Source organism: Panicum virgatum, chromosome 7K (assembly GCF_016808335.1).
Source record: "Panicum virgatum strain AP13 chromosome 7K, P.virgatum_v5, whole genome shotgun sequence".
NCBI lineage: Eukaryota > Viridiplantae > Streptophyta > Magnoliopsida > Poales > Poaceae > Panicum > Panicum virgatum.
In genome coordinates, this window is record NC_053142.1 from 51,040,331 (window position 1) to 51,146,363 (window position 106,033).

At 47.4% G+C, this 106,033-nt stretch overlaps 14 protein-coding genes across 22 annotated transcripts; 7 read left to right on the forward strand and 7 right to left on the reverse strand.

The window, feature by feature from the left end:
• Nucleotides 1-14,451: 14,451 nt before the first annotated feature.
• LOC120642793 (heavy metal-associated isoprenylated plant protein 39-like) lies at nucleotides 14,452-15,858 on the forward strand. Its single transcript, XM_039919383.1, has 3 exons — nucleotides 14,452-14,739; nucleotides 14,884-14,959; nucleotides 15,153-15,858. Exons 1-3 carry the CDS (start codon nucleotides 14,728-14,730, stop codon nucleotides 15,470-15,472), a joined length of 408 nt encoding a protein of 135 aa, XP_039775317.1. The 5' UTR covers nucleotides 14,452-14,727; the 3' UTR covers nucleotides 15,473-15,858.
• An 808-nt stretch (nucleotides 15,859-16,666) lies between these two features.
• On the forward strand, nucleotides 16,667-21,640 carry LOC120642792 (actin-related protein 8-like). The gene is made up of 12 exons (XM_039919382.1): nucleotides 16,667-17,257; nucleotides 17,355-17,446; nucleotides 17,778-17,848; nucleotides 17,998-18,065; nucleotides 19,228-19,289; nucleotides 19,384-19,481; nucleotides 19,876-19,957; nucleotides 20,143-20,285; nucleotides 20,483-20,631; nucleotides 20,710-20,843; nucleotides 20,995-21,113; nucleotides 21,205-21,640. The coding sequence occupies exons 1-12, from the start codon at nucleotides 16,896-16,898 to the stop codon at nucleotides 21,295-21,297; spliced, it is 1,473 nt and encodes a 490-aa protein (XP_039775316.1). The 5' UTR covers nucleotides 16,667-16,895; the 3' UTR covers nucleotides 21,298-21,640.
• Nucleotides 21,641-22,394: 754 nt separating this feature from the next.
• LOC120642795 (ubiquitin-conjugating enzyme E2 28-like) lies at nucleotides 22,395-24,444 on the reverse strand. Its single transcript, XM_039919384.1, has 5 exons — nucleotides 24,282-24,444; nucleotides 24,102-24,181; nucleotides 23,244-23,371; nucleotides 22,978-23,082; nucleotides 22,395-22,817 (listed from the first exon to the last, which is right to left on the reverse strand). Exons 2-5 carry the CDS (start codon nucleotides 24,169-24,171, stop codon nucleotides 22,674-22,676), a joined length of 447 nt encoding a protein of 148 aa, XP_039775318.1. The 5' UTR covers nucleotides 24,172-24,181; nucleotides 24,282-24,444; the 3' UTR covers nucleotides 22,395-22,673.
• Nucleotides 24,445-29,921: 5,477 nt separating this feature from the next.
• On the forward strand, nucleotides 29,922-34,092 carry LOC120642796. 5 transcript variants are annotated; one of them, XR_005662742.1, is made up of 8 exons: nucleotides 29,924-30,072; nucleotides 30,826-30,886; nucleotides 30,975-31,063; nucleotides 31,155-31,365; nucleotides 31,779-31,871; nucleotides 32,237-32,324; nucleotides 32,930-33,437; nucleotides 33,600-34,092. XR_005662742.1 is itself a non-coding variant. In XM_039919388.1 (8 exons), exons 1-7 carry the CDS (start codon nucleotides 30,039-30,041, stop codon nucleotides 33,206-33,208), a joined length of 855 nt encoding a protein of 284 aa, XP_039775322.1. In that variant the 5' UTR covers nucleotides 29,924-30,038; the 3' UTR covers nucleotides 33,209-33,224; nucleotides 33,566-34,092. The 5 variants fall into 5 exon arrangements, 4 of the variants coding, with proteins under 4 accessions (XP_039775323.1, XP_039775322.1, XP_039775319.1 ...); XM_039919388.1 differs by having other exon boundaries at nucleotides 32,930-33,224; nucleotides 33,566-34,092; XM_039919386.1 differs by having other exon boundaries at nucleotides 29,925-30,072; nucleotides 32,930-33,224.
• Nucleotides 34,093-39,811: 5,719 nt separating this feature from the next.
• Nucleotides 39,812-42,889, reverse strand: LOC120642797 (plant cysteine oxidase 3). Of its 4 annotated transcripts, none has more exons than XM_039919390.1 (6): nucleotides 42,558-42,889; nucleotides 42,191-42,351; nucleotides 41,511-41,658; nucleotides 41,049-41,249; nucleotides 40,207-40,328; nucleotides 39,812-40,122 (listed from the first exon to the last, which is right to left on the reverse strand). In XM_039919390.1, the coding sequence occupies exons 1-6, from the start codon at nucleotides 42,712-42,714 to the stop codon at nucleotides 40,108-40,110; spliced, it is 804 nt and encodes a 267-aa protein (XP_039775324.1). In that variant the 5' UTR covers nucleotides 42,715-42,889; the 3' UTR covers nucleotides 39,812-40,107. The 4 variants fall into 4 exon arrangements, with proteins under 4 accessions (XP_039775324.1, XP_039775327.1, XP_039775325.1 ...); XM_039919393.1 differs by having other exon boundaries at nucleotides 39,812-40,113; nucleotides 40,207-40,325; nucleotides 42,558-42,876; XM_039919391.1 differs by having other exon boundaries at nucleotides 40,207-40,325; nucleotides 42,558-42,876.
• Nucleotides 42,890-43,740: 851 nt separating this feature from the next.
• Nucleotides 43,741-45,561, forward strand: LOC120642798 (F-box/kelch-repeat protein At5g15710-like). Its single transcript, XM_039919394.1, has one exon. It carries the CDS (start codon nucleotides 43,925-43,927, stop codon nucleotides 45,194-45,196), a length of 1,272 nt encoding a protein of 423 aa, XP_039775328.1. The 5' UTR covers nucleotides 43,741-43,924; the 3' UTR covers nucleotides 45,197-45,561.
• A 3,724-nt stretch (nucleotides 45,562-49,285) lies between these two features.
• LOC120642799 (phosphatidylinositol 4-kinase gamma 5-like) lies at nucleotides 49,286-51,872 on the reverse strand. The gene is made up of 2 exons (XM_039919395.1): nucleotides 51,647-51,872; nucleotides 49,286-51,473 (listed from the first exon to the last, which is right to left on the reverse strand). The coding sequence occupies exon 2, from the start codon at nucleotides 51,370-51,372 to the stop codon at nucleotides 49,501-49,503; it is 1,872 nt and encodes a 623-aa protein (XP_039775329.1). The 5' UTR covers nucleotides 51,373-51,473; nucleotides 51,647-51,872; the 3' UTR covers nucleotides 49,286-49,500.
• Nucleotides 51,873-54,294: 2,422 nt separating this feature from the next.
• Nucleotides 54,295-58,197, forward strand: LOC120642801 (uncharacterized protein At5g50100, chloroplastic-like). The gene is made up of 8 exons (XM_039919398.1): nucleotides 54,295-54,564; nucleotides 55,032-55,162; nucleotides 55,860-55,967; nucleotides 56,571-56,627; nucleotides 57,266-57,331; nucleotides 57,528-57,588; nucleotides 57,756-57,799; nucleotides 57,909-58,197. Exons 1-8 carry the CDS (start codon nucleotides 54,435-54,437, stop codon nucleotides 57,942-57,944), a joined length of 633 nt encoding a protein of 210 aa, XP_039775332.1. The 5' UTR covers nucleotides 54,295-54,434; the 3' UTR covers nucleotides 57,945-58,197.
• Nucleotides 58,198-58,412: 215 nt separating this feature from the next.
• Nucleotides 58,413-61,239, reverse strand: LOC120642800 (ubiquinol oxidase 4, chloroplastic/chromoplastic-like). The gene is made up of 9 exons (XM_039919397.1): nucleotides 60,914-61,239; nucleotides 60,631-60,814; nucleotides 60,409-60,502; nucleotides 60,177-60,292; nucleotides 59,872-59,980; nucleotides 59,706-59,774; nucleotides 59,298-59,369; nucleotides 59,162-59,209; nucleotides 58,413-58,812 (listed from the first exon to the last, which is right to left on the reverse strand). The coding sequence occupies exons 1-9, from the start codon at nucleotides 61,054-61,056 to the stop codon at nucleotides 58,613-58,615; spliced, it is 1,035 nt and encodes a 344-aa protein (XP_039775331.1). The 5' UTR covers nucleotides 61,057-61,239; the 3' UTR covers nucleotides 58,413-58,612.
• A 526-nt stretch (nucleotides 61,240-61,765) lies between these two features.
• LOC120642802 lies at nucleotides 61,766-65,367 on the reverse strand. The gene is made up of 5 exons (XM_039919399.1): nucleotides 64,991-65,367; nucleotides 64,821-64,893; nucleotides 63,854-63,918; nucleotides 62,795-62,904; nucleotides 61,766-62,360 (listed from the first exon to the last, which is right to left on the reverse strand). Exons 1-5 carry the CDS (start codon nucleotides 65,102-65,104, stop codon nucleotides 62,096-62,098), a joined length of 627 nt encoding a protein of 208 aa, XP_039775333.1. The 5' UTR covers nucleotides 65,105-65,367; the 3' UTR covers nucleotides 61,766-62,095.
• A 6,782-nt stretch (nucleotides 65,368-72,149) lies between these two features.
• Nucleotides 72,150-73,962, reverse strand: LOC120642803 (ethylene-responsive transcription factor 7-like). 2 transcript variants are annotated; one of them, XM_039919401.1, is made up of 2 exons: nucleotides 72,880-73,962; nucleotides 72,150-72,476 (listed from the first exon to the last, which is right to left on the reverse strand). In XM_039919401.1, exon 1 carries the CDS (start codon nucleotides 73,633-73,635, stop codon nucleotides 73,057-73,059), a length of 579 nt encoding a protein of 192 aa, XP_039775335.1. In that variant the 5' UTR covers nucleotides 73,636-73,962; the 3' UTR covers nucleotides 72,150-72,476; nucleotides 72,880-73,056. The 2 variants fall into 2 exon arrangements, with proteins under 2 accessions (XP_039775335.1, XP_039775334.1); XM_039919400.1 differs by having other exon boundaries at nucleotides 72,150-72,482.
• Nucleotides 73,963-76,468: 2,506 nt separating this feature from the next.
• LOC120642804 (EH domain-containing protein 1-like) lies at nucleotides 76,469-80,279 on the forward strand. The gene is made up of 16 exons (XM_039919402.1): nucleotides 76,469-76,553; nucleotides 76,670-76,749; nucleotides 76,977-77,045; nucleotides 77,132-77,189; nucleotides 77,267-77,316; nucleotides 77,420-77,459; nucleotides 77,567-77,628; nucleotides 77,730-77,843; nucleotides 78,272-78,374; nucleotides 78,463-78,512; nucleotides 78,610-78,738; nucleotides 78,827-79,078; nucleotides 79,301-79,380; nucleotides 79,482-79,608; nucleotides 79,696-79,839; nucleotides 79,950-80,279. The coding sequence occupies exons 1-16, from the start codon at nucleotides 76,469-76,471 to the stop codon at nucleotides 80,133-80,135; spliced, it is 1,629 nt and encodes a 542-aa protein (XP_039775336.1). The 3' UTR covers nucleotides 80,136-80,279.
• A 502-nt stretch (nucleotides 80,280-80,781) lies between these two features.
• On the forward strand, nucleotides 80,782-82,173 carry LOC120642805. Its single transcript, XM_039919403.1, has one exon. The coding sequence runs from the start codon at nucleotides 81,206-81,208 to the stop codon at nucleotides 81,851-81,853; it is 648 nt and encodes a 215-aa protein (XP_039775337.1). The 5' UTR covers nucleotides 80,782-81,205; the 3' UTR covers nucleotides 81,854-82,173.
• Nucleotides 82,174-96,877: 14,704 nt separating this feature from the next.
• LOC120642806 (probable carboxylesterase Os04g0669500) lies at nucleotides 96,878-100,045 on the reverse strand. The gene is made up of 6 exons (XM_039919404.1): nucleotides 99,691-100,045; nucleotides 99,545-99,597; nucleotides 99,339-99,462; nucleotides 99,122-99,243; nucleotides 97,990-98,097; nucleotides 96,878-97,304 (listed from the first exon to the last, which is right to left on the reverse strand). The coding sequence occupies exons 1-6, from the start codon at nucleotides 99,974-99,976 to the stop codon at nucleotides 97,203-97,205; spliced, it is 795 nt and encodes a 264-aa protein (XP_039775338.1). The 5' UTR covers nucleotides 99,977-100,045; the 3' UTR covers nucleotides 96,878-97,202.
• Between the last annotated feature and the right edge of the window lie 5,988 nt (nucleotides 100,046-106,033).

A 106,033-nucleotide genomic window follows, 5' to 3' on the forward strand; every position in this document is an offset into this window, starting at 1 on the left:
TTGAGTAAAGATAAATGGAGACCGGGCGGAAATGAGTTGGTTTTGGTATGGAATGGATGGAAAGTAAGCTCCGCCTGTGTCGATTGAGGACCGTACCGTTGTTGGCCCTGATGACCGAGTTTGAACAGTACTAACCACATACCGGAAGTAGGAGGTAGTCGAAACCGGTAAGCTGTGTACCACATTACAGCGGTGATTTGAATTCCGCCATGCTACGCTGGGCGTGGGAGTTGGCGGGTGTTGGATAGGATGCCGCCTCCGGGTTCTCCGGGAGTTCACCGCGAGGGGCCCATCACCTGGGTTTTAGCAGGCGTAGTTCAGATGCCGTGGTAATGTGGGAACAGTTGACGCGCATGGCCCGACGGGGCTTACATGTGTCGTGTGAGTTAGGTCCACCTTGCAAGGTTAAATCGGATCGATTCGCCGTCTCTCTCGGTTAAGAGAACCTTGGTCACTGCGTCACATCGTAGTAAGAAGTGAAATAAGTATTGGAAGGTAGCGAGGGAATGCTTTACCTGTTGTTCTGAAGATTAATATAATCTACCATGTGTGCTCTAGATGATACGGCGAACTTAGTTAATACTTGATTTACTAATCGGAGCTAAAATATTGAAAGTAAGGATTCAATCCTAGCAGCAACTCAGCAAAAGAACTCCAGAGCCAAAAAGCCTTGCATGTCTAGGTAATGGGCTAAGTATACCCAGAGTCGGGTAAGCCTTGCTGAGTATTAGTATACTCAGGGTTGTTGTTGTAACCCCTCTGAGCAGGTTGTGTCCCGGCGGACTTCGAGGAGATCTGTGCGTCCTGGATTGGACAGCCGCTTCCTCCTGGGTGGACCGTCGAGTGGGCCCCGTCTTCCCCGTGAAGAGTGGGCAGGTTAGCGTCACATCGGTGGGCAGGATGTGGAGCTCACCTTTTATCGTCGTCGTAGCTATCGTATTGTATTTCGAACTCAGTTTTGAACTTCCGCTGTGCGTTTGAACTCTGTTGATTGTATTTAAGACTTTTATGTAAAATCTGTGTTGTAAATTAATTTGAAGATTTCTGTATGCTGGTAACACCTGTGCTCGTCTTCGTACGGGTCTAAGTGCAATTGTGATCCTGGAGTACAGTAGTTTAATCGGGATTTTACCCGACAGCCTGTCAAGTTACACCGTTTTAAGTGCACAGTAACTGGATTAAGTATTAAGATGATGGTTAGTGCATTTAAGCCGGTTTAATTGGACGGTGCTGCTACAGCTGGCATCAGAGCTCTAAATTGCACTGGGGTGATTACCTTGCAACGATTTTGGGTTTTTCGAAAAGTTGACGCTAGATGCGCTAAGGAATAGAATAGATAGTTCGTATGCCCTAATTATGTTTTATAAGTTAGGTGGCAACTAAGTATCTATTTTATTCCAGCACTTCCAGCTTTTACTTTTTGTTAAACCTTATTTCGGTAACGACGCACCTACGCTGAGGTAAGCAAGGTAAGCATTCTGGTAGTCCTTAGAATAGCCCACGTGTTTCATACGTGCGCGGGTCCCGTATGTTGAGCATACGAGGAGGTGATAAGACTCGATTCAAACGAGCCTGTCGCTATCTGCCGCCTGATATGGAGTGCGGATTTCATGTCGTGTGATTATGATCACGGCCATTTCGTAAGGCAATGTTACGAGATGTAAACCTGTTATGCGGTTGGCCATGACCGTGACCCTTGGGACACGTCTACCCTTGGATGTCCCGTAAGGCGAGTGTACGGGAAGTGAATACGTTGTTATGACGTATGCAGCGCTGCCCATTCAGCGTCGAACGTCTGGGTGCCATCTCTATAGTGGACGGTAATGTATGGGTGAATATGTGGGAAACTGCATATGCGTTACCCATGTGGCGTAGGACACATGGGGGCCGTTCGTGTGTGCTGGCACGAAGGGTCCAGAAATGGATAATTATATCTCTCCTGTTGTCTTGGTTTGTCTGCAGGAACACTAACTTCGTTAAACGCGTTATGAAATCCTTGATCGTAGGAACGACTAGTATATATAGGGAGAGTACGTAATTGTGCCACCGATTGTTCTCGTATACCATATTTTGGTACTTGCTTGGGTGAGAAATGATAGAACGTGCATGCATCTTGGCATAATCTTGAGTTTGATTGATTGTCATGCCTGTCGCGTCGTTTGCTAAAATGTGATGCTTTTACCTAAACGTTCACCTAGAATTTGTGTTGTTAGTAGTGAGACCTATACAATCTGCTAGTCTGACCCTGGTTGAGAAGATCTTTCTCAGCGGCTTTGGATCATGTGAGAACCTTTCCAGTAGATCTTAGCTTGTCATTCAAGTCAACCTCTTGATTCATGTCTTGGACCAATTCCAACAAAACCACTATTACTTTTCATGGCAAAGCCTTGAATTTGCCAACAACGTCTTTCAATCCATCGTTCAATGATCGGCCTATCATTGATTTCGTAATCTATATTGTTGGCTATTTTGATTCTAACACCGGAACTTTGTACATTCCATTCTTGCTCAGTAGTTTTGGATAAATTAAAAAAAAAAAGTTTATGACAAAATAACTTTTTGAATACAGTCATTGCAACAATCATGCATCACGTCATTGGTCAGTGCATGGTGTTGCATCATCGTCGAGAATCCATAGATTGACTAACGGGAATGCATTCGAGTGTAACATCGTGGGTTGTCTTGGATTCCCTCTAACCTATCTTGACTCTTTTGGCCTGTTGGGTTGCTACTCTTGTTTTCTCTTGTGGTGGTGTTTAGTTGCATGACCCTGATGCCGCGACGGAACCTAGGGCCTCATGTGTGTTGCAGCCACCTGATGGAGCCACTAGGAGCGCGCTGGTGTCTCGGTATATGTGACATACCTCACCTCAATCCATTCTTATGCAACCCTTACTAGTGTCCTAACTTCTAATACTTACTCAAGGGTATGGGGTTAACGCGAGTTTAGTCACGAGGGAACAGTCATAAGACGCGTGTTGCATTGTGTGCATCGCAAACTCACGTGTGTATGCATCATATTTTATGCATCTCATACATGCATACATCAAGAGCATCATCATTTTTGCATCATGGTGTATGCATCATTGGGCCAGCATCATGGCAAATGCATCGTGTCATATGCACCATTTCATCCATCTTTTTATTGCACTGGCATTGCAATCATCCATCTCTAGGGTGCATCATTATCATGGCTATCGAGCATTTGCACTCTGAGTTGGAATATATTTTGTCATTATTCCTTGATTGCATCGGCATAAATGGGCATGTTTTGCAACTAGTATCGTGCAACTCAATCAAATAATACAATTCTGAGCAAGGATGTTCCGAAATTTCCATTTAAACCCATCTTCCGTGCTATCCTCACTTGTTCTCCCAAGCCTTGTGCTGAATCTCACCGACATCCGCTTTCTTCATGTCATGATCTCAGCATTGTGAGAACTGACCATCTTGTCTCATCATCATTCCTTGTTCGGTTTAACTTTTCTTTTAAGATCTGAAAACCTTATTTTGACTCAGTTATCCTATCTAGCTGAAGAACCGTGTACGAAACGAGTTTGATGCTTTCTTAAAAACGATCATCGTCATCAGGAGGCGTCCCTGGCTGCATGCAAGGAGGAAGTTCCTTTCGCTTTAGTGGCAAAATCCTAGAGCTGGAATGCGTTCGTAATCTTTGGAGTTCCATAAATGACCCTGATCAAGGTTTGGAGCTAGAAATCTTAAACGCAGTGCTAGTTACGGTTGTTTGTGTTGTAAAAATCCAGGATCTAAGCGTCCTGTAGACATTTTCGTTGACACGCTTACCCTGGCCAAGTTTCACCAAGTGCTTGTCTATGTCTGTGGTCTGCTCATGTGCCTGATGGTCAAAAGCCATACCTACAATCATGGTGGAACCTCTCTGTCGCTTATTCTAAAGATGATCTTATGCAATGCTAATCTCCTTTTCTCCTTTAGCGTCAAAATCGTTCCGTTGTAAATCACGTCATTGCTTTATCAGGTAAGTCTCTGGAAGGTACATCAGTTCTGTTCCAGGTGTCTGCTAGTTTCGTTTACAGATCCCGTAGGTTCCTGAATGGTTAGCGGACTTGATCTCATGTTACTGTCCAACCGGACCGAATCCCCTGTTGATCGGTAATCAGGTAATCTCATCGGTGGACGGAAGCTGTATGTGAAGCTTAAGCAAGAATCTTATTTCCAGCAATCTGTGGCAGCTAATCCCTGTTGCTCTCATGTTATGCCCCGTTTTTGGATCGCCTCCTTGCTATCCCTCCGTCTCGTAATGCTTATACATGCACGATCTATATGTGCTACAAGAGATTCTCGTTGGAAGTATGCCTGACGGCGCCGCAATGAAACCAAGAGCCTACTCTGAGCAATCAACACATGCTTGTACTACTCGACACACGCTGGTGCGGAGATTGCTGATTATGATCCCTTATACCACTGTGTCGATGTGATATCTCCTCATGGGCATTTTCCGCATCTATCGTTCGCCGTTTTGCCTAGAAATCTCTATACCGGACCTAAATTTAGTGAGTCTTTCTTCCGAAGTTACCAAGGGGATTGATCTTTCAAAGAACTGCTAATGGACGAAAATGCTAGAAGACTACAAGATGTGGTAGACAAAGGACCTTGGTTAATTTACCAAGATGATCAACTAGCTGGAGCTAAGGTATTCTCAAAAATAGATCTACGATCTGGTTATCATGAAATCAAAATCGGACCGGTGGATATACCAAAAACAGCATTCTCCACTCGTTATGGTCTTTATGAGTATTTGGTCGTGTCCTTTGGATTAACCAATCCTCCAGCCTACTTCATGTATCTCATGAATTCGGTGTTCATGTCAAAGCTGGATAAATTCGTCGTGGTATTCATTGATGATATCTTAATCCATTCCAAGACAGAAGAAGAACATGATCAGCATCTTCATATAGTACTCCAGCGTCTTAGGGAACATCAGCTATATGCTGAACTCAGCAAAGTGCGAATTTTGGCTAGAGGAAATTTCTTTCACCATAGTAGGAAATTCTGGTTTTGGACTGCATGTGTAATCTTGAGTTCCCTAAATGACCTTGCTTAGTTTGGGCTAGAAACTTGCGTATGCCTTGTTGTGTATAGCTATTTATGTGTATGAGGTTTGTGTGGGTCCTCCCGAAATAGAAGTTGTCCTACTGCTAAAGATGTCTCCACTTCATTCTGTTTCTCAGGTGAATAATGGAGTATACAGTGGGAAGTAGTAGAAAGGAACCTGGTCAGGGGCACATCAACCTTCTACCTTCCGACGTCGTGATAACTAAAGCACCAATGAGGCAATTTGAGCCTTGCCACTGTTGCAAGATGTACGACCGCCCTTGTCTACGAAGCAGCTCCACAGAAAAGAAAAGTGAGCATAGCGAAGTACTTGAAGAATATACTAACCCCAGACCGGAAATAAGTTGGAAGCAAGAAAAGACGCAGAATGTTTATTCGGACTCCTTAATGCCACCATCGCAATTTCCGATGGGATTTAAAGATCACCAGGTAGATTGTCGGACTCCCAAGCTCGGTGCAGGAAGCATAGACTTGAGTGGATGGGAAATTACATGCACAGAATTCCGTCCACGTGGTAGGAGGCAAGCTAGCCGTACCACTGATGTCGACCCAGCCATAAGAGCAAGAACTCGTTCACCTGTTCGGAGATCAATGAGGTCAAAGAAGAAATGTCGTTGCACCGGGTGTCAACCTTGTTTCAAGTGTGGCGAATACGGCCATTTTATCAGAGATTGCCGTTCATCTACTTGGAAAGATCCACCGAATTCGGCTAGTACCTCTAATAATCTAAACTGGACAAGGATACTATCCGATGTTCGTAGGTCGGGAGGTGACTCAAGACATCTACTTCGGATGTTAGCTGCACAGTACGAACCACCTACCCAAGGTCAGAGGTCAAATAAGCAATGCGATAGAAACAAGTCCGGCACTTGGTACCATCGGGAAGAGATAGTTCATGCTGAATGCGCTACCCCAAGAAAGTTTCCGAAGGTAAGACAGTTGAGGAAGGTAATTTTTGGATAGTGCTAATATTCTGAGTTAACGAACATCTTCTCTCCTTATCGGTCACTTACGCGTGTGAATCTCGGGACGAGATTCCTTTAAGGGGGGAAGGCTGTAACACCCCGGTGTTAATTTCGATGCTAATCGGGTGCTTAAACCGCTAATTACGGACTTAAGCTCATCGTTAGCGTTAATCGAGTTCGTGCGGTAAATATCATTTTAGCAGTATTCGATCGAGTTTTTGTCTCTGATCCGAGCTTCAAATCAAGTTGTGCCCAAAAACAAAGTTGTAGATCATCTTGTCCTCTACAACTTCTATTTTGGTCAAATTTCGGGTTTCAATGTGAAAATTTGAGTTTTGGGCGGTCAAACTTTGATCAATTTCAATTCAAACGAATTAAACCCGGTTACTGTGCTCTCCAGTGAACCGTACGCGCGCCCATGCCGTGAACCGCGTCGTCGCCGGCGACGCCACGCGTCGGCCGTCGACGATCCTCGCTCTCCGCGCGGGCGCATTCTATCCCTTCTCGAGGCCACGTTGCCCTTATCCAGTCCCGGTTCCGTCTCCGTTTTCCCCACCCCATCGTCTTCTTCCTTGGGCTCACGCCGAGCAAGCCGAGCAGAGCTCGCTGCCGGAGCTGCCCCGGCCAGACCTCACTGCCCCGCCTCGTTTCCTTGCGCTCAGTGCCGCGCGAGCTCGCCCCGAACCTCCTCCATCCATCCACGAGCGCGGCCGTGCCGTATCCCGACCGAATCGAGCCCGCGACCGCCGGCCACCATTGACAACCCCGTCGAGCTCCGCCCCCTCTCGTCGAGTTCCACTTTCCGGCCTCCCTTCGCTCAAATCGAGTCGCCGGTGAGCTTCTCCGCGCGCCCCTCTCCCTTCCCAACCCTATCCCCGCTCGATTCCGCGGCCGCCGGCGCTGGACCACCGCCGCGCCACCGTGGTCGCCATGGCGCCGCCGCTGCGCCCGCTGCGGGCTGCCTCCGCGCGGGTCCCAGCCGCGCGGCCGTGCGCCCCCGCTCCGCCGGACCCTACTGGCCGCGACGCGCCCCGCCCCTTCGCCGGTCAGCGCCGCCACCGGCGAGAACGCCGCCGCCGCAGCAAGCCGCCGCCGCCCCGCGTGCTTCCCGCCCCGCCTCGCATGCGCCCTTGCCGCCCCCCCTCTCTCGCGCCCTGCTCGGCCGCGGGCCCCGCGCTGGCTCCGCGCGCGAGCCGCTGCGCTGCCCCGCTAGCCGGCCCATGGCCGCCGCGCGCGCGCAGCCGCGCCGCCGGCGTGAGCGGCCGGGCAAAACAGAGGAGCCGCCCGTCCCCTCTCTCTGTTCCACCGCCAAGTGGGGCCCACGGCTCCAGATTTGTTTTTCTTTTTGTTGTTTTCAGCTGAAAAGTTTGATAATTTCTACAAAAATGCAGAAAAATCCTAAAAATACAAACTAAAGTTTGTTAGGTTTCTAAAATCAAGGTCTTCAGATGAAAAATATTTGTGCAGGTGAAATGTCACCTTTGCCCCTGCTTAAATTGTGTTTTGTGTTTAAACTAGTTTATTTGCTATCGGTTGTTTTGTTTGTCTAAAAATCATGAAATTTATGCAGTGGCCTAATATTTGTATGTGTAATCCTCTATAAAAATTTCAGGTGTGGGTGCTGTGCACTTTTGTGTAAGTTTAATTGTGTTTAGTTTAACTGGCTAGGGTTAAAGTAAATGCTTCCCATCGTCGATAAATGTTGGAGATTTTATGTGGCATGCTTTACCAAAATCATTGTTATTCTGATAATCCTTGTGGCTTGATCATACCTGCAGGTTAGTCTTGCTTTTAATTTGATCCTAGCTAGGCTCTTTTCTTTATAGTTGTTGTATTTAATTCTTTCATGCATGCATGTGTTTTGCAACAAAACAAATCCCTAGTTAAGTTGATCCATGTTGTTCTAGGGTGGTATTTAAATCTTTCGAAGCGAGTTTAGTAACTTTTGCTTGATAGGAAACACTTCAGGCTAAAAGACATTTGAACCAGGAACCCGTCTCAGCGCTGAACCATCTCTTTTGAACCATAGTTAGGGCTGTGTTTTATCCATGCTTTCTTGTATGTTTACTGCATTGCGTTGCATCATTTCATGAGTTTCATGCATGGCATATTTTATTCGTGTAGACGCTGAAACCGACGTCGTCTACAAGCTGGTTGCCGGGCCGGTCCAGGAGCCTTTCGCAGGAAAACCGCAGCCAGGAGAAGTCGTTAATCAAGCTCCCGGAGAAACCACTAACCCTGCTGACCTGCAAGGCAAGCCCCGGAGCATAACCATAATTTAAAGTATTCAATGTTTATTTAAGTATTGTGCATTTATGTTCTAGGAGTTGAATGGAACCATAGTATGCATATTCCCTAGGTACCGTGGGCCTATACTAGTATGCAGGTGTCGATAGAAATGCTTTGCTAAATAGGATTTCGGTAGAAGTCGAGTGATTACTGTCACTCGCGAGTTTAGGATCTTGATCCCTTAGCTTTGGCTTGAAATGAATTGTTGAGTAAAGATAAATGGAGACCGGGCGGAAATGAGTTGGTTTTGGTATGGAATGGATGGAAAGTAAGCTCCGCCTGTGTCGATTGAGGACCGTACCGTTGTTGGCCCTGATGACCGAGTTTGAACAGTACTAACCACATACCGGAAGTAGGAGGTAGTCGAAACCGGTAAGCTGTGTACCACATTACAGCGGTGATTTGAATTCCGCCATGCTACGCTGGGCGTGGGAGTTGGCGGGTGTTGGATAGGATGCCGCCTCCGGGTTCTCCGGGAGTTCACCGCGAGGGGCCCATCACCTGGGTTTTAGCAGGCGTAGTTCAGATGCCGTGGTAATGTGGGAACAGTTGACGCGCATGGCCCGACGGGGCTTACATGTGTCGTGTGAGTTAGGTCCACCTTGCAAGGTTAAATCGGATCGATTCGCCGTCTCTCTCGGTTAAGAGAACCTTGGTCACTGCGTCACATCGTAGTAAGAAGTGAAATAAGTATTGGAAGGTAGCGAGGGAATGCTTTACCTGTTGTTCTGAAGATTAATATAATCTACCATGTGTGCTCTAGATGATACGGCGAACTTAGTTAATACTTGATTTACTAATCGGAGCTAAAATATTGAAAGTAAGGATTCAATCCTAGCAGCAACTCAGCAAAAGAACTCCAGAGCCAAAAAGCCTTGCATGTCTAGGTAATGGGCTAAGTATACCCAGAGTCGGGTAAGCCTTGCTGAGTATTAGTATACTCAGGGTTGTTGTTGTAACCCCTCTGAGCAGGTTGTGTCCCGGCGGACTTCGAGGAGATCTGTGCGTCCTGGATTGGACAGCCGCTTCCTCCTGGGTGGACCGTCGAGTGGGCCCCGTCTTCCCCGTGAAGAGTGGGCAGGTTAGCGTCACATCGGTGGGCAGGATGTGGAGCTCACCTTTTATCGTCGTCGTAGCTATCGTATTGTATTTCGAACTCAGTTTTGAACTTCCGCTGTGCGTTTGAACTCTGTTGATTGTATTTAAGACTTTTATGTAAAATCTGTGTTGTAAATTAATTTGAAGATTTCTGTATGCTGGTAACACCTGTGCTCGTCTTCGTACGGGTCTAAGTGCAATTGTGATCCTGGAGTACAGTAGTTTAATCGGGATTTTACCCGACAGCCTGTCAAGTTACACCGTTTTAAGTGCACAGTAACTGGATTAAGTATTAAGATGATGGTTAGTGCATTTAAGCCGGTTTAATTGGACGGTGCTGCTACATGCACTAAGGATGGTTTTGTTTCTGCTATACTAAAGCCAATGGATAATCGGCTAAATCATTTAATATAAATCAGATGAGTACAACAGACACTCCAGAGGAGACCGGTCAGACCGCCAGTGCCGACCGGTCAGACCGGTCCAACGCAGAATGGCTGCAGCAGAGGCTAGATCAATATCAGGCGCGTACGAACGATATGTGTGAAGCCATTGAAGATTCTGGTGATCTAGATAAGTTGGGCCAAGGGTTTACATCGGCTGATCCTTTAGAAAAGGTAGATATTGGTGATGGAACTATTCCTAGACCGACTTTTGTAAACAAAAATTTATCGGCTGAATATAAAGCCGATTTGGTTAATTTATTGAAGGAATATGTTGATTGTTTTGCTTGGGAGTATCATGAAATGCCTGGTTTGAGTCGTGATCTTGTTGAGCATCGTTTATCAATTAAAGCCGGTTTTAGAGCTTATAAACAACCGGTTAGGCGTTTCAATCCCATTATTTATGACCGAATTAAAATTGAAATTAACCGTTTGCTTGATGCTGGATTTATTCGGTCTTGTCGTTATGCTGATTGGATCTCTAATATTGTGCCCGTTGAGAAAAAAAGATTCGGGGAAAATTAGAGTATGCATTGATTTTAGAGATCTTAATAAAGCTACTCCCAAGGATGAATATCCTATGTCTATAGCCGATATGTTGATCAACGAAGCTTCCGGACATCGTGTTATTAGTTTTCTTGATGGTAATGCCGGTTACAATCAAATATTTATGGCCGAAGAAGATATATCTAAAACAGCCTTTAGATGTCCAGGATTTGTCGGTTTGTTTGAGTGGGTGGTTATGACTTTTGGTTTGAAAAATGCGGGTGCTACTTATCAAAGAGCTATGAATTTAATCTTCCATGATTTGATTGGTGTCATCTTGGAAGTATATATTGATGATATTGTCATTAAATCGGCCGGTTTAGATCATCATTTAGCCAATTTAAGAATTGCTCTTGAGAGGATGCGCCGGTATGGTTTAAAGATGAATCCACTCAAATGTGCTTTTGGTGTATCGGCTGGAAAGTTTCTTGGCTTCATTATTCATGAGAAGTGAATAGAGATTGATCCTAAGAGAGTTGAAGCCATGAAGAAGGTTGAAGCCCCTACATGCAAGAAAGATTTACAGAAGTTCTTGGGCAAGGTAAATTTCTTGAGAAGATTTATATCTAACTTGTCCGGGAAGATCGATGCTTTTACTCCTATTCTTCGGTTAAAAGATGAAACCGAATTTACTTGGGGGACAAAACAGCAAGAAGCATTTGAGAAGATCAAGATTTATTTGTCTTCACCACCCGTACTCAAAGCACCTAGGAGAGGAGTACCTTTCCGACTTTATGTGGCTGCTGAAGACAAGGTTATTGGGGCTGTTTTGACTCAAGAGACCGAAGGGAATGAGTATATTATTACATATTTAAGCCGACGACTTATTGATGCGGAGACGAGGTATACATTTATTGAGAAGTTATGTTTGTCTCTTTATTATGCTTGTACCAAATTGAGACATTATCTATTATCTAGTACTTGCATAGTAGTATGTCAAACTGATGTGATCAAACATATGTTACAGAAACCGATTTTGAGTGGGAGAATCGGTAAGTGGGCTTATGCTTTGGTTGAGTATGATTTGGCTTGTGAACCTTTAAAATCTATGAGAGACCAAATTATAGCGGATTTTATTGTTGAGCATCGGATTAATGACAAGCATGATTTAGAAGTCGGCTATATTATTTGCACACCATGGAAGTTGTACTTTGATGGATCGGTTTGTGATGATGGTCAAGGGATTGGTGCTGTTCTTATTTCTTCGAATGGTGCTGTTTTTGAATTTTCAAACCGATTGGAAGAAGAGTGCACAAATAACCAAGTTGAATATGAGGCTCTTTTATTTGGCTTGGAATTCTTGCAATCCATGGGTGTGAAGCATGTTGAAGCCTTTGGAGATTCTCTTCTGGTGGTGCAGCAAGTATCTAAGGTATGCCAATGCTATAACGGTTCTCTAAATGCATATCTTCATAAATGCCTTGATATTATTTTCTCCTTCGATGAATTTATTATTAAACATATACCGAGGGAAGAAAATGAAAAGGCAAATACTCTAGCTCAGCAGGCATCTGGTTATAATGTTACGAAAAAATATTTCAACATTCGCAAGCCGATGCAAACGAAAGCCGGGTTTCTGGTTCTGGACACACCGGTCCGACCGGTCGGCGATACCGGTCTGACCGCCCAGACCGGTCTGACCGGTCCAGAGACCGGTCTGACCGGTGATGCAGTTGCTGATTCTGATTCGGCCAAAAAAGTTGATTCGATTGTTTCGGCCGAAGCTCAGGATTGGAGGGTCCCTCTTATATCATATTTGAGAGATTCTGGTCGTGGTGCAGAGAGAAATATTCGGCGTTTGGCCTTCAAGTACGTTTTCATTGACGATGAACTTTATCGTCGCATTGCCGAAGATTTGCTCCTCAAATGTTTAGACTCGGATCAGGCCCGGATTGCTATGGGAGAGGTTCATGAAGGTATTTGTGGTACTCATCAATCGGCTCCTAAAATGAAGTGGTTACTTAGAAGAGCCGGTTTTTATTGGCCCACTATGCTATCCGATTATTTCAAGTACTATAAAGGATGTGAAGAATGTCAGTGGTTTGGTGATTTGCAATTGGTGCCTGCTGCGTTGATGCATCCTATTATTAAACCATGGCCGTTCCGAGGTTGGCGGTTGGATTTCATTGGACAAATTAATCCTCCATCTTCAAAGGGGCATCGCTTCGTGTTGGTTGCTACGGATTATTTCACTAAATGGACCGAAGCAGTTCCTTTGAAGAATATGACGCATAAAGAGGTAATTGAGTTTATTACTGAGCATATTATTCATAGATTCGGCATTCCACAAACTTTGACAACGGATCAAGGTACTTCATTTATATCAAAAGAGGTGCGTGCCTTTGCCGAATCTTACAAGATTAAATTGCTCAATTCATCCCCATACTATGCTCAGGCCAATGGGCAGGCCGAGTCTAGTAATAAGACTTTGATCAAACTTGTCAAGAAAAAGATAGAAGAAAATCCTAGGAGGTGGCATGAAGTGTTATCCGAGGCATTATGGGCTCACCGTATATCTAGACATGGTGCTACTAAGGTTACTCCTTTTGAGCTTGTGTATGGTCAAGAGGCCGTTTTACCCGTTGAGGTGAATCTGGACGCATATAGATTAGCAAAACAAAATGACCTCTCCGCTGTTGATTATCATGATATGATGATGGATAATATTGATGAGGTAACCGACAAGCGTTTGAAGGCTTTGAAAGAAATTGAGAAGGACAAGTTTCGGGTGGCTAGAGCCTACAACAAGAAGGTAAAACTTAAGTTTTTTCAGATTGGAGATCTAGTTTGGAAGACAATTTTGCCTCTTGGGATGAAAAGCAACAAGTTTGGCAAATGGTCGCCAAGTTGGGAGGGTCCTTACAAGATTATCAAGGTTATCTCCGGTAATTCATATATGATGGAGACGGTGCAAGGTGAACGTCTACCTAGAGCTATCAACGGGAGATACTTGAAGAAATTTTATCCTAGCATATGGCAAAGTGCATGAAGACAAAGACGGCCGGTATTGTATATCGCCCTTAGTTTTGTTTTTAGACTTGTATGCTCTGTGTAAAACATGTACGTCAGGATATTTCTTGTTTTTTTGTTTGTGAAACTCACCAAAAAGTAGGGGGGCATATGTTGACAGCCAAATTTGGCATTTGCTGAGGCCGACCGGTCTGACCGGTCGAGCCGGCCGGTCAGACCGGTCGGGTCTGTACAGTCCGAGTAGAATTAATTTTTTTGTAAAGAGTCCTCATGTAATCCTACTCGTGAAGGGGTACGTATTCCCCGGCCTATAAATATAAAGGCTAAGACCGATTGAGATTATTCCCAATCGAATCAATACAAAAAATCGCATTACTTTTATCTCTCAAACCCTATCTTTTTCCAACCCTAGATTGCTTTATTCCTTCGTCCCGGCGGCGTTTGAAGACGTTCTGAGTGGCCTGCCGACCTCAGAGCAACCCTACGATCACGAGCTCCGACGGGGTCCCTCCCGAGCTCGCTGTTCTAGGTTTCCAACGAGTCCCTGCCTGCACCGGTCAGACCGGTCGGCGAAACCGGTCAGACCGGTCCGCCCAGGGTTTCGCAGGTGTTGATCGTTTTGACGATCGTTCGCGCATTCTAGCGTATTCAAGTGTGTTGGCGCAATTTTGTGTCAACACCGCCCACCCACTGACCCGCCCCCAAGCACCCAGCGCCGGGACGACGCCAGCGGACAGAAAACGATTTGAACAGGAAGGGGGAAAAAATCATTCCCCACGACGACGTCATCACATCAACTTGCTTAACGGCTTATAACCCACCCAGCCGGTCCCGTTCGCGCGTCGCCACACGATCCGATGGCGTCGCGTCGCGCCCACAGGCCAGCTGCCTTCGTCGCGGCTTCCTCGCCAGCCAAGCCCGGAGGCTTTCCGCTTCGCGTTCCTGTCGCCCAAGTCGTCAGTGCGCGACCGGGACTGCTCGACTCGGCAGTGCCGGCCGGGTCGTGACGCCCGCCCTCGTCTCGGCCTATAAATAAATCCAGAAGTCTTCCCCTTGCCGCCCCGCATTGAACTCGCCCTCGGTTCGTTCCAGCGCTTGCCCATCGGACTCACCGCCGAGACGAAGCCCCACAACATCCCCCCAGACCCCAGCCAGCTTCTCTCTCAGCCCCCTCCGCTTGTCGCGTTGCGGACCCGGCGCACGCCGGCCCGCCCAGATATAGAGCGAACAGAGCCGCCGGCCAGACAGACACTCGAAGCGGTTGCTTGGTGCGGCAAGGGAGAAGGATCATCAGTCCCCAGTTGGTTTACTACTAGCCGGCCATGGCTGCCAAGGTAACCGCTTGGGAATTCTTCGCTTGATTCGTCAATTCTTGCAGCTCTTTCCACCAAAAGATTTTTTTTTTCTTTTAGCCTTTTGGATTCCCCATGCCCGATTGCATGCGATTCTTAACGGTATCCTTGTCTGTCCTGCTGCAGAAGGTGGTGCTGAAGATCGACCTGCACGACAACAAGGATAAGCAGAGGGTGCTCAAAGCGGTCTCCACTCTCCACGGTCCGTACTCATCACTGGCCCCTCCTTTCCTTTGTTTTCATCGGCTCCGCTCCGCTCCGCTCCGCTCCGCTCTGCATCCGTGTCTTGGAGAATTGCAAGCTGGAAGAGAATTTCATCTGTTTGTATAACCCACGCATGTCCGGGATCTGAATTCTGACGGACCAGAAGCTCAACTCTGAATTCAATTGTGCAGGTATCGACTCCATCTCCGTGGACATGAAGGACTCTAAGCTGACGGTGATCGGGCTCGCCGACCCCGTCGACGTCGTTGCCAAGCTGCGCAAGGTCGGGGCCGCCCACATCCTCTCCGTCGGCCCGGCCAAGGAGGAGAAGAAGGACGAAAAGAAGGACGGCGACAAGAAGGATGGCGATAAGAAGGACGGCGACAAGAAGGACGGCGATAAGAAGGTCGTGGTGTACCCGCCGCCGTGGTACGCCGGGCAGTACCCCTACTACCCCCACTACGTCGTCCACAGCGCCGAGGAGGACCCCAACTCCTGCGTCATCTGCTGATTGCCGATCCCCGCCCGGTTTTTGTAAATTCCTAGTTGGCCTGCCTGCCTACCTCGAGCTCCAGCGTCAGTGATCGCCGGCTGGGACCCGGACCAGGGCCGGGGCTGCGGTGGTTGGCCGCTGCGCTCAGCTCTATGCCTCTATTCCCTGGGTTGGTTGGCCCGTCCGCAGGTCGTTATATGATGACGATGACGATGGCCGGAGCAATTACGCAGGCGATCCAGGAGTAGTTGGTGGGATTTCAGGTTGCAGCGCCATTGCTGATCAGCGAGTTGTGTAGTGTTCATAGCATATTGTATCTGGGTTTTGTCCTTGCTATTTGGGTGTTGAGGCATGAAACTATAAACATATATAAAGGTTAACTGAACATACACTAAATTCCATTCCATCTCTTCTGATGTGTGAAGTCGAGTAAATAAAGGAGCTGGACTGTTTATTGGACTTGGTCCGCGAGGTTCACGTATGTGAGCAGGACCAGTGCTCCTGAATCATCTAGAAATGGCAACTAGTAGTAGGATGAACATGAACTGAATAGGAGGTCTAATGATATTGTAATCATAAAATGGTTGCTGTCTAACCCATCTTTCAAATTTGACAGTAAGGAGCCCAGCTTTCATCGACGACGGTTCAACTCTTCAAGGGGTGAACATGCCAGCTCACTATAATGGATTGTTTATATTTAAAACTAAATACTTTATTTATTCCATGGTCGGAAGCTGAGTTTCATAGGTCGGAGGTTTTTTTTTTCCATTTAGCTAAGATTAAAGGTTAAAAAAAAGTTTCAATCTAAAATCTGTACAGCCAACGACTTTTCTGAGAGTAATACATAAGCTAAACATATGAAATCTCAACAAAAAGCACTTCATGATGTGTGTGTGAGATCAGTGGCAGGTTGAGGAGGAAGGCAAGGAAGCTAGCCTAAAGTTGTTGGTTTGGTTAGTTATGCGGTGGGCAACAACTAAACACCAACTAAACATCAGAGCATCTCATCCTCACCACTCAACTCACGCCAACGCGCCTTTCCATTTATTACCGGCGCCATCGTGGCGGATCACGGCACCCGTCTCGACCGGGACAACGCAAGCGGCCTGGCTGGCCCCACTGGGCAGTGACCCGATCGACCGAGCCGAGTGTACCGGTCCGCCCGGTGGCAGCAGGGTCAGCTCAGCGATCGGACCAAGGCGCACGCGGACACGCGACGAGACGGTTATCCCCGAGCTCACGCACGCCCGCCCCCCCGCTTGTCCGGTTCAGCTCCCCTTCCCGGCCGTCCGTTCCAGAGCTTCTGGTGGCTTCCGCCTCATCGGCGGCATCCGCACATGTAGGCGCCACCGACCCGACCCGCCCCGCGCGCGCGCGCGCCCCTGTCCGCGAGGCCGGCGAGGGAGCCAAGCTACCAAACCCCATCCGCCTTCCCGGCACCATGGCGATGCTGCTCCACAGGGTGTGGGGATCCGTGCTCGCGCGCGCGGCGCCGGGGCCGGTCCCGGGCCCGGCGGCTCCAGGCTCCCCGCGGGGCCGCCGCGCGCAGACGCCCGCCGAGCAGTACTGCGCGTCGCTGTCGCTCGGCGCGCTCGACGCCGTCCCGACCGACGTGGTCGCCCAGATCCTGCGCCTGCTCGGCCCCGTCGAAGCCGCGCGCTCCACCGCCGTCTGCCGCGCCTGGCGCATCCTCGCCTCCGACAACGGCCTGTGGGCCTTCTTCCTGCGCCTCGGCCCCGAGCCATGGGACCTCGTCGTCTTCGCCGAGACGCACCTCGCCGCCGGCCCCGATTCGCTCCCGTGGTCCGTGCCGCCTCGCCACACGCTTACTTCTCACGGAGCTTAATTGTGCCCCGCGCTCAACCTCGGTATCGCAGCTGACATCGCTCTGCATTTGTAGGCTGTACCTGTACTTCGATACCTCGCCGCAGCTCTCGTTCAAACAGATTTACGGCCTCCGAGCGGTGGTCCCGGGTACTCTCATAGTGGATGGTAAGACATAACACATCCTTGACATCTCCAATCTTACTTACAAGGCCAGTCCTTGCTTAATCGAAACAAATATTAGACAAATTCTGAAGACAAGTTAGCACTCAACGGTGGGATAGTTCCTGAAATTGACTTCTTTCTATGTCTACATAATGAAATGGATGGTATTACTGTTTGTGGTGCAGCTTCAGTTACTAGTCAAGCTTATAATAGTAGAGTATGGGTTTATCACAGACGCAAAAGGGTGTTAAGGACGTACTGCATTATATATCTGTATAAGATTGCCATTATGTCTCAATTCTTGGTGTGCCCTCTGTTGTTTCTTTTATTGAAGGTGGATCTGGGTATTGCAAGTACGGCTGGAGCAAGTATGCTGCTCCTTCCGGGCGTTGTGCGACATTCTTGGTAAGCTGTGGCGACCAGTGGCAAGGCATAAGACGCCCGTGAACATTACGATGATCAATGCTAACCTACTAAGCTCAAGATTGATGTTTACTTATCTTCAGAGCAAAAAGATGTCATTAATTTCTATGCCTGTTGGGATTACTATGCAGGAATTTGGTAACATTGAATCACCTATGTATGCGAGGCTTCGTCACTTCTTCTCTACGATCTATACGAGGTTTTGAACTAGATCTTGTTTTCACAATTCAAAATAGTATGTTTATTTTGAACTATAAACAGATTTTCCATGGCTACAGAAAATTTGGCCAATGATGTCCTTTTCTTGTGTTAAAAGGGAATTTTACTGATGATACTAGTGGTTGCTGGGTGAATTTATATTGAACACATTTTTCTATGTTTATGGAAAGTTGGGCTTAGGAGGCTGCCTACTGTCAAAGTGATTGCACCATCTCTAGCTTTGAGATCAGCATGTATGCCCGTGAGTATTCTAGGATGTCTGCAGTGGCTGAGCCACACCTCGGGCTGCCAGGGCTATAGCCTGGCTCCTGGCCTAAAAAGTTAGTGCACAAAGCTATGAAAAGATATAGGGAAAACTGGAATTATAACAGGAGTAAAACTATTCTAGCTGTGTTAACTCTGACCCTAGCCAATCTCTGGCTCCGCCCCTGGATGTGCGCTCATTTATATTTAAGCTTGCACACATGCCATTGGCTATTCATGTTCCAAATCCATTGTACTGTCAAAGTGATTGCACCATCTCTACCTTTGAGATCAACGGAACACTAGCATATGCTAGGAGATAACGCTTTGGAAATTTTTACTTATTTATTTATTACTCCCTCTATTCACTTTTGATAGCTATATTTCAAAAACTTAAATGTTCAAAAATGATAGCTATATTTACTATTAGCATGGGTATTGGCAATAAATAGCACTAGTTACAAGGAGTTCCTAGTTAAAACATTGGAGGACCAACAAAAAAGTATGTGACATTTATTAGATTGATAAGCACACTTGTGGTGCCCTTGGTCATTGTGTCATATGGAAATATATCTATCAAAACTGAATGGAGGGAGTATCATGTATTGTAGAAAAACTGTATGGGGGAGTGATATTTTGATTTCCAAGTATTTAATCTTCCTACACAAAATTCTAATCTTCCTCTGATATTTGAATATTAGCGTCTGTTGTATTCTCTTACCCAAAAGAAGCTGACCGGTGAAAGATAAAAATCATACTAAGTTATTGTTGTCCTGATTTGGTATGAAATCATAAGGAGCTAGAGTTTCATTAAAAAAATTCTGAATGGGTGATATTTATTACTAAATTCTTTCTCTGGACATATTCATTGTATAATATGTCCATTCTGACTTTCACAGGATGCAAGTAAAGCCTTCCACTCAACCAGTTATTGTTGTCCTTCCACTGTGTCATACTGATGGTTTGTATTCTTATAGTCCTACTTGGCGCAACTATCTAGTTCACGGTTCTGCATTTTGACCATATTACTTGACCCAGCTTTATATTTGTCACAGATACGGAATCTGCTAGGGCCTCAAGAAAGCAATACAAGGAGACAATATACTCAGTCTTGTTTGATATGAATGTTCCTGCTGTTTGCGCTGTTGATCAAGTATGCATTAATAAATTCTTTGATTATCAGTTACACCAAATGGATACATTTTTCAAATTTCACCTTGTGTTTTCTATTTAATCCAATCATCACTCAGATCCTGAATGTATTTAGCTTTTCGGATTTAGCTGGCATATAAATTAATAAATTCATGTGATCGCACCACACCTGAACCATGACATTCAGTTAAAGCTTGCTGCCCAACTGAGAGTTTTGTATAAAATGATCCATACAATGCTGCAAGATTGTTGTAGGTATACACTGCCTTTCTTCGATGGCTTAAGTGTCCAAAATTGTTTGATCTTCAATTATTTGTACTTCTTAATGTGGCATGCATATAACTATCCTGGAGGAAACTTTTTAAGCAATGAGCTCACTAGCATTTGCTTTCCAGGCAGTTTTATCTTTGTATGCTTCTAAAAGGACCTCCGGAATCGTTGTCCACATTGGATTCAATACCACTTCTGTTGTTCCCAGTAAGTAATTTATATATTTTCCTGTCTTTATGTAAGATCCAATGCTGGTGATATTGCGACTGTTATTCAAGTATTTACTGTATTTTTTCATGAGTTTGGGAACACTAGTCATGCCATTTGCATCTTTCCGTTGCACATACTAATGTCATCACATTTTAGATTCTGATGTACTATGTTTGCAACAGTTTTTGAAGGCAGGGTAATGTATGAGATAGGTGTTGAAACTGTGGGGCAAGGAGCCCTTAAACTCACTGGATTTCTTAAGGAGTTAATGCACCAGAGAAATATATCTTGTGAGTCACTGTATACTGTCCGGACCATCAAGGAGGTAAAGTTTGTTTATGACACAATAGTTGAAGTTATTTGGTGTTCAGGCATTCGTCCTATAATCTGTTCTGATGGCTACACACAAGATAACTGTGTTTGGAGCCTATTACCTATAGAATGCCAATTTAAACATGATTGTCACAGAATGGAGATGATCTCTGACATATGTCCTTACCTCTCTTTCTCTCTTATATGAAGAAACTTTGCTACGTAGCGGCTGATTATGAAGCTGAACTACGTAAAGATACACAAGCTTCTTGTGAGGTTGATGGTGAAGGGTGGTTCACTCTGTCAACTGAGAGATTCAAGACTGCGGAAATTCTGTTTCAGGCCCATATGGGAGGAATGTATGTAATTTTCAGATATCGCTTGATTCGTACTTCCATTACAGTTGTCATTGCTCAATGTTGACCTTGCCCATGCAGGCGTGCTATGGGCTTGCATAAAGCAGTAGTTCTATGTATGGATCACTGCTACAATTCAGAAGTAGTTGGTGATGACAGCTGGTACAAGACAATTGTTTTATCTGGTGGATCATCATGCTTACCTGGTTTACCAGGTATTTTTCCTATGGATTCTGGTCCAGTATGTTTTCTAGACGTTCATCAGTATTCAGTATTGAATTAAACATGGATTGATGGTGGATTATGCTGTTTATTCCGGATTTTGTTTATTCTTTGGTGACTAATGGATACCGTGTAATGCAACAGAGAGGCTGGAGAAAGAGCTTCACCAACTTCTTCCACCTTACATCTCTGAAGGAATAAGAGTAGTTCCTCCTCCATTTGGAAGTGATACTGCCTGGTTTGGTGCAAAGATGATCAGCAATGTAAGGACATGGAACCTTGAATTTTGTTTTTGTTCACTGAATTCATTGCTGATGTTATTTTCTCTTCTACGAATGTTTGGTTGAACTTTAGGTGAGTACTTTCACTGAGGCATGGTGTGTGAAGAAGCAGCAGTTCCGCCAGAAGATACGCAGGAATGGTCCATTGTTTGTGAATGCTTGGTAATAAGAACCCATATACAGTTATGATTGCACAGCAACAAGCCGTGATCGAGAAATAAACATGGAGTTTCCATGGAGCTATCCTCCATATCTAAAGATATGGGTACACAGCATCCAGTTCACGTTCCACCGGTTTATAAAGTACGAGTAATTACATATATCATGTACATGGATTATTAGCCAAAAAAACATAGGTTATTGTTGTTATAGCATGTTTTCATACGTTTACTGTTCTGTAATTATTTAAGTTGGAGTTTGGTACAGTAAAAACTGTTATCATATATTATAGAACAATTTTGTAAATGAAATACCCCATCCGTTTAAGCATTAGGCCAATTTTAATGGAAGTGGCAGAGTCATGTACGAGGGAACTTTCATGGGATGAGGGACACTCCCACTGACACTAGCTTTCCTAAATTTGTATATATTAAAGCATCTTCAAGAGTTTGTCATATTTTACTTGGCATATCTTGTGTTTTGCCAACTTCTAAAAAGATATGCCAAGTAAAAAAAGAGCTTATCTCCAACAGTTTGGCATAATTCACTTGCCAAATCCAAATCTAACTTACATCAGGAATCCTGAGAGAAACAAAATTATATTTATGCTCTTCCACCTCTTGAAAACTTAAATCAGGAATCTTTCTCTGTTTTTTTTTTCACCCTCCCACCGCGCGCGCGCGTATATTTACGCGCTGGAGGCTGGTTTTTCCCAAGTTGTCAAAAATTGCCAAGTCTTTTGCCAAACTGTTGGAGGAGTATTTTTAACATTTTTACCAAAAATAAAAGATTTGCCAAACTGCTGGAGATGCTCTTATAAATGAAAAATAGGGATTTTGCCCAATTAGTCCCCTCACTATATAGACCTGTTTGAATGTAGTGCGGCGCGGACAAAACAGGTGCCACTGGCACTTAACATAGATTATCACCATTCGGCGTACGAAAAAACATTTTGTTGTAAATTTGTATACACAAATTTGCTACCGTGTTCGCCGTCTATTCTCACATGCCTAATTAGCTTTCACCCTTCCTTCACAAACAAATTGACAGGATTTTCAAAACAGTTGCCCACTGGAATCCAACTGCCCATCCGGGTTCGTCCAGTTACGCCAGATGAATTAGCATATTAGTATATATGCAACGGAAACAACGGACACCACGAACAATACAAATATGATTAACGATGCAACATCAGATAACGGATCAGTCAGGTAGAACAGACTACCAGACTCAAACGGACTTCACAAGGTAATACATATGAGTTCAACAGGACACAATAGCCCTCAAAAGTCCATTCATACTTGGTTGCGGGGAGAGTGACTTGGCTGGTTATTTAGGTGATAACGTTTCAGGGTTGCGCACATTCACCAATTGGCCTTTCTTCTAGCCCATGGCGTACTTCTGCGTCCAGGAGCGAGCAGTTGACTCATACTTGGCCCTATCAGTCTTGTACATGTGAGCAATCTCAGGCACAAGCGGATCATCAGGGTTCGGGTCTGTGAGCAGCGAACAGATTGAGAGGAGCACCTGTTAACACACAACAGAATGATCAGGAAGATGGTCACTAACTATCTGAATATACAGTTCTCAGTGAACATTGCGACAAAAATATAACTTCTGAAATCAAGGAAAATGGGTGCAAAGATGTTAAAACTGGAAATAAATACACAGAATTTGGCTGATTCACCTTTGATATGGTCAAAGCAGGGCTCCACTGTTCCTTGAGAATGTCAAGGCAAATGCTGCCATTGCTGTTAATGTTCGGGTGGAACACCTTAGTGCGAAATGACACCTGAAAATAAGTGCATCATTTGAACATTAGAAACCAATAAATGATTGGTTCAAATCATCTGTTCTTTAAAGATGTAAAGCTGTAGGTCTAGGTATCAGAGTATCCATCCAATGAAGAACTACTATGGAGATTGTATTGGAAATGAGATTTAGATAAAATACCTTTGGTGGTTTGAAAGGATAATCAGGTGGGAAATGAATGTTCACCAAGAATACCCCACCAGCAAACGGGCTGTCCGAAGGCCCCATGATAGTGGCTTGCCAATGGAACATGTCCTCACCAACAGGACCTGACAAAAAAACAAGGGAGTGCACCCTCAATGAGCTGAATACTGCCAGAAAACCTACTCATTTCCTTATGCAGATTATTCAAATGCAAAAGTGGCACAAACAAAGAGGATGGAGCAAGCAACATTCAACAGTAGATACAGTTTAAATATTGAACTTGCACTATCCAACAGATATGCTATGGCCAAATCATACCAAATAAAGACATAATAATGCCTATGAGGCAGAAAGCATACACAACAAATGCATGACTATTCCATCGCAACCTTCTGCCAATGGGTCTCCCTGTTGCACTCACATCAGTGTTATGATCCTATTAATGACATGGTCTATAACTTGTAACAGAGATATCCTCTTGAGTTTACAGTATAATTTTCAGATTACTGCTACATATTTTCATCTGATTTCAAACTTAACTAAAAAAAGGAATCACAGATAATAGAACCTATAAGGGCTTGTCGCTCTCATGTAACCACAGTCAAATACTTTTCAATCAACAGCACAGAACTTAAAAAACGTAATCAGATAGCCAAATTAGAGTTCGTGAAGACGCTTGACAAAATAAGACCGCAAACCATGGCAGCCACATCATGCAATGAAGTAGCTATCATTCTAGTTGCATCAATCATGAGGCGACGAAACAAATCAGCTCTAGTACGCACGGACAACGCGTTCACCACAGCACAATTCGGCAAGATCTGGACCAAAACATCGCGTTAGAGGGCAAATCACCTGCGCTGCAGGACGTGGGCGGGTCCTTTTGCAGGTCCTTCAACTCCTTCAGGATCCTCTTCGACGCCATGGATCAAACCCTAAATCCCCCAAAATCCACAGATCAAATCAAACCTAGGGTAGGGGCTTCACAGATCGAACCGATCGAATAAAAGGAGGGGGTTAGAGGGGCCCGCGTACCGATCGATGCCGGGGGATCAGGAGGGGTGGCGCGGGGTCGATGCTGCGGCCGCCTCCCTCTCTTCTAAGCGCGCGCGGCGGCGACGGCGTGTCGCGGGGGGCTCGGCCACAAACGGGAGGAAGCGAGGAGTCGGGGGAAATTGGGTGGGGGAGACCGTGGGGGCATTTTATAGGGCGACGGGGCCACTTCGACCGTCCGATGGGGGATCCGCGGGCGCCGACGCATCGCGTGATGCTTACGCTGGACGCGCACAGGGTTCACCTTTCGGTGCTTTTCTGGGTTTCTTTTTGCGCAGGAAAAGAGGGAAAAATCATTTGCCATGTTTAGGTGATCGGTGAGAGTTTGATAGGGTGCATAGGAATGACACGCTTATTGCACATGGATGTACTCTACCCATGCAACAATTGTATTTGGAAGCATTATTATTCTAGATACTGTGACGCCCTAGGTGTCTGCATAGTAGTTGTGTATCTATTTTATGCATCATGTGCTTGATTGCTTGAAAAAGGATCTTTTTGTAAATATAAAAGGTTATATGTGTAATTATGATTTTATGCAAGGTCCTTTCTGCAGTTATATTTGAATAGGTTGCGGAGTTATAGCTTTTGTGGAGGGTGTTTTTTTTCAAAATTCAGTGCATTTATTACATGGCAGCAAATTTTGCTTTTAAGTCTAAATTTGAAGTGAAATTGCATTGAAAAAGACAAAATTCCTAGAATTCAAAATCCCTCTTATGTTTTAAAAATTAGCTCTTGAATCTTTGATCAAATAAATTTTTGCACAATATCAAAGTTGTAGATCTTGAAAAGTTGAACAACTTTCATGTTGGACACTTTTCCATTTGAGCCCTATTTTAAAAGTTATCGCTGTTTTACAGTGGGGTCCCTGGAATTTTTGGAATTTGTGTTTGGGTCCTTTTTCTTCCACCTCCAGCTCCTTCCTCTGTTTCTCGCCGTCAGCGCAGAGCACTGCCCGCCGCCGCTCTGGGCCGGCCGCAGGCCAACTCCAGCTTCGCCTTCGCTTCACGTGGCACCTCCACATGCTTCTGGACCCATCCCCTCGCGCTGGTACCTCCTCCCCTTGCCACGCGCCCCCGCCGAGCTTCGCCCGTGGCCCGATCAGCGCAGCACCCCGGACCCCCATCTATCGCGCGCATCAGCACCCCTGGAAATTCCACAACGCGTTCCCCCTCGCTATCTCGCACGCTCCCTGCCCAGACTCCCCAAACCAGCGCCGCCGTCTACCCGCAACCCCGGCGAACTCGACGCCACCTCGGAGCCACCACTGCAGCCCTCCTCCGCCCGCGATGACCCCCTAGAAAGCTCTACCGTGGGCCCGCGCAGCTCACCGACCCATCCTCCTCGCCCAATTTCCACCGGAGCCCCCTCGCCGTCGTAGCCGAGTTCCGCCGCCGCCCTGCTCGCCGCGGACAGCCACCCTCCGCCCCTCAGTGCTCAAATCCGCAGCTCTAACACCTCCATCGAGTTCTACCGAAGCTCCCCAGCCCAATCTCCCCCTCTACGCCTCATCGGAGCGCCGCCTCTGCCATCTCCGACCACCACCGTCCGCCGGAGCACGCGGACCCGCCGCCATAGGCCACCCCGAGGCGTCCCGAAGCCACCTAGAGGTGCGCCGTGGTCCCCTCTAACTCCCTGACCTCTCCCTTCTCGCCGCCGACGCCTCCCTTAGCCGGTAAAGGCCGGTCAAACCCCGCGCCCCCCTCTGACCCGGCCAAGGACCTCGGGTTTAGAATTCTAGAAACTCCAGGGTGTTCTTTGAATAGACTGTGACTCATGTGAATAGTGCTCTAAGGACTTCTTTGTAATTTCTAGCTGAGAACTTTGAAATTCAGTATAAATTCGTAGGAAATTCGTAAAATAGCAAATCTTGATGTTCTTGAATCCTTGTGTAAAGCTCTTTGCAGTAGAACCATAATATGGTAGGTGTTTGTTACAAGTTTTTGCTGTATAAATGGTTTTGTGTCACTAGGTACATAAATACTAGTTGTTTTATCTTTTTCTTAACTATTGCTTGAAGCCATGTCTTGCAGTGAAATTTTTATGGTGGTTTGTTCTTGTGACACTAGTATTGCTATAAATATTTTGTGGTCAGTTCTCATGTATAACTATTTGTTTGATTTAATCCTTGTTTAGTATACTTTAATTATGATAAATAGTTTATTCTGATGATAAATCATGAAAATATTTCTGAGTAATCTTTTTGAATAGTTTAGCTTGTAAATCAAGTTTGAGACCCAGTTTCTAACTAGAACAGGAGCTAAAAATGAATCTTGTTAATCTAATGTCTATTTTGTTTATTTTCTCAGAATTAGTTATGTGTATATAAAATCATGAAAAATTCACAGTAGCTAATTCATCTTTGTGCAGGTCTACTGTTAAATTTTGAACTTCTGTTTTGCTCTAGTTTAATATGTGTAATTTAATTTTATTCTAGGTGTGGTCTGAATGATTGATTTGTTATGAATAATTAGCTACAAGTTTTAGCATGAAATTTGCAGGATAGCTTGTTCTGTTTACCTTCTGTTTAAAGTAATTTTTGCCGATTTTATTACTGAATGTGCACTGAGTGACTAATTTGTTAGCAAACCATAGTTGCTTGCTATAGGAAACCACTCCCACTTGTTTATGATGTTAATATAGCTTTCTTGTGCTATTGATCAGGATACCTTGTGTAGTTAGAATTGTTATTTAACTACTCTATAAACGATTGCCCATGTGTGTTTATAATATTGTTCTTGCATTACATATAGATACGACTGCTTTGTCGGACGGGACGTATGAGCTGATCCCGGATTCCGAAGGAGGTGATCTCGAAGCTCAAGCGAACACCGCCGTACTAACTGAAGCCCCGGACCAAAGTTCGGAAGAGGCTAGAGCTAAAATAGTTAGCAACTACCGAGAAGGCAAGCCCCGGACATAACCTATATTTCAAATTATTATCATTATTTACTTGTGCATTTACAGTTCTTAGGATTTGAATTGAAACCCTAGATGCATGATCCTAGGAACCTATGTACTGAACACTAGACCTGAGTTCGACTACTTGCTAAGCTTATAGGACCGGTAAAAGTCGAGTGATTGCCTGTCACTCGCGAGCTTTATAGGAATTGCGTGTTTACTTTCTGTTGCCAATATAAGGACGACGGACGGGGTCGTGTTCGATATCATGACCTTTGGTGAGACCCCGTCTCTGTTGATGAACTTGCTAAGGTCGCGGTGTGTGGTAGTGCTGGTTAAATTTTTGAACGTACTAGCCACATGCCGTAAATATGGTACGCGGTAAGCCTAGTAACCGATTGGACCGGGGAGTGGATATACCTGACACTCTCTCTTAGGGATATGTTTTATTTTATGTTGCGCAACACTACGACTATGAGGGACGAGGTATAGAGTGCCCTATGGGACGAGAGAAAGTGCCCTGTGGGACGAGGGGGAGCCATATAGTCGGGGAGAGTGTTCCTATCCACAAGCCGGAAAAAAAAGGCAAACGGTTGTTTGTAAACGACCCGACGGTGTTCCAAACGTGTGTGTTAGGTTTGCCTGGCCAGGTTAAGAAATTCGATTCGAATCGTCTGCTTCTCACAGTTTGGGACTGCTTGATCTCTTTGCCACACAGAGTAACAAGAGCAACATTATTATGATTAATTTTGATGTTTGCTTAAAGATCTACCATGGTTGTATAGTAGTTGCTTACATAGAATGGTTAATCAACTAGAATATGGAAAGCTAAAATGTGAAATAAGGACCTACTCTTTATTGCTTTTCAGCAAAAGGAAACCAGAGCCTCACAAACCCTACATAGTCTAGCTAAAGTGGGTTTAGTATACCTGTTGACGGTTAAGTCTGGCTGAGTATTAGAATACTCAGCCTTGCTGTTGGAAATCTTTTCAGGTTTGAGTTTTGAGGAGCAGATCGCTAGTTTGACCTATCCCTGCTCTTTGCCTCCTGGCTGGTCCGTCGAGTGGGATACGTCTTCGGCCGGCAATGACTTTGACGAGTAATACCATGCTTGGGCTAGCCTGGTATACTTTGGCGACGTGTTGTAGCCGTCGTGTTTTATCTTCCGCTGTTAAACTCTGAAGTTTTACACTTATGGTTTGTATAACTGTTTTACTAAGTTTGGTTTTGTAATAATGTTTTGAACTAGTTTGTAATCATTATTATGTCTGTGTTGTAAAATTTGTGGTTATAACATCTCTGGACTCGCCTTCGTGCGGGGTATGCTTGTTCGATCCAAAAACTGGTGGTTGTATCGGGACGTTACCCGACAGACCCAGAATTGTTCCGTTTGAAGTGCGTTTGAGCTAGTGTTGCCTTTATGGTGATGCCCTGCGCACTTGAGCCGGGATAATTCAGGTGGTTCTGCCACAGATACATCCTAGTATTACACTGTAGTATTAAGGGTGGGTTTACTTGCGTCTGAATGCCGCCACGCTAAGAGTTCACCGCATGCCACTTGTTTAAGCCGTTGTTTGCTTTCTGATTCTATCATCGGACCAAATGTCGTGACGCTAAGAGTTTACCGCATGCCACTCGCTTAGGCCGTTGTTTGCTTTTTTATTGTATCATTGGCGTGGTGTACTTGTCTGGACACGTCACTAATTGTTTTATTTCGTGACTATATCATTGGCGTGTCGTACTTATTGTTGCCATTTAGGTTTGCCGCAAGTTTTGGCCGTTCGGCCAAAATTGTGGGTGGTGAGTGAGAACACTAGCCAAAACACACCCAAAATAATCCCCTTTAACTTTACGGAGTGTTCTTCCTGTCAGCGGCGGAGCCAACATGGGGGCAGGAGGGGATCAAGCCCCCCCCAACTCCATTGGATGCAAAGGGGAAGGAGGAGGAGAAAAGAGGGGAAAGAAAGAAGAAGAGAGGAAGAAGAATGGTGCTGGACTAGCTCCGCCACTACTTATTGTTATAAATACTCCAAAATCTTAATGGTAAAAACCAGCAAAATTCCACATATTTACGGACTTTAGATCTGATGATCAGTTTATTTGATCGCATGTTGTTAAGGTCTGATGATCACTTTATTTGACATCAAAAAATAATCAAACAGTACTATACTAGATTGATTGATAACGTGTATTTCTATATACTATATTTTCCTTTGGGCAAAATCTTGATGGTAAAAATCATCGAAATTCCACATATTCATGGACTAAGAGATGAAATGAAATAGCAACAACAAAATTAAAATTGATGATCAATTGTCAATTCCAGTGAAGTTCCTAAATTAATACTTTGACTCCAAGAATAAAAATAAAATCATACTTGGGAAAAAGCAAATGACTTTGAAAGACATGTCAAGATCATGACTTGGATCTTCTAGAACAAAATTGAAATCATACTAGAGCTAACCTGAACTTTCATGCTTGCTCTATCTTCCAGCAGGTTTTATAAGATTACTTTCATTTCTAAGCCCAAATTACTAGCAAGTACTCTCAACTTCCAAATCTATAGAATTGTGAATGTGCGTGTGTTGTGAATGTCTGAGTTGTATTGTATAATCTATAAATAAAACTCCCAGCTATGAACAAGACATTTTAGAGAAAAAAAAGGTTCGGGGTGAACTATAAAAGTGGCCCTGAAGGAAGAAAAAAAAAGTTCGGGGGTCAACTGTAAAAGTATAGCCCTGAACTGAAGGAAAAAGGAGGTAAAACTGCTCCGGCCTCCGGTGCCGCTGTCACGCACGCTCTGCGGCCGCATCCGAGCACTAGCCACTACGCTAGGGGATGTCGGCCCTGGCGGCTAGCCGCCGTCTCCTCCATCTCCGGCTAGGGCTGGATATCAAGCCAGCTCGGCTCGTTATGGCTCGGCTCGTTATAGCTCGGCTCGTTAACATATTGGCTCGGCTCGGCTCGTTATACTAACGAGCCAGCAGGCTAGCTCGGCTCGGCTCGTTAGCGAGCTCGAGCTAGCTCGTTTGGCTCGCGAGCCAATGTAGAGAGACAATATGAACACACATCATCACAGAGTATGGCTCGTTTGGCTCGTTATAGCTCGTTTGGCTCGTTCCAATTCTTGCTTCTTATGCTGCTCTTCTTACCCATTTTCCAGTATTGTTCCAATTCTTGCTTCTTATACAACTATTCTAACTCATTTTTTATATAAGCAACCTCTTGTTCATACCTTGAGGAGTCATAAAGCTGACTAAAATAGAACTGAATATATATCATTTTGAACTTAGGGTCAAGGATTGTAGCAATAACCATGACATTGTTCTTCTCTTCCAAATATTTATCAAATTTGTTTAACATTGCAGCACTCATTTTCTTCAAATATGAGTCATTAGAATTTTTTGTCTTTAACAATGCACCCATTTAAATTTGCTGGCTTCATAATTAACTGGCTCGTTATGGCTCACGAGCGGCTCGCGAGCCAGCTCGAGCTGGCTCGTTATAAAACGAGCTGGCTTGTTATAAAACGAGCTGGCTCATTATAAAACGAGTCGAGCTCGAGCCGAGCCATTAACGAGCGAGTCGAGCGAGCTAGCGAGTTACGAGTTTTTCGTCCAGCCCTATCTCCGGCCAAGGCTAGAGCTATGCCCGCGGTCCCGTCCCCTGATACCCCGCTCCTCCTGGTACCTCTCCACCTTGTTCTCCATGCTGCCGGTCCAACCCCTATCGATTTCTCATCCCCAAATTGACAAATGTTTCCTTCTTTTGCAGGGCGAAGGGGATGGCTCGTTTCCGGCGCGAGTCTCCGCGCCGGAACCTCGTGAGCTGCCGACAAGGTGCTTTTGAAGAGGGGAATGCAGGTGAGACTTGAGCTACAGAACTCAGAAGTGGTTTTGAACAGTCGTGTGGATGTAACCTTAATTGTTGGGTACCCTTAATTGTTTTGTCCAGCGATGGATGAGGCTATACGGAGTCCGGACGAACAACTAAGTCATTCCAAGGATGGGAATGGCACAGCCCTGGATCCCATTGGAAAGAAATTTGCCAATGAGTTTGCGCAGCTTTCGTTGGAAGAGGAGGCGGGCGATGGCGTGGTATGCGGAATTAGTGAAAGTGTGGTGCGAGATGTGGGGAAGGCTGCAATTGAATTGCTTGCTGCCAGGTGAAGCCTGATAGATGATGTCTACCAATTGTCCTCCTAGAGATATTCAAGAAATCTCCTTGAAACTCTGCTCGATAGCAATATGTTGCCGCCCTAAAATTTTTTTGTGCCATTTTAATCTGCAGTATGAATTTTTCATCAAGTCTAAATGAATAATCTTCAGATCACATGATGTAAAACTGGAGTTGATGGTGTTGGTAACAGTTTGAACTAAGCTAATGGTTTTGTCACTGCCACCAGTGTGTTATTTTGCTGATCTTCTCAGTTTCTAGTATCATGTATTTGCCTTAGCTTCACAGTCTAATGGAAACTGTGATATATATGCATTTATGTCATTGAATTTTACTTTTTTTTTAAGTCTTGTTTTTCACTGTTGAATGAATACTGAAGTATGACTTGTTTCTCTTGGGCAGAGCATTCACAGTTTCTGAGCTTAGGAAGAAACTACAAAGTAAGAAGTATCCAGTTGATGCAGTTGATGTTGTGGTTGCTGATTTCAAATCAAGGTAAGACTGTATCTATTGATTACAGTCATACTAGTAGACGTAGTACTCTTCACTTTGACCAAATGACCAATAATTGTGATGGCACAATCTTTATCCATCTTTACAAAACGCATAGTGTAATCCTAGATCTGGACTTCAACCAGCAAGGCAACAATCCAATTACTTCTGGTTCTGGATGGGGAATCCCCAAATTTTGTAAAGGGCTTTCATACGTTTTATGCCAGAACTTAAATGTTAGATCTAATCAATACTTTTGGACAATATAGCAAGGCAGTGGGAATTAACACGTCATTCTAAGAACATGTTTCTCTTTGCTTTGCCTATGCTCATATTATATAAAATATTTTCATCTTTTATTTCTGAAGGGGTTTGTTGAATGATGGTTTTTATGCGGAATCATTTTCGCGATCCCGGTGGATATCATCAACATGGGGTCCAAGGCGAATAAAACAGGCTAGTTTTTTTTTTTCTGACTTCCATTTCTGTTGTTCTAAATAAACAATCGACAGTTGTAGCCCTGTTTTATTATGAACCTATTTGCTATGAGTTAATACACATATATCCTCGATATGAGTCTAAATCTTCTTTTTTGAAAGCTATACAGCGGGGGAAGCCCCCACTTATCTTTTTTTTTCATGACCTATTAGTAGTGAATTCCCTTGAGCTGTCATCATATATTCCTGGGGCAAGATAAAGAATAATTTCCATACCTAAAAGTTCAATGAGGTGAAAGAAAAGCTCCTTTGCAAACAAAGTTTATATTCTGATGCCTTCTGAAAGTAAATTTGTGATGCCTGTTTACAACTCTTAAATAAAAAAAGGGCGTACCCAGTGCCGTAGGCTTCCCGCACTGTGCGGGGTCTGGGGAAGGGTTGTCTTTAAGCCCCAAGCCTTACCCACACAAATGTGCAGAGGCTGGGGCTCGAACCCGGGACCTTCCGGTTACAGACGGTAGGCTCTACAACTCTTAAATGCTATTTAATTTTTAGATTTGTGTCTCTCTTGTGAAATTCGTACATAAACTATTTGTAATTTGACATGACCCGCTCTAAAATTAGGCACTTCGCCAAAAGGGTGTGCCAGAGGCAGAAGTAGATCAGGCAACAAGAAGAGTGTTCCAGGATGGTCATGGCCATGGTAAAGAGGCAACATATGGCATATCCGAAGCTTCCATGGGTCATCTGTTTGCTCAGGCATCCAAACAGTGGCAGCGTGGGCAAAACTTGACATTGGAGAATCGCCGCGGGCGCATTGTGAGGTGGCTTCAGTACCGAGGGTTCAACTGGGCTGTGACCAATGCCATTGTCAGGAAGCTGGAGGCTCAGCACCCTCCTTGACCCTTCTCCATTGCAAGTTAGTATGTTATTTTTGTCTATGGTTTAATTAGGGATGAGTAACTGCTCTATATTATTAGTTTATGATAAACATGCCCAGCCAACAATCTGAAGAATACAAGATCATTGCTTTAACACCTTAATTCAGATATTTAGTTTGGGAAATCAGAATGTGAAAATCTGACAAAATGAATATCAATGAACACTTCAAAGTTTCAAGTGAGAAGCTCAGGTGGGTGCTCTACCCTCCATTGAATCGCCAGAAAAAGTTTCTCATATTTATATGAACACATTAGGAGGAATAGAAGACAGATTTTAATGCTTCATTACTGTTGCGATGGTCTGACGGATCATTTCAAGAATCCATTTTTCTCCTTCACCTCTTATGCATCAGCGGTGCTGGGACCTCCGGACGGGCTGGAAGCGCTTGGCGCATCTGCGGGAGCATCGGTTGGGCTGGATGCTGATGCCGACCCGCTTGGCGCCTCTGAGCTCGACGTGGAGGAGCTGGCACCCTCGGCGAAGGGCGCCACGGCCACAGCGGCGAGGAGGATCACGACAAGCACGAGAGCACGGGCCATGGCAGAGAGTCTTGGTGTTTAGGCTTGCGCGGTTGTGAACTGTGGCGCTTGTGTTTCGGTGCTGGTCACTGCGTTTTGTGTTCTTGGCGTGGCCATTCTGGTTGCTTTATACGCGAGACTGGTGCCTATTTTTGGATGGCGAGTTGGGGTCGCGTTGCGCTGGCATGTCTCGGGCTTTGGCACCTAGCTCGTCGCGGTGCTTGCCCAATGAGAACTCGGCCGTTTTTAGAATCAACCGGTGGTGTATCCTGACATGTGGCGACCTTTTTCCTCCATGGCTCGTGGTTTGCTGTTATTGTTCTGCCAGTTTCATAGTGTAGCTAGTAGCCTAGTACAGCCTAGAAGCATTCGGAGTCTTTCTTATTCATCACTGAAGAGAAGTTGAAATGTTAGGTCTTGTTCAGTTGCACATGGATTTATTCCGGATCGGGAATAATAGAAACAATAAGAGACTCACGATAGGTATAATAAGAGATCAGAATTTATTTTGGGTCGAAAATTAATTGTAACGAAATAGACTCATAATAGGTACAACAAGAGACTGCGATAATTCCATCATCATTGTGTCGTGAACAGGGATGCAAAAGGGATGCCAGTCTTCTTTCTCTTGGTCATTGAAGCGATCCAAAAAATTTTTAAGTTGAACTAATCCAGATTTGAAAGAAGGAAATGTGATGGAAATGAATTAACTGATAGAACTGCTCATTTTTAAGTAACCAAACTACCCGTTGGCGCCACCAATGCCAAAGCTTGTACTATCTGTTTAGCACAAGCAAAATCAATTTCCGTTACCATGCCAGTGTTTTCTTTTTTGAAAAAAAAACACTTATGCCCCCAGAAGGAGAAAAACTTGAGCCTAGAAAACTGCTGTGCATGCGTTGTGACTTGTGAGATGCTGGCACTCATCTAGCACGGCATTGTCAGGCAGCTGGCACTCATCTAGCATCACCCCCTCTAATCTTCTATTTTGGAAGTTGGTAATACATTGTTATTATTTGTGGTTTACATGAAGATGGTTGTTTAAAACAGGAGAATGTCATACAGAACCTGAAGAATACAAAGACTGAAAGTTTGAAAGACCGAAATTGTCTCCTCACCAAAAAGGCGCAGGAGAAACACGCAAAAAAGGGAAACAGATTACATTATGTAGATTAAGAGAATGACAACTCAGCAACAGCAAGTCTTAGAATCATCTCTGCAACTGCTCTTTTATGTTAAAGGCATTGATCTCTTCAGTGATCTTTTCCTGTACTTAAGAGACTGAATGTTCTTCAAGGTTGCGAATGCACCCATTTCAAGATTGTTTTTCCTTTCCTATCTTTGATTGGTACTGCGCTTACATAGATACTTCGAAGTTCCAGTTACAAATTAAACAAGAACGTATAGTACTTTTGGCCACCGCAACACATGTATAATTAATAACAAATAATTGTAGCAAAGCTTGAGATCAGAAACACATTTTATTATTCCACGGGGATGAAAAACTGAATATACAAAAAGAAAGATTGGACATCATCATAAGATTATCAATCACAGTACAGGAAATAAACAATTAAAAAGACAAAGTTTGTTGCTGCTGCTGCAATGGATCATGTCAAGACTCCATTTCACGCCTTGGTCTCCTACGCGTCAGAACTCGATCCGTCGGACGAGCTGGTGGCGCTTGGCGCATCTGCGGGAGCATCGGAGGGGCTGGGCGCTGACGCTGACTCGCTTGGCGCCTCCGAGCTCGATGAGGAGGAGCTGGACGCCGCCACGGCGAGCGGCGCCACGGCCACGGCGACAATGAGGATCACGATCAGCGCGAGAGCACGGGCCATTGTCGTGGGGGCTATTATTTGCAGTGCCTTTGTTGTTGTGGTGTTCTTGTTTGGTTGCTGCTCTGTGGTGGTGGCTGATTCTAGTGGTTTTATACGTGTGACCGTGGTTATTTTTGGGTCTGGTATGTTTAGAGATGCGTTGCGTTGGCATGTCACTGGCTATGGCACGTAGCGGCGCTTGCCCAAATGGGGACCTGCTTATTTTTAGGCATCGACCAATGAAGATGACATTTGTCGAGTTGTGCTCACTTCTCAGTTTATGGTTTTTTCGAGAATACTGTCTTTTTTTTTAAAAAAGAAAAGGAACATTGTCCTACCTAGTCATTTGTATTTTTGCAAGAATAAAGGATTGAAGCTTACACTGGGAGCCATATCAGCTTAACTGTTGTACCCTTAGGTTGGGATATTCTTTTACTACTTCCTCCTGTTCTAATAAAAATGCACAGCACCAGCTATACTGACTAAATAAAAGGAACTCCAAAAAGAACTGAACAAGCGAACTCCGCATGATTTTGTTTTCAACTTTTTAATGAACAAAATAGCAAATAAATATTTCCGTTATCATGGCAGTGGCAAAACAAAAACAAAAACAAAATTAGCCCCCAGAAAGAGAAAAACTTGAGCCTGGAAAACAGTTGCGCATGCATTGTGAGATGCTTCGAGTGGACAGCATTGTCAGGCAGCTGGGACTCATCAGGCATCACCCTCTCTAATCTTCTGTTTTGCAAGTTGGTAATACACTGTTATTATTTGTGGTTTACATGAAGAACATGGTTGTTTAAAACCGGAGACAAGGTTATTACTTTGACCTTTGATATCCCAGTTCAAGTGTTGGTTAAGAAGGTAAGAAAGTCATACAGAACCTGAAGAATACAAAGAAAAGTCTGAAAGACTGAAACTGTCTCCACACCAAAAAGGCGCAGGAGAAACACGGAAAAAAGAGAAACGGATTACATTATGCAGATTAAGAGAATGACAACTCAGCAACAGCAAGTCTTGAATCAACTCTGCAACTTCTCTTTTATGTAGAGGTTTTGATCTCTTCAGTGATCTTTTCTCGTACTTGAGAGACTGAATGTTCTTCAAGGTTGCAAATGCACCTGTCAGCGTAGTGGGGACGGGAGGCCCCACTCCCTCGGATAAACGTGCGGCTAGGCGGCGAGCAGCCTGTCCGCCCCTGACGACGGCCTGAATGGACCGGGCGTGCTGCGTTCCTTGGAACCCGCGCCAGCCCGGGCTGGACAGGGCTCGGGCCGATATGGGCGGCCCATGGAGGTTCCTTTCCTTCCCGACGAAGACACTCGCCCGGTAGAAAGGTTTGTTACCGGACGGGGAATCCCAAAGTTTACCGCGCCGTACTGCCAGGGCCGGCGCGGGGCCCAAGAGAGGGCGCGGCTTCCCCGTAAAAACATCATGATTATGGAGGGGCCATGCGCTCAGGCAGCGGAGAACCGGCTAGGGGGGGCTTATCCCTGAGCCGCGTCCCATCACAGGGTAAATATACGGTGGCTGGGGCCCGCCTCCATTTATCGCCTGTCCCATCACGGTAGCTCCGACCTGACCCAGGCCGCCTTCCCTAGGTTGACTAGGGTCACCCCGGGGCGGGGTGTGGGCCCTCCAGGACAGATAAGATCACCCCGGGGCGCCCCGCAACGCCTTAGGACGCACCCTGGGACCTCCCGGGTTGCCCCGAGGCCCGTCGCGGTGGGCCCGACCCAATGATCGCACAACTGACAAAGAGCAGAACAAGTTGGAGGACGGCGCCCGCATCCGGCGGGGGGCGTTCACACCAGAAAAGGGGATATTCGTAGAAATGTTTGTAGTCTATAAATAACAAAGGCCCAGGACATGCAAAGGGATCCGAAATCGGAGAACAAGAACAACCATCTAATTCCAATAACACAGGATGTAGGGTGTTACGCCTTTATGCGGTCTGAACCTGTCTAAAAACCACTATCTCACCTTTCACACGAGGGAGCTCTCGCTGCGTGTTACACCCCTGGCCGAATCTCTAAACGGGGGTTCCCCAGAATCCCTGCTGGCGGTACTCACCCACCGTCAGCACCCATTTCAAGTTTGTGTTTCCTTTCCTGTCTTTGATTGGTACTGCACTTACACAGATACTTCGAAGTTCCAGTTGCAAATTAAACAAGAAAGTGTAGTACTATTGGCCACCGCAACACACGTATAATTAATAACAACATATAATTGTAGCAAAGCTTGAGTTAGAAACACATTTTATTATTCCACAGGGATGAAAAACTGAACATACAAAAAGAAAGATTGCACATCATAAGATTATCAATCACAATACAGGAAATAAACAATTAAAAAGACAAAGTTTGTTGTTGCTGCTGCAATGGATCATGTCAAGACTCCATTTCACGCCTTGGTCTCCTACGCGTCAGAACTCGATCCGTCGGACGAGCTGGTGGCGCTTGGCGCATCTGCGGGAGCATCGGACGGGCTGGGTGCTGACGCCGACTCGCTTGGCGCCTCCGAGCTCGATGAGGAGGAGCTGGAGGCCGCCTCGGCGAGCGGCGCCACGGCCACGGCGGCGAGGAGGATCACGATCAGCGCGAGAGCACGAGCCATTGTCGTGGGAGCTATTTCCGGTGCCTTTTGCTGCAGTTTTCTCGTTTGGTTGCTACTGTGGTGGTGGTGGCTGATGCCAGGTGATTCTGGTAGTTTTATACGTGAGATGGTGGTTATTTTTGGGTCTGGTATGTTTAGAGATGCGTTGCGTTGGCGTGTCACTGGCTATGGCACGTGGCGGCGCTTGCCCAATTGGGGCCTGCTTATTTTTAGGCATCGACCAGTGAAGATGACAATTGTCGAGTTGTGCTCACTTCTCAGTTTATGGTTTCTTCGAGAACCTGTCTTTCTTTCTTTTTTTGAAAAAAAGAACATTAATTGTCCTACCTAGTCACTTGTATTTTTCAAGGATAAATGATTGATGCTTACACTGGGGCCATATCAGCTTAACTATTGTACCCTTAGGTCAGGACATTCTTTTACTACTTCCTCTTGTTCTAATAAAAATGCAGAGCACCAGCTATACTGACTAAAGGAGCTCCAAAAGAACAGAACAAGCGAACTCCGCATGATTCAGTTTTCAACATTTTAATGGGACAAAAATAGCAAAATAAACATTTCTAACAAAAATGAAACTTTTTTCTCTAACAAAAGATTAATAAGTACGCCCTCCCTTAGTGGTTGTGGACATCATACATCCTATCAATGTGAAGTGATGTATGATGTACCCTTGTGATTTGTGAACCGAGTCTATCATAGTTCATCACTTCTTTTGACTGCAACAGCAGCACAGTGTTATGGTGCTTACATGCAAAATTGATCTGGAATATATGTTAGAAAAGTATATACCATGTGCAGAGGACCCTTAACCATCCACAAACACATCAGAACACTTAACTCGCCCCCCCCCCACCCCCAAACCACCACCACAAAAAAAAAAACATTTTTCATGCATGGTCGATGAGCTCTTGACTATTACTGGAAATTCACCAGGTATTTTGAAAGCTCATACATGAGGGTAAAGAAGAAGGTTACTCTTCCATTTTGTTTATACTTCCTTCATTTCTGTAATGTTTCCTGATGAATTTCAAGTAGATGTGCAGGTCGTTTTATTATGCTTGCCTACTCCACCAAGCGATTTCCATTCAGAGACATCTAGTTTCAATGAACTGAAACAAAAAAACATTGCTACATAATGCCTGAATCTGTTGAGGCCCTGACATCGTCAGGATCGGAAGAACACAACGTTTGCTGCTGCTGCAACGGACATGAGGCAAGGCTGTGGTTTTTCTACGTGAGGTGAGACGGTGGCTATTTCTGGCTGCAGCGGCGGGCGCCGGCACGTCGCCGTCGCGGCGATAGCCAATGTGAGGGCCTCGCCGGTTTTAGCCACATCGACCGGAGGACGCGACGTGTGGCGTGTCTTGCCAAGAGTTTTCCTTCCGCTGGATGCGGTCGAGCTCCGGCCGGCCGGGCACCATGCGCTTCTTCCTTGGATAAACTAGCAATTCGGGGCAGGAAATACGTGGCGTCGACTCTTGGCCGTGGGAAAGCCGGCAAACTTGGGCGCTTGGCAGACGTAAATTCCGATGGCTTGTGCACATGCCATGGCCGTGCACGTACATGCCCAGTTCACACGACACTGCAGTACCAGTAAATTGAGACAGCAATGCAGCAACACCAGTAGCAAAATTTTGCATTCAAAATCATACCAGTGTTGCACAACATAAGTAAAGCTACAATCTCTGCTCAGCTGCTCTGGCCACTGAACCTGAACCCCTCACTAGTAAACTGACTGAGAGAAGCTACTGTGAAAACTCATCTCTTCACTGAAGCACAACAGCTTCTTGAACAAAGGAGAACAAAGGGGAAAGGCTAACCATGAAAATAGAACACTTAAGGCGTTACATTTGAAGTGCACTATGAAGTCATACACTGCCTGATGATCTGGTTCATCTTGGATTTCTTATGTCTGAAGTTCCTACCAAAAATATAATGTTAATTTCATCAGGAATTCTGTTCAATCACATTCTTTGGCAACTGCTATGTAAATTTTTGGCTTTACCTGTACAGGTGGACCGGTATACATGCCAGTGCGCATGTAAATATTAACTGGAGAGTTTATGGCCTCCAGCCATGCGTAATTATCTGGGTTGCCAGGTACCTTTGCGAGTCCAGCTGCTGCTGCTGTTGGAACACCAAATGACCATCAGAAACCAAACACGCTGTGGACAAAACACTACTGAAGCTAAAGGCAATTACAAGATGTCCAGAAGACAAATAAAACATCTTCATGAACATGGTTTTCCCGAATTAGGAATAAATTGACAAAACAAGAGACAACATCTATATAAAGTACCTAAAATACTAGTGGAAATACTAATAACAGTGTACTTCAACAGATCATGAATATGGTTCGTATGCAATGAGGGCCATTTCTGAAAATGGTAGACTACTGTATTTGTTGCTATATAAATGGACTGAATGTCTTTTGGGTCCAGCATATTCCAGGAGTCCACAGAAACAGCAGCAGTCAGCACCAACCAAACCCTAGCACGAGGCAATAATATTGCTTTGCCAATCAAGTTTGCTAAATTAGAGATAGAAAGCTCAGAGAATAGTCCCTTCAACAGTTTTGAATTCTATCTATTAGTTCAAAATTTTTAGGAAGCCTCTCTTTTCATTATCTAAAAAAGGAAGCCTCTCTTTTTACATATACACACCAACCATAGGCACACACAACCGTATCAATACACCAGTCTGATGCCAAGACCCTGGTCCCCAATGGCAATCTGTTGTCCACAATTCGTACACTCTACACTCCAACCAGCAAAAGAAAACCCCATAGCAATGAACTTTTCATAAGAACAAACATACAATATGAGGATAGGGAGGGGTTTCACTTACAAAGGCTAGAAAATGGATAATCATGAAAATATGTGCAGATCCGACCAGCATCTTCGCAATATGGTGGGGCGAGGACATCAAGAACAGCACATGAAGATACTGAAGTAAAGCAGTGCAAATTCCCACCACTTTGGGGATACAAAACGGAGGTTGGACACGGGGCAGTTCGAACATCATCCATATGTAACTTGGCTAGTCTTGCTGTATGTCAGAACCAAAACAATCATTCAGTGACCAATTATATCTTTTTTACAAGATCAAGCTCTGAAAAAACCACAGAAGCTGGAGGAAATAGCCCTTTAAAATGATCTGTCACCTAACACTCGTGCATGATACAGTTGGCTGAATGCATAAGAAATGTTTTATCTCCTAAAGAAGGCTAGAGTTCTGCACCGGAGTATTAATAACTCATAATAATGAATAAAAGAGGAAAAGAATTCATAAAGAAAGCAGGATAATAACCTGGCTGGCTACTTGCTAGGACAGTAGGCTCTATCCAATCGTATGATTTCACATGCATGGAACCGTAAAGGATTTTGCTCAATACAGTCATTCCTGGATGATCATGCAGAGGAATGACGGCTGAAGTTGGTAAGCAGAATATTCCAATCTGCAAAATGTATAGGAAATTAAGTAGATGGGTTAACAACCACTAAGAGCTATAAGTAACATTTGCATTTTAGTTCTGGTAAAAGAGAAGTGCAGTTAAGCAAGACTAAAACATGCATGGAAAGCTTTCTAGGATAGTCTGTCAAAGTTGAACTATGGAACCACAGCAGTGACTGGTGAGTAGTGATCAATTATAGCAACTACGAATTTTAATGGTACCAAACAAGTAATCGACAAATATAACTATTGAAGCACAGAGGAAGACCGAGATGGAAATGTACTGTAACTAGAAGAAAAATATTGGGGCAAGAAAAGAAAAACTCTTGGAATTGCAACCAGCAGACAGCAGAACACCAGATCAGACCTGATGGGTTCATAAGAAACACTATACCTGCCAATGTGATTGTTAGGCTATACAATCAAGTGGGGTTACACAACAAGTCAGATAAAGTTTACAAGTTCTGCAGTAGTGGTTGCAGTTAGCACGGTTTTGGTGGTAAATTTGTTCAATTGAGGTTAACATGTGAACTCACAGAGAAAGCGTCGCATTCGTAGATATGAAGGTAGGTGATAGGCTGCGCCCATCGGGCCACCCTTGCTGAACTCTTGAGGAAGTTGGACTCAAAAAATCCATGCCCCCTGTCGTCCTCAACATTATCATCTCTGAGCCCAACATCCGCAGGAGTGATTGTGTCTGAACATCACACACACCATCCCATCATAAGACAAAGCATGTGACAATGATAATCCACTTTTTTATCGCAGTAGCATAATGAAAAAGGATAAAAAATTGCGCCAGCCTGGGCCTGGCCATTAGCGAATCGCAGCACGCCCACAGGCCACAGCGCAGGGGTAGGAAGGGGAACGGGTCGAAATTAGCAGCGGGTAGGAGGGCGTTACCCATGAGCGAGGAGATGCTGCGGACGGCGTCGGCGAGCGGGGGAGAAGGCGAGGCGCCGGCGCCGGCGGCGGATGGGGAAGGGAACGTGCGCTTGCAGAGCTCGTAGAGGGCCTGCACCTTAGACGACGGCGGCCGCGGGGGCACGCCCCACGCCATCGGGACGGTTTCAGGGGAGGCCGCAGTCCTCTCTTCCTCCTGCGCGGATAGCGTCTGGATGTATGGGTAGCGGCGCGGCGAGGCCGGCGAGCCGGCGAGGGCAGAGAAGGGGTGATGTCAGGGGAAGCGATATTGGGTTCGAGTAGCCGGGTTCGATCTTCGATGTTCACAAGGCAGGTTCAGGATGAAAAACCTCGTACACAAAACTGGATTAATGCAGTCGTTCGTTTAAACTTCAAATTTTATTTTTTTTCAAAACGCAATAATCGTAAATGATTATGCGCACACACATCTATGGTCGTTTGCGGTTTCGTTCACGATTGGAGTTGTGATATGTTGAAAAAATTGTGATATATAATTTTACTTCTCTTGCTAATAGCTTGCGCTCGATTTGTCCGCCACATGCACAATGAATCCAAATTTAGATCCGATACAAATCAAATTGAATTTTAAAATTGGTGGTAGTATAGCATTGGACGCATATTTAGAGCAAGTTTAGTGGTAGGCTGGGAGCGGGCGGATACTGACGTGGATGAGAGAAACGAGGAGAGTGAGGGAGGCGGGCGTCTGGCAATACGCCCGGTTGGCGCCGGCGGAGAGCTCCTACCGCTGCTGCTATTGGCTGCCAAAGTTGCTGGACATTAAAACTCCGCGGGATCCACCACCACATGCGCCACCTCACTCCGGGCTTGTAGCCCGCTGTTGGCGGGATCACTAAACTTGCCCTTATCATTCAGCAAACTTCAAATTTATAGCAAATAGTTTCGCTATGTATATACATCACTCTACGCAGCTGTGTATCAGTCCCTTCGCTGGAGTAGTTATCTCCAACGTACCTGGTTGATGGTTCTTTTAGCCAGTGAAACGAAATGTCAGCCGCTTGCTGCCTAATCCAGGCCGTGAGGCCGAGCCGGACAACCGGCGCACCAAGCTACCAGCCGTGGCCGAACGAACCAGGCAGCCACCCGAAAGCAACCGAGTCCGCTCTCCAACCCCACCGTGTTTGACCCTGAGCACCGCGCGGCGCTGCGCTGGCCGTCCTCCCCCATCCCTGCTTCGCATTGCGCTCCGACCTCCGAGTGGGCGCCGACTCCGTCCAAAAAGAGGAGCGTCAGCTCGGGCGCCGCTGCCTGCCTCTTCAAAATCCCCTCCAGATTTCGAGATTTCCCCTCGAATCCGGCCCCCCGATCTCGCGCCCGTGTCGCCCGCCATGGACGCGGCGGCGCCAGCGCGCGCCGCGCGGCCCACGAGCCCGTCGCGGCCGCCCAAGGCGATCCGCAGCACCAAGCCGCGGGGGCTCGACGAGGACACCGCCGCGCCGCCCGCGTTCCCCAAGTGCAAGTCCCCCTCCTCCGCCGTCGCGGGCGGCGGCGCAGGCGCCGGCGCCGCGGCCTCGCTCCTCCACCACCACGCGGACGTCCCGATGGACGCCACCGTCTGGGCGGGGCTCCCCGACGACCTCCTCCTCGAGGTGCTCGCCCGCGTGCCGCCCTTCCTCCTCTTCCGCCTCCGCCCCGTCTCCCGCCGATGGGAGGCCATTCTCCACGACCCGGCCTTCCTCGCCGCGCACGCCGCGGTGCCCTCCCACGGGCCCTGCCTCCTCACCTTCTCCAGGGGCGGCGGCTCCCACTCTGCGCCGCACTGCAGCGTGCTCAGCGTCCCCCTGCACGCCCGCTACAAGCTCCCCTTCGGCTTCCTCCCGCCCTGGGACCTCTGGCTCGTCGGATCCTCGGGAGGGCTCGTCTGCTTCTCCGGCTTCGACGGCGCTACTTTCCGCACGGTCATCTGCAACCCGCTCGCGCAGGCCTGGCGGGTGCTCCCGGACATGCATTGCAACCAGCAGCGGCAGCTTGTGCTCACTGTCGACAAGAGCCGCCGGTCGTTCAAGGTAATCGCCGCCAGTGATGTGTATGGGGACAAGATGCTCCCCACTGAGGTCTATGACTCCAAGGAGGATAAATGGTCGGTGCACCAGATGATGCCTGCGGTGAACCTGTGCTCATCAAAGATGGCATTCTGTGACTCTAGGTTGTACCTGGAGACGCTCTCGCCGCTGGGACTGATGATGTATAGAGTGGATGCTGGGCGTTGGGAGCATATACCTGCCAAGTTCCCACGGTCCCTGCTGGATGGTTATCTGGTGGCTGGAGCTCGCACAAGGTTGTTCTTGGTTGGGCGAATTGGGCTCTATAGCACAATTCAGAGTATGAGGATCTGGGAGCTGGATCATGGTAGAACAGTTTGGGTGGAGATAAGCAGAATGCCGCCCAGGTACTTTAGGGCTCTGCTGAGGTTGTCGGCTGAGAGGTTCGAGTGCTTTGGGCAGGATAACTTGATATGTTTCACATCATGGAATCAGGGCAAGGGTCTTCTGTATGATGTTGATAAGAAGGTTTGGTCGTGGATCGCTGGTTGTGCTAGCCAGCTGTGCAATAGCCAGGTCTGCTTTTACGAGCCAAGGTTTGACACATCGATATATTGAGTATGGTAATATGAACTGCATTGTAGTTTGAGATCAAATGCTTCTGTGGCTCAAATCGAGGTGCCTGTGAGATGCCCTATTGAATCATGGACATCAGATGCGTCAGGCGACGAGATGAACAGTTGAGCAACCAATATTTACAAATAATGCCACTGAAGAATTTTTTTACCACAGCAGTTATGCCAGGCAGTTCTGGATTACATCATAAAGAGTGTCGCCATTTTGCCACAAATGGATGTCCGCTGGTTCAATTCCTTTTAGTTAGCAATGAGTTTCTTGTAAATCATTCCGTACCTGAAATAAAAAGCATGGAGTTCTTTGTTCGTACAATTTCAATGGATCTGAGATGACATTTCTCCACTCAATTGGTTTGTGCATTGTTTCTTATGATATCTGTATGCTGCCATTCGAATACCATCAAATTGTATCTGTTTCCATTGTTTTCCAAGGAGCTCATTACACCTCTGTTGTGAAATTGCATTTTATTCTTCTGCAAACTGGATTTCTATAGCTCATAATCTCTTACAACTATTGCTCACCAGTATCTACTTTCTTATAGTTTATGCCACCTTTTTGGTAGCACAGCGAGGTTAGGTTTACAAGTTCAATTATTTGAGATGTGCACAATGACATGGTATTTCGGTTGTGTATCGTTGATCTGTTTATAGATGCAGCTTATTTTGTACGGTTTACTGGTAAATTAGGTCATTCTGAAAGATTAATTGAAGCTAAAGATTCACTTGTTTGGGTTGGTGTTGTATGTGCCGTAGATGGTGTATAGTTGTCTGAATTTTGTATAGGTTTCAGCATTATTTCAGTGAGCATTCTTACTTAGGCTGTGTTTTTAATTAGCTACGAGTTTTGCACAATGAATATATGGAACTCCTTGATAAGATTCATGTTTCATTCTGCCTGAGAACAACCAAAATCTAACGGGAGCAAGAAATCAGCAACTCAAAGTAAATACTAAGTAACGGCCAATGTATACAAGCTGCAATTTCCTGGAGTATGATCACCTAACTCCCAGGCGCAGAGCACGATCCCCATTTATGCAATAGTGATTGGAGCTATTTGTAAACTGCAGGGTCCTAACAAATACAATGTAATACAATTTCATAATGTAGAAACGAACAAGTTATATCAGTGCATAGTGGCCTTTTGAGTCCATAAGTGTAGGTAGCTCTGTGAGGTTGACATGGAAAAACTACAGTAAAGCATATAAAAATTGGAGGTAGTGTCAACTAAGAAATGAAATTGATTTGGCAAGAATTTGATCAATCCAATGTATAGTTACTTTGGTGTTTGGCTATATTGTTCAATGAGTGATATGCTGGACCAAGGCTTCTGATGATACAAGCTGATGTGAATGTTCTGGAGGTTGAATCTTGGATGTGATTTGTAGTCCTTGCAACATTAGACAGAACTTCCTACACAAGGTACTTCACTTCAATGCTGTATATCATGACAAACCTTAGAGGTTATGTTTTCAGTTCCCGACTTCCTGTGTTATGGTACAGAGATAGAGATAAAAGTATATTGTAGTAAAGAAATCTTGCGGGTTATGTAATTCAGTTCCTGTGTTATGGTGCCAACTGCCAAGATAGAGCTGAAAAATACATTGTAGAAAATTACTTATTGCATATGATAGGCGAAGTTATGTAAATGAATTGATGATTTATTTGCTAAAATATGAAACCACAACCTGTTTGCTTTTGAAGACTGAAGACACATAAGACTCGACACTGGTGCCATTATTCAGATCATGTTATTCTGTTACCTGGTATTTAAATTCTGTTCCTTGGAATTTAGTTCTGATATTCCCTTTGCTAGGAAAAATTATGAACAGCTTGTTGGCAACACTATCTGCAGTGGATTTCTCTCTTTTTCAAACAAGAGCTTTGATTTATATTAATGTAACAGGGTTACATGTTTGCGTAAGCATGAACTGAATTGAGGAAAGGTGGAGCATCCTCCAACCAAATAGAAATAGCATGCTGTAGGGGAGATTTTGAAATGCATGCAATGGCAAGGAACTGTAAGTTTCTAACAACAGTGAATCTGATGATTATCTTATGGAGTTTGTAACTTACACAACTATGCATAAAGAAACTGTTCTCGAGGGTTGATAATGCTAAAGTTATGACAAACCATAATGGTTGCAGAAATGTAGGAATTTGTTTTGTATTTTCCAAAATCTACTTAAGTTAAATAATATTCAAGGTCAAAAGTCATTCATGTATCAACGCCATCTTATTGGTGGATTATACTTAGTTGTCTCATGCCTTATTATGTCTACCGGTTGATGTTGTCCAAAACCATGTCGTTTATGCTCTCAAATCAGTCAAAACTGCATATTGTTATATGTGAATCTATGGTGATGATTCCCTCCCACCCATTTGCATGATTCTTCTTCCCACTCGTGCACCTGATGACTAATGACTACTCTTCTTGTCACAGCAGCAGCAATTGAAGTTATCTTTCTCACTGGAAAATAAGGAAGGCTGACATAATCTAACTACATCTAATTTTTGTTTATTTCCGGTTTTTGAAGCTGCAGCCTGCAGCTGCAGGTGAGAAGAGCTCATGTTATTTAACTGCTCCTAAACAGTTTCAACCTCTAATATACATGCCTTGAAGAATCTTGGAGACCAAGACCAAAGCAAACAAGCACACAACCAAGATATTCAACACCAGGTAAGCATTATTCTTTACATAAAATGTGCAATATTTACACTGCTCACAGGTCACATCACAGACTACAAAGAATTTTCAGCAACAACTAAGAAATTGCACACTAAAGCTGAAGTATCTAACATCAACCCAGTATACACAGGCTGACAAGCATTTATTATTAAGCATTTCCCTTCTTAAACATAGTTAATAAACATGCGTAGCAGTTCTTCACACGCATCACTACATATCATTGTGGTCCTATCTACCTGATGGACATAACAGTTTGTTGTCGGTCAAAACCCACCGGCGAGTAGTGACAGGCAACACAAGGAGCCGGGAGGCTGCCGGGGCGCTGGCTGGCACCGGTCCCTCGGTCAACGGCCTAGATCCTGGCACACGCCGTCGCTTTCGGAGATGTAGGGCGTGCCACCTGATCTATACCCGATCAGGAGGGTGCGAACGTGCCTTTGACGATTTGCCTACAAACACAGACACGTGTAAACATTAGTCCGAGCCGTGGTCGGCTCCCCGGGACGACTCTTGCATCGGCTTTAAAGAGCCGATCGAATCCCGGTGTCAGATTGGATCTGCATATCCAGATGGTAATGGATAAAGCAAATAACTGCAAAAACTGCTTCAATTAAATCTAGCTAATCTAATCCACGACGGTAAAAGTTTCACTGCTAGATCGGAACATCTTACACGTAGTTAGGCCTAACGAGCGTAAAAGATAACCGAACCTTGACCAGAAAAGAGGACTAAGAACAAGCAAAAGCCGATTCCCGAATCAATCCCTATTAAGATCAAGGCAAAGCATATAATACGTCGCCGGATCGTCCAACCCGTTTGCAAGGACTAAACTAGCAGATATTACGCCAATTCTTAAGTATAAGAACTAACCATAACAGATTAGATCTACTAGATAAAAAAGGAGCAGAGTGTCACCTCTACGTGACTAATTCCATGCAACGAGAATTAGTATAAGATTAAAACATGATCGCGCAGAGATGACATGATGTTCGTAGATGATAAGCAACAAAAGCACGATGAATCTACTAGAAATCATGCTACGAAAATCAGAATAACTAGCACTACTCGTCATAAAAAATGCTTCAGTACGAGTAATACCAAGGTAAAAGCAAGAACAACGCTGCCCTGATCGCAAGCGATCAGGGCAGCATGACGCTTACTTGGACGAAACCCTAGAATTAGGAGTGGCGGTGCGCCGAGAGTTGTTGTTTGCAAAACGTGATGACGTTCTTCTTTGACAAATATCATAGAGTACATATTTATAGTCCGGAGACTTGGACAACAATCTAAACTAACGTGTCCATATCGGACTCTATCTCTAGCTCAAACTGAACTAAATCTAAAGATACATGGCCCACATGACCCAAACGCTCACGCAGGAGCCGATTCGTAAGCCTCTTTTAATTTCTTCATGAAGCCCAACTCACTCGCGGCCCATTAATTAACCTGTTAATTTATGGCGATAACACAGTTGTAACCTAGATCTTTGTACAAGGTTGAAGGTGCTTCATATTATGATATCTTCACACTGTACTCACTCCATACGCAAGCAGTACAAGTAGTAGTACATATTTTTCTCCTCGGATGTTCTATTGCCCTACTCAAAACTTGCATGAAGTGCCCAGCCGCTGCTTCATTCTTTGACCTGCTGCTGCCCTTGCGCGCTCGTGCAGTGCTTCTTTCAGCAGTTCCTGGAACTTTTGAAGGAAGACATTCCACTCATCTGCACTCATATCTGACAGCTTCACAAAACACATACTTGATGGAAGTTGTTCATCCGCACTCCTGTTCATGGCACTTTTTGTAGCATTGCCATTCTGACCTATAACTTTGCTAGGAACATTGGGTGTATTCCATCCAGTATAAAAAACTTCATCAGACTCATTTTGATCTTCATGGCCATCATTTCCCTCTTCAACACTCTCAACGAGCTTAGACAGAGGACTTCTGCAACTAGACCCTTTGAAACCTGAGCCATTGAACCTTGGCGAACGAATTACATCATTGTATTCTCCTAACATATCCATTGAGAACTGGAAATCAGCATCATCCTCTTGTGCAGCTGTAGCAGAGAATGGCTCCCACTCTGCTACTCTCTTCCTGGCCTCCATACACACAACCTCTAGCTGGCTTGGTTCCTCCTCCATCCCTCTGAACTCCCGTGTCATCATCTCACCTATCTCTGCCAAGCAAAGTCCTAATGCTGCAGCCTCCTTAAGGAAGATTGTGCATAGGACTAGGACACGTAAGCAGGCCTCACGTATCATTGGAAGTTCTCTGCGCAGCATCATCACATCCTTCCCTGGATCAAGATTTCTGATGTACTCGAGCTCTTCCTCAGAAAATGGAATCGATGCATGTGCCCAATGTATCCACTCGAAGTAAGGGTCCTCCAGATTCTCTGGCAAGCACATACCATGATCAATTGGGAACAGCTCTGTCTGGCATCCGAAGCGACCTGTGCCACCATTGAGCTTCCTCACCAACACGTTACCGGCATGCCTGTCGGTGTTGAAAATTCGGATATCTAGTATGCCGATCCTATGAACAGCAGCAACAGGGAAGCTTGATGTGCCATGGTCACTGGCGTCAAAGTCATGGGCGATGAACTGCTGGAATGAAGCAATCTTGCTGTTAACTTGCTGCTTCTGGTCATGAGCTGGTGCCGGACTTCCACCATTTACTGGACAGTTTATGTTGAAAATGGAGTGTGTAATCTTCACCAGAGCAGTGGCAGGTACATTGGCAAAATTCTCATGGTCCAACAGGTATGCTGCAACCTCCCTGAATCCTGTCTCTCCTACTCGCACAGATTTCTTCAGTCCTGGCTGACCAAGCGCCCTCCCGACAAAGCCCTTGGGATTGTTCGGTGCAAAAGGCTCCTCATCTGTCGGCTTAACAATGGCAACCCTGTCGCCAGAGACATTCCTGAAGTAGTATGAGCCACCAAGGCCACTGCTAATGGGGACATGATCCATACCGTTCCTGATGGCAGTCACCACGTCGTCGACAAGGCGCTTCACCCGGTCACAGCTGCTGGAGCACCCGAGCATCTCAACTAGGCCACTGCAATCTTTTTGCTCAAAGTCCTTGGAGACAGGGCAGAGACACGGGGTGGAGCAGCTCCGGTTGATGCTGTTCCGGGTGAGCAGCAGCGGCGAGTCGGGCCGTATGAAGGATAGGTCGTTCTCCAGGACGCGGTCGCCGAAGGTGAGGGAGGTCTCGCCGGTGGGCACGTTGAGTGCGAGCTGCAGCCGGCGCTTGACGGTGTGCGCGTTGTCCCCGCGGTCCAGGTCCATGCCGAGCACGCATCCGGTCTCCGTCTGCACGAACACCCGGCGCCTCCCCACAGGCGCCGGCGCCGGAGAGCGCGACAGCTGCTTCGCCTCATCCCGCCGGGACGTGCCGAAAAGGCGCCTCAGGAGCAGCGCCGGCACCTGGCTCTTGATGGCGCTGTCCAGGTTGGGGGACATGGCTTCCTTTCCTCCTCTTCTTGGTGCGCGCGCCGTGCGGGGTGGACGACGCCGTCAGGGAGAGGGGAAGGCGCGCTCTTGTTGCTATCATCGGATCACGCCTGCAAAACCAACCACCAAAAAGGCCCCAATCTTTGCACTGAATCCCTCGACCAAACACCAAAAAATCAGAACTTCCCTACGAACTCACCGTGAATCCGACCGGCCGGACCATGGAAAAGCAAGAATTCAAACTGATCCAAGGAGAGACTGCAATTCGAATCTCGGCACTCACCATGCGGTGGTAAGGTGTCCGTGGAGAAGGGGGCGTGGGGGACAGCCACTGGGGTCGGCCGTGGCGCGGAGATCGACGGCCGGGGAGCCGGGACGGCGCGGCGGCAGGCTGACGGCGGAGCAGAGCCCGGTTCCTCATTCCATCTGCGCCTGCTCCCCCGGAGTCCTGACCTCTCTCCCTTGCAACTCCGCACCCGCTGCCCGGCGAATACCGCAGGGTTTCGGTTGGTTTTCTATCTCATCATCCAAAGAAACACCAAAACAGAATTTTCCATAAAGACCCTTCATCTTACCGTATTCGAATGTAGCTGCACCCTGGGGCGGCCGGAGTTCAGAACCAGCCAATCAGAGGCCCACTCGGCTTCCCCCTAAAACGAGAAACGTGGGAGGGGTTCTTCGCAAAAGGTAAATCAGGACGAGCATCATGACGGCGGGGCCCGTGCTCGCACGTCCCTGCGGGCGCACCGGATTGGCAGGCCGTGCCCGCAACGTGGGCCGCCCGTCCGATCGCCATACGGACGGCCCCGATGATCCGAAGGATTTCCGAGGCCTGGACGGGAGGGGAAATCGGGGCCGCGTTTTCCACCGCGCGGAAAGGTCTGGAAGGGGCGTGCCCGCCGTCGGATGGTGGATAGGGGGGAGCGGCTGGGCCGTCGGAGTAGCGGCCCTCTGGTAGACGGTGATCTGGATAAGAGCGATTGGGCCGCCGTGACTGGACGACGTGGGGGCCGCCAGCCATGTGGGCCCCATTTTTTCGCGGCCGGCCATTTTTGCTAGGCGGCTTTTGCTGCTAATTAGGCGACCTCCAACAGTGCCCCCCTCCCCCCGCGTAGGGGGAGCTTTGGGGGGAGGAAGCCCTCCAACGGCTCCCCCCACAACCCCTTCTGTATATGGGGGGAGTTGAAACTCCCCCTATATCTCTAATCACACCGTTTCTTTGCGATATTAATCCCGTTTGAGCCCCGTAACATGATAATAATGCGTATTATGACAGTACAAATACTGTATGATTTTTTTTAAATTCAAAAATGTTAAATAAATAGTTAGTTAATGAGTGATAGTATATAGGGGAATAGATATGGGGGAATGGTTGGAGAGAAGGAGTTATAGGGGAGGAATCTTTTGGAGGGAGGTAGTAAAATATAGTAAATAGTACGTTTGGGGGGAGTTGGATGGGGGGAATGGTTGGAGAAAGCCTTACGGGACGCTCTTTTTTTTTTCGTCAGGTGGAGGTGGTGATCTCGTCTCAGAGGAAGAGAAGAGAGCTCGTGCAACTTCTCCTCATGCCCATGCAACGTATGACGTGCATGTTCCCATGTTGACGTTTCCGGCAGTTGCAACGTATAACGTGTTTGCTCTGGTGTTGCAATGTAGTTTTTCCCCTCCTGTGTATATGCGATGATGACACGTAGTGGCCATGTTTTTTAAAGGAAAATCACTGTAGCGTTCATGTTTGTGCGTCCATACGACCATACCCATAAGTTAGATGTGTCGATGTACGAGGGACTTATAAGCCTAAGCCTCGAGTAATCGAGTGTTTTCAAGTTCGACCAAACAAGGCAGTAGAACCAAATAAGATGGTTTTGTAACAAATGATGATTACATTATATTTTTTTTTGAAGTAAACAGCAGGAGCTCTGCTATATCATTTAAGAATAGAAGCAAGCAAAGTTCAGTACATGTTTATTACATAAGAAAACAGAAAGACTCAAAAGGCACAGTAGCTGAAATTAACATAAAAAACTAAGATGACTCCTCTCCTCTTGCCCTCTTACGTAGGGCAATCTCTTTCTTGATCTCAAGCAGAACTTGTGGCGGTGTGAGCAAAGTATGGTCAAAAACTTGACGATTTCTTGCTTTCCAAATATTCCAAGCACTGTAGATGAGGATTGCCGCCTTGGATCTCCTATCCTCTTTTGAAAGGCCAGCAAGAGAGTCATTCCACCAGTCCTCCAGACTCGTGCCAATAGAAGGTTGCAGTAGTAGTTCTCCTGACCACGAGCTGACTCTGTGCCAAACCTCCCTTGCAAAAGAGCAATGCAAAATCAAGTGGTTAGCTGTCTCAGGTTCTTGATCACAAAGGGCACAAACCGGATTGCAAGGCCAATTCCTAGCCATTAGCTTATAGGCTGTTAGAATCTTGGATTGCACAAGTAACCAAGCAAAAAACTTGTGCTTCCCCTCAGTTTCAGCTTTCCAAATAGCAGTGGCATTGAATGTGCAAAAAGACCCATTGAAGTGTGCTCTGTAGGCTGATTTAGAGGTGTACTGACCATCCGAAGTCCATTTCCAAAATATTTGGTCAGGTTCATTGGAGAGCCCAAAGTTTGACAAAGTCGGCCATTTCCTCCACCGTGCTCATGCGCCACAGCCCTCTCGTCCAACACTGATTTACTAACTCATCTTTGACAACTCTGTTCTTTCTCCATGCCAACCTAAACAGATCCGGAAAAATATCCATCGGTGCTTGGCCAAGTAGCCAAGAGGACTGCCAAAAGGATGCTTTCCTTCCATCTCCAAGTTGCACAGCAGTACTTGCTCTAAACATTTGTCGGTCCATTTACAAGTTGCACAGCAGTACTTGCTGTAGCCTGTAGCTTCTGAGGGGGGGGGGGGGGGGGGGGGGGGGGGGAAAGAGGAGGAAAAGCGAGGGAAAACTAGCGGCGCGGAGAGAGGCCGCGGTGGAGCGAGGGCGGCCAGGAACCAACCCCCATTTCAATCGGAGGCCACTGCTGCGCCCCCGAAACCTCCTCGCTCGCCGCCCGCTCACCGGAGACAGAGAGAGGTCGATGGCGAGCTCGCTGGCCCGCCTGGGGGCGGCGCTGCCCCGCGCGCGCCCGCGTGCCGCGTCAAGTGTCCTGACACCGGGGCGGTGGGACGCCGCGGCTCTCGGCGCCTCCCGCCGCGCCGCGCTGAATGGTAAGAGCAATCTACAAATCTCCTTACCCTGGTTTCGTTATTAGGCATTAGCGATGAGAGGAGATTGGGGGGTCGTTCACTCGTGCTTACTCATGAATTGTGATCTAGGGGGCCGGGGATTGGTGAGTCGTGCACTCGTGCTTACGCATTAATCGTGTTGTGATCAAGTCTTCGAAGTAGCAGTAGGTTGTTGGTGTTGCTTTTTTTTTTAATTTTGGCGAGGAGAGCTGCTTGTTTGTGATGCTGTGTTGCTTGATCTCGCGCGCTCTGACACATTATCTGATCGTTGGGAGATCATGCGTGCAAAGTGATTCTGATAGGAACTCTAATGAGTAGTATGTTGAGGGTTGATGAAGCCTATGAAACTATTCCATTTTTTGTTCCCCCATACCAAAAAAAAAAAAACTATTATCAGGTCTATGCTTTTATACTGTTGATCAGATTATTAAACATGAATTGAACCTCAGTTGGCAGATGCCAAGTTCACTCCGACGTGAAAGTAGCTCCTACATCGGACCTGAAGGATGGAGACAACTCATCTAAAAATTGGAGGATCAAGATGCTCTACGATGGTGATTGCCCACTCTGTATGCGTGAGGTATGACGCACAAGTTGCAACAAATGGTTCCTGGGATATTTTTTCTATGTTATGCCACAGCACAATCAATGGTGTCTAAAATATTCTGAATGTAGTGATATGTTCGTCCTGTTTTCTTTATGAGTACCTTCACCAGAGAGATGATTAGTGGGTGCCTAATCAATTGTTGGGGGTAGGCAGCTATGAGCTCACCGATAATTGGAGAGAACAAATTAACCAACCCCTGCGGTACATTTATTCCTGTGTGAAATCATGTGACATTTGTGTTCTAAAATGCCTTATCCTGTCAGTTTGTATACCTTGGTAGAAATTTTATGATAAGTTCCTCACATGATTTTTAATTTCTTCTCTCAGAAATTTCACCAGATATATGCTTTACCTTATATTTAAGAATTTCAGCTGAGATACCTGAAACTCATGTCTTCAGGGACATTCAATAAAGACCATGGAACTCAGAACCAGGAACCTTAACATTTTAGGACCCTCTCACCAGCATTAGCTATGCTATGAGCATGTGCTTATGTGCAGCACTATATCATGCAATTCAGATACGTTGACTTATTTTGAGTTATTTGGATAGATTTTCTTCACTTATGATGTTAGTTATGGCCAAAACAATAGACTACCATCGTGTTGATACAGATTGCAGGCTAGCAGCAACTAAATTTGCTTGTACTTATACTCATGTTTTGTACAGGTAAACATGCTGAGAGAAAGAAATAAATCCTATGGAGCAATAAAATTCGTTGACATAAGCTCGGAAGATTACTCTCCAAATGACAATCAGGGACTTGATTATGAAACTGTGCGTATGACTCCAATTTACACTTTGTGTGTGTGTGTGTGTGTGTGTGTGTGTGTGTGTGTGTGTGTGTGTGTGTGTGTGTGTGTGTGTGTGTGTGTTTCCTTAGTTTATGCTTTCTCATGAATGAAATTTATCATCTCATGTTTGGTTTCCTAAATGCTATGGTGCAAAACTAATGAGTTGCTTGGCATGGCACACACCACGGAAATCTCTAGCAATTTTTGGCATGCACTGAAGACTGCAAAAATTCTCAACGCCCACTGAAAAACATTGGATTTTGACCTTTCCTGTCCTTGCATAAGTCCGTGCTTCTGAAGTTTTTCTGGCAGCCATTTTGTACCAGGAACTGCTGTTCTGAACTTCTGATACTTCAACTATTTATGTTTGTAAATTCCTGATGGTGCTTATCACGTTAATTTCCGTGCTTCTATGCTTGCTCAAAAAGTGGAAACCAGTATTAAAGCACGTTGATAGTCTGATGTATTACAAAATATTGCTTGGTTCCTGTAATTTAGTTTCTCGGAGAGTATAGGAGCGCAACTCTTCAATGTATCATGTGCTTTTGTTTATCTTTTCTCAATCAATTTATTTTATGCTTTTCAGGCCATGGGGAGAATACATGCCATTCTTTCAGATGGAACTATCGTCACAGATGTTGAGGTAGGACATTAATATTATTTATGTCTTGAAGTTTTGTGGGATTGTCCTTTTCCAGAAACAGAGGCTACCAGCTTGCTGACGGATAACTAGGATTATAAAATGGAAATATTCTGCAGCTAATGAAAGGCATGAATTAGACCTGAAATTAATAAATGAGTAGAAGTTTCACTACCACAGTCCTGTAATACATCTGTTTCTCCTCCTGTGGTCACTTAAATTCTCTGTGTTGGTATGTAAATGCAAGCTTTTGTCCTTGTTGATGAGTTTATACCATGTTAAAACACCAAGATTGTTATCTTTAATGTTAAAACTCAGGTACTAAAAATTACTTGATCAAGTCCAATGCAATCTTTCACGCAGAGCTTGTAGTCATAGACTGTTACAGTAATTGTGCTAACTGTAGCGAATCATGTGCTAACTAATTTTCCGTTGAAGTTAAATCTGACCTTATCTTAAAGAATTAATTTGTCCCAATCTAGAAAAAAATATTTCCAAATTATTGCGCCAACCGAGAAAAGTACAAGTGTAATACTAAACAAAATAAAAGGCTGTTCTTATGGGCCTCTGCAGAATTTCGCCATATTTAATCTGAGCATCAATAATGCTTTATGCTAATATTTGTTGCATCATAATTGCAGGCGTTTAGAAGACTGTACGAGGAAGTAGGACTTGGATGGGTTTATGCTGTTACTAAGTATGAACCTGTAAGTTCACACTTACAGAGAGCAGAACATAGGATCATCTTGTTTCCTTCATTTCAGAGGATTACCGTTGAGCTGCTCGATTTTTATATTCTAGTAGCAGTCTAGTAGAATTTTTTTCCCCAAATTACATAACATAAGTTTTATCTTTGCATGACATTTATACTTCTTTTATTCATCTTCTTCTAATACTCTGCAGGTAGCTACCATGGCAAATGCAGTATATGGTGTGTGGGCAAAATACCGTATGCAAATTACAGGTATAACCAGTAAGAAAAAACACATGGTTAATTTGTGACAATGTTTTTCCAGCTGTTGTGGTTGTATGATCAAAGCCATTTTAATGAAATTAACTGCAAATAAAGTGTACTGAACTTTTTGCATTTTCTTGAACAAAATTGGTCATTATTTTGTCCTACTATGGCAGGTCGACCTCCGCTAGAAGAGATTATGGCATCCCGAAAAGCTGCAGTAAGTTGGCCCTCTAGTCATGACTCATCGTTTCCTCTGCCAATCATGCTGGCTGCGTGAATGCACATATCAGCGGCTTCAGTTTGCTGACCTCTTTGTTCCTCCGCAGGGCGAATGTAAAGATGACAAAGTATGCAAGATGTGAGCCTGAAATTGTTGGTCGACCTGCTACATTGCTCGGTTCTAGCTAATAGCTATGCTTAGATAGGCACATACACCGATAATCTTAACGCTAAAGATAATCGCAGTGATATGAAATGAATCGAGGACGGCTTATACAACAGTTTGTTGAAGTAAATAATGATGCAACTGTACACTGTAACCATTCGATGGAAAAGACACTGTAAATGCCATTTTACGGTGAAAAGTTCCATGGACTGTTCTCGTTTTTATCTTCACCTCTGGCGTCTGGTGAGGGATGGACCGTGCCTCCTGATCATGGGAGTCATTTACGATGCCTTTTGGACATTGTGCTCTTGAGTTTACGATGCAACAAGATTGCAGCGATTTAAAATCACATTGACATCACAACAAGCGATTCGGCTTGAATTGACATCTTATTCCCTTGCTTGTGATGATTAGTTCATCAAGTCGGAAAGGTAGCTTTGGCATCTTTTCAAACGTAAGACATTTGATTGTGTTGGATATTGCATCTACACTGACTTCTGTAATATATGGCACAGAATTAAAAAAAATAACTGTAGGACGACTATTTCCTAATTTTATAAGGGGAAAAGAAAAAAGCAAAATGAATATCATCAAAATTTTGTATACTATAATGAGTGAAAACACAAAAGATACAGTTCTCGGCCTTTACTTTGTAAGCGACTTTTTCACACAATCCACGATACCTTCACAATCATTCTCGGGTATTACACATTCCGTATCAGCTTCTGAGCAGTTCTGTGTTGAGTGAGGAGAGCGAAGATTTCCATGCGTTTGACAGGCCTTCATAGTCTTGCAGTGCTCTGCCTCATCGTCTCGTATATTGACAAATACATCATACAAGTTATCTGAAATGGAATATGGGAAACAATGAGCACTTGCATAGTCTTTGGCAGCGAAATAGATGGGCCAACCCAAATATCTTGTTAATGCTGTACAAATAATTCAAACCAGACGACCCTAATCCAGTAAACAAGGATCAAAATTGAGATTATGGACCCTAAATTATGTCTGTCTCACTAACAGGTGGTAACCAAGACTTTTAAAATGAATTTGTAATCCTATTAGATAGAGTAGTGAGACTAATTTCACAAAGTACAGCTAACATGGAACTCTTCCAACCTTCTGAAATGTAAATAAAAAGAAACAAGGGAAATACAGCTGTAGAGGGGGACAAATTGAGAATGACAAATTTACCTATTTTAGGCCTTCTTGAACATGGAACTCTTGCTGTCTGAAACTCATCTGAGAGGACAAAACAGTATAAGCAATTAGCACAGATATCAATAAATGATGAATGCATTAAGAAAGACAGGCCCATGAAAGGGCTTACCAAATAAATAAAGGTCCTCGTTCAGGTAATAGTTTAGAGCTGCCTCTGGAGCTGGTAGTCTTTTCAACTCCTCTGTTGAAAGGAAACATATAGTTTACATTATCAAATTGGAACTGCAGGCAAAATGATTTGGCAGCTTTTCTAATTACAAGGTGGATCTGACATAGGTCTTTTAAAAAAAAAGAAGCCATTAAGCCATAAATTGTTTGAATAAGAGGAATTGCTTGGGAAAAAAGGCTATGTTGTTGTAATGGGTAGAAATGATTTTAGGGTAACTAGGTAGAAGGGTGATGGCTCAAAATCGAAACGATTTGCCCCTCACTGCTTCACATGAACGAAAATATAATACCATGTGTCCATGTTCCATGACCAGAAGATCGTACAAAAAGCTCATTAAAGCAGTATTACCTTCATGGAGCTTTAGAAACTTGTCATAAGTTGAATACGCATGCCTCTCCACACATTCAGAAAAATGATCTGTATTTTGATGCATGGGTACAAGCATTATATCATCTGAAATGAATATGGTAATAGAGAACAGGCTTTTGTTTCAAAATTGGTTAAGAGTTCTTACATGCCATTCTTGGGCTCAGCATGTACATCCCAACAGTCATGAAGTAGTAAAAAAATGCCATGAACCGAGCAAGGAAACGATCAATCCATAACGCGTTGCCACCCAATTCCTGATATGAGGCAACAAGGGCTTAATGATAAGTAGGATGAACTCATTTATAGAAAGAACCTGACAATTAGTATAGAAAAACAGAATACACAAACAAATAGAACAAAAGGAAGGCACACTAGAACTTTCACACAACACAAAATTGAAGCTCTTAGGCACATGAAATTTACTATTGCAAAGGAAAGTTGGAGGCATACCTCCATGATTAGGAGGTGATGGAACTCATTCCAGCTTTCAGCAAAGTGAACCTTTATATAATCAGCTCTCCTCCACCAGCCAAAGGTTTCATACATGTGAAGCACCGATATAAATGCTGTTGACAACCAAGCAGACTTAAAACAAGCACTGCAATGATGCCGTAAAAATCAACGCTGCGAAACTTATAGGGAACCTTCAGGCCATTGCAAGCATACAAAACGGAGCCCTCACCAAAATACGGCACCCTAGCAATCGTCTCCAGCACAAAAAATCTGGCGTAGTTCCGATCCCGGTAAACACCATCAAGTACCATGATCACCGACTCCTGCAGAACGAAGAGCATTCAAAACCATCTGAGATGTATGGATATACAACATCGGAACCAGGATTGCAGTGATTTTGAGAGGGGAGCTGAATTATGCTGGAAATTTGGGTGGGTGCTACTTGTATTACCGTGAGGAAGATGTTGACCGACTGCTCGAGCTTGACCGCCCAGCTCTCGTCCGAGGGAACCATCGGGTCGTCCGCTCCGTCCAGCGGCGCGGCCTCCCTCGCGCGGAAGGACTCCTCGACGGGCGCCTCCGTCTGCTGCTTCTCCCGCTGCGTCTTTATCGCCTCCGCGCGGGAGCTCCTCCTCCTGCACAACAGCACAAGCCCAAGCCGGGGGTTGCAGCAAACGAACACTAGCACGAGGAAGGAGGATCGAATCAGATCGCGGCGGGGTCGGCGCGGTTACCACGAGGCGACGGGGCCGAGGCGCGGGGCTGCACCGGCGCGGAGCGGGAGGAAGCCGGGAGCGGGCCGCGGCGGCGGCGAGCGGGCGGGGCCGGGCTTGGCGGACAACGCCGCCGGGAGGGGCGAGGCGGAGGCCACCGCCATGCTGGCGCCTGCGAGCCCGTGTGGGTTTTGGGAGGTTCGGGGGAGTGGAAATGGGGATGTGAGCCGTGCGGCGCGGGAGTGCGGGACGGCGCGGCGCGGCACGGCAGCGAGCGGCGCGGAAGGGGAGGGAGGGAGACGGGGAGTGGCCGGGCTTGGGTATATTCGCGGTGCCGGCCGCTGTTTCCCGTGCTTTGTCGCGACGCGCACGGCGGAAGGAACCGGCTGTTTGCTGGCTGGCGGCAGCCGCGGCTCCACGGAGGAGGCGCGCGTCACGGTGGCTGCGGGGGACGGGACGGGTAAGAAGTCTGCAGGATTGATGGGGCGGTGCCGACTCCCACTGCCTGGCCAGTGGCTTTGTTTGGTTGATTGATCTCGTTCGCTAGTGGCGCGAGTTCGTGCCGTGGCGCGAATGCGCTCCGTTACTTTTTTTTTTCTGCGAATGCGGCCGCGCCTTCTGTCCTGTGTTGGCTTGGACGGTCGCCGATGCTGGGGTGTCTCGTCGTCTTTGGGCGTTTCCGTTAAGTCGAACGGGAGGAGGCACGAGCGGCATGATCAGACCACACCATCCCCGGATAGCACAGCCATGCCTGCGGCACGGCTGACTAGCCGAGTTCTGCAAACACGATTCGATATAATATGTTCCAGCTCGTATAACGTAACGTTCTGGTGCACAGGGCAGCACCGCAGCACAGATCTAAGATAGTAAAAATGACAAGGCAATATGAAACAGCACTAAGTCAGAAACATCTGGCTGCACAAGGCTGTCCAAATTCTCAAAATAGCATGCCAGAAAGGTTACAGTATAACTAGTACTATGAGCAAACGGAATACCACTAGCCACAGTAGACAGGTTGCCTGTCTACCATCAATCAATTGTTTTTCTCAGCGTCACAGCTGCATCCGCTAATTGCGTGCATTATGACCTTAATGCCTGCAAAAATGAACCACCATTGGGCTGGCTACTTCATATGGTCTGCTCTAGAGCATATGGACTACGCATCAGTAACTTCACATCATAGTCCATCTATGTATATATAGATCATGCACTGCCCGCTGCTGGCTGAGCAGTATTGCTAACATTCGCAGATACCCTGCTGCTTGAGGGGGCATCCGTGCCTTGATCCAACGATCGATGAGCGTCCTCGCTCTTGTTCTTGGACGCTCTTCTGAGCCTGTTTTTGAGTCTATTGAATGGCCGCCAGTGCCATCTACTGTGCGATTTCATGTGACCCATCAGCTTTTGTTGCTCCCTTCGGAAGGCCCGTCGAGCATACCAAGCGCCACCACGCCATCCTAGGGCGTACCTGACAGTTCCAGAATAACAAATTTAGGCCAATACAAAGTTGCAAATAATTGTTCAGTGTGTACAGTGCACTGTGCAGTTGAAAATAACTGGCAGTATGAAATAGTTATAACTTATAACACTTGATGCTGCTCTGAAGTTGAAAACACAAAAGCAACCAAAAGCTAGAATTAGAGTAAATATACTCCTCTACCTTACACATCAATGAATCAAGTACCAATTTTGATACCTTATGGTCAGTGGGAACCCACGCATGTATCAAGTACAGGGCATATTGATATAAGCTTATGGAGCCTTAGAGCACTATAACTTATGTAAAAACTGACATGCCAGGTCGTAGAATAAATTACAGAAACTCAAAGGGTGGTAGTATCCAACTGAACTGGATAGTAGCAAAGAAAGAGGCGAATTGAAATATAAACATCAAGAACATACCCAACCACCATTGTGGTCATCGCTGTGGCTACACAGGCTGGCGTGCTAATATTGCTGGAAGTGACAATCTTTTTTATCTCTTCATGTTCAGCTTTCTGATTATTCTTCAGCTGGTAACAGATCAAGAAATGGTAGAATATAAATATAAGTGAACTACAATACTCAAAATATTTCTGGAAGTCAAGAGGCAAAAACAAAGTACAAGTGGGAAAGTAGGTAATGATCCAATCATTATAAAATTTGTAGGCAAGGTAGTGCAAGATAAAGATCTAAACCACCATTTTTTTTTTCCTTTTGCTGAGGTCTCGAGTGTATGGTTAATGTAGTCACCAGCAACATCAGAATGCACCATAAATTGAAAATTAGAAACAGAACGAAATAGATAGACATAGTGAAGAGCAAGGAAGCATGTTATCCTTATTAACAGCATAGCATGGTACGTTGCGCTGGAATACTAGGTGTGCCTTAAGGTGGTATTGTAATCTGTGGTGGACTGGTGGTTCCCCTTCAGAGACATTGTTTTACACTTCCTTTAATATGGGGAATTTGACTATAAGACACTAGCAAAATGTGCTCTGTCTTAAATTTTCTTGTCAAAGAACTGCCCTACACTCCAACAGACAAGGAGGGGAATAACAGTACACTACAGCCAAATCACGCAAAAGAATCTCAAGACCAATTTTCCTGTTTAATATAATAGACAGTTATCCTGAATGTTTGTTCCATTAAAAAAAAATGCTACAGTGGAATAACAAACAGCACTGAAGCACGTGTCCAATCTCCTATGTTCTGATATTTGCACCTACTACTTTCAGCTTCCCAAAAATTAAGTCAAGAGAAGTGAGTATCATAAACAGGTGGTGAAGATGCTACACTGTATTCAAAGAGTAACTAAGAAAGTTCCAATGTTATTTCTTCTGTGTGGGTGCGTTTGTGTTGAGTTTTGTTACTCTTCGTTTTGAAAATGTGTTCCCGCACTGGTGCTCTCCCTTTAATACAAAGATACACAGCTACCCTACATGTTCAAGAAAAAAACAGGATTTCAGCTAAATAGCTTACAGAAGATTCAATTGCCTCAAGCCTCCTATCAATCCTTGCTTGCTGCACATGGCGGAGTGAATAACCTGTAGTGCGAAAATTCACATTATAAATTAGAATATTATGTATCCTCTTAACAAAGATACCAAAAAAAAACATGGGTAGCAACGTGATACATTACAAATGACACAGCAAAAATGGGCATTAGTCACATTATCCTTTGTTATGACCACAATGCAGTACAAAGAGAAACTCTTAATTGAATACACAAGTGACGCAACTTCAATTTTATCAATAAATGCTTGAATCGATCAACATCAACTAACAAGAGGGTGGAAACCAGATCTCATCACAGTTCAGAAAATTTATCAATATATGTTTGAATGGATCAACAACGAGTCACTAGAGTCCAGAGGGTGGAAAGCAGATATGATCACAGTTTAGAACATCCTCCCGTTCATTAGTTTTGGGGGTCAGGTGGGATGCTAGACTGCTAGTGGGGCCTCCTATTTCAAAAATTTATTGAATAAACAGATAAATATCATACATACCTAATTCTGATTTTGCTCAACAATTATCATACAATTAAACTGGGGGGTTGACAAAGAATCTAACAGCAAAGGCTGATTATATTTTCCCAAGCCTAACCCATATGGTCTTAGGAAAAATGCGAGACAAATTGATTCAAAGTTTCCCAGCTCAACCTCGCTGCAGAATGCCAGAAACAACTGCTTGATAACAGTTCTGAGTTAGACGTACCCTGACCCCTCCCCGAGTGAGCCTGAACAAAGCTGTGGTCGCATATAAGCTGCACGATTTCAGCACTCTTATAACTACAGGTAAAGTGACTGAATGACCCAGCCTGATGAATCAAGCTGAACTACGAGCCACTAGATTTTCACGCATAACCCACCGAATAATGACCAATACTGAAACCTAGCAACTGCTGAACTGCCAAGCACGAAGCTGCAGGAAGGAATGAGCATACCGGCCCACGCCGTGAGGACGGAGGCGACGGAGGTGCCAACGGTGAAGACGATGCGGTGGCTCTCGAACACTTGCTGCGGCCATCGGACGAGCACGCGCGTCAGCGAAGCGACCGAAATCACAGTAGATTCGGGGGCATTAGGGAGGGGCGGCTAGGTCGTCAGTCGTCACCTTGGTGGAGAAGAAGGTGTCGCGGACGGCGGCCCAGGAGTTGGACGCCCGCCTCCGGATGTTGGGGAGCGTGAGCAGCGCGCGCCCCGCGCCGCCCAGCCGGCGCACCACCATCGCCCCCGATCTCGGCGCTTCTCGCCTTTCCGGGGTTGTTTCTGGCTTCTGCTCTGTCTATGTGGTGGGGGGTTCGCGTGTTTTCGGGCGGATTCGGGAGGCCAGCGGCCGAGTCGGCTTTGATTGCTTGGCTCCTTCTTGTTCCTCCGGCTCCGCTCCTCCCCACGGCGGAGGGAGCGCGACCAACTTGCGTGGCACGAAACGAAGGGCCGCCGGTGATGGTCGGCAAGGAACTCTGGTGGCGAGGTGCGTCCTGCGCGTATCGGAACCGTATTGTTACCGGCTTATATTAGAAATAGAAAGAAGAAAAGGAAGAAGGGTTCGTATTTGAATTCTGAATCGCTATGTTTGTACTTTGTACTCGCTCCAACGTGCTTCAATCGTTACAAATCATAAATCGTTTGAACTTTTAAATTTATGCAATATTTATTACACACCAAGATATACAATGCATCTAAATACGATATAAATTATTTATCTAAAAAGCTAATCCAATTTGAAACAGATGCGGTGGTAAAAAAATGCTGCCAAATTTTGGTAACTCGAAGACGATCAAATGCATCATTCGTCATGTGTCGATGGCTATTTCGTACATTTTCATGTGGATGTGAATCCTCATTGGTTACAGAGAGAGAGGAGACTAACTTGAAAGCGGACCGGCTGTAGTTATGCAGAGGCATCGGAGGAAGGCAAAGAAGCAAATAATGGCATAATCATCTCGTGTGATTGAGATGTAAATGCACCAGTACTACACCCAACCACTCGCTGATCGACTGAAACCGGCTCTTATAAGAAATGGCACATCGCGTACACACAGCCTGCTACCGTAGTCGATACTCATCCAAAGTTCCAAACGATCGTGTACGTAGCTGGTTCTCTTATCACACACCACATAGCTTCTTCTTCCTCCGGTTAACACCAACGACACGCAACGCAATGCGATGGAGTCAGGGGTGCTGCCGTGCTGGGAAGAGGAGGCGTCGGGAACTGCTTCTGTCTTGGGAGGAGGCGCTCCTGCATTGGGCCTCATTGGTTTCACGAATGAGCCAACCTAGCTCGCACGGTCACGCCGTGGTGGTTGAGCTGAAGAACCAAGCTCCGAGAAAAATGGGCGCATAGCTTTGTTCTGGGATTCCAGGACCTGGGTAAATCGTCATGCTCCCCACACCTGTATAAGTTAGCATGGAGGATGGGTCTAACGGTTAGAGAGGAGGTCGAGAATCAAACATGGACGAGAGGGCTATGGTGGATGTCTACAGCTACAGACATGGCAGAGTTTGGGCCGCTTTTGGAAATGAGCGACTCCTAATCTACTCGACTGCGTGTTGTCGTGCGTCCGATTGGATATAGCCTAATACACAATGACTCGAGATTTATACTGATTCAGACAAAAATGTCCTACGTCCAATTTGGTGGTTCACTATTCGTGTTGCTCCAATCCTGGTGCTCAAGAGAGAGATGAAGAGTTACAACTAAGTAAGATGAACTAGAGTTTTAGAGCATGGAGACTAAATGAGCTCTCTCTTCTTATGCGGAGGACCTTCCCTTTTATAGTCAAGGAAAGCCCCCTTACAATAAAACTATCGTGTTGCCAAAGAAAAGGTATAACAACCGGCTTTGTTGGATGGGGCTTCCTTCTTTTTTGGTTGGAGTTGAGCTTGTCAGTCGGAGCGTACGGGTGGCGCCCGACATGAGCCCTTCATAATTAGTGATTGTCTCTATTCGTCGTGCCTCGTCAGTCGGAGGGGTGCCTTGTCATTCACCTTGGTGATGGCGTGTTGGTGGTATGGCCACAATGACATCATGCTAGTGGCATTGAGCTGATATGGCCATAATGACATCATGCTAGTGGCGTTGAGCTGACAACTCTCTGCTCCGTCCACTCCCAAAGATGAGCACATAGAAAAAGTGTGCCCTGTCATAATAATGGGCGACACTATTGCCCCCACGAGGGAGTGGTTGGATATTATTGTGGCTTTGACTGGGGTGCTGGTCTTTTTCCACTTATGCCTTCTCGAGTGGATTTTACCAAGGCTTTACGTGTGGACAAAGTTTGTCCTCTTTGGTTGGTGTTGTGTCCCGTGGGAGGTAAAGGTCAGTCGGAGCGCTCAGTCAGGGAACGACGCGATTGGTTTTTATTTGGCTATGCTGGTTTCTCCAGTTTGTCACTTTATGGGAAGTGGTACATGATGTACATTTTTTTGAGTTGCCAGATTAGATCACTTGGAAGTGGACAACAATTGAACTTTACTTCTCAAAATTTTTATTACACACCAAGATATATACAATACATTTAAATATATAACAAAAATTATGCATCTAAAAAAGCTAAAATGATGCAGTAGTACAAGAATGTGCCAAAGTTTGGTAATTTGAATTCGATCAAACGCATCATTCTCATGTGTGTCCATGGCTATTTCGTACATTTTAATGCGGATGTGAATGGTCATTGGTTACAGGAGAGGGGAAACTACAAACTTGGAAGCGGACCGGCTGTCGTTATGTAGAGGCATCGGAGGAAGGCAAAAAAGAAAATAATGGCATAATCTTCTAGTGTAATTGAGATGCAAATGCACCAGTACTACACCCAACTACTTGCTGATCTCGACTGAAACTGGCTCTTTATAAGAAAAGGCACATCGTGTAGCACAGCCTGCTAGTCGATACATATCCAAACGCTCGTGTCGCTGGTTCTCATATGACACATCATATCACAGACTCCTAGCTTCTTCCTCCCCCAGTTATAACACCGACGACACGCAACGCAATGGGATGGAGTCAGGGAACTGCTGGGAAGAGGAGGCGTTGGGAACTGCTTCTGTTTGGCTGTCACGGGAGGCGGCGCTCGTGCGATCGCCGGTTTGCCGAACGAGGCATCCTAGTTCGCAGGATCTGCCATCCCGCTTGACCGCCAGTTTTCCATCATCTAAAGATAGGCTAACAAGAGAGCCAAGCAACTGAACAAGGGGAGCTTGCACCACACGAGCCACTGACCCTCCTTCTGGTTCCTCGTCGTTCCTGGAAGATGTTCCAACTTCCAACCATTATCGATTTTTTTCAAATCGAAAGGTTGAAACGCGCATATGGTTATACTGTAAGTAGGTCATGATAAAATGCTCGTAATAATCAACCAAAATCCTAAACCCGGCGGCGTAAAACAATGGAGCGTGTTGAATTTTCGATATGCAAACAAAAAATCATGGAGCAAAAACAACATGCACGAACCATATCGTTAATTCTTCAATAATATATCAACATCCGTGTTTTTTTTTTGCGGAAAAGATCTGTGTTAATTCGTGAGCATCTTACATGTTATTTTGGTGTGGTGTACAAACAGAATGAGCAGTGAAGATGGTAGCAGATCCAAATACAAGAGGCCCGGAAAAAAAAACTCTCGACGATCTGACCTGAACACAGCAGAGCTTTGCAGAAATCATCCATCTATGGCCATTCATATCGTACAGAACAGTAGTACATGATTTTTTTAGCAACCTGGGCAGATGCTCTGCCTTTTCATTATAGTAGAAGGAGCAAAGTATTTACAAAGATGTAGCAAACAAACCAAGATTACAAAGAGTCACCGGCTCGAAGCCGTCGAAAGGTACAAACGCATTGCCACCTACGTGGCAACTTTTTCTGTCTTTGGGGAGGAGCGGCCGCCTGTAAAGGACACCAAGTCCTTGGCCGACATTTCGGCCGGGCTACGGGAAAGGCACGAGAAGCAATCTCCAGACCGCACGGGTCCGAAGGGATGCCCTTCTCGCAAGCTTTCTTCTGGCCTCCTCCACCAAAGACCTTGCGGGGGTCAAGCTGGCGGATGGCACCCTCGGACGCCACCTCTCCAAGAGCCGTCTTGCTGCCGACGGGGACGGTGCGCAGGACGACGGTGAAACCAGGCACCGCCCCCACGCCTGAGACACTTCGCCATCCCTACAGGCCGGGGGACATCACAGAAGCCGACCCTCCATGGGCCCGAAGTTTTTCTATTGATCCCACTGAAGCTGAGGGATGGTAAGCACGCCCTCTCCAGCATTCTTCTAGCCTCAAACCTAAGTACTTTGGACCACCCAGTCTGGGGGTCGGCCATGGGAAATGAGAGGAAACATTGCTAGTTAAAGGGAGGATAGGAGCAAGAGCCGGGGAGCTGGAGCGGCAAGGGAGACCATGGACCCCTATTTATAGCCCCATCGGACGCTAAGCCTTAGCCCAGTAGTGTGGGCAAGGTCTGTAGCACCCGTGAAGGCACAACGCCTCACAAGCAAAAGATGCCCTCGACGACCGGGCCAAGGCATGACCAAACAAGGCAAAGCCGAAGCCCCTGGACGCTGAGCAGTGCAGCATCGGCGCTGGCCGACTGCCCTCGAACGGCACGTCGCGAGGCAGCCGGGGAAGGCAGAGCTGAGACCCTGCGCGCGGGACAGCGCGGCGTCAGCACTGGCTGCGGAGCAGCAGGCGGCATCATGACCCAGGCCCGCTCAGGGCGCTGACGCGTCTCGTCACCGAAACAAACAAGAAGGGGCGCGCGCCTCGGAGTGTTTTTTCTACAGGCGCACTACCCCAGCGCCTGAGCTGCCGCATCCAGCGGGCGAGCGCTCAAACACGCCCAGCGGGGGCGCTGCGCCAATCGATCACATCGAGAAGAAAATCGCCAAAATACCCTCTGGCCGAGTCCCCCGACTCGATCAAAGGCTCAGGGGCTACTGTCGGGTACCATAACTATGGGGCACCCTAACCTTGGGCTAAAACACCCCCAACACACGCAGAACAAAATTCGGCACCCGGGCCAGACCCTTCCCAAACTCGGACGCCCGAAGCTTCTTTAGATACGAAAAACCCAAGTCACGCTCGGCCCACGGCCCAGCTCCACGGAGCGGCCCCTCCGAGGCCTCGCTAGCCGTGGAGCCACCTCCGCCCCGCTCGAGGGTCTTCCGCCGAGGCCCCTCGAAGCGAAGGCAATCTCCGACTCGCTCGAGGGTCGCCCGCCGGGGCCCCTCGATGCATGGACAGACTCCGCCTCGCTCGAGACCGCCCTCGGCGACCGGAGCGGCGGCCCAACCACCCGACATGACGGGGCGCATTTACTCGCCAACTACTCCACGGCATGGGGCGTGGGTTGGGCGGTGTCAGGCGACGTCAGCTGGCGTCGGCCATCATGCCGCACAGCGGACGTGACCAGCGTCCCCTAAGCATGCGCCCGCCACTGTGCCGCTATTCCCAGCATGGGGCAGGAGTGCGGAACTCTGTGCGGACTTGCTTGACACCTCCTCCCACTGTGCTGCCTACCCCTTGTACCTTTTTTCCTTGCAGGACCCTCGGTGGGCATGGGCGACGACCCTCGAACAACAGTACGGCTCTTGACCAGGGGAAGACCTGCCCGGCGGCGCACTCGACGTCCCACCTCCTCTGACGTGAGGCACCGCGTGCCCAGCAGTCATCGCCATGCCATCAACTGGCGCTATAGGACGCGGACACGCCCTGGGCACAGTCAAAGGACACGCAAGGACGACACCCACGCCCGACGCCGCGCTCCACAGCGCTCGGCGATAGGGAAGACCAACTGTTCTCCCCCGGACCGGGAGGAGAGGAGGCGACCCGTAGATGTCCTACATGTGTAACTCTCCCCTCCTTGGTCTATAAAAGGAGGAGGCAGAGCCTCGTTCGGAAAAAGGAACACCGGCTCACGCCCACTACACCTCTCGATATTGGCACCCGTCTCAATCAACCCTAGTGCACAAGGGACCTGGGAGCTTTCCTCCCTCTCTCGCACAAACTTGTACCCCCTACTACAAGCACTTCGGTGCAAGTAATACAGTGCATAGCCCTCTGCTGGACGTACGACCTCATCGGCCGGACCCAGGATAAATCCGGTGTCACTGTGTTTCTTCTTGCATCAACCATCTAGAGGCAGGGACACGCAACATATTCACTAGTTGGTGCTAGACCGTGAGGTCCGGACACCGACACTAGGGCAGGGGCCGGGGCCGGGGGTGGTAGGGCGGGGGCGGGGGCGGCGAGGCGGGGGCCGCTCGCCCCTGGGATAGGGTTCGACACCGCGCACAGTCAAAATGAAAAAAAAATGGTAGGGCCCACAGTTGGCAATCCGAATAGAGGACCACCAAATTGGGGGATTAGGGAGAGATTTGGAAGGCCCACCCTCATTTGAACGGTCTGCTGGAGATTAATTTTAAGTAAATTGCATCCACCATACAACAATTTGGTAGGTGGGTGCAAATTGGTCCAACAATTTGTAAAGTGCTCAATTTAGTACAATAACTTGACAACTAGGTGCATATTGATCCAACAACTTAAAAAAATATTTAATTTAGTGTAATAACTTGGTAAATTGATGTATTCACAGTTCAAACGTTGCAAGACAATATATTTGCTAGCGTCATGTCACAATAAACAGTATATTCACATCAGAATGTATTATTTGACCATAGATTTTCATATCGCAATGGACACTAATAATTTTATTCTCAAAATAAATTAATTATAATTTTGTTAAAAATAATATATTATTTAACCACCATTACAACATCAACATATTAAGCATAGTAGATGAACATCAATAATTCTTAAATTTTATAAATGGAAATTATTGATGGTTATCCGATTGTTACTTTTTAACTATGTACAATTTTGTATTAGCTCAAATTCAATCAATTCATAGAACTACACCATTAGCATCAGAACTGAAATGCTAAATTTGACAAGAGAGACCTGAATTCTGTGCTTCTGCTCATATATTCAACAATGCTCATGTTTGTTTGTATTTATTAATTTATTTAGCTCATTTTCCTTTCTAATGAATATAGGAGGCTTTAAAAATATATGTACCAAGTTCCTAAAAGGTATCAATAGCTTGTATCAACATATTGACTTTTTTAGTTTAACAGTGCACAGCAAGGGTGAATTTTTCAATATTGAATATCAAATTAAATATTTTTAATCAAAATTAAATCACTTTACAAAAATAATTAATGTAAAGACATAATATTAATTTCTAAGCATCGAATGCACCTATTTGCATTGCATGTTTGGATTGTGAATGCACTTAGTTGCCAAATTATTACATTAAATTGGGCATTTTACACGTTGTTGGACCGATCTGCATTCACCTGTCAAGTTATTGTACTAAATTAAACATTTTATAGGTTGTTAGACTAATTTGCACCTACCCGATAAATTGTTGTATGATGGATGCAATTTACTCATTAATTTTTTATACCCATCTAGCAAACATGGAGATAGATGGTAGCTGCTCTGCTCGAGTTGCTCTAACCATACGAAGAAGCGGAGGTTGCATCTTGGGAGCGTGGCTCACCATCACCTTGCTGAATCGTTGTGTAGGCCATTGTGGCAACCAGATCTGATCCTGAAATCGCGTCAAATCAAAAGGTTGAAACGCATATGGTAATACGCTAACTAGGTCATGATAAAATGCTTGTAATAATCAACCGAAATCCCAAACGCGGCGGCGTAAAAGAATGAGTGAGCGTGTTGAATTTTCGGTCTCGGACGCAAAGAAGAAATCATGGAGTGAAAACGACATGCACGAACCACAAGACAATAAAAATCCCCCAAAATACTTTCAAGAATTATAGCAACATCCGTCCGTGTTAATTCTGTTTATAGTGAAAAGATATGTGTTCATTCGAGAACAGCTTACATGTTATCTGGTGTACAAATAGAATGGGCAGAGAAGATGGTAGCAGATCCAAATACAAGAGGCGTGAACAAAAAGACACACCGAGAACTCTCGACGATCTGACCTGAACACTACAGAGCCGCCTTTGCAGAAATCATCCATCTATCGCCATTCATATCGCGTACAGAACAGTAGCTCTCTCGAGCACGAGTCAATCATATCAGAATTTAGTCAGGAAAAGAAGACCGGAGCAAAATCGCCTTCTCTGTTTTCGCTGTTATTTGTTCGTGGATCCTATCGCTCAGAGCCGCAGCTCCGTGCAGAGTTCGAGGGCGTGGTCATCGTCCACCGGCGCCGGGACGTTTAGGTCGAACGGCGCGCGGGACCGGACCGTGGAGGCGTCGTCGCCGTCGTCCACGACGGAGGCCGACGAGGCGCAGTCGCTATGGCAGTCGGCGTCGGGCGCTGCCGGACGCGGCTTCACCGACCGCCTCCGAATTCGAGGCGCCACCGCAGCAACAGCAGCCCTGGGCGCCCCGCGGGGCCCGCTGGAGGACTCGACGGTGGAGCCGGAGCTGCACGTCGGCGCGGCGGGTGCCGGCGCGACGAGGCCGCCGCCGCCGCAGCCTTGGTGTTGGGAGGGCAGCGGGAGGCGGGATGCGGCGCAGGGGAAGTTGGTCCTGGCGAGCGGGCCGCGCAGGGTCCGCGCGGCGACGTCGTAGGCGCGCGCCGCGGCCTCGGCGGAGTCGAAGGTGCCGAGCCAGACGCGCGCGCGCTTCGCCGGGTCGCGGATCTCCGCCGCGAACCGGCCCCACGGCCGCTTCCGCACGCCCCTGTACCGCGGCGCCGCCACGGCCACCGCCGCCGTGTCGCGCATCATCCTTGCCCGCTCAGCCTCAGCTACCCGATCAAAGAAAGACAAACCCCTCGACGCGCCGCGCGGCTGCTCGTCCTCGGCGGAAACGCGCGGGACTCGACTCGGCAGCGCGGCGGAGAAGCGCGGGAGGAGGTGGACGCGGTGCGGTCTGGTCTGGCCGGGGAGAGGCGGGGGTGGGGGGTAGAAGAAGGCGTGGTGGTGGGGGGAGGAGACGCGGCCCGGCTCGCTTTGGGCAGCCGCTTCCCACCTTCCCCGCCGCTTCCTCTTGGCCTCGCCATTATACTACCCGTTCTTTTTCCGATTTGATCTCTTCCTCCGTCGCCGAGTTCACTTTGTGCTCCCGCGTCTCGTTGCCGCGGAGCAGCAATAACACGTTTCGATTTGTTTTCGGCCCGGCCTCTCCCTGTCGTGTCTTAGCTGCTGCCACGCCGTCTACAACTCCTCCTTGCATTGCGGGGTCGCTGTGCTGTCCACGACTACGTGGAGCGGACGCCGGCCGCAATAAGCGAAAGGGTTCGCTCGCATTTACCTGGCCGCGGTGCCGTCAGATCTGACGCGGGATTCGGATCCGACCGTCCGTGCGGCGATCCCGGAGGAGGGTTGAGTGACGCCGCCGAACACCACGTGTGTTTGGATTTGCAACGGGCAGAAATCATCCCAATCCACGACGGAGCTGGGGCCATGTTTGGTTTGGGATGCAAAAAATTTCGCGAAAACTTTTTTTATTTTTAATCACTAATTTAGAGTATTAAATAAGTTTAATTACAAAACCACTGGCAGGATTCTTGGTAAATTCGCGAGACCAATCTAACGAGACCTTTGACCGCAAGAGTAGATGATGGTACTGTAGCATCACTGTAGCAAATCATCGATTAATTACCGTCAATAGATTCGTCGTGAAAAGTTACACTCATTGCTAAAAAAAATTTAGGAATAGACTTCATTTAGTACTCCATACGGACATTCGTCTTTTTGTGTAATTTTGATGTGACTGGTAACCAAATATGGCCTAGATTTCTGTGAGGGAGGAGAGTTGCTGACTGTGATGGGCTACCTAAACCCTAACCAAATACCGCAAGATTAGATGATTAGAAGGATTTTTACCGGGCTTGAAAGAGAGGGGGCGTCTTCATGTGATGGGCTGTGCTGTGACCGTTTCTCGCTGTACGGAAGGGAAAGAGATAGCATGAGTTAGCAATGAATGGTATGGAGGTTTAAAGTCCCATCTGGCGCCAAAGATCATCGGCCAAAGTTTCGTGGTTAATTGGTGCAAATCAGCCCATAACTAGACATCAATAATCTAATGATTCACGCTAGTCCCAAACATTTCGGTTAGAATCACAGTTTAAGTGTAAGTTAGAAGCAAGGTAAAATTATTTGCACGGAGTTGTTTACCGTTGCAACCAACTTCAGCCGAGGGGAACTACCGCATGATGCCGGGGTTTTTTTTTTCTTTTTGTCTCGATTGCTATTTGGCTGAATGCTGTATATTTTGAAACTGACCGTTACCATTTTCTAATGCAGTGTGGGTATGCGGAGAGGAACTTCGAATTGGGTCGATCACACTTGAGGAGTTGCAAATTGGCATTTGCTAGCGCGCACCACCGCATATCGAACAAGAGACCTATCCAATGCTGAGATCAGTTGTTCGAGCGGCCAAACAAAGCGCCACGCTACCTTTCTTGCCTACTCTAACAAGAATCCGTTCCCGGAATTGGATTTGGTTTTGCATTTGCATTTGGATAAGAAGGAAAAGAAAACATGCGGACAGGTGGGCTCCTTGTCACGGCGACGGCTCAGGGTCAGAGGCTCAGAGCACCCCCGCCGCCTGCCGTGCCGTGCCGTGCCGTGCGGCGGCTCAGCTGCAGAAATCGGCGGCGGCCGCGTCGAGAACCGCCCCCACCACTCACTTCACCTCCACCCCAGGCCCCAGGCCCCAGCTCGACGGGCTCACAAGCCTGCCACCCCACCCCCCAGCGGCCGGGCCACGAGCACCACAGCCGAACGCCGCCTACCACATCGCCTTCCGGAATGGTGGGCCCCCGCAGCTACCGCGGCCCCGCAGATCAGCTGTCTGGGCGGCGGGCGAGGGGCCACAGGAACCGCGCCGCGTGGTCTCGGTCACGCACTCGCAAGTCCCGCGCCGCCCGAGAGAGAGAGGGCACCGCCTTTTGATGCGACGCGACCCGCTGGGATCATGCGGTGGGAGCAAGGCCAATTTAACGAGGTTTTATGACATTAAATTAAATATTATCGTATTTTGCTGACATAAATAAAAGAAGAAAGATAAAATTCATCTGATATAATTATTTATAATTTTTAATTTAGATAACTGTATTTATAATAAAACTCCCACCGCTCTCGACTGAGACTGCCCAGAGGCGAGGCGATGGCGTCGGGGCCCGCTTTTGAACGCGCCGCAACCCCGCGGGACCGGGTCGTGCGGCGCGCGTGGCGGCTGGGTCAGCGGGCGAGCGCGGGACGGCGGGAGCGAGATGGAGACTGTTTGGGCCGAACCCACCGAGTTCTTTTGGGCCGGGCGTTCCTGTAAAAAACCCGGCCTGCTGTTGGAGCCCACGGTACGGTGGTGCGAGGTCAAGGCGCCACGTGCCCAACGCCCGGCGCGCGGCCGATGGGCAACGCCGCGTTTGCCGCGGCGAGCCCCATTAACCCGCGGGAAGGCGCTCCCGCGCGCGCGCGCCTCTGCCCGTGTGGCGTTCTCCTCCAGGCACCAGTTGCCTGCCTGCCTCTCCGGCCGGGCCTCTCCTCCCTCTCGTCTCTCCTCTCCTCTCCGGACTAGACTCGAGAGGGGAAGGTGAACGAGCCGGGGAGAGAGATGGGGTCGGACTCGTCGCCCAAGAAATGGAACCTCAAGGAGCAGCGCAACACCTACCTCCAGTGGTTCTCCCTCGCCGATGAAGGTTTGCTCCGCGATCCGTCGCGCCCTGTGTCGAATTATTTTGCTCTTTCTTGCGGATCAATGAATGCTGCTGCTAAATCTGATTTGCGCTGATATGGTATGGTTGCGCGATCGAAGACGGGGATGGGCGCCTGACGGGGAACGATGCGCTCAAGTTCTTCGCCATGTCCAATCTCTCCAAGCCCGAGCTGAAGCAGGTGAATTGGCGTATTCTATATTCATAATCCCTCTGTCACAGAGCACAGATTATTGAAACGATCTGCAATTCTGCCTGCATTGTAAGTTTGTAACACGACATGATCGTACGTAGCACGCGAACCTTACCAATTCTTTCACCTGGATTATCAGTTTGCCAACGATCAAACGTTCCCTGGCTTGTTTTCTGTTTACCACTGTCACTAAAACGCTTCCTTCGGATATTTAGGTTTGGGCGATCGCTGACTCCAAGCGTCAGGGCTATCTTGGATTCTACGAGTTTATGACTGCAATGCAGGTTTGTACCGGGCCTGCTTTAATCTGATCTATGCATATTATGGACTTGTTTTTTCTACGGTATATTAAACTGATGGCAACGTGCAGCTGGTTTCTCTCGCACAAGCAGGGAATGAGATCAGTCAAGACACCATTTCAAATGCAGGTACATCAGATTCAAAGGAGATTTAGCTACCAATGGAGATTTAACTCGCCCTTGCTGACTGTTTTCTTTTCCTTCAGATTTGGAAAGGCTGCAGCCCCCCACAATGGAAGGTCTGGCTAAAAAACTAGTATGTCAACGCTACCTTTTAGTTAACTCGAATCAAAGTGCAGAAATAGCACAGGGCCTCATTTATTTCTCTCTTTTCTATTCCTTTACGATTCTTCTTGAAGAAAAAGCACTCTGGGAGCAAGGGTGAGTCTGCTATTGTTGGTATGTGATGTTACCTTAAAACCTAATGGAAGACCTAACCTGTTTTTTTTTTGTCTCTTCTGTAAATTGATTATGTGATCTTACTGGCATTCTCACTCATTATGCAGCATGTCATCCAGCAGAATCACCTATACCAGCCAGCTGGTTTAACTCCAAGTCAGGAAAGAAGGTGCGCCAATAACTAGATGCACGGAAGTGGTTCAAACATTAAATGTATTGTTTTTTTATAGTTTACATTGTGCTCAACAACTATACATATTAATTCTACAGATTCCTTTAAAATCAGTTACTTCAATAGTCGATGGCCTAAAGAAATCATACATTGAGAAGTTGAGGCCTCTGGAAAAAACTTACCAGTTCCAAGACTTCGTGTCTCCCTTGCTGGTAATTATCTCCCTTTTTTACTCTCTCCAGTTTTGTTTCGCAACAAAGCTACATCTTCTGTAAAGTATTGATCTGTACTCTTCATATTTTAAGACAAAGCATATAATGCCCGGCCAAAATTTAAGAAAATCACAATTTAAGCATACAAATAGTTGGATAAAAGAAAATAAACACAGACTGTCAGAAAATGATATTAGATATTAACCAACAATCCTCTTGGCATGTGTGATGGCAAAGGAGAGATCCCATCTGCACACAATGTATTGCTAATTTTTGTTAAAAGCATTTGCATATCATGCTTGTATTGCACATTTGTACAGATTTCGTAAGAGTGTTACATGGCAAAAAAAAAAAAAACCGATGGTTGACACAATCTACTTTTTAGTGGTTTCCAAATCTTGTTTTTTTTAAAGATTTCATATTTGTAGACTAGCAGTGATTTTGATGCAAAGCCAATGGTCATGCTGTTGGGTCAATACTCCACGGGAAAAACAACATTCATAAAGCACTTACTAAAGACAAGTTATCCAGGTGACAAAGATATATAATATACCCATTGTTCTTTATTCACATGATATTTTGAACTTACTTAACAATATCTGCAATATTCCTTGTGCAGGTGCTCATATCGGACCAGAGCCTACAACAGACAGATTTGTTGTCATCACTGTAAGTTCTCTCGTGCAGCAATCCTAATTTGATTCATTCAGTACAGTTCTTCTCCAGCATCTTCTCATTCCTATAACAAATGTTTCCACCCCCGCAGTCTGGACCTGATGAAAGATGCATTCCTGGAAACACAATTGCCGTCCAAGCTGACATGCCATACAGTGGCCTGTCATCTTTCGGAACAGCATTTTTGTCAAAGTTTGAGTGTTCTCAGATGCCGCATCCAGTATAATCTTTCTCTTGCAATGAGTATTTAACTTCACTTTCTTCCGTTTCCCTCGCGGTAGAAACTGACATTTCCATTCTTTGTGAAGTTACTAGAGCATGTAACCTTCGTGGATACTCCTGGAGTGTTATCAGGGGAAAAGCAGCGAACACAGCGCAGCTATGATTTCACTGGAGTTACATCATGGTTTGCGGCCAAGTGTGACCTTATTCTTCTCTTGTTTGATCCACATAAGCTTGACATCAGCGATGAGTTCAAGCGTGTGATTGGATCACTCCGTGGACATGATGACAAAATACGCATAGTTCTCAACAAGGCCGACCAAGTTGATTCACAACAGGTGAATATTCCTGCTTATCCCCATGCATTCGCCCTTTCCCTCAACACGTCAGCATATTCTATTTTCTTGCTCCTATTCGTATACTCTTGAAATATACGACAACATACAGCTACATACTCCCAGTTAACCCTTCTTATTATTTTGGAGCTTTGTATTTCAACAGTTAACCCTTCTTTCTAAGCGATTCCCAGTTTTCTGACGGGGAAAATATATATTTTTCAGCTGATGAGAGTGTATGGAGCACTATTATGGTCTCTTGGGAAAGTCCTGAACACACCAGAAGTTATGCGTGTCTACATAGGGTATGGCAACTGGAGACTTACCATTTGGCAAATAATCAATCAGGTATTACTAAGACAGCATTGGTGTCACTGGAAAACACTAAACTAATTACCTCTTCTAGTTCATTCAACGACAAGCCGATCAGGGAGACAGCGGCTGGCCCACTGGGCATGGAGCTGTTCCAGAAAGAACAAGATGACTTGCTCTCCGACCTGAACGACATCCCTAAGAAAGCTTGTGATCGTCGGGTGAGACACATCACCATAGTCAGAAAACAGTTTTGCTATTTCAGGTTTGCTTGTGTGATAACGATCTTTTGACGTTTGGAATGCCAGATCAACGAATTTGTGAAGCGTGCGAGGGCTGCCAAAGTTCATGCGCACATAGTCAGCCATCTGAAGAAAGAAATGCCGGCACTGATGGGCAAGGCCAAGGCTCAGCAGAAGCTGCTCGACAGCCTCGACGAACAGTTCGCCAAGGTTGCAGCTGACCCACTTCTCATTCCTCAAACTTGTATGCAGGCATCCATCTACACTGTCTCTGAAGCTGAAGCTGAATCTGTAACTCTTGCTTCTGGCGTGGCGTGCAGGTCCAGAAGGAGCTGCACCTGCCGCCAGGGGACTTCCCCAGCGTGGAGGAGTACAGGGAGCTTCTGAGCTCGTACAACTTCGACAAGTTCGAGAAGCTGAGGCCCAAGATGGTTCAGGGCGTCGATGACATGTTGGCCTACGACATTCCGGAGCTCCTGAAGAAGTTCAGGAACCCCTACGACTGAAGGAGGAATCCCCCGAGGTGCCGTAGCTGCAATGGTCGAGTCAAAACCGTCTGTTTTCTAGAAATTCAATTGTTCGAGACGGCAAAAATTCACACTGTAGCCATCCTGGACTGTCAAACTTATCGTTCCTGGCGATTTCCTGTCTCATCGCAGTTTTTCCTTTTTGTGTGGTGATCTCAGAAGAAGATGAGGTTGATCGGACTTGGGCCTCCAAGGTCTCACCTATCTGCATTGGGCTGGGCCTTCAAGGTCACACCCACCACGTTTCATGCCGGCGGAGACCGTAGTAGAGGCTAGACAAGCCGGAGAAGAGGTGACTCAAAACAGGCAAACATAGGAGTATTTCGAATAATAAAAGAGCCCTATACTTTTAATAAAATAAGAATAAAAGGAGAGAGAAGGTGGCGCGGTGAGGCAGCCGGTGACCGTAGGTCTGAACTGAACGGACATGCGGAACCACGAGGTCCGTGCACTGCGGCACACGAGAGAGGCAGACAGCCGTGTGCCGCCGCCGCGCCGCTGCTGTGTCCTGACCTGAGACGAGGACCGTCACCGTTTACGTGGTCGTAGCAATGACCTCCGTCGCCGACGCCGTCGCCACTCGCCACCACGGGGGAACAGGACATCCTCCTCCTCTTCCCCCATTGCCATTGGACGGCAAGGCAAGCCACGCGAAACCTCTCGCCGTCTCGGTCAGATGATTCCCATCCGGTCCTCCCACCCATCCCCGCTCCCAAGTACTAGAGGCTAGAGCCTAGAGGAGGCAGTTCCCACCCACCAAACCCAACTCCACAACCTCTTCCCTCCCTCCTTCCTCGTTGAGCCCCCAAAAGGCCCCAGCAAACCCTCAGCTCAGCAAACCCGCAGGAGGGAGGGGAAGCGGCACGAGCTGCGCTGCTGCCATCCCGCAGCTACTCCGAACAGCAACGTCTCAGCCGACGGCAGCCGTCGCCACCTTCCCACCAACTCCGCCCGTCGCCTCCCCGTTCGGCTTTTCGTCGAGCAGTTGGTGGGCACCAAACCGGGCTGCCTAAGCCGGGCTGGGGAGCTAGCGAGCTCGAGGGAGTGAGATGAAGAAGCTGTACCAGGGGAAGGGGCGGCGGGTGCACCCGGCGCCGGCCGACGCGGCGGCGGCCGTGGCGCTGCCGGCCGCCGTGCTGGCCCTGGCGTCCGCGCTGACCGCCGAGGAGCAGGAGGTGCTGGCCTACCTGCTGTCCTGCGGCGGCGCGGCGGGGGGCCGCCCGCGCCGCCGCCGCGGGCCCCACCCGCCCGAGATGGGCTGCGGCTGCTTCGGCTGCTACAAGAGCTTCTGGGCGCGCTGGGACGCGTCCCCCAACCGCCACCTCATCCACCACATCATCGACGCCGTCGAGGAGGGCGGCGGCGGCGGGAGCGGGGGCCATCCGCGCCGCGGCCCTTCACGCCGCCGCCGCCGCGGACGTCGCAGCAGCGACGCGGCCGACTACGAGGACGCCGGGGTGGTGGACGCCAGCACGGACCACCACCACCCGGGCTGCGACGGAGGGAGGGACCACCACGGCGAGTACGAGGGCGATGGCGATGACGAGGGGGAAGAAGTGGCCAGCAGCATGGACGGCGACGAGGATGACGCATCGGTGGCCAGCGAGGGCGACTGCAACGGCGGCAGCGCCGAGAAGAGCACGGTGGGGAGGCTGGTGCGCTTCATCGGGGAGAAGGTCTGGGGCCCCTGGAACTAAGCCGGATGCCCGCTCGTCTGTTCTTGTAGATTAGGGGAAGGAAGGAGACCACCAAGGAGGAGGGTCTCGTCAAGGTCAGTACCAGTAGTAGCTGTTTTGATCAAGAGCTTATCTGCTCTGCGCACTTTTCCTCTTCTTTCTTTTGTTCAATTTCTTGCACTCTGGTGAGCATGTGAGGATTGGAGTGGGGGTAAAATCAGCACTATCTCATCCAATTTCAGCTCCCCAGTCCCCACCTTCTTCCTCCTCTGTACCATATTTTTGCTCCTTTGGTTCAACAATGAACTTCTTGCAAGAGAACAAGTTTCCTTTCCCTTCCATTTCTGCATGGTGTCAACTGTTTGGTTGGGCACTGACTTTTACCATACCAGCACTGTTGTTGTGTGCTCGTGATTCATGTGTGTTGGTGTCAACAATGCATAGGGATGATGTTTGTTTAGCAAAACTTTGCATAAAGCTTGGCATGTCTGCAATTGGTGGTGGCATCAAGTTATGCCTGCCTCGTTGGCCACTTCTCCTCTACCATGGAAAGGGAAGCATCTGTGCAAAGCCACTGGTTTTTTTCCAAGTTCGTTAAGCGTGTTGCGTTGCCTGCATTAGTGGGGTTCCATCTTCCTGAATAATGGAATCATTAGGAGTAGCATCTTTGATTTTGTCAGTTGTGCAGCTCTCCTTCCCCACCAACGAACTTTCCGTTTTATTAAAAATATGATGCACATTGATATTGGTGGTGGTTAACTAGGAGCCATTCTGATCAACGTTTCTTCATTCATGTTGAAGAACAGCATGGGTTCATGCTGGGTTTCTTCGCCCCCGCCCCCACAAAAAAAAGAAAAAATTTCCTTGGCATTTTTCACCTTTATTAGTCAGCTTGTGCAGCTCCCCCCCCCCCCCCCCCCACCAACAAACTTTCTGTTTTAAAAACATGATACTGTATATTGATATTGGTGGGCGTGGCGTTAAATTGGAGCCATTGTGATCAAATTGATTGCTTTCCTCATGTTGAAAACATCATGGTTCATGCTGAGTTTCTTTGGCCCCCAAAAAGGATTTTTTTGTCTTGGCTGCCCTTTTGAACAGTGCTAGTAGTAGCTTTCATTGGGGGGGCACCTTTTGGACCAATCAATCGGCTCTCTCCATCGGACCGCGCGAAAGGAACCATTGGAGCTTTCCTCTTGCGCAGCGCCGCGTAGGTGCCACCCCCTGTTGAAAGTAGTAAATCCGGGGAAAAGAACTGCCATTACTAGATTGCTTGCGATTGCAAAGCGAAAGCGAGCCGTGGCAACACTGGTTTTCACCCCACACTGACTTGGCAAGGACGTGTACTCCACAACCGACCTTGTGCAAATTCATGGCAATGTTTCTGGCACTTTCAATACTGGTCCAGTAGTTATGCAGGTGCAGTACGAGTAGTAAATTGCATAGCCCTGTAGTGGCACGTAAGCAAGCTCGCCTCCATTGGGCAACAGAATTGATGTCACTGTAGCCGCTCGGCTACAGGAGAAACACAAGTCGCTGCAGCTGTTGGGCCTTTGACAGCAAAACCTTGATAGCAGCGGCTCAAGGACAAATTAACAAGAGCCGGTCGAGTCGAGTGATTAGGCGCAGGGTTTACGGGTGGCCACATCCAATGCTCTCTGCTCCACTCCAGGGCAGAGGATGCCAATAGTAAAAGAAGGCAGAGCAGAGCTGCCGCTGCTGCTGGACTTGATGACGGGAGAGCGACGGGCATTTCCTCCCTGGGATTTGGCCTCTGGGCTGGGCGGCAGGCGATGCGAAAGCGAAGGAATGAGGTGCCGCTGGCTTTATGACGCAGGCAAGGGCAATGCAGATGCAAATTGGCTCCGGGCATCGGTGCCCCGCCTCCATTATTGCCCTCTCTCATTTGCTGGGAACGGCTGCTCCGGCTGGCTCCCCAGTTGGTGTTTGTTTAGACTGACTCCAACAGCCATACGCAAAAACATATATGCCTCCGCGATGGCACTGTACATCGCCGACCCCTCCGCAAAAGCATATATGCCTCCGCGATGGCATTGTACATCGCCGACCCCTCGTCCAACAGGACATGCAAACGGCGACGCATTTTGCTTTGTGACCTCTCCTCTCTCCTCGAAGGCATACAGCCCGCGGGGCAGGCTCGCCGCGGTCGCCGCCGACCCCTCCTCGCCGCCGCCCCATCCTCGCCGTAGCCGCGGTTGGCGCCGCCCCCTCCCTCCCTCTCCGCGCTGGGCCCCTGGAGCTCGAGCAATGGAGGCCCATGGCGGCCTCGAGCTCCGCTCGCAGCGGCTCGGGTCGGCCGGCCTCGGGCTCGCCGGCCGCGGATCCACGGCGGGCGTGGACAGGAAGGCGGCCCTCCTCCCTCGGCGCGAGGAAGGCCATGGCAGCCTCCTCCTGTTCCTCCGCCGTCGGCCCGTCCTCCCGCCGCTTCCCTCCCTCTCCAGGCCGACGGAGGAGCAGAGGGGGCGGGTGGATCCGGGGGCGGCGCGTTGATCCGGGGGCGGCGGCGCGTCGATCCGCTCCGTCCGCTCCCTCCTCGCTGCTGCTCCTCTTCCGCTCCCTCCTCGCTGCTGCTCCTCTTCCGCTCCATCCTCTCCTTCGTTTCCCTCGCCTCCTCGCTGCTGCTCCTGCTGTCGACGAGCCCGCGGCGGGGCGGACGGGGATAGGGCGCGGCGGGAGCCCGCGGTGCCGGTGCTGCGCGGGGACGCGCGCCTCGCCAAGGAGTACGGGGAGCTCGTCGGGTACGGCAAGTCCCGCCGCTGGGCGCCCAAGCTGGAGACCATCGAGGAGGTCGTCGCCGTCGCGGCCGCTGCGGCTGGCACCCCCGCGCCCAACCCGGAGCGCAGGAAGAGCCGCGCGCTGCCGTTCCTCGTGCGCCTCGGAAGCCGGGAGCCCTTGATCCGGCTGGGTGGATCCGGCGGCGAGGTCGTGGTGAGGCGATCCGACGGTCTCCTCCGGCTGTGTCTCCCCTCCCTCCCTTCACGAGCGGCGCGCGAGAGGAACGGCCGGCGGTTGCGCGGTTGCGTCTGCCTTTGCCTCCGCCGGTTGGAGATGAGCTTTTTTGCGTGGTTGAAGAAGTTACTGTATATGAGGCAAACGAAGTTTATACTTATCCATTTTGCATCTTCTTGTTGGCCTTAGTCTTACGGCGATCTGGTGGTCTGATGATCCCACTCGATATTTTTTAAGGAAACATCCCATTCGATTTCAAGTTTCAGATGTCAGAGATGAGAGGGTGGCGGCGGGCCCTCTTCCTGTCCTGGCCGGTCGCTCTCGCTGCGGCGCGGGGCCCGCCGCCCTGGCTCATGGCTCATGGCTGCCTCTGCCTGTACAGCCTGCTGCTTGTTGCTTGCCCGTGCCTTGCAGGCGGCAGCGGCAGGGCCTAGTCCAGTCAGCAGCAACAGCGACAATACGGGCGCAGCGGCACAAAGAAAAGCCAGCGAACCGGCGTGGACTCTTGGCAGGCAGATACAGTAGGCAATGCGCCAATGCTACGCAGAAAATAGGCAAATTAGCAGTGGTCTGTAGAAATTTTTTTGGGACTAAACAGGGCCTTACTGTAATCAGTCGTTCGCTCGTACAGTAGTAGTAAACGTACTGGTAGGACACGCAATACCGGCAGTACTATACTGTAGTTGTCCTAGTCGAGGAGCAGGCAGCATATACTTGACCACCTTGTGCAAGAACACGGGTCGTACCCTGCTCCAAACCGTTGGGATGTATAGAATAGGTGGATGGATAGAAGAAGACGAAGAAGAAGAACTCGAAGAAGCTCAATGGGATGTAGGCATTCAGGCCGAAGACGAAGAGACCATGGAAACCCATTGGGATGTTGGGACTCAAACTGAAGAAGAAGAACCTGAAGAAACCCATTGGGACAAAGGTACTCAGACCGAGGATAACCTGATGGATCAGTATCTTCCCCTAAAGAAGCGCTCTCTTAGGATTGAGGAAGAATCCCCATGATAGGAGTTGTCTGCAAGCTAGAACCTTTGCTCTAATAATAATCATGTACCCATGAAGTTGTACCACACCATGATGCCATAAATAAAAATCATCTACCCCTTTGTGTACCACAAATATTTGTGCAAGTTCTTTACCCTATCTTTGTTTTCAGATGGCTGAGGAAGGATGGACCCAGGGCGACTGCCAAGCTGCACCTGGCTTCCCCAGCCTCTTGATCAACGCCCTGGAAAGCCTTGGAGTCACGGAACGCCCAAGGTACTACAGCAGAGAGTACGAGCATCATGGCACTCTCCGCTGCAGGGTAATCCTAGTCGTCGCCAGAAGTGACCGCTACCCCGACATCCAGTCATGGCGAGTGACCGCTACAGGGTTTAGGCACCAAGACACCTACCCCTTAGCCGTCAGAAAAGCACTTCGTTACCTGTGCCGGATTTTCGAAGGACACCTCACCCCCACACCAATGAGGTTCTTCCCACCAGCCATCAGAACTCCAGTTTGGGAAGCTCGAATGAGAAGCCTGGAACGGCGTCGCCATGAAGAAGTCCTCCTGTACCAAGTAGCTACCTACCTAGCCTCCTTGGATCAGCTCTTTGACGAGCAAGCCAACTTGCTGAGGGAACAGACCCATCGAGCCGAGCAAGCAGAGCTCGCGCTAAGACTGCAGCAGATCCGAGCAGTCCAAGCCGAGGCAAAAGCCGCAGCAGCGGTCAGCAGTGAAGCAGTTGCTCAGGAGAGCCTCAGACAAGCCCGAGACCGGCGTATGCAAGAATGGACTAGTAGTGGAACCCCAGTCCCGGCAATAGGAGAAGACCATGTTCTGCTCGGAACGCCCGTCTTAGGATGGGGACCACTCGTTGGAAACCCACTAGCCCCACCCGAGAACCCTGGAAGGTCTACGGCCGCCGCCGCCAGAGAAGCCACAACGCAACCCCGGGAAAACGGAGATCTAGAGAATGGCGAGCCAGGACCACTCATTTCCCCGGAGGTCGTGAGTTCCCTTCCGAGGGAAGAACCCACTCAAGCCGATGAGTCAGCCTAAAGTGCTAGCGACCGTCAAGGGATGAAGCCGTGTGGTCCGAAGAAGATCTGTGCCCCCTTTTCTTTTGAAGTTGTGTGCCCGGACGTGTAGTACGCGTTCTAGTCGTGTCCCCGTGTTGTACCCCCCCTTGCAGTAGTAAAGTTGTTGTGCATGTTGTTTGGTTTGTTGTGTGCTTGTGTGCTTTTCGGCAGTAGAAAGATACTGCCTTTTCAAAAATACGAATTAAACAACTTAAACATCACCTAATCTTAGTCCCAATCCACTCGATCTGCAGATGGTTTCCCGGAGCATCACGAGGGCCTCCCGCGTTAGGGACCCTGCAGCCGTTGATGCAGGAGCACACCCCGACGGGCAGAACCATCCGCAGGAGGAACAAGAAGTGAGTCAGGGCAGAGGAGAAAATCATGATGCACGGCTGCCACCACCACCACCCCCACCCTTCGTGGACCTGGCGCAAATAATCCATAACCAGACTCTCATACTGGAGACACTGGCCAATGCTCTAGTAAACAGGCAACCACGAGAGCAGACCTTCAATGATAAGCTGACAGCTTTCCTGAGAGCCAAGCCACCCACTTTTGCCGGATCCAGCAACCCCTTGGATGCAGATGATTGGCTCCGCGTGATCCAGAGGAAGCTCGAGCCGTTTGGGTGCCAGGATCGAGATAAGGTCCTTCTGGCAGCACATCAACTCACCGGGACTGCCTTAGCCTGGTGGGAAAATTACTGCGCTGCTGCCAGGGATGCCTCCACCATCACCTGGAATGAATTCGTGAGGGAATTCCGCCGTTATCACATCCCCTCGGCCACCATGAAGCGCAAGGCGGATGAATTTCGCGCACTTCAGCAGGGGAATATGACGGTGGAAGAATATACACACCAGTTTATGGAGCTGGCTCGCTATGCACCCGAAGAAGTAAACGACGACGAAAAGAAACAAGACATGTTCAAGAAAGGACTAAACCCAGAACTCAGAACCTTGCTCACCCCTCAGATCTATCCTGACTTCAACACCTTGATGAACAAGGCAATCCTCACAGAGAGGGCCAAGATCGATGAGAGGAAGGATAACAAGCGCAAGTTTTTAGAAAGCAAGGCACGCCAGCAGGATCGTTTCCAGAAGCCCAGAAGCTTCAGCTACAATGCACCAAGGTCCCAAGCCCCAATACAGTACAGAACTCAGTCTCAAGTGACAGGACCACGGGCCCCTGACACCCAGCCCAGAAGCCAGAACACCATGAGGGCCCCTCAGAGTAATGCAAGCCAGGTCACCAACAACAACAGCAATGTTAGAGCCTGCTTCAACTGTCGAGAGACGGGTCATTTCATCGCCGACTGTCCTTATGCCAAGAACAAGCCGGCTACATCGGCTTTCTCCAACACAGTGAACGGACCTAAGCCAGTTCTGACCGGTGCCAACCGAGTACCTCTTCGCGGCAACAGCAACAACAACAACAACCAGCAGAGGCAACCCCAGCAGTCTTTTGGACGAGCCCGCGTCAACCACATCGACGCACAGGAAGCTCAAGGAGCCCAGGGCGTAGTACTCGGTGAGTACCTAGTCAGCTCAACTCTTGCAACAGTACTGTTCGATTCTGGAGCATCACACTCATTCATATCCTCAAGTTTTGTGGAGAAACATAAAATACCTACAGTACTACTAAAAACACCCCTATTAACCCGGACGCCCGGAGGAGACATCAGGTGTCAACTGGGTTGTCTACGGGTAAGGATCAATTTAAGTGGGGTAGAGTTTTTAGCAGACCTAGTAGTACTTAAGTCAGAAGGGATAGATGTGATCCTTGGAATGGACTGGCTAAGCAAACACAATGGCCTCATAGGTTGTACGGACAAGGTGGTACATCTAACAAACCCAGAGGGAGTCCGAGTAACCTGTCATACCCGGGAGAGTGGAGCAAACCCGATGGTGTTTAGCATGGAAGCCAAACCCTTGGAAGAAGTCCCAGTAGTGAATGAATACCCCGATGTCTTTCCCAAAGAACTTCCCGGTATGCCACCAGATAGGGACGTAGAATTTGTTATTGATCTTGTTCCTGGAACCGCCCCCATAGCCAAGAGACCGTATAGGATGGCAGCCTCCGAGTTGGCAGAATTAAAGAAACAACTAGAGGAACTACAACGAATTGGCTTCATCAGGCCAAGTTCGTCTCCTTGGGGAGCCCCGGTTTTATTCGTCAAGAAGAAGGACGGAAGTATGAGGTTATGTATAGATTACCGGGCACTAAACGAAGTCACTATCAAAAATAAGTACCCCCTTCTCAGGATCGATGATCTTTTTGATCAGTTAAAAGGAGCCAAGTACTTTTCCAAGATTGACCTAAGGTCCGGATATTTTCAGCTCAAGATTAGGGAAAGCGACATCCCGAAGACAGCCTTTGTCACCCGATACGGGCAATTTGAGTTCACAGTAATGTCTTTTGGACTGACAAATGCACCGGCCTATTTCATGAACCTCATGAATAAAGTGTTTATGGACGAGCTAGATAAGTTTGTCGTAGTCTTCATTGACGACATACATATTTACTCGAAGAGTATTCAGGAGCACGAGCAACACCTGAGGGTAGTCTTGGAAAAACTGAGAGTGCATAGGCTATATGCCAAGTTCAGCAAGTGTGAGTTCTGGCTGGAGAAGGTAGCCTTCCTTGGTCATATTTTGACCGCAGAAGGAGTGGCAGTAGACCCCGAGAAGGTCGAAGCAGTATCCAACTGGCAGCAACCAACTAATGTTAGTGAGATCAGAAGTTTTCTTGGATTAGCTGGGTATTATCGGAGATTCATTGAAGGATTTTCTAAGATAGCCCGGCCCATGACAGAGCTGCTCAAGAAAGAGAAGAAGTTCACCTGGACGGAGTCGTGTGAAAGGAGCTTCCAGGAGTTGAAGCGAAAATTGACGACAGCCCCAGTACTAACCCTGCCGGATATTCATCGGGATTTTGTCATCTATTGTGATGCGTCCCGACAAGGGTTGGGTTGTGTACTGATGCAAGATGGGAAGGTCGTTGCATATGCTTCCCGCTAGCTCAGGTCCCACGAGCAGAACTATCCAACCCATGATTTGGAACTTGCAGCCGTAGTGCACGCACTTAAGATCTGGAGGCATTATTTGATTGGAAATAAGTGCGAAATCTTTACCGATCATAAAAGTCTGAAGTATATCTTCACCCAGCCAGACTTAAACTTGAGACAAAGAAGATGGCTGGAATTAGTCAAGGATTATAATTTAGAAATTCATTATCACCCTGGTAAAGCAAATAGCCGATGCCCTAAGTCGGAAATCCTACAGGCCCAAGAATGACCATTTACGAGAGGAAATGGCACGATTAAATGTGCACGTTGTCCCTCGAGGTTCCAGCCAAGTGCTGAACGTTCAATCCACCCTAGAAGAAAGAATCAGGAAAGCCCAAAAATCGGACAAGGGACTGATGGAAATCCAGAGGCAAACAGGAGAAAATAAGGCCCCAGACTTTCGAGTTGATAATAAGGGAACGTTGTGGTATAAAGACAGAATTTGTGTGCCCTAGAAAGGAGATTTCAGGCAGATAATCATGGATGAAGCCCACAACTCAGCCTACTCAATTCACCCAGGATCCACCAAAATGTACATGGACTTAAGACAGAAATATTGGTAGAATGGGATGAAGGCAGATATTGCACGATTTGTCGCCCGTTGTGATACTTGCCAGAGAATCAAAGCTGAACACCAGAAGCCGGCAGGATTGTTGCAACCCCTACCCATCCTAGTGTGGAAATGGGATGAAATAGGAATGGACTTCGTGGTGGGTCTGCCTAGGACTCAGAAAGGACACGATTCCATATGGGTAATAGTGGACCGACTCACTAAAGCGGCTCACTTCATACCCGTACAGACCAACTACGGCGGAGAAAAGCTAGCCAAGCTTTATGTGGAAAATATAGTGAAATTGCATGGTGTACCCAGCCGAATTGTTTCAGATAGAGGGACCCAGTTCACCTCTAGATTTTGGAAAAGCTTACATAAAGCCATGGGCACCAAACTAGACTTTAGCTCCGCTTATCACCCACAGACAGATGGCCAGACAGAAAGGGTAAATCAGATTATGGAAGATATGTTGAGAGCATGTGTTCTCACCTACGGCAAGGATTGGGAACAGAGTTTACCCTATGCTGAGTTCTCATACAACAACGGGTACCAAGCAAGTTTGGGCATGTCACCGTTTGAAGCTCTCTACGGAAGGAAATGCAGAACCCCTTTGATGTGGTCAGAAGTTGGAGAACGTGCCCTAGTCGGACCCGCACTCATAAAAGAAGCAGAAGAAAGAGTCGCCGAGATTAGAGAAAAGCTGAAAGCAGCCCAGTCCCGACAGAAGAGCTATGCGGACAAGAAAAGACGGGAAATAAGTTTTAACCCAGGAGATTTCGCGTATCTCAAGGTATCACCCATTCGAGGAACCCGAAGATTTCAGGTACAAGGAAAATTGGCCCCTCGGTATATTGGACCATACCGAGTTCTGAAGAAAGTTGGAACAGTAGCATACCGTTTGGAGCTACCAGAAGAAATGTCGGATATACACCCAGTGTTCCATGTCTCGCAGTTGAGAAGGTGTTTGAGGATACCCGAAGTGGAGCATGTGCCGGTTGAAACAATAGATCTGCAGCCAGACCTGCGATATCAGGAAATACCGGTTAAGATTCTAGACACCGTCACCAGGAGGACCAGGAACTCCGAAGTACGAATTTGAAGAGTTCAGTGGAGCAGACACGGAGTAAAAGAAGCTACGTGGGAACGCGAAGATGCTCTGAAGAAGGAATTTCCCCACCTATTTAGGAACCAGTCGAATCTCGAGGACGAGATTCATTTTAAGTGGGGTAGGTTTGTAACATCCCGAAAATTTACTAAAATAAATCATGCGCTAAAAATTTTGTTTCGTCGTTGAGCTCGATCCCCTTCTTGAATCATCTCCCGCCTGATTTCCTGATACCCCAAGGAACCGAGCTGACATCCAAATCTCCCGCGGTCCCATCCCTGTTCCCCCCCCAGACCCGCGCATCGCGCTCTCGCGCGCCCGGACGCCAAGCGTGGCCGACCGGCTCCGCGATCAGCGCCGTGATCCCGGCGCGGATCCCTCTCTCTCCCTCTCTTTTTCTCCCTCCATTTCTCCTTTCCATTTTCTTTTCCTTTTTTTTCTTTCCCTTCCCTCTCTCCTTCCCTGTCGTGCACGCCGGCCGGGCCCTCCCCTTCTCCTTCCTTGCACCGCGGAGCAGCCCCGTACCCCGGTCGCCTGCCTCGCTCCTGTGCACGCCACTCGCCTGCCCAGCCCACGCGCCCCACCCCGGCCTGCGGCTCACGCATCCGCGCGTGCCAAACCCGCCGCGCCCGAGCCGCTCCAGCGCCGCCGCAACGTCGCGCGCGCACGCACACACACGCACGCGGACGCGCCACCGGCCCGTGCACCACCCCGTCGCGCGCGCAGCACCACCCTGTCCAGCCCCGCTCGCCTGCGCACCGTGCTTCGCCCCGGCCCGCGCACGTCACGCCACGGCCGACCACCGTTGACGCTGCACAGCGGCGTCGACCACGGCACAGCGCCGCCTGCGGCGGTCGCCCGAGGTGTCACGTCGCCTCGCCGCTCGGTTCTCGCACGCCGTTGACGCCCCACCAGTGCCCCCGCGCCGTGCCGTCGCATCACCGTGGTGAACCTCGCCGCCCCGCGCCATTAGACGCTGCCTGCAAGCTTGCCCCGCCGGCCAGCACCCCGCTCCCACCGCCACCGCCTTGGCCGCCTATAAAAGAGGCCGCAGGGCACCCCCCCGAGCACCACACCCACCACCTCGAACCACGCCGCCACCCCACGCCCCCTCTCCTCAGCTGCAGCGCCGCCGCCGCTAGCGCCTCCACCCGCCGCTGCTGGCCACCGTGGCCGGGCCGCCACGCTCCACCCCGGCACAAGGTGAGGCCGGGGATCGACCCCGCAGAGCCCCCTCCTCCTTTCCCCTCTACCCCGGGCCGCCGCCGAGGCGCAGAGCGCCCGAATCGGTCGCCGCCGGCGCCGCTCGGCCCCTCCCCTGTTTTCCCGTGGAGAGAGGAGGAAGAAAGGGCCATTTAGCCCAAAACCCCCTCCCTTTCCCTTGATTCAGAAAAGAAACCCCCCACTCCTTGCTATTTTTGCAAAAGAAACCCTGTCCTTTATCTTATTTTAAAATCAGACCCCCACCTCATGAAAACATTTATAAATAAGCCCCTGACCCTTTTAGAATGACCCATGAAGTTTCTAAAATATAAACCAAGCCCCTGCCTACTTAATCTTAATTACAATTAGGTCCCTGGACCCCCTGTTTAGGCCCTGAACACTCCTTTGACCTATCATTTCATGCGCCAAATGACCCCGGATTAACCTAAAATTTTACCACGCCTCTCTTAACTCAGTTTTGGCCGTACCATTCAGAAACCATTCAAAAATAATACTCTATGCTCTATATTTCATGTGTTCCCGTTTCGAGCTCGACGACAAATCTTTATTTTCTGTGTTTTGATTGTGTGCCTGTTTGTGTGCGCTGTAGACCACGGAGTAATCGAAGGAGAACCCATTGACGAGCAGTGCTGTGAGCAGGTGAACGAGGACCCGTTCCGCGACCCCGAGCCCGAAGGACAAGACTTCCCCGAAGGCTTTGAAGACGGCAAGTTCAATCCCATCCTTTGATGCATGTTTTTGTCCTAATTTTATAAACACAACCCAATGGCCTGTTTTATAAAAATTGCATATGTTTTACTTGCATGAAAACACGGTTGGATAGCCACACCTTGATTTGTGATGACCATTCCTTGACCACCTAGATTAATGTCTGATTTTGTTTGGACGTTAATCGATATTAGAACGCTTAGGACTTTACTCATAATACTACTTGTTTTATAAAGAAGATGTGTGCGTGTGGGAAGGGATAAAATGTGGATTTTCGAAAGATGAGTATGGACGGGATGGACGGCATTTCTGTGTGAATTGCCGATTGGTGTGCTTATGCCTGTGTGGCAGGGCAAAGAAGGGAGATATCCATCTTGTCGTGTCTAAGGACCGAGTTGGTGTGTCATCTCACCTAACTCCACTATCGTGCAAACCACTCGACCGTTGTATGGGCAACGGCGTAGCATAAATCCCACTAGTTGGTGTGATAGCCATCAGGAGAGCTGGGAGCAACGGGTGACTAAGGAAAAGGGATAAGCCCCGAGTGACTTATGCCCGGTTATACCTAAGTGAACGGTCAATGACCCCTTGGTGCATCCCGTGATGGCTAGTCAGGCTTAGCTATGGTGGGTAATGGCTATGTTGGGATCTACACCGACACGACGGTGTTCGAGTTGTGGTATCCTACTTGTGGGTAAAGTTGCACACCTCTGCAGAGTTAAGAATCTATTCGAATAGTCCGTGCCCACGGTATTGGGCGAGTTACGGTGTGGTCACATAACTAGTGTTTCATTGGGATGGGCTGGTATGAGTTGTTTTGGAATTGTGTCCGGCAGTTGTGCCGTGTGCTACGACGGACGGGGAGTCCGGTAGCAGTTTTAAAACCTGAACTCTGTGTTTCTGCAAAAACTGATTTCCAAAAGGTTTTCCGTAAAATAAACCCCTGCATAAAATGTCGATTTTCTGCAAATTAAACTATAACCTTATCCTTGATTTACCTATGCATATTAATCTGTTATACCCCCCTCCGTGGGTGTGGTTGGACTTGCTGAGTACGTTTGTACTCACACCATTCTTACTTTTTACAGAGAAAGACCCAGACTTCGTGCCAGACGACGCTGAGTAGGGTTATCGTTCTACACCCAACCTTGCCTGTGGAACCGGCCCTGTCGAGATGCCTCCGCTGTCGCAGTACTCTGAGCCCGTGGTAGACCCTATGTGGTTTGCGGTCTGGTGTTATGTCGTAGCTTGGTTAGTTATTATCATTATCTGTATCGAGTGTCCTCCAAGGTTTGTACGGTTTTGAACCATCTGATGTAATAAATGTGGCATCAGCCTCCTGGGACTGGTGTTTTGTTTCACATTTAAGTTCTCTCTTATGAGGGGACGCTTCACAGCCCCAACCCAAGTCAGTATAGTCAAGACAACAACACAAGTACAGTACCTCCACTAGTACTCTATGTTTTCTACTAGTAGTTTATAAAAAAAATAAAAAAATACTATATACTACTCTAATCTTCACTAGCATGCTGCGATCGTCATCCCAGAATTTGACAGCAAGAGGTAAGGTTGAGACACGAATGGTTAAAAAACAAAGAGAGAGAGAGAAGGAATCAGAACAAACAGTCGTGGACGTGGCGAAGGGGGTGGGACGAGAGGGATGGCCGCCGCTGCCGGATGGGGGCGGCGAGCACGAGGCGCGGGGGCTCGGGGGGCTTTGGCTTTTGCTCGCGTTGGTATCCTCGAAAGGCTGGGTGGGGAGAATGCGTCTCGTTTCCTTCCTTCCCGTCCCGTTCGTTCCTTCTCCTGCCAACCCGAGGCCGCATCCGTTGGCGTTGCTGGCTGCTGCCTCCCGAGCCCGACCCGAGAGCCCAGCCGCACCGCAGTTTTCTAGGGCAGGAGAGAGTACCGAGCACCGAGCAGTCAGTGGCACAGACATCGTAGCGAGCAGGTGGAGACCGGTGGCCTGATCGGGGGACCACATCGCCCGTGGCCGTGGCCGTGCGCCCGGCGAGCATGGCAGCGCTGCCGCTAGCCAATCTCGAGGGGTATGGTACTCTGTCTGCAAAATCCAGCACGCAGTTCAGAACGGATTTGGATCCTGCACCAGTAACCTGATCGGCTCGAATAGTGTCGATTTAAGATTTTATGGTCACCTCTCCATGGGCATTTGAGGAGGCAAAAAAGAAAAAGAAAAAGAGATCCACCTTTCGCGTCCCAAACAGCGTCTTCTACGAAATTCCAGTGAAGAATCCAACGCCTCAGGTAGTCCCGAACGCTTCGTGCCACTAAGGCTTTCGAGATCGCAATCTGGGCCTCTGTGTTCTTACGCGTAGAAAGGGCACGAATGGAAGGCACATCGTGGTCGCTTTCTCTGAGAAATCGGCTAGTGACAACGCGATTTTTTTTCCATCACAGTGACAACGCGATCAGGGTCAGCCGCACAGCACCCAGCAGAGTCCAAGTGTCTTGCGATCATTCATAAGTCACTGTTCCAGCGCCTTGAAATGATCGCCGGTCAGAATCAGGAAATAGTCACCTGGACTTTTGTGGTAGTATAACCGGTAAAACTGGTGTTCCCCATCCTGATCTTTGAAAGATACTCTACATGCCAATGGAGGGTCAAGCCAGTTTAGTTGACCAGGCGCATCAGGCTTAATCGAGTCTGTGGAAAAAGAAATACCTTCTGGCTGACAGAACAGCAGTCCAGTATGACACGTTCAGAATTTTTGTTACATGGAAAGGACCTTCCCGTTAAACGGATACTAGCTACACCTGGAAAATCGACGTTGACTAGAATCAGTAAGCTCACGTATACATCACGACAGGGTCCAAATACACTGAGCTGGCACCGAGTGAAGGTAGACGATAAGCTGTTCTGGCTGTGTTTAGACGAGTGGAAAAGGAAGGAGAAAAAGTCGCATCAGTCACTGTAGTACACTGTAACACTTTTCGTTTGTTTGTGGTAAATATTGTCCTACCATGACCTAACTAGGCTCAAAAAATTCGTCTCGCAACGTACATCAAAATTATGCAATTAATTTTTTTATTTAAGTACATTTAGTACTCCATGCATGGGTTATTTGCTATATTTAATGTTTCGATGTGATAGGAGATGTGATGGATGTGATGGAAAGTTTTGAAATTTTATGGGAACTAAACACACCCTCTATCACAACCATGCGGAAAAAAAGCCATATGATCAGAACTTGGAACCAAGAGACGAAGAATGTCAGTTCCTGCAACAAGCCGGAGCTGCAGCCCTTATACGTGCGATGCCAGGGACATCAGAAGTACATTCACAAGATCCATGGCCTGAAGAGTCCTGGCATCGTGATAGCTCTATGGTTCTCAAAGGGCACGGCACCGATAATCAATTGGAAAAGTACGAATGTGGACCAAATATACATAGTAGATTGTTTGAATAGAAACAGTAGCTGAGTATATCTAGTTTACTATTTTAATGCCAGGTGGATATCACAAAAAATTCCAGGCCCAGTAGCTGAGTGATTCATCAGTGAATTCATCCGTTGACACAATGATATACATGAGAAGTCTCAAATAATAAGATGCATGAGGCGAAGTCAGGAAGACCAAATCCAACTTAAACATGACGGCATCAGCCAACCAGTATACTGGGGAAGTGGTGGTGTCTTGAACGAAGAAAATGTTAACTGTCCTTTTCTGCAGAGGCATTGAGACGACTCTTGATCCACGACTCAAGATAAAGTAGCTCTTCTTTGGAAAGCGAATGGCCAAGATCTGGATATGCCTGTAAAATGCACACGATTTGGATACTCAGTATTCAGAAATCACAGACATTAAAGGTCCTTTGACGTGAAAGAAAAAGGATCATATAGAGTAAAGTTCATGGCCGGTCCTTAAACTTGTGCAGGTGTGTCATCCTGGTCCTCAAACTCAGAATGTGTCATTTCGGTCCTTAAACCTCGTTTGGGTTTCATATTCATCCAAATGGATCTGGGCCCAGTTGTCTCTGATCTGGGCAAGCTCATCGCCACGCCACTGTTCGGCACGGCTGCCACCGCACTATGCGGCAACGGCGTCAGTGCTCACCAGCGTGCCTATGCTGGCAGCTGTTCGCCTGCGCGGTGTACGGGTGTAGTACGTGCCTGTGCTAGCCATCGCCTGCTGCAGCACGAAACAGCGAGCGGTGCCTGTGCTATCTAGGGTCCAGCAGCTGCAGCAGCACGAGACCGCGCACGGATGACACCGTGTCCGAGCCTGGCTACTAGGTGCGGCGGCGGCGGCTACTCACATGCAAGGCCGCGGTGCCTGTGTCCCAAATCAAATAAGTGGGCCCAGATCCGTTTGGATGAATATAAAACCCAAACTAAGTTTAAGGACCAGAATGACACACTTTCTAAGTTCGAGGACCGGGATGACACACCCACACATGTTTAAGGACCGGCCATGAACTTTACTCTATAGAAATCTACCTTGAATTCACAGGGAACACCGACGCTTTGCAAAAATGGTGGACCAGCTTGACCAGCTTCAAACAATACTGTTCTGTCAGCCATTCCATGCGACCAAAGGATTGGGGTCTGAAAAGTTGAAAGGGTTTCAGTATAATAGTAAATAAAGTAATGAACACATTAGAAATTCAAATTTGTATTCAAACCTCAGGGAAGCACCCCTACTCAATATATATACAATGATCATAATGCCCAGGGTCAAACAAGGATACACGACCAAGGATTGCAATCTCTATACGGACCACAAAGACCAAATAAATGTCTTCAACATCACAATTGCATAGAGACCAATTAACTAGCTACTCTAAACCCCAAATTAACAGATGAGATTGAAGTTCATCTGAAGCTGTCTCCTTCAGCACAAGATCAGGTCCTGTAGATCTCCTGTACCAATGCTCAATCTATCTATTATATTTAAGATGACGGCCCCGCCGTATTTCATTAAGAGGTCAATCTATTATACTTGCCATAGTGAATAACCTTTTTTCCCCTATCCTACTTCCTACCTCGAAAGTCCTAAAATGGGGCATATATTCCTTTGCCTCAACTTGAGCCTCCTTGATATGCAAAATTCATATATTGACGTATTTTTTGTGTTCAGGACAAAACTCTGAATATTAAATCTCAAGTACCAACTCAGAAACAGTTTTTAAGTCAGACACAGTGAATTCCATCCGAAGTTGAGGATCTTATCATTTTGATCACTTACACAAGAAACATTTAGTTGTTCAGTACTTCAGTTTAACAAATTACAATTCTGCATCATTCATATGTCTCTGGTTTGCTCACAGAACAACATTGATAAGTCATAACTGACCAGTGTTATAACTACATGCACTAGCTGCTTGAAAGAATCTTAAATAGATGATGGTTCCTGGAGTGGCCACCCCATTGTAGGTAGAGGTTCCAGCAGTGTTCCACAAGTAAGTGCAGTTATTTCAAAACAAAGGGTGCCGACAAGGTACCAAAGATCAAATATCATCAGTCTTGTCATTCAGCAATTTTTACCAACCCATATATCTAAGCTTCCTTGCACCTTGTGATAGTGCATTAAACTAAATAGAAGGGACGGAGGGATGAAAATATTGATTACCTTCCTTGCTTCAGGTGAAATCCTCTCGGTGACTGATGAACCGAAAGGCACCCACCCGCTGAAGACTGCTCCTCCACCTAGCTTCTTCGGATAAAGCAGCACACTAGCTAATGTCAGAGCACCTGCAGTTCCAAAATTGTCATCTAACGATTTAGTTCACAATACTTTCAAAATGCTACCCTCGACAATCAAATCAATCCATCAATGCTATCCTTACCTCCTTGGCTAAAACCACAAACAAAGATGTTGTCAGGGTGGATGCCATCGGCTACTTCCTTATCTATCATGGCGTGCACATTTTCCACAGCCTTCAGAACCCCACTCTCATCTTGCGGAGAACCCTACTCGTTCAGCATTTCTCCCAGATCAACACCTAACGCCACATTTAGGTATCTGTTTACAAGTGATAGCTAGTGAACTCACAGCGCTCATGGGTAGCTCGTGGATATCGAACCACGACGGCATCACAAAACCATCTGCAGGGAGGGGAATTTCTCTAGGGATCAGCTGATGTTAACTTGGCGCAGTCTAGAGGGCATAAATAAGAGGAGGGCGTGGAGGAAGGTTACTGTTGCAGGAGACGGGGGAGCGGGGGGCGGAGGGGAAGGACCACTTGGTGAGGCGGAACTCCGGGGCGGAGAAGAAGTTGCGGATGGGCTCGTTGGCGGGGCCGGAGTCGCCGAGGCCGTGCAGCCACAGCACGAAGCTCCGGTTCCGTCCCGCCATGTGGGAGGAGGGGACGAGCTGGGCAGGAAGGCCGGACGGCGGCGCGCGGCGGCGGAGGGAAGCGGAGAGGAGGGCGGCTGCGCCAACGGCCGCGGCGAGGGTGAAGAGGAAGCGGACCAGGCTACCCATGGGTCATGGGCCGGGCCGGGCCGAAAAGCGTCGCTGAGATCGGTTTCGCTGAGTGCGATGATAGCTGCCTTGGTGGTTGTTTTCTTGTTGATAGGAAGTGGTTAGTTGTACCAAATTATATCATCCTCTAATACTACAACTTGTAGTTTTTTTGGAGGGAATCTGCTCATTCTTTATTCACGAAGCTCCGGATCAGCATGATTGCGATATAAAAAGTAACTTGTAGTTGAGGCATCAAAAAAAAATATACCATCCTCTATAATTCTAATCCAAAAAATATAAAGAAACTCATCTTGACATTTTGATTTTTTATGAGAACGTATGCGGTACTACTATGCATCAACCCAAAAGAATCACAATGCAAAGACACAGATTACGATGCAAGTCAACCACTGCTGTTATTATAAGGCTATGTTTAGATCGAAAAAATTTACCCTAAAATCCGTCACATCAAATATTTGAACACATACATAGAGTATTAAATAAAATTTATTTACAAATCTCTTTACACAGATGGATTGCGAGACGAATCCTACTTAATTCATGATTTGAAACAATGATGCTACAATAACCATTCGCTAAATATGGATTATTAGATTCATCTCACGATTTATCACCTATTCGTGTTAGTAATCCGAAATAGCAAGATTCTCTTTTAAAAAAGTTTATCCTAAAACAACTAAACACGGCCTAAACCTTCATTGGATCACGATACCTTCATTTGTGTCACACCCTGAAATTGTTGGATTTCAGGATGTGATTAAAAGTAAAAAAAATATAAGGCAACAATTTTCTCATAATTTTTAAAATTTTCGCAATATTTATTTTTCTTCACAGGGAATTTAGTAAAAATAAATAATAATTGGTTGTTTTTCTACAACTAAATGAGGTTGTTTGTTTATTTTGCACTCATGCAGCTTTGCATTATTTATTTGCTCGTTGTTCAATTTGAATTTGAACTCTTTGAATTTGAATTTAAATTGAATTTGTGTGAAACAATTACAAAAGAAAAAAAAGAAGAAAACCCCAGCGCCGGCCCAGCCCGTTTTCTCTCCCCACAGCCTAGCTCCTCTCCCGGCCCAGCCCCTTTCTCCCCGCTCCGGCCCAGTCTGCCCCGCCTCCCTCTCTCTCGCTCCCGCCGACAGGTGGGGCCCACCTGTCGGGGTCGCCCCCTTCCTCGCACTGGACTAGGGTTCGAGCCCGAGTCCTAACGCCGTACGTGCTGCTGCGTCCTCCCCTGAGCCCGCACGCCGAGGCCACTTTCTCACCCCTATTTAAGCGCCGCCCACGACCCCCCTTGACCCAAACCCGAAGCTGCCGCCATCGCCCTGCCTCGCAAACCCTAGACGCCGTCGCCTTTAGAGCTCGGACGCTCGGAGTCGCTCACCGCACCACCTCTCCGCCGCCTCCCGGTCGTCTACGAGCCGTCCCGGAGCTTCGTGCCGCGGTGAGGGCCGTCGCGGGCCACTTTTCCACCTCCCTCTTGCTCCAGATGAGTTCGCCACGTCGTGCTCATCCTCCCCAGCCAAACCACATTCAAATTCATGCCTGGATGGCCGTTTTCAGCAAACTCCAGTGACGGCGCCGCCGCTCGCCGTTGCCTGCCGCTGCTCCCACCGCCCGTTTAATCCTAGCCGAAGGATCGAGATCCAACGGATCCAATCTAAATCAGGGCCGCCAGATCTAGATCCAACGGCCCAGATCGGATCTAGCCCGAGTCAAATCGCCCTTATACCGGTCAACGTAGGTCTTTTTGCAAAAGAGACCCTCTATTTTTCCAAAATTTACCTGCAATCCACGTCAGTTCAAAAATAATTGCGAATCAGCCCTTTATTTTATGTTTTAAACCCTATTCTTTTCTAAAATAGAACCCGCAGTCCAGGAAGTGAGTTTTTTCGTGCTAGCCCCTGCGTTTAGGGTTTAATTATATTTTAGTCCTTAGTTTCTTTAGTCAGAGCTCTTTTTCTTTTAATTTTTTCGCAGATAAGCCTCTAGAACCTTGTTTTAAGCATATCTTTATTGTTTTAACTCCGTTTTTAACGATTCTTGCGCTCTTGTAACCATACCAGCGAGCCTTATCTTTTAGTACGCTCTTTTAAAGCCTTTCTTTTGTTTTGGTGATTGTTCTTAGTTGTACTTATTATTTGTTTTGTATGGTTGCTCCATGATTGCTTCGAGTAGAAGGAATAGCTGTTCGAAGTTTGAAGATCAAGTTTTCCAAGTGAGCAAGAGCTGAAGAGCAGTAAGAGTAGCTTTTCGTGTAAAAAAGGCAAGTGGCCTAACCATCTTCCTATCTATGCTTATTTATAAGAATGTTGTGATGAATTAATTGGAACATGGAGAACCACCCAAGAAAACAGTACAACCACAATACTACATGGCTCTGGTCTTGGCTAATTAATTAGAAACTCTAGCTTATGATAATCTTACCGAAAGGACAAGAGGGGATGCATCGTTGGGGTATAGCTCGGTCCTCTTGAGATTTGATTTTATGGTCCTTGGCTAAGGTACCTCCTCATTATGAAGTGTTATGACCACTTTGGTTTGAAACCTTAGCGGATTGTCATAAGATAGGGAATCTTTGTAAAGATCTCGTAGCGTCCCTATGCAATCACACCTCGGAAGTGTGGTATTGTGCCTGATCAGCACAGCGTGGTTGGGTACAAAGTTGTAAGGATCGATGGACCAAGAGGGGGGTGAATTGGGTCTTTTTCAATTTCTAAAACAAAGTAAGGCAACCTTAACCTATGCAAAGCTAGTAGGGCACCAATTCACCAACCGGATAACTAAGCTACCTACACAAGCTAAGAGAGATAAAAACAAAGTAAAGCCTAGCAAGGTAGAGCTAAGTTATGATCTCTAAGTCAAGCTCATGAATAAATTGCATGAAAGAAAATGCTTGAATATAAAGAGTGGACAAGAGACAACCGGATTTTTTCCGTGGTATCGATGTGTTGGCACACACCCCTAATCCACGTTGTGACACTCTCAAAGAGTCTTGTCACCTCCCAAGTCACCGAGACGAGGGCGCTCACTAAGAGTCTCCGTTCACCATCCCGGCGTGGTGGAGATCAAGCCACGTACAATCTTCTTCTCCGGGCTCCCACAATCCTTGGCAAGCTCCGCGAGAAAACACCTCGATCACCAAGATCGCCTAGGTGATGCCAATCACCAAGAGTAACAAGCTAAGGCCTTCACTTGAGCAAGAACCGATCACCAAGAACGGATGCACACTAGCTTCTCTCTACTCAAGTCCTTAATCTTGCTTCTTGATTGATTGAATGCACAAGTATGTGAATGATGAAGCTCAAGGTGGCTCTTGACTATGGTATGAGTGTTTGGATGTTGCCTGGTGTCAAGAGTAGGCGAAATGACCCATTGGAGGGGTATATATAGGCAGCTCACACAAATAGAGCCGTTGGAGAAAAGCTGCCAGAAAACTGCGTAGCGCCGGTTAATCCGACGTACCCCCCATTGTCATCGTCGGTTCAACCGGTGAATGTAAACTGCCTCTTCTGAAAACTAGCCGTTACAACTGGGGCAGATTAACCGACGTAGCATCGGTTTAACCGGTTAGTGTAGTTGTCCACTGAACCACTGAAAAACCAAGTCTCTGGACAACTGCACCGACGTTAACTCAAACCTATCGTCGGTTTAACCGGTGAGTACAACTTTTGAATTCCTCTGAAAAAACCATCTCACTGGTCAATTGCACCGACGTCTTGATTCAAACAGCGTCGGTTAATCCGGTGAATAGAACTTGAATTTCCCTGGAAAAACCAACTCTGGACCAATGCACCGACGTTAAATTCAAACACGTCGGTTTAACCGGTGTATTGAATTTGTCCAGACTCTGCTGACTTCGTTTAACCGACGTATGGAAAATTGAGAGCGTCGGTTAAACCGGTGTATAGACTTTTTCTGATTTTGTCTTTTCTGATTTGAGTCTTGAATGAAATCCAAATATTCTTGAGATATAGTTTGAGAACCACTTATTTGAACTTCTAGAAACCTGAGTGACCATAGTGTGCATCCATTTTCAAATGACCATGTCCATGCTCAAGTTACTAAGCTTTAACCCCTCTTAATAGTGCGATCACTACAAAACTATAAAACCTATACTAACCTAAGTGTCCTTCTCAACCTTGTGACACTTAGGACTAGAAAGATCCTTAGCCTTGACATAAAATTGAGTTGAATACCGAGATCGCCTTTTTGAATAATGAAATTTGAGGGGCCTCTTTTGACATATGACCAAATGAGCGATAATGATCTTTTAAGCTGCACAAACTCATTAGTCACAATAATGGTTGTCATTAATCACCGAAACATACCTTGAGGGCCTAGATGCTTACAATCTCCCCCTTTTTGGTGATTGATGACAACACAAACATAAATAACGAGAGAGCGAGAAAGATAAAACAGGATAAACACAAGCAAACTCGAAAGCAGGACCCTCAAAGGCTCAAACGAAATCCATAGATATGTCTCAAAGAACGGCATACTCAAGCGACAAATGTACATATCCATGAATTAACACCAAATATGATACAAAGAAACAAAGTCCTGATAACTACGAGCTCTCTCTAGCTCTACCCTCCCCCTAACTCTGGTGCTCCCCCTAACACCTCTCCCCCTTTGGCATCAAAGCACCAAAAGGCGAGCTACGGGTCGTGCTGTCGTGGTACTGCGACGAAGCGGTCCGGGTCGTCGTCGTCGGACGGAGAACTCTCACCCTCGGTGACAGACGGAAGCTGCTGGTCTGGGTCTGAGCTCACTGGGGGAGTAACTGTCGTGGAGGCTCTCGTGCTGGCACTGCCTGGTAGAGGATCCGTAGAAGTCGTAACCGGGTCAGCAGAAGAAGTATCAATATCTGAAGAGGTGACTGCTGAGGCTGCCGGCTGCGTCGACTGTGGAAGCAGGGACTCCTCTACTGCTCCTCCCCTTGAAGGTGCTGCCTGAAGTGAGGAGGGGAGGGCGACCGACTGAACCGCTGGCGGTGAGTCCTGAAAGAGTGTGGTCGCCGGCAGTGGTGAAAAGAGCGGACGACCGGCAGACCCAAAGAGTGCTGACATCGAGAACGTGGTCTCCGGTGTCGCTGAGGTAGCTGGAGCTGCAGTAGGAGCTGGAGGAGGAGGAGCTGGTGTGACGGCAAGCTGAGGTGCTCCAACACCCTGAAGGCCTGACTGTCCTGGCTGCTGCGGGGCGAGTCCGGTGTGAGAGTAAAGCTGTGAGATCATCCCGAACATCGCCATCATCCCCTGCTGCATCTGCTGAAACTGAGCGTCTGTCCTCTGTGAAACTCTGTCGATAAGCCCGACAAAACGCTCCTCGGTCGCAGCCCGCTCTCGGGCGGCCTCTCTCTGTATAGCAGCAATCTGGGCCTCATGGGCTCTCCTGGCCTCCTCCTGAGCAAGCCTGTCCTCTCTCTGCTGGGTCACGAGCTGCTGTAGTAGTGAAGTGAGCTCGGACGGCTGAGTCACCTGAGACTCAGAGACTGTAGCAGCTGCTGAAGTCGGAGGTGCTGGCTGTCCTGAACCTCCTGCCTCGTGATCGTGACTGGCTGGGGCAGCTGAAGGAAAGTACTCAACGTCGTCGGAGGAGTCTGACTCAAGCTCAGACCAGTGAATCTCATCATCTCCCCCGGGAAGCTGTGCCTCTGCTGCTAGGAGTGCCTCATCCTCCTCTGCCACTCGTGCCTGAACCTCCGGTGACAGTCGAGCCATCGCTGCTCTATCTGCGTGTCTGCCCCTCCTCCTGTCCTGTGGAGCTGTGGGTCGGTAGACAGGGAACCTGGGAGCCTCGTCGTGACGGTAAGGAGCACTGATGGGTGACTCTGCTGGCACTATCATAGAGCATATGCAACTGATCCAGTGCGCATAGGGAAACTGTCGCACCACACCCATCCCGTCTGTGATCACATCCTCTATCTCAGCCAGAATAAGCCAGAATAAAGTCAACTATGTCAAACGGCTCGTGAGTGAGGATGTGTAGAAGCAGGAGCTGCTGCAGTCCCGTAAACCCCTCTGGGTAGCCACTCCTCGGTAACAGAGTCCT

What these genes read in the sequence shown, in the direction of transcription:
- LOC120642792 (XM_039919382.1), top strand. Translation starts at nt 16,896, where the DNA reads ATGGCGATGCTGCTCCACAGGGTGTGGGGATCCGTGCTCGCGCGCGCG. An exon ending in GGGTACTCTCATAGTGGATG is followed by an intron (nt 17,447 to 17,777) that starts GTAAGACATAAC and finishes CTTTTATTGAAG; the next exon opens with GTGGATCTGGGTATTGCAAG. An exon ending in CTGTCCGGACCATCAAGGAG is followed by an intron (nt 20,286 to 20,482) that starts GTAAAGTTTGTT and finishes TCTTATATGAAG; the next exon opens with AAACTTTGCTACGTAGCGGC.
- LOC120642796 (XM_039919385.1), top strand. Translation starts at nt 30,039, where the DNA reads ATGTCGGCCCTGGCGGCTAGCCGCCGTCTCCTCC. An exon ending in CTGATACCCCGCTCCTCCTG is followed by an intron (nt 30,887 to 30,974) that starts GTACCTCTCCAC and finishes CTTCTTTTGCAG; the next exon opens with GGCGAAGGGGATGGCTCGTT. An exon ending in GTTGCTGATTTCAAATCAAG is followed by an intron (nt 31,872 to 32,236) that starts GTAAGACTGTAT and finishes TTATTTCTGAAG; the next exon opens with GGGTTTGTTGAATGATGGTT.
- LOC120642804 (XM_039919402.1), top strand. Translation starts at nt 76,469, where the DNA reads ATGGGGTCGGACTCGTCGCCCAAGAAATGGAACCTCAAGGAGCAGCGC. An exon ending in AGTTTATGACTGCAATGCAG is followed by an intron (nt 77,046 to 77,131) that starts GTTTGTACCGGG and finishes GGCAACGTGCAG; the next exon opens with CTGGTTTCTCTCGCACAAGC. An exon ending in ACTTCGTGTCTCCCTTGCTG is followed by an intron (nt 77,844 to 78,271) that starts GTAATTATCTCC and finishes TCATATTTGTAG; the next exon opens with ACTAGCAGTGATTTTGATGC.
- LOC120642805 (XM_039919403.1), top strand. Translation starts at nt 81,206, where the DNA reads ATGAAGAAGCTGTACCAGGGGAAGGGGCGGCGGGTGCACCCGGCGCCG.
- LOC120642802 (XM_039919399.1), bottom strand. Translation starts at nt 65,104, where the DNA reads ATGGTGGTGCGCCGGCTGGGCGGCGCGGGGCGCGCGCTGCTCACGCTC. An exon ending in ACACCTTCTTCTCCACCAAG is followed by an intron (nt 64,894 to 64,990) that starts GTGACGACTGAC and finishes CGATGGCCGCAG; the next exon opens with CAAGTGTTCGAGAGCCACCG. An exon ending in CGTCCTCACGGCGTGGGCCG is followed by an intron (nt 63,919 to 64,820) that starts GTATGCTCATTC and finishes TTCGCACTACAG; the next exon opens with GTTATTCACTCCGCCATGTG.
- LOC120642793 (XM_039919383.1), top strand. An exon ending in AGCGGTCTCCACTCTCCACG is followed by an intron (nt 14,960 to 15,152) that starts GTCCGTACTCAT and finishes TCAATTGTGCAG; the next exon opens with GTATCGACTCCATCTCCGTG.
- LOC120642797 (XM_039919390.1), bottom strand. Translation starts at nt 42,714, where the DNA reads ATGGCGTGGGGCGTGCCCCCGCGGCCGCCGTCGTCTAAGGTGCAGGCC. An exon ending in ACGAATGCGACGCTTTCTCT is followed by an intron (nt 41,659 to 42,190) that starts GTGAGTTCACAT and finishes TACATTTTGCAG; the next exon opens with ATTGGAATATTCTGCTTACC. An exon ending in TTATCCATTTTCTAGCCTTT is followed by an intron (nt 40,329 to 41,048) that starts GTAAGTGAAACC and finishes GTGTTCCAACAG; the next exon opens with CAGCAGCAGCTGGACTCGCA.
- LOC120642800 (XM_039919397.1), bottom strand. Translation starts at nt 61,056, where the DNA reads ATGGCGGTGGCCTCCGCCTCGCCCCTCCCGGCGGCGTTGTCCGCCAAG. An exon ending in CTCGGCCCCGTCGCCTCGTG is followed by an intron (nt 60,815 to 60,913) that starts GTAACCGCGCCG and finishes GCTGTTGTGCAG; the next exon opens with GAGGAGGAGCTCCCGCGCGG. An exon ending in GCTGAGCCCAAGAATGGCAT is followed by an intron (nt 59,775 to 59,871) that starts GTAAGAACTCTT and finishes ATCAAAATACAG; the next exon opens with ATCATTTTTCTGAATGTGTG.
- LOC120642803 (XM_039919401.1), bottom strand. Translation starts at nt 73,635, where the DNA reads ATGATGCGCGACACGGCGGCGGTGGCCGTGGCGGCGCCGCGGTACAGG.
- LOC120642799 (XM_039919395.1), bottom strand. Translation starts at nt 51,372, where the DNA reads ATGTCCCCCAACCTGGACAGCGCCATCAAGAGCCAGGTGCCGGCGCTG.
- LOC120642798 (XM_039919394.1), top strand. Translation starts at nt 43,925, where the DNA reads ATGGACGCGGCGGCGCCAGCGCGCGCCGCGCGGCCCACGAGCCCGTCG.
- LOC120642795 (XM_039919384.1), bottom strand. Translation starts at nt 24,171, where the DNA reads ATGGCGTCGAAGAGGATCCTGAAGGAGTTGAAGGACCTGCAAAAGGAC. An exon ending in ATCCTTTCAAACCACCAAAG is followed by an intron (nt 23,083 to 23,243) that starts GTATTTTATCTA and finishes ACTTATTTTCAG; the next exon opens with GTGTCATTTCGCACTAAGGT. An exon ending in CTGCTTTGACCATATCAAAG is followed by an intron (nt 22,818 to 22,977) that starts GTGAATCAGCCA and finishes GTGTGTTAACAG; the next exon opens with GTGCTCCTCTCAATCTGTTC.
- LOC120642801 (XM_039919398.1), top strand. Translation starts at nt 54,435, where the DNA reads ATGGCGAGCTCGCTGGCCCGCCTGGGGGCGGCGCTGCCCCGCGCGCGC. An exon ending in CCGCCGCGCCGCGCTGAATG is followed by an intron (nt 54,565 to 55,031) that starts GTAAGAGCAATC and finishes ATTGAACCTCAG; the next exon opens with TTGGCAGATGCCAAGTTCAC. An exon ending in ATACCGTATGCAAATTACAG is followed by an intron (nt 57,589 to 57,755) that starts GTATAACCAGTA and finishes CTACTATGGCAG; the next exon opens with GTCGACCTCCGCTAGAAGAG.
- LOC120642806 (XM_039919404.1), bottom strand. Translation starts at nt 99,976, where the DNA reads ATGGGTAGCCTGGTCCGCTTCCTCTTCACCCTCGCCGCGGCCGTTGGC. An exon ending in TTGTGGTTTTAGCCAAGGAG is followed by an intron (nt 99,244 to 99,338) that starts GTAAGGATAGCA and finishes TTGGAACTGCAG; the next exon opens with GTGCTCTGACATTAGCTAGT. An exon ending in GTGTTCCCTGTGAATTCAAG is followed by an intron (nt 97,305 to 97,989) that starts GTAGATTTCTAT and finishes TGCATTTTACAG; the next exon opens with GCATATCCAGATCTTGGCCA.